General features: G+C 43.9%; 1 protein-coding gene across 5 annotated transcripts; it reads left to right on the top strand.

Annotated features, from left to right (window-relative positions):
* The first annotated feature begins 51,249 nt into the window (after window positions 1-51,249).
* Window positions 51,250-132,264, top strand: LOC146861334 (uncharacterized). Of its 5 annotated transcripts, XM_085646422.1 has the most exons (6): window positions 51,421-51,556; window positions 51,644-51,739; window positions 53,465-53,577; window positions 115,225-115,295; window positions 126,763-126,901; window positions 131,864-132,264. In XM_085646422.1, the coding sequence occupies exons 2-6, from the start codon at window positions 51,710-51,712 to the stop codon at window positions 131,889-131,891; spliced, it is 381 nt and encodes a 126-aa protein (XP_085502548.1). In that variant the 5' UTR covers window positions 51,421-51,556; window positions 51,644-51,709; the 3' UTR covers window positions 131,892-132,264. The 5 variants fall into 5 exon arrangements, with proteins under 5 accessions (XP_085502551.1, XP_085502548.1, XP_085502549.1 ...); XM_085646423.1 differs by lacking the exon at window positions 53,465-53,577; XM_085646425.1 differs by lacking the exons at window positions 51,421-51,556; window positions 51,644-51,739; window positions 53,465-53,577 and adding an exon at window positions 51,250-51,312.
* Window positions 132,265-144,179: the final 11,915 nt, after the last annotated feature.

Here is a 144,179-nt window from a genome sequence, read left to right as displayed (position 1 = left end):
TACCAGTGGGACAAACTATCTATGAACATCTTTAACTAACTCTTATTTGCAATGACACAGTACAATATGTGGTTTTAAGAACATACTATTAGTACAATCACGGTTAAAACATCAGTTTATTATGTGAAACAAATATATACAATATTACATATTCGATAAAATACTATATGTGGCCTTCCTCCCACTATAGGTTACAATCTAATAAAAAAACAAAAATTTAAAAGGATGCAATATTGTATATATTTGTTAGTTAAAGATGTTCATAGATAGTGGGTCCCACTGGTAAAAGAGATTTATCTAATACGATTTATTACTCTTAGGACCCAACAAGCCTTTTTTCTTAGCTTATATGCTTTAATTTGGGAACTTTTTTCTTGTGTTCAGAATGCAAACAAAACAGTAAAACCCTGGATTTATAAACGGGTGCTGTATCTTACCAACCAACGGTTCACTCCTGGTGGCAGAAACTACTGATTAACAAAGGCTCGTGAGAGCTGAGTAATGTCCCCCCAACCCTTCAAGGGTTTGGGGTGCCACATTGCACACATCCACCAGGAGACTCTTTCTCCACCAAATAAATACAGGTTTGCCTGCTCCACAATAGAACAGGATACCCGAGCAAGATGGATCAGATTTGGAAAACCCTCTTCTCTCAACACTTTACACCAAGCAATAAGGCAGGTAGATTAAGGTTCTGCAATCTGCTGTATAGATTACATTGACTACAGAAACACTGAAATCGGACTGCACAAAGATAACTCTTTCCTTTATTAAATATTTACAGTTTGAACAGTCAGAACTGCAGGTACTATAATGTTCATTGTTCAGGGGCAAGGAGACCATCCTTTACCTGGTAATGGGGTGTGGTACAGTCTGGCACTGCCTCATCCATGCAGCTCCTACCAGTGCTCCAGGAGTGCAGGCACCAGCATTTGTATGTAACAGAAAACATTTGTAATGATAACCTTAACTCAGGTCCAGTATCAAAAATATTTTAGCACACCAGCATCTCGTGAAATTTGAATGTGGGGTCATCCTCTGTCTGCCCCTCTCCCAGCTCTCCCATTTTTAACTATTCAAGTGTATCCATTGACAGGCAGAAACACACACACACACACATAGGATTTGCAGATACACACACTTTCACACAGGCACACCTTCTCTATCTCACACACACATGCAACATTACATACTTATCATAATGAGTATCGTCCGTTGACGGTAATGAAGTATGTAATTACTATTCTGTCTCCACACACATTTTGATAGTAGGGTGGGTCCATTCTGGTCCTCTCAGTGTGGGTTATACATGCCCCCTGTGTGCACAAACACCCACACACACCCACACACACATAGCCAAATACGCCCCTCTTCACTTAAATCCTGGAGGGTCTGCATCTACAGATCTGTTCCCTTCTGTCCCATGTAATCTTCTAGTGCTGGTAAAACAGCGGGAAGTCTAAGAAGAAAACTGCAGGCCTCAGTGACAGCAGCCATGCTATGCTTGACCTTTGCAGGGTTCAGTAGACAGAGCACTGCTGTTCACATCCCTTACCTCCTGAGCCCTGCTGGGACTAAGCATCAACATGTAGCAGGCTGGGAGGCTCAAAGGAGAGGCCAAGTGGGGCAATAGCACTTGATGCCACTGGCAAGATTTTTGCAGCTTGTGTCCTGGAACATTTAAGAGACTGGGCTTTTTCGAATAAAGTGATTCCTATGTCTCAGGCTGGGTTTCGTTCAAAGCATTCAACATTGGATAACATCGCTGTGCTTCAAACATTTCTTGACAAATATGTTAGGACTAATGCTCAAATTCTGTATTGTGTTTTTATAGACTTTTCAACTGTATTTGACAGTGTAGATAGATCAATTTTATGGAGAAAGCTAGAGAATCTGGGGATCCCTACAGATCTTTTACCAATAATAATCTCCCTGCATACGGCAACAAGGTGTAGAGTACAAATGGAGGGAGAAAAGGGTCTAACCAAACCATTCCCCACGGAGAATGGCATGAAACAAGGATCCCTGTTAGCTCCTTTATTATTCTACATTTATATTAGTGATTCACAGGGGCGTTTTTCCCAAATTAAAAACTATCCACCTAAATTAGCTCAAGTTGACATACACTGTTTAATGTATGCCAATGATAGTGTGATAGTTGATCGAACCCCAATAGGTTTACAAAGAAACTTGAATGAACTAAATCAATATGTAACTGAACATTTTCTGGTGCCAAATATTTCTAAAACTAAAGCTCTTCCTTTTAGATGCAGAAGGAAACCTCTATCTTATGTTTGGTCAACAGGAGGTCAACCAATCAAGACAGTAAAAGAGTATGTCTATCTGGGCCGCATCTTTACGTATAATCTACAAGATGCAGCCCACCTTCAACATTTAAGTTGGAAGGCAGATCCCATGTTGGGGCTTTAAAACATCTGTATCGTTCTTCGGGAAATAGACAATTTTATACCGATGCTGGAAGTCTATGGTATGAAAATCCCACCGATTCTATTATATTCCATGGAATATGCACAAATTAAAACATGACAAGCCATAAAAGTAAAGGATGGTACCGTACTCTGAAAACTGGTAAACGTGTCTCATTCGGTACCAGTCCAAGCTCTTTGCCTTGAGTTATCTCTAATGGGAATTTTCGCCCGTGTAATCTCTAACATCATAAGGTGGGCGTATAACCTACTTCATTGTAGCACTGTTACAGGAGTTGTCACTAGCGCACCTGAAGCTCTTTTTAAAACATCTGGCCCATAGAATCAGTTATGAAAATGATAAAGAATATTGCTGCCAGCTAAAGCATTACAAAGCGTTCGCAGAAAATATAGAATTTAAAACCCATGCTCCCTATCTACGATTTCAATTAGAACATGGGGTAAGGCGCTGTATCCTACTCTTACGTATGCGCATACTCCCATTCGCAACAGTTTTAGCCAGTTGGGATGGTACAAATAACTCTAAAGGCATATGTGAATTGTGTCACTGTGGACGACAAGATTTGCTTCACGTTTGATTAATTTGTCCTAATTCAAGTATGGTAGAGGCTCGACGACGATACATAATTCCAATTCAATTAAAGTACAATGCTATTTTATCAAATTATTTAATTTAATCTTGCTGTGTAATTCTCCAGTTAATGAATTTGTAAGCTGTAATCTGTTTAAGTTTTGTTTTTGAAAAGTGTTTTAAAGCTGTTTTAAAGGTAAAGTGCATAATTTTAATATACTCATACAATCAAATGCTGTATAAGCGGACCGCAATACATTGTTATTTCTCCATCTGGGAAAGAGTCTTAAAATTGTTATCTTAATTCCCTATTAATAATTTTATGTATGTATTTGTTGTACTCAGTTGAGGTCTGAATCAAATAAATATGATGATGAATGTTACGCCAAGTGGGGCAAGGGGAGAGGACAGAAAAGCATGACAGCAATGAGGGTAGTGGTGCCCACAGGACTTATTGGCAACCTCTCTTGCTCTTTTTCTCTGTTGTCCTTCCTCCTCTTGTTGACTGACCCTTTGTATAATCAGCCAATAAGAGGAGAAGGAGGTGGTATTTGGACAGCAGGCCCCAGTACATGTGACTCCTGAGGGCATCCTCTTTCTGACAGACCTGGTTGGGTCCCACGTTAATATCCTTATTGGTATGCTGCTAGTGCCAGAGCACCATTTCATTATTGAATCACACTTTGAATTCTCAGCACTAGATGCTGCTGCCTTTGTAGGGCATGATTGGGTGTATAACCAAATTGTAATTTTTTTTCCGGTATAGACTAGGACTTGGTGAAATTTTAATTATGCAGGAGTAAACGGAGTAATTTTAGTAACCATGCATTACTCTTGTGATGAAATTTCCAAAAGTATGTAATTACTCCAGTTTGAATAATTAAGAGAAATTTGGAGCACAAATCCTACTAAGAGAGAGTGGCTGCTGGCTACTGCTGTTCATGTCCTGTAGCATGTAGTGCTATATTCTTACCGCAAAATGCATCCTCTCGCCCATAAGAAAAGAGTGTTGAATGCTCGATTGCGCTTCTCACACAATTACGCTTTATTGTGAGTAATTTTGGGATAATTACGAGTAATTATGTTAGAGAGAATTATGCCAGTGACACCCACCTCTAATATAGGAACAGTAGGGGAGGCCCAAGTCTTGGGTCTTGTCACAGGCTTGATGTCTTGCAAGGCAGCGTATTGTGTGTCAGTACAAAGAGAGGACAGGAATGTGCCATATAATGTGAAATAGGGCGCATTCTTGCCCTTTCCTGCAGCGCAGCAATGCGTCTTGATGTGTTTCTCTGTGTGAAAGTATGATAACTCTTGCCCCTAATGTCTATCCAGGCATCCATAAAATAAACGTCTGTCACGTGAACGACCTTTTCCTAAAAAATGTGCAACAGAACTGCCCTTTTCTCCCATGTGGGCCGCACAGGAAACAATGTAGATTTGCTTGTAGATCTCCCTGGCCCCTCATTCTACATAGAGTGCAGTCACTAGCATGTGCAGGGCAGTCACAAACATGCAGGAACTCCCATCCACAGCAAAGGCACGCTTTACCTATGGACTGAGGTGGGGGAAGGGGCGGGTGTATGTCTGTTCCTGTGCAGGAACATCTTAAGGATTTTTGGGTCTTGGAGCCAAACTTATTTTAGGAGCCCCTGTTTGGAACACCTTGAATTTATGACTCAATTTCAGCTCTTTCATGCCCTCATTGGCCTGGTCACTGACAGTGGCCAGGCACAGTCTCCCAACTTCAAAATGTGTCTAAATCTAATATTCAGGGATAGTGACCTGTGTTTTCAATATTATAAAACAGCAACAACTCACTAATATTACTGCAAATCATCTCTGTAACACCCAATTCAAATGCGTTAAACTAGCCTTTTTATGGATGTTGCATGAAGCATAAATGAACATTTCTCCGCAAAATGCCAGTAAGAGACTCGCATATATTACCACCATTAAAAATATTTAAAGGTAAACAGTATTTTAAACAATCTGTTTAAGAATTATTCAAGCTTATTAGGGCTAGAATCTGTAGAACACAGCTTGCTCTATAAGGGGTTTGAGGCTTTGGGCTAGAGCCCACTTTGCCCATGCCTTAAAACGTCTCTGTTCCAGTGACACATTTCAGACTACCCTGAACCAGAGTCCTAGAAACGATTCCTTACCTTTGCCTGAATACTGGCAGTGCATTACTACGACACAACAAACTCATACTATTCAAGTATGTGCCACTCAAGGGCTTTGTTACCACTATAGTTTTCAAAATTACTGTCGGTGACATGGTCCTCCAACCTCATGTCAAATGATCATGTTGGCTTCTGAGAGTATAGAGGCTAGAGTGTAAGAGGTATCAATTGACCTCCAATTTCTGGCATTTTACTCGAGGCCTTCATAAGAGTCAGTGTCTGATGTGGCAAATTCAGATACAATGTATTGGAAAACAAGACGCAAGTTTGCAGAATTGCAGCCCCCGTTATTGAGTTACGGCTCAGGGCGTAGGGGGGGCCCGGGGGAAACTCTCCGTCTGATAAACTGTTCCCCCTACACAGGCCTTCTCCAGTGGAGTCTTAGTCATTTTAACGGGATCTGGGGCCGCCAGTTATTGAGATTGCCGTAGGCTCTAGCGGGAACACGCAGAAAGTAATGTATAAACATGTTTAGATTATTTTTATGTATCAGTCTGACCCTGTGCCTCATGGGAACAGTCCAGCCCGAACTGCCAAGCCATGCCTTCCCTGGACCAGAAACAAGCTTCCTAGGACCGGTTTCTGGCATTTCAGCCGTCTTCAGCCAGGCTTGCTTGAATCCAGTGGCAAAGTGAGCAAGGGACTCACGTGTGAGCATACCCTGCCAACTTATGGCGAACAAAGCGGTACAAAAGGGGGTGGTGATGGACGGAGCATCAGAACCAATCAAACACTCACACTCAGTCAACAGATCTGGATTCAAGCTAGCCTGGCTGATGAAGGGTAATACCCATAAACCGGTCCCAGGATGCTTGTTTCCGGTCCAGGAAGGACCTGGCTTGGCAGTTCGGTCTGGTTTGTTCCCATGAGGCAGAGGGTCAAGACTGATTCGCATATGGCTGGGCCTAAACTGGGGTGGCATGGTGAGCAAAAGAACAATGGATTTAACCCAGAACTCTTGACGGGGGGTGAATGTATGATTTATTCAGCATTCCATCCATCATTTTTTGCGTAGCACTAGCTATGTTAAGGAGTCATAAAGATAAGCTTTGGCTGTTTTTTTGAAATGACAATTACTCCCGGAGATACGAGTTAAGTGTGTTCTGCTCAGCATCACTGATCTTTTGCCAGCATTTTATGTCTGCCCCCCGTCCGGCCAGTCTGTTTCTGATGTCCAAATTCTAATTTTAGTTGTGCGGGGGAAATGTATTTTTGGAGACAGAAGATTATTCTGTATGCCCTGATGGTGTGATCCGTGGTGGTTGCATCTCTGTCTCACAATGGCTCACTGCCATGTGTTTTTGTCGGGAGTAGGTTCGCTTGAAGTTCTTGGAGTAAAGGAGTTGAAGAATGGCCAGCCACTTTCTTCTTCAAGGACCTCAACGCTAATGCCACGGTGGTGCCTTTTCGTCGCAGGGCTTCTTTCTGAGGGTTGAAAGATCCCTTGTTGTCTATGAGGACTCCTACATATTGGTATTCTGTCACAAGTTCCAAACGGTGTTTGTCCAAGTGCCAGTGTGGTTTTCTCCATTTTGTATAGTTTATTGCCATGGTTTTTGTTTTTTCCAAGTTGATTTGTAAGACATCTTCCTGCGAGTGCTCTTGGGTGGAATCCAGTAAGTGCTGCAAGGTTTGAAAGGACCATGTTTCTCAGTTTCAGGGCATGAGACTGACAATTGTCCAGTCTCGTGGATAAGTCAGCCATAAAGTGATTGAACAGGGTGGGGGCAAGGACGCGCCCCTGTTTTAGCCCTTTGGTGGTGGGAATTTGCCTGGAGAGGTACGTCCCAGCTTCACTTTTACCCAGGAATCTGTGTGCAGCAGGAATAGCTGCCTTAGAAGTGCTGGGGGTGAGTTTTCCAGTTGTTCAACTTATGCCAAAAATGTGCTTGGTCAACATGGTCAAAGGCTGAGCGGAAATCAATAAAACATTAGTATGGCTTCTTTTGCAGGTGATGAAGGAAAATAGTCAGGGTAGTGACATAGGGAAAACAAAAAACTTTTTTCGTTTAGGCAGTTGGACTGGTTGTAATTCACCGTCCTATCGGGTCTGGCCACATTGTAATAAACATTCAATTTTGTTACAGTTTTAGTTTACACCTTACACCAGAGCACCCTTCTTTTATGCACGTTCCCTCTGGAGCAACCTCCCCTATGAAATGATAAACGTACAGTCAAGACTGTTTCACCAATCAACATGAGAATAAAATGCATGGTGAATTGAACTATGATTTGTTGCACTTTTCTGTTTAATTTTAAATAACGTATTGAGTACCATGAGCTGTAACACTGTTTTTAAGCTGGCTCATGAAATAATTTGCTGACTATTCCAAACAGGGAAACTGATTTGTGTTGTGTAAAAATAAGGTCTAGGACCACTGTTTTTTGTATCATACTGTACCTAGGTCCGTGACTATGATTGGGTTACCCCATTTTTGTAATGGCAGCCTGTTAGCAGGCATCACTGCCATGCAAAAAGTCCCAAGATCGTTTCTCTGCTTGGGATCAGCACGTTTTGTCTTGGTGTAAGTGGCCCATTCATAGGTTTGTTCTGGCCCACGCCTACATCTGTTCTGGCCCACGTCTACATCTGACATCGCTGTGGTAGTCACTTCTGTCAGGGTTGCTGGGCTATCATGAGGGGGGCTGGTGATGCAGACTGAGGGCTCTACTTGAAGGCTATTATCCCAGAGTGGTAGTTTTTGTCTGGAAATAACAGAAAATGTAATTCTGTATCTGCCTTTCCTTCTTTGCTTTCAGCGAGCTTGATTGTTCATCAACTCAGATTTGCAGTCCCCCTGTGAGGCGGGGGAAGGGTGGAAGACGGATAATGCACTGGATTAAGGAGTGCAGGGGAGTCATTCAAGTGCTGGATTCTGCTTGCCCTGTCATCCTCATCCAGAATCACTACTTGGTTTTTGTGTGTAGGAAGCTATGAGCTCCTCCCACTCCTGGGTTGCAAGGTATGAGACACCACAGTCTGTGCCTGAAGGTTCTTTCTTGGTTTGACGTGTAGGAGTTTTGTGAATGGAACTTGCCTTCAGGGACTCTATGGATGCCGCGGCGTAACTGGGGACGCATGATGACTGTGGGTGGGTCTGGCTTCTATTCGGTCCGTGACAGACTCTAACTGGCCTGTCCCTGGGGATGATGTTGGGTTCCCATGTGCAACGGGTCGGTGTAAGTCTAGTTCAGGAGTTGGTATGCCTGACTCGCCTGAGTCTCTTGGGATGAGGCTAGGGGATTCAACCCGGGGACATTCGAGGCTCTCTCCCCGTAGCGATTCAGGACACAAAGAGGTGTCTCCTTTGATAGGATCTGCCCCACTTGCTCTTTTCACTCTTTCCAACCCACTTTTGCCATCTGGGGTTGTAGCATTCAATCCCATAGATTTAGTTTACTCTATTAGGGCTGTAACGGTACGCGGGAAGGCCTCTGGGCAGTGATCAAGGGCCTCTGTTTGTAGGAGTTTAGGAGACCCTTAATCTCCTCATTACTGAAAAAAATGGCAGTTCCAGGGTGGTCACCCCATCAATGCTCACGAGGACTTCCCTGCTTTGATCCTTTGGACCCATTGTCACATTATCTGGTGACTCAGCTTTTGTGGAACTGGTATTGTGATATTTCTTGCTCGTTTTGTATGAGAGGGTTGGCCCTCTCACTTTGCCAGATCTCATTGTGCAGAATCTAGCTATGACAGCACTGATGGTGCTGTTTTAGGTCTCGGTGCGGGTCCCGTAGCTGGTGGAGTTGTGATTCGTAAGGGGGTAGTGGTGGAGGGCAAGCAGATTCTACAGCATTCAAGTCGCACCTGTGTCTGGGAAGGTTGCCATGTCAGCTGTAGCCTGTGACCCTCTGGCGCTGCACCTAACGTGCTGCACCCTAACCCTCGTCTCATCTTTTAGCCCCTAAGGCAAGCACCTTTAGACTGGTAGCCACCTCACCTCCTTCTACTCCCAGGGGTTGTATGGGTTGATGCACAGGTTCTGGGCTAGCGCTGGATACAGGCACCAGACTTGAGTTGCCTGCTGATGCAGCCTTTCTGGGGGCTGTTTGTGGATTTTCCTCCTTTAAGTTAGGTGCCCCCTGGCAACTAGTGACTCTTGTGGCCTTGTGACGGTGCTCAGTGCTGTGTCTCGGTCAGGCAGTGCCAGTCGCCAGTGTGTTGCGGATGCAAAATGGGCAGGCTGGGACAGCAGAATCAGTCAAATGCAGCGACAGGCTTCCAACTGCAGGCGGCTGTGGGCAAGACCCTGCTACCTCCTGCCAGCCTTGCAGCACGCTTGCGCAATGCTTGTAGCCCTCAGTCCTCCGTGCCACAGCTCAGGCCAATGCTGAAAAAGCTTACGCTCCTGCTGAGGTATTAGATCCGGCAGCTCAGGTGTGCTTTATCGTCCCTCAATGGTGGGCGGTGCAGGAGGTCATGAGCACTCCGCAAAGACCAACCTGGATCCAAGTCACTGGAACTTTGGGCACCTGGGTCAATGGGCTCGATGGACCAGTGGGCTGGGTGGGCTCAAGCCTCGAGGCTCAGGTCCATGCAAACTGCGAAACCACCTAAGCTCAGGAGCAGCCGTTGCGGCTCCGCCGTATTACTGCACTCGGCGCTTCCAAGCTCCGCCCAAACGGAACAGGAAACCGTCTCCAGCAGAAACAGGAAAAACCATGGTGACACTACACCATCTTCTCATAATGGAATTTTACTTCACAAACCTTTTCAAGTGAATACGCCACTTAGGCAAATTCACCCTTATAAGACTTCCAAAAATCCTGAAATCAGAAAGTACAAAAGAAAGATGACATGAGCAAGCCTCACTTCCGCATTAACATACTATGCACTTCGTACTTGCCTTACATTTCTCGTTCCCTATTAACTGGAAGTATGGGCTATTTTACATATCATTTCAGAGAAGTGATGCAATGTTTATGGTCATGATCACAATGCACATATTTTGTATAGGGCCCTGCATTGCTATTAATACAGATTTCATGTTTCTATGTTCATTTTGATCAAACCTTGCCCGATGGCCACGGGACAGTAGTTTGTCATAGCTGTAAAGAAATGAGTTTTGCAATAGCGAATGTTCTTTGATTAATTTATAGTAACCATGGATCACTTCATGCCAATCTTTGTGGATTGCCAATTGACTGATGTCTCTCCGCAGTGCCAAGACCTACGTCTGTTTGTAAACAATCAATATTTTCGTTGAAAAAATCTGCTGAAGGTGCAGAATGATAAAACATATAATTCAACCACTTGCCAATATGATAACATAAATAAAAATAATGAAAGCACAAACTTCTCAAGGTGATCGTGTTTTTGTAAAACAAAAAAAGAAAAAATACTGAAAGATGTTTAAAAGAACATGATTGTTACTTGTTTAATTGGGTCAATTTCAAAGACACGAGGAAAAAACAGTAGGCATGCCAGGATTGTTTTCGCTGTATGCCTATAGGACATTAAGAAATAGACATTTTGAATTTTAAGATGGCACAATAATTTATAAAACGGTGCTACTGCATGAAAATGATGGGGATAACATTGCAATATGCGGTACATATCAGCTTTATTAGTGGACGTGCTACTGTTATTGGGAATGTTTGAATCGGGACTCCCAGTAGTAAAATTTCCATCACAATGTGCTGTCATATTTACAAGATTCGAAGTGGTAACGCTGGAAGGATGCCCGGGGTTTTGAGACTGATAACTCATTTTGATTTTCAATTTCACATCTAGGACAGGTTTACTAGTCCATAATAAATGCTGGTGTTTAAAATGCATTTGCTTTATTTAATGTCCAGCTTTAGCAACAGAGCATTTCAAAGGCAGGGAAGATATACAGTTTTTTTTAACTGGTTGCGAAGAGGGTGTGTGAGGGGCAGTCCACTGCACATTTTGCCATTTTACAGCTCTGTAGCTCACAGGGGCTCTATCTAACACATGCAACTCACCTTAACTAACCTCAGCTATGAGCTTTCAAAATTACCTTTTTATTTAACCATGACTCCTGTACAGAAAATGCACTCCTGGTGATTCATGCCTTTGGCAAATATTATGGTTTCAGGTGAAAGCTTCCTCTGATTTGACTAGATCCTTGAAAAGACAAATGTCATATATTTGCATAATGAGATTATCCAAACTATAGATAAACAGAACAAAATATCAACCCCACGCATGCGCACACCCACGCTCACGAACACTAACGCCAACTTCCTGGTGGCACACATGCTTTGTGATCGTCCCTGCAGAGGGAAAGCCAGGACTGGTACTGACGGCTGGAGACAGGTCTAACCACTCCCAATGAGTCAGATATTTCTAATCGTTTACTCTGCTAGTAGTGCAAGTTGAAAGCATCAGGAGGAGCGGTGCGGTGGAAACCTCTATGTTTCTGCGAGGAACCAATCACAATGTGCCAATTGTATGACGTTGTGGACACTCGCCCATTACGGGCCAGGCATGTTGGAAGCCCTACTACGAGCCCCACCCACACTTTTCTAAGAAAAAACTTTCAACGTTGTCTGGGCCACTGTAGCATTAACAAGGATTTGGTCTGGACACTGTACAGGGTTGCAGGGAAGCTGCATGTGATACATTGTAAAACTAAGCAGTACAAAGTGATGTCAATGACAGTCGATCAATTTCAGACCGCAGCCACCTTTTTGCATGGAAAGTTGACTTGGGGAGACATTTGGCAGACCCTGCTGGAGAGTTCAGAAATCCAAATAGGACTTTCAATGGAGCAAGTGATCCTTCATGACATGGGACATGAGAGACATCAACACACATAAAAAGATGGATCAACTACTCCTTGGCCATGGTCAAAATGTGTGTACTTAGACAACAGAAATCTGTCGCTGCCACAACACATAAAGACTGGATGAAGCCATGTCCACCCTGACTGCATCTGAGAAAATGATCTACACGTTGAATGATGAGTCACAGGTGTTTACTGACCACGGGGGCTCCTCACTCCTCCCGTCACCGAAATTGACCTGCCCAACCCAGGACTCACAGATAGATTATTCTTTTTTCTTAAAAGAACTTTTTTTTACAGTTTTTTACACATTCACAACTGCGCAGCAGCTGACACACAGATTGATAATTCTTAGCTGTTGCTGAAAAAATGATTAGCTCATGTCATTATGCTCACAAGTTATGTAAAGTTTTGCTAGTACAGGTGCTATTTACGTTCTGCAACACTCGTTTTGATTCCTCAGAGGGGTGAACTCCTTCCATTCCTCTCTCCCATCTCCACTTCGTTACCTAGCAGCAAGACACTAAAGAGCTACAGGACTGTGGTTTAATGATATACACCCATTTATGTTTCTCTCACTCCCCCACCCCACCTTTCTTTATATATTCCAATTTTCTGTGGGATAACATCTTATGCTATACTGTTGTTCAAGTTGCATCCATATTGTGAAATCACAATAAAAATAGCTAAAACTAAAAAAACAAAGAAAGTTGACTTGAGCACTGCTCCAAACTCCCTTTGCACCATGGACAAACCAGTCCAAAAGTGTCATTATGAAGTTGGAACAGCTAAAGCCCTCAGGTTTTCATGCAAAGCCAGATCAACTAAGATAGTGCAAAGTAGGGTCAAGCAAAATATCATGTGATGTTCCACCATGTAAGACGTGCAATTGTTTTCAAACGACACATTTTACCCTGCTTATCTTGGGGATATTTGCTTACATTGAAATTTGTTCTTGAGTATTTACTTCATGTGCATATTTCACACAAAGCATTGCTTGGTTGACTCTACGCCATGATCCAACCCCTTACCTAGTGGCAGAGCAAGGGGGTGATGGGACCTAATACAAGCATTAACACGGCCTCCATATACTTAACATGGACCCTGATGTTCCACTGTAGTTGGTAAAAACACAGCCTCATTTGGGATACGAAGACCACACACAGTTCTGGATCCCAGTACCACAGCACTCTTGATGGGTACACTCCTTAAGCCTCATTATGAATTTGCCAGAATGTGTTGCTGTATACCAAGGTTCTTTACCTTCTAATTTTCCCTGATTTCGGGAACAAATGACTTTTTCCACTTGCTCTGATAAGGTAGAAGATGTCAACAGAAGGGCCAGTTGGGGGCGGACAGCGGAGGGTGAGGGACGTTAGGCAGGAATTGACATGGTCATTGAAGAGGTTTGTCTGCTTCCACCGTGTTGTAGTTTGGGTGAAGAGGAAGATTCATGAAAAAAAGAGACATGCAGCATTCAGCACTGACATCATCTTGGGATGTTTGTGATCCATGGCGGAGAGATGGGTTTGACTGGGAAAAGGAATTGGAGCTTTTTCCACCCCAGGCTGCAGACTGTGGGACGTGACTCTGAATATGGCCAGATAAGACATTTCACCTGGCTTTAACTGGGAGCATTGCACATTCCCTTGTGGTACTGCAGTGTCGGGTGGGGATAGGCTGTGCTTCTCCTGTCCCGTCACTCCTCCTGCCCCGTCACCTCTCCTTTCCTGTCACCTCTCCTGTCCCGTCACTGCTCCTGACCCGTCACCTCTCCTGCCCTTTCACTTCTCCTGCCCTTTCACTTCTCCTGCCCTGTCACTTCTCCTGCCCCTTACTTCTCCTGCCCTGTCACCTCTCTTGCCCCATTACCTCTCTTTTCCTGTCGCCTCTCCTGTCCCGTCACTGCTCCTGCCCTGTTCACTCTGTGTACAACATTGACAAATTACACAAGGCCTCAAGTTCCCCACTGGACTCTGCTTGGGGAAAGCTCCTCTGTAATCACTAACTACGATCTCACTGGCACATGATATGCTAAAGGCAGACGACGGGCGCATTGTCATTCGAAAGAGGATAATCGGCCTCAGTCGGAATGACAATGGGCCTGACCACAGTGTGTGCGAGCTCAGGGAGGGGCTGCTGCAGTCTCTGGAGTTCAATACAGAGAAGTGCGAGCTAGCCCCTGAGAACTTTTAATCTCTTGGGGCTTCCCACAGGGAACGCTGTAATTAATGTCCAAAATTACAGACAAAAGGCGCCCGTAAAAGGAATGATTACGGACATCACACCAAAGTGACGGACAGTCCGTGAAATTTACGGACGGTTGGCCACCCTAACCACAAAATGGACAAAAACAGGAGAAGCAAACACCAGGCCCAGATTCTGTGCAGCCATTGCTTTTTACGTTTTTAGAATGAACCCCCGCTGTCAGGGTTTCTTTCTGTGAAATAAAAACGCATTCTGAGTGAGTAGACATGACAAGGCAGTTGGACCGGAATTCATTTCTCCCGAAAGTTCGCCAACCATGTTGCCAGAAGCACCTATAATCAGACATAAAATGCCAATGTGGCAGTTCTCTCTAAATAGCGTGGGCATTGGCGTAACAAAAAATAATACCCCCCCTCCTCCTGCAGAATGTGAAGAGGGGCCTCTGAGTCTCCCATATCTCACAGTTATTCATTGGCCATGGGCTGAATGGGGACCCTCTGGAGGCCCTCTGTATGGTCGAGGCGGCCCCCCTACCTCGCAAAGTCTGCAATGGCTTGTGTTATATATCTAACTGTTCTAATAGGAACAGTCTGTCTAGAGTGGCATGGTGGCAGGGCTGGCCTTGGGCATGGGCGAGCTCCAATATTTTGAGGGGCGCAGCAAGAAGTTGCCTGACATAGTGTCATGCAAACATCAGCTCTTCCATCCCAGTTGGTCTCAACTGGGCACCGTTAAAGACAATGCAATCAGTCCTTAATGTACCTCAGTGTAATTGTTAGCACCCCATCAACCCCCTGCCCATCTCCCATCTTCCTCACAGCTCCTGCCATCACACCACAAAGATCCCCCTCCTACCACCACAACAAACACAATTTTTTCTTTCTAGCCAGGGCACTGTCCTGGTCAATCTGATTTAGGACCGGCCCTGAATAGTGGGCTGGCCCTAAATCGGATCCCTCTACCCCTTGGTCCTGGTTGCCACTCTTACTTCAGGCCAAGTGGTTCAGAGGCGCAGGCCCGGTCCTCCAACGGCCTGGCACCAAATTCAAGTTCCCTTGCAATGCCACTGGAAGGGTGGTCTATAAACTGAACGAGTTTTATCTCTGCCCTAACGTTGACCTTTGAAAAGAGTCTTTACATACCTCTACAGTGTATGAGGTCGTAACACGTTGGCATTTTCCAATGGGGATTTATTGGAAGTAACACCTCGAACATACAACTACTGGCTATGATTCTGAGATGAATCTTTTCATGTAAAGGAACTATTAAATCTTTCCCTTTCTTGAACAACGACGAGTGTAGGAATATCAAACTGGCTCTATAACCCCATGTCTGTATATGAGGGGTAGGATAATTCATTGGAGTGAGTTACCTTGGATTTATTGGGCAACAACTCACTATTGTTCAGTGGAAAAAGTATTTTTTTGAATTTCTATTGTTTTATGTCATTTTGTGTTTTAACCTGTATTGAACATTTTTTCATGTTGTTTTTTTGTGTATAGTGATGATTTGATTGTACCAGATGGATATGATTGCAATTAAGAGAATGGCAAACATATATGAAATATATCTGAGATGAATTAAAGCACACCAGATTGATGTGAATATCGTGCTTTTTTCGAACAAATGTTGATTAATGGCCAAGTGAGTGTTCTATGTATTCTTGTTTTTTTGCATTGATCCCACCCCACATAATAGCCTTTGCTGGGTCAAACCCCTTTGTGTTTATATATATACAATTGTTTGTTTTGTCTGTACTAATTGTTTGCCCATTGTCATGCATTCCCTCATAACTTGTAATTCCTGATTGCTACTAAAGTGAGCTCTGCTCTACTGTTCTATTCTTTGTGTTTGCTTGCCAACTTGTTTCAGCCCCAGCTGATTCTCGCTGGTCCCACCTGCGCCGTGTTTCTGCCCCCTCCCCTACCTTCCCCACTCCCCGAGAGGCACTCCCAACTCCCAGAGCTACTAAATGAAGGCTCCTGCGTGACAGCACAGCAGCTGCGCGCAGCAGGTGTGCCGCCGGCACACCAAAGGCACGTCAAAGGCAAGCTCATCTGTGACCATCACGCCTGGACCGTGCCCAGCTCCAGGAACTCTGGCCCTCAGCAATTTCACAGGTACTCCGCCGCAGAGCTCAGTGCCCCGCACACAACAACTGCTGGCTCGCTTCACTATGCACCACAGCGGTACCATTCACCTGCATCCACTGCCGTTTCAACATGATCACCACCCGGCCAAACAACACCACGCCAACCACAGACACCAACACCCTTCTGGTTCAACTCAACTGCCTCATGATCAATGCCAGATCACTCTAAAATGATACCTCCGAGATCTGGTACACCATCTCCACCCTTGACTCGACGGAACCTTCATCACGCAGACCTTGCTCAGTCCCATATCGGCCTCTGAGAGCGCCACTGCAACCCCACTGGGTACAAGATGAAACACTAAGACCACGCCAACAGACAAAGGACTTTTCTTGAGCGCACGGTTACCCAAGGGTGTCCTGGCACTGGCTACTGTCTTTCTAATTACTGAGTGTGTATTGGCCTTTGTGGCACACAGCCAGGTTTTCAGCCTCTTCCTGAATGTCAGCAGCTCGATGGCGTTCCTGAAATGGAAAGGAAGTTCATTCCATGCCCGAGCGGTGCATTTGACAAAGCTTCTACCACCCCAGCTAGCTTTTTTTAGCTAGAGGTATAACCACCCCTTTTGCTTCGGCGGAGCTCTCAGCACACCAACCATCACCACCCTGATGAAATCCATCCACTCTGGAGCACCCACCGGCTCCTGCCCACATCGAATCTTCAACCTTGGAAGCAACACGATTAGGCACCAGCTCACCACCATCCTCAACCCCTCCCTTCACTACAACCATCTTCCCTGACACATGGAAGCCTACGGAGGTCATACGCCTTTTCAAGAAATCCTCAGCAGACCCCAGAGATCTCCAGAACTTCTGATCCATCTCCCTCCTGCCGTTCTCCGCCAAAATCCTGGAGAAAGCCATCAACCTCCAACTCACTGATCATCTGGAAAGAAATAAGCTACTGGATGCTTCCCAGTCAGGCTTTAGAGCCAACCACAGCACCGAGACACCTCTGATGACAGCGACAGACAACATCTGAGCCCTATTAGACAGAGGAGAAATGGCTGTCCTCATTCTCCTTGACCTCCACTGGCTCCCCGTCGAGAAGAGGTTCACCTTCAAACTCCTCACCCACGCCTACAAATCCCTCAACGACATCGGACCCAAATACCTCAATGACAGAGTATGTTTCCAAGTACCCAAGAGGAACCTCCGCTCTGCCGACCTCGCCCTGGCAGAGGTCCCCGCATCTGCAGAAACAGAGCCGGCGGGAGAGCCTTCTCCTATATCACAGCCAAGACCTGGAACGAGCTACCTGTCAACATCAGACGCTCCCCGACCCTGCACACATTCAGGAAGGACCTTAAGACCTGGCTCTACGACTGATCCAGATCTTCCCACCCCCCAGCGCCTTGAGACCTTCACGGGTGAGTAGTGCGCTTTACAATCCCCTGATTGATTGATTGATTGATTGATAAGAGACAACTAGCTCAAACTGAACATGGAAAATACGGAAGTCCTCATCTTTGACAGATAAACCGCCCTTTGAAATGACTCCTTGTGGCCCACGGTGCTCAGCCCCACCACCACACCGAAAGACCACGCCCGCAACCTCCACATCATACTAGACAATGAACTCTCCATGAAATGCCAGTTAAACACTGTTGCCTCAGCCTCCTACCACATGATTTGCATGCTCTGAAAGATCTTCATGGGGCTCCCCATCAGCACCAGAAAAATTGGGATGCAGGTCCTCATCACCAGCTGACTCGACTAGGGCAATGCTCTCTATGGTGGTACAACAGCCAAACTCATGCAAAGACTCCAAACAATCCAGAACGCAGCAGCCAGGTTGATCATCAACCTGCCCAAAAGGACACACAAAACCCAACACCTGAAGGACCTCCACTGGCTCCCTGTTCAGAAAAGATGCCAGTTTGAGCTCTTGACCCACGCCTACAAAGCTCTCCACAATCTAGGACCACACCACATGAACCTCCGCCTGACCTTCCACCAAATATCCAGAAACCCCTGATCAACATACCTAGCCCTCGCACAGACTCCACACATCCACCGCAGTCGCAACTGGGGATGCTCCTTCTCTTACCTCGCCGCAAAAGCCTGGAACACCCTGCCTCTCATCCTCCGCACCTCACCCTCCCTGAACTACTTCAGGAAGGAACTCAGGACCTGGCTCTGTGACTGAATCTTGCAGCACAACGCCTGGAGACCCCCTCGGGGTTTCAAGCCACGGTCTACAAATACCTTTTTAATTGATTGATGGTGGGTGAAAAACAATGGATTGGAATGTGGCCCGATCGATCACCAGTCACTGCGATAAAGGGTTACATGTTAATGTGTGTTATGGGTGAAAAATTATGGACTGGAATATGGCCGAGTGAATGTCAGTGGTTGAGATGAATGCAAGCATTTCATCTATCACCTTATTTACTGTACCTGACAAGTGGCCTCATTATACGAGTGTCAGCTTCGGCAAACATTATCTTTTTTTTAGTCAAAAGATTTTCGCAGGCTTGGATTTTTTAGACCATAATTAAAATATTAAAAGGCAAATGAAAATCCACGGAACGCTCAAGCCGTTGACTTAAATGTTAGGACGGGATGATTACTTGACATGGTACTTGGCATGTCTTTTCTGGCTCTTCCCTGCAGTTTTCCTTCTCAACTATATCAGTATATATATTCGTTTATTTTTTTGTGGCGTGCTTTGTGCTGTTGCTCAGATCATATCTGTCAGCTGCCTTGTGTAAAATGAGCCAGAATAAATGAATGCCTTGTGCAGAAAGCACAGCAGGGTTTTGTTAGGTTTCTGCTCTCTGCTTCAATGGAGAAACTTTTTTTAGCACCTGATAATGTGAGCACTGTTTTATTATCTCCTATGATTGGACAAAATATCCAATCCTGATAAATATTCAACAGATTCTGAAATGGAATGAAGTACATCCAAGAGCAGCTCCTAGCTGGATAAAACCAAATGATACAAGAGAATACTATTTCAATAGCTGCTGGATTAAGATGTCAGATACAGTTCTGGCCCATGCATGAGTCTTTGCAAGGGTTCCTTCTTTATGGCACCCATGACACTTTATCTAAAAAAAAACATTATGCTTTCTTGAGCGGATGAGGAGCACTGCAGCAGCAAGACACTGTTTTACCTCTGCCCTGTATTTCTTTGCACTCTTCCTGACAAAGTAGTCTGTTCTGCATAAATAATAAAATCTCTTATATTATTTGTAGACTAAGATAGTAGCGGCCACACAAAACACTGTTTGGAATCAGATGGTCAGATTCTTGTAGAAAGTAGCTGGCCAGTCAGATCCTTGCTAATGATATTTGTCAGTTTATTGAAAAATCCTGATTCCCCTAGTACTATTACAGACACAAAATTAGCTTCCTTCCCATCTCAGTTTGTCATACAGTAGTCTGTATATTGTTATTCCACATTGAAGCTTTTAGGTTTTGGCAGATAGGCAAGAGGCGTTGGAGCCTGTAGCTGTTTAGGTGCTCTGGTGGAGGTGGGATGTAAATGAAAGTGCTTCCATTATTTTATTTTTATGAGAGCCTTTTAAGGTAAATTAATATGTGAAGATATTTATTTAAACATCTTAAAGGTGTTTTTTCTTACTTCCCTTTTAGAGGCAGCATTCCAGTGTTTGTTCATAGCCCTCAGTATGTTCATCGCTGGCCTTCGTAGTGGTTGGAACTGGAAAGAATATAAGGACATTTCATTGGCTGCCTACTGCAACTAAATGCTCAGGAAAGGTAGATCGCACACAAACATGCAGCAAACATACTTGACAGAAAAATAAAGTGAAAGGATGGCAAGATGAAAAATCTTTATTTCAACCCACCGCTGGTTTGATTGGGAAAAATGTGTTGAAAGATGAAATAGTACAGCTCATCACTGGTCGTAATACATCAAACCACAGCAATGAAGACACTTTGGAATCTGTGCAGCACAACCGGGGCATTGCTGAGAATGAGCAGGCTGCAGATAAATTGAAAATCTAGACCAAATCATGTGAGAATCACAACAACAACAAAACATTGGATCGAGATAATTCATATGTTTCCCTCAGACCATGAAACAAAAACCTTTCAAATAGAGGAAGTTTATACTGAATGTCTAAACCCTTCTGTCTAAAGCTCTATGACAAATATTTTTGTAAGAACCTGTTTGTTAAAACTAATTATTTATCTGAAAGATTCCGAGTCATTGATTAGAACCCACCTGAGAAATCTGTCTTATTCAAAGACAATCAGACCTTTTTCTGGAGGGGGCTACTGTATGTGATATATTCTGCCATATGTTCGTAAAGTGCGTTAGCAGAACTTGAGTACCCATTTTAAGTTATAGCTGTATCCAATTAGCCTATTGTTGTTACAAATGCACAACTTTGCCTTCAAACCTCTGCAAATTAGCAATTAACCCTAGATGCTGAGGCTTTTTTACCCCAATGCTGAGTCCTTTAGAGCTTCACCCTTAAGGTTTGATAACTGTTTTCCCACAAAAGACATCCAGGCCAAATGTAAGTCTGTTTTTTTACCACGTGTTTGGGATTTAAAGATGCCACGGGTTTGTGGATTCTCCTCGAGGGGACTGAGAAAATAGTCAGGATACAGCAACTTTTGTTTTGTTTCTTTTTTTGAAAAACTGGGAAAAAGTATTGTGCAAAAAAGCATGTTTTGTTTTCTAAAAATTACATCAAGATAAGGTTTGCTGTTCTCAGTTGACCATCTTTTCAGCTTCCATGAACAGTTTTTCATTTATCTAAGTGGAAATCTATTTTTCCTATTTTGTATGGTTTGCAGACTGTGAAAGAACAGATTTGAAACCCACTCAGCAGCAGTCATTTGTGTAGATCACTCATGGTTTCGATGTTGAAATACAAAATATTGTGAAAAAGAGAAAGTATAAAAATAAGTTTCAAAAGTTTCATCTGTAATTTTTTGCCCTGACTTCCAATTTACAAACGTAAAGTGCAGGTATGCCCATAGTGTTTGTTTGATGCATTAAACACCTGGGGGCAGATTTACAATAACTGACGCATCCCTGCATATCAGCAGGGATGCGCCAGTTATTGTTCATCACGGCTCCGCCACCATGGATGCGCAGCATTTACAATGCGGCGCACCATGGGGCAAAAAACGGACAGATGCGTGACGCATCTGTGCCGTAAAGGCAGCGCATTGCTGGAGTTGCATCCCAAGCGCGACGCAGCTCCAGCAAAGCTCTTGGGTGCCCTATCTTCACAATGCTGCGTCAATCCTTACGCCTGCTTCAAGCAGGCACAGGGTTTTGACGCAGCATGGGCTCAAAAATGACTGAGTGAAATCTTGTAGATTTCACTCAGCCACTTTTAAGAGGCGTTCCTGCGACGGAACGCCCCACCCCTGTGCAGGAACGCCTACTTCTGGCACAGGGTGACGCATCTCCCAGATGCGTCACGTTGTAAATACCCCGCAGCATGGCGCTGGTTTTGCGTCGCTGCTGTGTCACAAAAGTGACGCAACGGCGGCGTAAAAGAGGCACAAGGGGCTTGTAAATCTGCCCCCTGATACCCAGAGCCACCAACTGAGCTGCAACTCACCCACACCATCAGCCATCTGCTAGACCCTATTTTAACCAACTTCATGGGAAATAAACCCACCCTCCTCACCTAGACCAACCATTCCCTCATCAAGACCAACTACCAACAAAGGATCACCCCATCCAAAACCACGCTCCACAACGGTAACATAGTCTCTGAACAAACCTGGCACACACAACCGAATAATACAGCCCGCGGCATCAAGATGACCTCTTTCGCTCCATCAACAATTTCAATGACTGGATCACATCCTGCGCAGGCAATCTAGCCCCACTCAAAACCACGACCACCCTCAAGGACCAGACCTCAACCAAGCGGGTACACCAATGACCTACGACTCACCAAGCAGCTCAAGTGCCACTGGAGACTCACACAAAATAACAGGGACAAGCAAACCTTCAAAAAGTCCCTCCGACAATACTACCGACAATTAAAAGCCACCAAACACTTAGCATTGACTGAGAGGATAGAAAAAGGCACCAACAACTCCAAGGAAATACTCTGCATAGTGAAAGAATTCACCTCCCCGCTGAAGAGCCCTGCTCCCTGCTTGCTCTCTACAACAAGATAACAACAATCTATGACATCTTTACACTGCTCCTCTCTGGGAGTCGTCCTTCCAGATGATGACAGCAACACAGGAGCCCCCCTGACCTGATGGTGGCTATCACCTACATGGAAACGACCCCTGCCATGTGCTCCATCCACTCAAGTGTCCATAAGATCTGTGCCTTCACTTTGCCTTTGTTGGAGAACTTGAGCCTATCTACCCTGCCCACTGCTCTATTGAAAATGACTCCCTAACCACCGCTACCTTCCCAGACTCCTAGAAACAGTCCTCCACCGTGACGCGACTGAAAAAACATACAACAGACCCAAGTGCATGAGGTAACCAAAGATCTATCTCCTTGCTACCATTCCTAGTGAAAGTGCTGGAGAACCTCAGCAACAGGAGACTATAAAACAACCTCAATGACAACCACCTCCTGCAACCATCCAAATCAGGCTTCAGACTGAAATACAGCACTGAAACTGCCCTCATCGCCATCACCTACGATAATTGCACCATCAAGAACGAAGGCGACACCGCAACGCTCATCATCCTCAAGCTCTCCATGTCGTTCAACACCATATTTCTCCACAAGACAGGAATTTGAGGAACAGCATTTCAATGAATCAGCTCTTTTCTCACTCCAAGCAGACTTAAAGTCAGCCAAGTCCTCTACTCCTCAGAACCCACCAAGCTGATCTGATGTGCTACCCAGGGTTTAGCACTCATCCCCATGTTTTTTAATGTCTATAATGTCTACATGGCTCTTCTCACCAACATCATCTGAAGGCATGGGCTCAAAATCATCTCATTCGATGGCACACAACTCCTCCTCTCCATTGAAACCGCCAGTATGCAAGTGAAGTTTATCAAGTGTATGTCAGAAGTCACCCTCTGGATAAAATTCAACCGCCTAAAGCTCAATGTGGATAAGACGGGGTGCTACCCTTCAGGAAGGACGCAATACTCTGGTCCTCAGCATGGTGGCCATCCAAATTGGGACCCACTCCCGCCTTGTGCAGCCAAATAAGGCACCTGAGGATTGTGGTTGATAACAAACTTTTGATGTCCAGCTAAATCAACTTGATTACCTCTTTCCAAATCCTCCAAATCCCCAGAAAGATATTCAGATGTTTTTTCTCAACAACCATCAAACAATCACCCAGGTACTTATCACCTGCAAGCTAGTCAAAGGAAAACACTCAACATCAGAATATTTTCCCACTCATCGAGTGGCTCCAGATCATTCAGAACATATCACCCACACTCAATTTCAACCTCCCAGCTCGCTCCCACATATCCACTTACCTCAAGACCTCCATTGGCTTCCCATTCATAAGTGAACCCTGCTCAAACTTCTCACACACAAATACAAAACAATGCACAAACTAGGTCCCAATAGCCGGAATAGCTGCATCAGCTTCCGCACCCCCATTAGACAGCTAGCCTGCCAGCCTTCTGTTTTCAGCTGTCCACCGCGGGAAACATCCTATACAACGAAGTTAAAACAACGACTTACTTTAACAACGCAGTCTTAACAACGAACCACGACACTTCAACGAAGACCGGAACCACGAAGTCTGGAACCAGGACTCCTCACTGAGGACCGGAACCACAAAGTCTGGAACCACGACTCTTCAACGAAGTCCGGATCCACGAAGTCTTGAAGGATGAACTCTTGTTTGTAACGGGAAAGAATGTTAGGCACATCACTTCTCTCAGCACCCCTACATCTTATCTGCATTTTGATTTGCCAGTGTTGGAGTTTAACGTCACTTTTCTCCGCCCCCTCACTCTTTTGAACTGAACAGTATTGAAACTGGAAATGCCTCACATTATTTGGACATGGCACTATTTTTATCATAGAAATTATTTTTTACAATCCATGCCTTTTGAAAGGCATTTCTGCAAACATTTTGGGGTATATGGAAAAGCTCTACAATTGTTGTGCCTGGAAACTGAAGGGATTTCTAGCACAAAAATGACTACCAGGAGTGGAGACAAACACACACAGTCACACAAACAGATGGGCGAACGGCTTTGGGTCGCTTGTTCTTTATTTGCATTTGGACATCTACCTCCTTACTTGTGTTAGATGACCCTTAATGTATATATAATTAAATATTTGTTTTTGGGAATGTTTTACTTTTAGAGACAGAATGTAGGGATTGAAGGGGTAATGGGCTGGGAAGTTTTTTAATAATTCAGTATCTTTTTATTACTCAAGTATTGATTATTATTATTGGTAAAACTGTCTCTTGATTGTTGTTCCTTCAGTGCGTGTCAAATTGCTTCGTATTTAATTGTGTCTCCCACAAATTCCTACACCCGCTGCTTCTTTTCGGCTGCCTTCCAGAACGAGAGCTCAGGAATATTTTACAAGCCTCGTGGGATTACAGCTGCAAACTTAAATAGCCCGGTGACCTGACCTACTGCTTTCAAACTAAAAGCAAACCTCTTACCTCCAGCCCGTTACCGAAGAATGGAGTTAAACATCACCTCACAGTGCCGTCACTACATCTTTACCACCCCGGGGTCACAGGGAAGGTAGAACAACTGGTGCTGCAGGTCAGCACTGAGAGGCAGCAACAGAGCTGTCGGATGTGTGCTCGGTGCTGAAATTTCCCACAGTTAACATCAGCGGTGAATTAAATCTTTTTTTATTGTGATTTAGGATGTAGTTGTTAAAAAAGTAGTGGTTAAGTACTTTTCGTTGTTTAGCTTTCGTTGTTAAGGAAGTCATGGTTTAGGCAGTAGTTGTTAAGTCATAAAACCGTCCACCGCACCTGCACTTTCTCACAACTACCTAAGATAAACTCCCCATTCCCATTAGGGCTGTTGGCTCAGTCCTAGAAGTCTATAAGGAACTAAAAACATGGCTCTTCAAATAGGCCTTGTCCAGGAAAGCACCCCTTCCTCCATTGTCATCAGTGCCAGATATCCTCCTGGCTAAGATGCACACTTTACAAGTAAACATTAACATAACGTAAAATATACAAATCCCACAACTTACACACAGACTTCTCCCTTTTTTACCAGCTCCACTCATAACGCAATGCAGTGGCAGCTTTTCTAGATGCCACTGAAACCTTTCACTGATTACAGTGGCGCATTCTGTTTGTGACTCTTGAAACAACAGCTTTGGTAGGACATTTTAAAACTGGGTCAAACTCCTCTACTGTAGTCCCACTGCTCAGATCAGAACCAACAGGATTCAATCTGCATGCACTGAAATGACTAAAGAAATTGGACAAGTCTGCCTCCTGCCCCCTATCCTCTTTGCCATTGAAATAGAACCTCTGGCCTGCACACTACCACAGCACCACTCAAACAACGGGTGCTGCTTCACAACACGAAGGCTGCTTATCTCACTCTGTGCTGAGGACTTCTTATTATTTGTTAAGGAAACTAGAACCAATATCCCCCCATACCCAAATTCCTAAAATTCAGTGACTTATCTGGCCTAACCATCATTTGAGGAAAATCACAGATCCTTCCTCTCACACCTAACTCCCTAGATCCTGATTTAGATGTTGAATTGTCATAGTGCAACCCATCTGCCAGATAGCTGGGATTTTGGATCAGCCCTGATAAAGATCTAATACTGTGAGAGAAGTTTGTAATTGCCATCACAGAAATATAGGAACATGTGAGTGGATGGCTCTGCCTCCCCTAAAATATGGCGGGCCGCATTACTCTTACAAAGATGGTTTTCCACCCCTAGCTCCCATTTATGTTTTCAAACATTCCCATACAACGAACAAAACACTGGTTCATCCTTCTGTGATCCCTAATGGTGAGTCTGGCTTGGGCATGTAACCTGGACTGAAGTGTAAAGTTATTTCAATGCCCTCTGACCAGGGCAGTTTTTCAGCCCCAGACTTTGACCTTTATATTGTGAACACTCTCTGTATGCACATTTTTAGGTCGAGCCCTGAGCCAGCCCGCAAGTGCTGCTCTGGGGTTGATCTGGAGTAGTTGATTACGGGAGAGAAGCCGCGCCCACTCCCCCGCCGATCTATTTCATTGGCTTCTGCCTTTGTCCTTTAATAAATGCTGCCTCCCATTGGTTTATAGGCCTGTTGGTCCCTCCCTATGACGGCCATGTCGTCATTTGTATCATTACATGGCTACTGGCCACTTTACTTCTATTACTCTTTTCTTACTGTGCCTTCTCCTCTCTCCCCCCCAGACCGTGCCTTCTCGCCCCCCAGCACTCTTGTTGTTCGTGCCTTTGCGCCCCGCCCATTTGCAATGCAATAGGTCTCGCATAAATGCGAGTCCTATTGCATTGCAAATGCTTGTTTATATTACACCACCTTAATACCAAGGATAATATTGCCGCTGCGCTGCTAGAGTGTACGGTGCTTCACCCACTGACAACAGAAGTAAACACTGTACTCTGTACGACATGACCCTGGGATGACCTCTATGCTAGGATCAGCCTGAAGAACCTAGACTCACTAGAACTCCTGCTTCTAAGCAGCCCTTAATTTACACCAATGCTCAAACAGAAAGCAATAGCACAATACTGTCCCTGAAACTTACCAAACCTGGCAACATTTCTCCTCAGTGCCAGTTCCTCACTATACTGACACCATGGGGAATTCCCTCTTGACAAAGTTCTGTATTACAGACTCAGGGCAGCATCTCAATCCACTTTTGCTTCATCCCACCAGGAACCCCTCATTTTAAAACCATGACACTGTTTGTGAAGTTCCCTACTCCCAGAGGCATGGGTTCTGGACATTATAACTCCATACAATAAGAGATAACGGGGATTCCACCAACTGGTCGGGGTAAATGGTGCACACACGTAATCTGCCAAATAACAGTTTCAAACTCTGTCTGCTGTTCTCCCTCTTGACTGGTCCTCTTTCAAATACTTATTGCTGTCTTTGGTTAGTAAATCGGTACTTATATGGTGGCATAATTTCCAAGACAGTATTACTATGTGTAAAAATGACAATAATGAAACAATGCTATCAGAAAATGTGCCACTTTATGCCACATAATTTCCATTTTGTTGACGCATAATTTAGTCAACTCTGATACATAGCATAATCCCCCTCTACCCCAGAATTCCATTGGTTTTGGTAATAATCCAACTAGATGGGTGATACATGAAATACCTGTATGGCAGATGGGGAGATATGGGGCATGTGAACTGTACTTCTGCTTGTCTATCTTTTCATGTGGTATATTTTGCATTTGTCACCCTAAGTGTGAAAGGTATGCCCAATCGTGGATCCCTTGCTCACTGTGCCACTGGATTCAAGTTAGTCTGGCTGATGATAGGAAATACCTCCAAACCGGTCCAAGGATGCTTGTTCCCGGTCTAGGAAGGAACTGGCCAGGCAGTTCGGGCTGGACTGTTCCATTGATGAGCAGGATCACGGATGATTTGCATATGGCTGGGTCTAAACTGGGGTCGCATAATGAGCAAAGGAACATGGATTGAACTCAGATTTCTTGACTGATGGTGAGTGGTTGAAAAGTTTCAGCACTCCGTCTATCATCTTGTGTTTGTATAGTTTAGCTTTGCCAAATATCATACCTACAATCTCCAAATATCATAAATGTTTTTATAAGGTACTCACATTTGTTGAGTTGTAATGTTTTTATTTTGTATATCATATGTTTTCACCATCTTACAGTGATCACTAGGGGCAGTGGTTTGAGGAAATTGTTTGTGGAGGCCACGTCAAACAAACAGTCCTGTAGCTGGGTGTCTCTCCTAAAAACAAACCTTTGTCGTCAGAACTGGACACCTTCTACATTAAGGATACTCCAGTGTCTTAAAAATCCCTTTTCTGTGAGTAGCCGTTATCTAGGCTTTCCCAGGATCAATGGCTGAGTCTAGGATTTCTTTTATGAAGGCTGTTTATGAAATAAATTAGTGAATAAGAAGGATGGTGCATATATAATTGGGTACAATGTAAGCTGTGGCCCATGTAGATGTTCATTCTACCGCCATGGATGTTAGAAATCGAGTTGTTAAGATGGAGGTCTTACATAAAATTTTAGACAATCTTTTTTTACTTTTTTTATAGATTTTTTACATTATGATATTATTTTTGAGTGTATTGCATCAGAATTGACTAATTTTGTAACGCCTTAGAGAAGAATTGTTTTTGGTATTGTTGGCTTGTCAGAAAATTAAATACATACAAATAAATGCAAATAAAGACAACTTTAATTTAACACTGGAATGATAGGCCATAACCTCACTGTCAAATGACTGTTCTATGTTGTAAAATACATTTTTCTATCCTTGTACTGTTTTAAGGACTCTTTCATTGTTATGAATAAGGGTGTTTTAAGAGGATAACATAACATCAGGATCATTTGTTTTAAAAACAGCAGATTTTTCAGCTATTTCAACGCTCATCAATATCTCAAGATGACACTTAGGATTCGTTTTTGGCTTGGCCATGTGTCATAATCTGTCAGTCATATTTCTCAAGTTGTTTCTTATCATATCTTTGTGTATGGTCATTTGTTAATTGATTCACCGGCAACATATTTTTAATTGCCCCATGTTTTGATTTGAATTCTGCAATTGCTACTTTTAAATCTTTCAGTTTGCAGTGTGTATCCTGTACCTAACTGGGCTTCATCATAGTTAAGACGTAGAGTAGCCCACACATGCTTGCCTTATTGGGATAATGGATGGGTGCAAAGATTATAGTGTACTAAATATTTGTTTTAGTTTACATTCTTGACCAGAGGTTTTCCAACATAGTGTCAGGTTGGCTAGAATCTTTCCAAAGTTCCGTTATATTCAGATAAAAAACACATACATGTAACAAGTTGAAATGGGACCAATTTACTTACTCCACTATTTACTCTAAATATCCGTAAGGGATCCAGCACATTCACATTGAGAAACCCCTGTTCTAGTTTTTTTTGTTCACTGCCTGTGTCTGACCCTGAGCTCAATGATCTATTCTAAAGATCTTTTCCAATTGTATTTTGTCTTTAATTTTCCTTAAAATATATTTAGGCTGAGTTCCAGAAAGGAAAGTACTAGCTAGTGTTTTCTTTCCAGAATAAGTTGTTAAAGGTTTGCAGTTTTCAGAGTTTTGATTAGCTCTCAGATAGCTATAAGAATTAATAATTATATACTGCTCTCAGAGCTGAGGTTTGTTCTTGAAAAACAGAAATGTAATTGCCCTGAGATTCGGGGAGTTAGCTTCCTATCTGTAGTGCTCATTGATCAACTTCCCTGCCAGGGGACAGGTTCTAGATTGCTGGGTAGGGAAATCTGGTGACAGTTGCCTCGCACTAAATATATGAAGCCATCATCACTAAATGACTAAACAACTCTGTGGTGGACGGGCCCTTTGGTGATATGTTTGTGTCAGTGGAGCCAGCGAAAGCTCTGCCAGTGAAAATCCCGGGACTCCACCACCTCTAAATAGAGCAGGGGAGAGATACGAGTATGGTGGGGTTCTGCCAAACTCTGAATGACTCCCCCACACCCTTAATCTTTGTTTATAATGCTTACTGTTCTCAAGTATATGTTTAGTGTCTTTAACCTCAGTAGCCATAATTCAGGTCTTCTTCCCATTTGAAAAATCTGACACTCATTCTTTTCGGAGATGAGTACTGGAGGAAAAAAGCAACTTAATGCAGCTTGAAATAAAGTAATGTGGAACCAGAGTTACCACAGTAAAATTATGAGAATGTATGCACTGCACTTCTTCAAAAGAAAAAAACGACACTAGCCAGTTTTACAGTAAACTAATCATCTTTAAAATTAACAATGGAGAGTGAGGACATTTGGGAACCACTGGACTGAGGCCAGACAAAAGCTTAGGCAGGTACTGTTGAAGTGTAGGTAGTGAAGATTTTACTCAACTATGTTCTGATTTAGGCTCTCAATTAAATGTTGACTGGAGGTCCACCAAACTACACATGTAGTCAATGAACCACATCAGCAGGCTGATTGTGGAGGCACCATACTTAGTAGACCAACCACAGAATGGAGTTAGAGAAAGAGATAGCAGTCCATGGGACTGCTGCATGCTTCTCTAAAGTCTCTTGGCATTGTGCCAGAATGTATTTCCTCTTCCAGTTCTTACCTCTCTAGGTACAGGGACTGCAGTGAAGGCACTTGGAAAATTTGAATTTATTGAGTTAGGGTCTTTGTTCCTTTCACAGCTTCTCTATGCATTTGCAGTTGTTTGTAAGACTTCACAGGAGGAATCGTGTCTCATAAATATTACAGAGGTAGTGTATCTGTAAAACCTATAAATGGCCTGTTTTCACTATGCCGGAGTACTATATCTGCAACAACAAATGCTTTATTGTTCTATTTTTACAACAATTCATGAGGCGCAATACATCACCAACCAAAGTGTTGCCTTGAAGGCAGATTATGACAAATATAAGTTACACGATTTTGCATGCTGTTACCCTCCGTAACTGTGGACCCACTTTGTTCTGGAAAGTGGCTGTTTTAGGTAACAAGAGCTTCAATTAAAAACTCCCTACACTACTACAGCGAAATGTGCATAGAACTTGTGTCCATTAAATCCAATTGGCGACGGGTGCAACATGTAGAAAGGGCGGAAACTTGCAAACGCGAAAATTCTTTTACCGTGCACACCAGTATTTTTGAGCTTCTCTTTTCATGTTCAAGCATCGTTCATTGCTTTTGACTTATTTGGCATGCGACCAGGATGACTGGATCCACCCTGGCATCCCACATTGGTATAAACATCACAACGAGGAGCAAAGATTCACTCCAGTCCGGTGCACAGCCTGTAGAGTTATTTACCATGTATGTTTGCCAAAAAATCCAATTTAGCCAAAATGATAATTCCAGAAATTTCCAAATGTCTCTTGGCATTGTGCCAGAATGTATTTCCTCTTCCAGTTCTTACCTCTCTAGGTACAGGGACTGCAGTGAAGGCACTTGGAAAATTTGAATTTATTGAGTTAGGGTCTTTGTTCCTTTCACAGCTTCTCTATGCATTTGCAGTTGTTTGTAAGACTTCACAGGAGGAATCGTGTCTCATAAATATTACAGAGGTAGTGTATCTGTAAAACCTATAAATGGCCTGTTTTCACTATGCCTGAGTACTATATCTGCAACAACAAATGCTTTATTGTTCTATTTTTACAACAATTCATGAGGCGCAATACATCACCAACCAAAGTGTTGCCTTGAAGGCAGATTATGACAAATATAAGTTACACGTTACCATGTATGTTTGCCAAAAAATCCAATTTAGCCAAAATGATAATTCCAGAAAGTTCCAAATGAATTTCATCCGTAGATTTTATCGCTCATTAACAATCACATGTACGATGCGGTGGCATTTAAACAGCTTCTAATGCTCCAGCTATGCCCATCCGGGCCTTTTTCTGAGCATGCAATAAATACAACGTACATCCTATAGTACCCAATGCATTTCGGGCCAAAATTGACCCTTTTTCAGGGGTTCACTGTAAATAAAAAGACTGTGGTGTTAAAATGCCATATTGAAAAAGAACCATTCCAACAATTTATACAAATGCCATGTCATGTCATATTTTTTAATAACCCCATTTAGCGTTCTCCCTCTAACATGATTCTGTTCCAACAACAAAACTGTCTGCGCCAACCTCTCTGATAATGCGTAACCTGGCCACATCCCGCTATCACATCAACAGGTATCCACCCACGCATATACACCCTCGGTTCTTTTTCAAGATGGCACTTTAACACCACGTTCTTTTTATTCACAGTGAACCCCTGAAGAAGGGCCAATTTCAGCCCAAAATGCATTGGGTACTATAGGATGTACGTTGTATTTATTGCGAGCTCAGAAAAAGGCCTGGATGGGTATATCTGGAGCATTAGAAGCTGTTTAAATGCCACCGCATCGTACGTGTGATTGTTAATGAGCAATAAAATCTATGCATGAAATAATTTTGACTAAATTGGATTTTTTGGCAAACATACATGGTAAATAACTCTACGGACTGTGCACCGGACTGGAGTGAATCTTCGCTCCTCGTTGTGATGTTTATACCAATGTGGGATGCCAGGGTGGATCCTGTCGTTCTGGTTGCACGCCAAATAAGTTAAAAGCAATGAACGATGCTTGAACATGAAAAGAGAAGCTCAAAAATACTGGTGTGCACTGTAACATTTTTTTTGACTTTAGGAAAGTTGCCATTTTCCTGCTCTTAGCCATGTGTGCCTGCAGCCTGTCACTGATGCACGTCTGGGGGAGTGACAGCAGCACTTTGTGCATTATCTCTAGACAGCCACACACAATGGGATCTTAGGTGTGACTTGCTGGTCCAGTCTGGCACAATGGGAGGAAATAGCAGGGCACTGCCTCACTTACACCTGAATAGGCAGTGCATACTCCCTTGTGGAGAGTCCGGAGCCAGGGCAGGAATGGAGGACCTCTGTGCACTTTAAAGAACTTTCTTTGAAGTCTCCCCCACTTCAAAGGCACCACAGAGTATTAGATCTGGCCATTAGAGCCTACCACTTCAGGACACTTCTGGACCTGTGGATGCTCAGACAGGAAGAAGGATTCCTGTGCTGCTGAAAGATTGCTATTTGCTGGACTGCTGCTCTGGAGGAACTGCTTTCTTGCTGTTCTGACCTGCTGCCTGCTGCCCTCCTTGCCTGGGAGAGAGGGTCTTGACCTGCATCACTTGTCCCCAGGACCCAGAGTGACTCCAAGTGTTAGGTTGCTGGCCCCAGATCCGAAGTCTCAGGGACATAAAAGACTTTCATCCATACTGCTTCTTCACCTGGTCTCTGCTTTCTGTGAGTCTGCCCTACAAAGTGGTGCCACCCAAGTCCTGGACCCGTAGAAATGGGCCTAAAGTGCTTGCTTCAGCACAACCAATGCATCACCGCTGCTGCAGAGAAAAGAACCAGCTCATTGTCATCACTATATGGGTCAGTACTGATGCATTACTGTCGCTGCGTGGTACGGAACTGGCACATCAGACTTTTTGGGTGGAGCAGAATTGCTGCATCATTGTTGTTGTGTTGCTTGGAGACACCGCTTCACCTTCAGAACCACCACTGCGTGACACTCTACTAAAGGCAAGGTCCTACTACAGCCTCAATGATGACAATGAAACTCTGCATCGCAGCAACCCGCTCATTGGAGCCGACACATCACCGCTGCTGTGCAACTAGGACCAGTGCAACGCCACTCCAGGTGGATCGACACCAGCCCATCACCATGTCTGCACTATACAGCCTCATTGTCAACAGGATCCTCAACGTCAACTCAGTCCGCACTGGGGTATTTGTGCTCAGCGTGCCAAGATTGGTCCCTGTAGCTGGCTGGAAAACAGCCACTACAACGCGGGCATCACATCACGATGCCCTTACAACGTGGTCATTACAACAACCGCATTGTTAACACGCAATGCCATTACTACGCAAGTCATTACATCGACTTGCAGTAGATGGCTTGCTAACATTAGAAATAGTATAGTTTACTATTCCAACATCTTCCCTACTGTTACGTAGGCTGGAGTTGTAATAGTAAATTATACATTTCTAGTGTCAGCACGCCATCTACTGCAAGTCGATGTAGTGACTTGCGTAGTAATGGCATTGCGTGGTAACAATGCAGTCGTTGTAACAACCACATTGTTATGGCACGCGTTGTGATGACTCGTGGTGTAACGAGTCATATTCAGCTGGCCAGTGCTTCACCATGGTCATCCTTGACTTTTTACTTTGTCCCAGTCCAGTGTGACCAGATATCCCTTGATGGTGCTTAGTGCTTTATGGTGCTATTTTCACTAAATTCTTTAAAAATCAATATCTCCGGAATTTTATTTCTGTATTTTTGGTGTCAAATTATTTATTAAAATGTAGTCTATTTTTTCAAATTGGTTTGTGATTTTTTTCTTGTGTTGTGTTTTGAATTTATCTCTGTTTGTGTGCTGCATAAATACTTTACACATTGCCTCTAAGTTAGGCCTGACTTCTTGTGTGACAATCTGCCCTAGGTTAAGCACAGGTTAATTTAGTGACTTTCTGTGGTTCACCCTTCAAGGGATTGTGTCTGTTGCTTGACCTGGGCTCACACCCCAGTCAACCAACAGCCCACCAACCTTAAGCAACAAATACAGTCCTTTAACCACCAAAGTCACTAAATTAACTGAGGCTCAAACCCATGGTAGCTATGACACACAGCCGACATGCTAACTTAGAGGCAATTTGTAAAGAATTTTTAAAGTAACAAAACAGTAATAAAGTCAGAAAAGAACACAAGAAAAATCCCTAAACTAATTTAGGATAATATAATTTTAATAAACACAATGACACCAAAATTATAAAATTACGATAAGGGGAGCCACAGATATGAATTTTTATAGATTTAAAGAAAAAGGGATCCAAAGTATACTAAACGCCAACTGTGGACAACTGTAGACCAGGACCCAGGTGTGATTTGAACCCACCGGGATGGAATGCGGTTGAATGCAAAAACCAAGTTTGACCAGTTTGGAGGATTTACCTTGGGATTTAGTCTCAAAAATGGATGTAAAGAGTCTCAGGCCAGCCAAAGCAGCAGGCTGTTGCCGAGGAGGGCTGTACAAGTGTAGGATGGCCATCGGACAAAATCTGGATGAAGCATTTGGTTTTTTGGTCGGAGAGTTCAGACAAGGAGAAATTCTAATTTCACACATAAGAAAGGTCTCCTGCCAGTCCGACACTCTTGGCACCTTCGCCTGGTCAAGATTTCTTTGTTGTCACTTTTTTGGAGCTAAGATTCCTCCAGAGGGGCAAGGCTGCAGGCTTTAGATTAAGACTAAGTCGGCCACTGTTGCTACCAGGGTCTATGATCAAGAGAACGTTTGGGTGACTAACTTTAGTGGGATTTATAAAAATGGCAAGAAGTCCAATAGAAGGGAATGGGCAAGACCTGAAGAGGATCTCCTATTATATCTGACAGTAACCTTGCAAAACAAAATAATGTTTGCTTGAATCTAACCAGGGCAGCAGGACCAGAAAATTTTCCAGCTGCCATTAAATAAAAAACTCAACATATTGGGCAAGCATTTTTCCCTAGAGTTTCTGACCATCACTGAAACTGGCCACTTTCCAGATAGCTGGAAAGGGCGATTATATAAAGCCGATCCATAAGACAAGTGATGTCACAAACCCTAAAAATGATTGTTTACATAGCTAGACAGACGTGGGAGCCAAACTGTACTCCAAAGCTATTTCACAATATTTGAAGGACTGTGGAGAAGGCAGTGCCCTAGTTTTAAGGAGGGGCACTCCACAATTGATCACTGGCACAGAAAGCAAAAGAAGACACAGGAAATTTATTCTGCTGCTTTATTGATTTTAGAGCAGCAATTGACTTTGTGAATCGTACCATTTTGTGGAAAAATTAAGGAAATTAATATACCCAGCGGTCTCCTGGCAATATTGGAAGAGCTAAGCAGAGACAATTGGGCAATGGCGAAATTAGATAGGAAAGGTTCCTTATTAAATAAGATACTATTAGGGAGTGGTCTCTGGCAGGAATGCGAATTAGCCCCAACTCTATCTGTGCTTTATCTTGCAGACGCATGGCAATTTTACAAGAGGTTGCATGGCTTTTTCCTTTAGGATGGGGGGAAAGCACTTACCATGTGTTTTATACACAACTTATTTGGCTGATTTAGACCTGGCCCAAGGGGGGCTTCAGAGAAAGCTGGAAGGTTTCAATAATTATTTTACAGGAAACTCACTCATTTCAAATATAGAGAAAATCAAAATAGTGTTTAGATGGTCAGTTGGGGAAATTATGGTGGAAAAAACCTGTTCCTAAAAGTTCTTAGGGATGCAATCTAAATTGGAAGCCACATTTGGAGGCCAATAAAACATGAGCCATGACAACATTTGAAGGACTAAGGATATTTATAAGAGATTTTGGGGGCCCCTCTCTGGAACCAGTGTGCATGCCAATGGTTCCCTTACAATTCTGATATGTGGTGGAAAGATAATGCTTGGGTTCCAGACAAGATTGGGAAAACGTTATGTAGTATGAACGTCAGAGTAATATTCAGTACTTAGGGCAGGTTTTTAGGATGTCTCTGTGGTAGTGGAAATAAAAATATTGCCTTTGGCTATATGGATGCTATTATTTGAACCATGGAAAATTCAAAGTATATTACTATTTTATTTGAAGAATAATTGTTGCTTTTTAAAATTATGTTTAATAGTTTAGTGTAGGTTATGTTCTGTTTCTTTAGCAGTAGTGTGTATATAATACAGTTGTATGCAATTAGCATAATTTGTTTTGGTGTAATTAAGCAAAGATACAGCAAACTGACATGAAATAGCATCTGTGATTTTGCCCTTTATTTTATTCTGAAATGCATCCTTGCATCAGTTTTTGGTGTGAGAATGCTTTTCAACAAAACCACTGCAAACAAAGCTGGTCACGTTCTGCTGTTCCTGGGCTTTTGTGGTAAAGTTCTACCACACATTGGGCAAAGTGACATAATGTCACAATTGTGGGAATTGTGCTTAACACAAAATCCCTGAAATTAAGCGAATTACACTGGTGTAATTTAAATTTCCCCAGGACTAGCATATATGAGGTATGTAGTTCCCTTGTAATTACCTTTCGATGGTGTATAGCTGGCAAAACAAAGTTGGTCATATTTTAAATCTTCCACCCATGTGGTGCATTGTGCTAGTGTTTATATGTTTTTGTGGTGGCAAATATGATTAATCTTTTTTATTATTGAGGCTATATGGAGTACTTTTTAGAGTGGATTTGTTCTGGGTTGTCTATTTCGAAAAATTGTTTGTAAGAAACCGGGTTATTGTTTGAGGAAAGTGGTAACCACATTCCTTGTCAGGGTGAACCACAAAAGTCACTAAATTAACCCGTGCTTAACCCTCTGGTAGCTTGCCACAAAAAGCTGTCAGGATTTACTTAGAGTATTTTTGAAGCACAAAACAATAATAAACTGAAAATACAACAAAAGACAAATCCTAAACCAACATATAAAAATAGAGTTCTTTAGAGAACAAAATAGCACCTGAAAGTTCAAAGCGCCACGAATAGTTAGCTTATCACGCGAGACCTAAGCAAAGCCAAAAGTTAAAGCTGACCATGATGGAGCGCGGGCCGCATGCTTGAGGTAGATTATGCCAGGCCGTGGCTTATCTCTGGACTGAAAAGAAATTTTGAACAAAAGTTCCTAAGAAGGTAGAGAGGCAAGGCTGTAGATGGTGTCAGAGAAGGCGTTGTCATAAGGAAGCCACTGGACAAAGTCACAGAGAAGATTTTTACCTTCAGACTTTGTCACTTTTTAAAAGTCAAAATCTCCAGAGGGGGGAAACTGCAGGCTGTAGCCGAGGAGTGCTCCACACGGCTGTAAACCTCTGCTAAGGGGTCCTGCTAAACAGGATTTGCTGCTCCAGAGATGAATGTTGCCGGAGCTACTGTTATGTCAGGCCGATCGGCGATGCACCTTGCATGGATCGGCTGGCAGGTAGGTCCCAGTCTTCTGTCGTTCCTCAGGGCACTTTCTGGTGAAACATTTTACTAAGTCCAAGTTTTAAGATTAGTCAGGAGCAGCACCTCTAGCTAATATCTTACCAAATATGGTACTACCTATTTTAGCTACAAAATTCTTAATAGCAATCATCGTATTAGCCATTTTAGTCCAGATACTTTCAGCTTCCAGTGGTACTAATTCTTCATGCAAATCAGTAATATTTTTGATGTAAATCTTTAGATCTTTACTTTCGTCACGAATGTAAGTGCAACAATGTTGAACTTTCAGCATTCCACAGACTCCACCCTCTTTTGCCAAAAGAATGTCAAGGGCAAGTCGATTTTGCATTGCCATAGCACGCAAAGCAACCATTTCTGTATTAACCAAAAGAAAGCCTCCAGCTGTGCTTGTTGACAAGCGATCTACCACTGTTGACAGTTTCCGAATGCCATAGGCATTTAAAGAAATTCCCACTGCTGGAATTAAAGCTCCAAAAATATCTCCTACAATTTCTGTCCATGTTTCTCTTTTATAGCGTGTTAATGTGTTAGAATGTTCAGCATCATCTACTCTATCCATGTGAAAAATCTTTGGAAAGACCTGGCCAACATAACATGTACCAAACCAATGGTCAGGCAAACGGTAATAAGCCTTGTTCCCACAAATATAATACACTCCCGGAAAAACTGGAGCTTCTCCTCCTCTAAATCCCCATCCGGTTGCAATAAAGTATTTATTATGGCACTCACTAGTCCCTATGAAATAATAATCATATTGGGATCTTTTCCTGGTAATGCACAGTTTCCCTTTCTGTGGGGCATCTATAGCCATGGTTGGACTGGCTCCTTTTTTCAACTCCTTTTCTTTCTCAATATCCCACATTGTGTCACTTATTTTATGCCCTTCTGCTTTCTTGTGCATGTTCAACCTTCTTCTCTCAACCATGTCTAAAAAATTCTTCTCTTCTCCTTTCAATTTGCAAGTTAAATTGTTTCTAAAAACATAGTCTAAAGTTAATTCTCTGGTTTCTAGAAAAATCTCACCTAAAGTGTTAGCATCCTTTGCAGGATTCAATTCTTTATTCATAGGCAACTGCCCAAGAATATTATCTATATTAGACATATTGTAATCTAATTTCCCTAATTGATAAAAAATACTAATCAACACACTACAGGAAATTCCATACGTAGCAGGAAGATGATGATAAGTCACTCCTTCCGAAACAGAGGCAGGTAATTGCATGCAGACGTAGCAATCCCTTACTTCCATTGTCTTTACGTACTCATACAACAATTTAGAAAAAACATTGCTAGAAAAATCGTTAATTGACCTATCCTTATGAATATGTACATTACTAGTTCTAGTCGGAACTACTTTTAATGGACTCTTCTCTATATTAGTCTTGTTCTCAGTATGACCTTCTAAAGTGTCTATAGTGACTCTAAATGAAATCAGTAGAGCAAGCACGCTCCAAAGCAGCATTAATAAACCTGTACAGCAGCAGCACATTTTGCACCATCTTTTCAGAAAGGTACATCTACTTTTATTCTCAGTGTTAGCCATTTGGTTAATTTGACCGTGTCTTTTGACTTAGCCTCTTCTACTCCTTTACTGAACTTTTTAAAGGGCAGCAAGTACCCACCAGATTATTAAACTCTACTAATTTTAGTACTACTTCTTCTTCTCTTCTCCAAGTGATTTTTCCTTGGATTTACTCAATTTGGGTTTCATCACTTTTCACTGTCTCTTCATCATCATCAAACTGTATCAGGTCCTGAACATCCGTCTCTTCTCCAATGTCGGACAAGATAACTCTCAGGATTCCCACAGCTTCTTCTTCAGCAACCTCCTTCAGTAAAGCCTCCTCTGGACTTCCTTGGCTGTCCACCTCTCCTCCTTCTTCAGGCAGTGCCACATACGTCCATTCCGGTGACTTGTACCTCTGGTTTGGTTTTCTTATTCTTTTTGCCCTTTCAGGTATCTTTGTTTCTTCTTCTTTGGTTGGGTTTTGACTTGACACTTCGTTCACTTGCTCAGCTCGCGAAGAGTTAACTCGTGTCAGTCTGTACCTCAGTCTCTTTATCTTATTTGGCCAAAGATCTCCTTTAGCATTTCTCTTTTGCTTTCCTTCTTTATTGTTTCTTTCTCCAAGCCAAGTTCTCTTTCTCAGAACTCGTCCTCCATGTATCTCATTGTCACTTTCATCAGACTCTGTTTCAGTTGCTACTGGTTAATTAACAGCTTCTTTTTCTTCAACAATTTTCTTTTCTCCAACAGTCTCTTTTTCCACCACTTGAGATTTCCCTACTCCTGTCCCTCCTCGGGTCTCCGACACGCAATCTTCTTGCTGTCTGCTTGTCCCTTCACCTATCTTGTTGTTGATGTTCCCTACACCTCCTCGGGGTTTTTGCGCAATCTGTCCCTCTCTGTCTTTGCCTGTCCCTTTTTCTTCAATATTTATCTCAGGTGGAACTTGTCCAATTCCTTCATGTTACTCAGGTGTCTCTTCTGTTGGAATGTTCTTTTCTTTTCTTTCTTTCTTTTTATGTTGGTCACTGTCAATTGGAACCTCAGGCAATTCTTCTGAGTCTGAGTTTGCTTCTGCAGTTTGCACTGTTCTCTTCAGAACCTCTTCTGGTGGGATGAAAGCTTCCCTTGACTCGCTTTCCCCACTTTCAGGATTCTTTTTCCTTCTTACTGCCTCACTGTCTGCATCATCACTGGAATCTGATTCTTCAAAGTATTCTTTTCCCGTACCATCTCTTGGATTTGGAACTCTCAGTGTGTGACTTGCATGTATCCAATTCTTCACACCAGCGCACTTCACTGCCGTCGTTGTGGTCAAGATGACTTGTCTTGGCCTTCCCCACCTTGGAACCAGGCAATTCCTTCTTCTGTGGACGTTTATCCTTACCCAGTCCCCTGGGCTCAGATCATGGGCTGGTTTCTTTTCAAGTGTGGTGGCGTCTTCTCCAACCTGGTGAAACACAGAATGAACTGCGTCAGCCAGGCCTTTGCAGTAATCCAAAATCATGTCATCAGTTATAGTCATCAGCTTGTTCACTGGTACATATGCATGCCTCATAGCACGTCCCATGATAATTTCATGTGGACTCAAACCTGTTGTTCTGTCTGGAGTAGACCTAATGGTCATCAAGACTTGAGGCAAGACATCGGGCCATTTCATTCCTGTGGCTAAGCACATTTTGCCATATGTGTTTTTTATAGTGCCATTCATCTGCTCAACAACCCCAGAAGCCTCTGGTCTGTAAGCACAATGCAACTTCTGCTGTACACTCAATGCTTCACAAATCAGACTCATGATTTCATTATAAAAATGTCCTCCTCTGTCTGATTCAATGGTTACTGGGAACCCATACCTTGGGATGAATTCTCTTAACAGTAATTTGGCCACTGTTATCCCATCATTTCTTCTTGTTGGGTACGCCTCCACCCACCTTGAGAACAAACATACCACCACCAGGACATACCTCAACCTGTTGACTGGGGGCATTTCAATGAAATCTATCTGCATTCTTGTGAAGGGTCCTCCCTCCCTGCCTATTGTTCCTAGGCTCACCACTGTTTTCTTTCCAGGATTGAATTGCTGACATATCAGACATCTCTGGCAGAGACTTTCTGCTATCAGTCTGAACTTTGGACTGTACCAGGATTGCTTAAAGGCTCTTATCATAGCATCCCTCCCCAGGTGTCCTTGGCCATTATACATCCTTGCCATTGTTGACAGCATGCTGTTTGGCATGACTGGTCTTCCATCCCTGTAGACCCACACATGATCTTTTTCTCTGGGTGCACAACCTGCCTTCACCCAATCCCTCATTTCATCATCTTCTGCCTCATCCTGCAGCTGTTTTACTTCCTCCCATGTCCCCACTTCATTAGTAAACATTAATGAACAAGAAGACATTTCCCGTTCTTTGCTCCTGTTAATTGAGTGATTGTTCCTTGCACAATATTGTGCTATGTCATTGGCAAACTTATTACCAACTGTTACAAAATCATCACCATGACCATGAGCAGCACATTTTACAACTGCTAGTTCTTTAGGCAGCTGTATCGCCTCTAGCAGTTTTCCAACCACTTCAGCATTCTTTATGGGAGTTCCACTTGAGGTCAGGAAACCTCTTTGTAGCCATAGCTGGCCAAAATCATGGACAACTCCGAAACCATACTGACTGTCAGTCATTACTGTCACTCTCACACTTCCGCCAATTTTGCATGCCTTTGTCAGTGCCACCAGTTCTGCCACCTGAGCGGATTTAACTCCTTTCAAGGGTGATGCTTCCACAACTTCCGAGACTTTGCACACAGCATATGCAGCACTCAACACTCCTTCATCTGTTCTCAGACAAGATCCATCCACAAACAACACATGATCACTTTCAGGCAGTGGCAGATCTCTTATGTCTGGCCTTGGTTTTGTGCAGTAATCAAGTACATCCAGGCAATCATGATCCACATCATTTCTCACTCCCACACATTCAGCATCAGGTAACAGTGTCGCTGGATTCACATTCACACATCTCTCCAGACTTACATTTGTTGCACCAAGAATGACTTTCTCATATTTAGTCAGCCGACTATGAGACACAAACTGTGTCCGGCTCCTTGTTAAAAGGATTGCCACATCATGAGGTACAAATACCCGTACTGGGTATCCCATTATGATTCCTTCACTTTGTTCCAAACTCTTGCAGGTAGCAGCTACTGCTTTCAGGCAACCTGGCAAACCCACAGCTACTGGGTCAAGTGTTGCTGAGAAATAGGCAATTGGCCTTCTCAGACGTCCGTGTTTCTGGATTAACACTGAAAGTGCACACCCATTTCTCTCACTACAGTATAGTTCAAATTCCTTTTCATAATCAGGCATCCCTAGGGCGGGAGCTTCACAAAGTCTGTCTTTCAGCTCTCTAAATGCAGCCATTTCTTCTGGGTTTAGTTCTAATGGGTCTTTCACCTCACTTTTGGTCAATTTAATCAATGGTTTGGCAATCAGGGAAAAATTACTTATCCACTGACGACATTAACCTACCATTCCCAGGAACATTCTCACTTCTCTTTGTGTCATTGGGGCTCTCATTCCCCTGATGATTTTGATTCTGTCAATAGTCACTTTTCTCAGGCCTTTTTCAATGTTGTGTCCCAGATACTGGACTTCTTTCTTACAGAACTGCAATTTGGCCGGAGATACCTTTAATCCTCCATCTGCCAAGTGATTCAGCAATGCAATAGTATCTACTTCACAAGCTTCACGTGTTTTTGATGCCACAAGTAGGTCATCAATATATTGGACCAAGACTGAATTTTCGGGCATTGTCAGACTTTCCAGACGTTTCTTTAACAATTGATTAAATATTGAGGGGCTCTCTGTATACCCCTGTGGGATTCGGCACCATGCCAAAATCCGCTCTCCAAATCTAAATGAGAATATTGGCTGGCTGTCATGATGCAATGGGATTGAAAAGAAAGCATGACACAAATCAATTACCGTATACCATTCTGCATCATGAGGAATCTGATTCAAAATCACTGATGGATTTGGCACAATTGGACAACATGGCACAACAATCTTGTTAATCTTTCTCAAATCTTGTACTAATCTGAACTTTCCATTAGGTTTCTTCAGTCCCATTATCGGTGAATTACATGGGCTGCTCAATATTTCTCTCAACACCCCTTGCTGAATCATCTTTTCAATTAAGGGTGTTATCCCTTCAATTATTTCAGGTGTCAATCTGTATTGCGGTATATTTGGGTAAACCACTCCCTCTTTTATAGTAATCTTTACTGGATCTACATTTCTCATCAGGCCCACATCTTCTCCAGTAAAATCCCAAACTGCTGCTTTCACTGTCTGTTTCAACTCTGTGGGTAATGCATCAGGATTAAATATTGCATATGTCCCCAAAGCCTCACATTCTCTGTTATCCATGGTCATTCTATATAGCACATCTTCATCAGGTGTCTCAAAGGTTATTCCATCTGGAGTACAGAAAATAGTGCAATTCATTTTGCACAGCAGATCCCTGCCTGACAGGTTCACTGGACTGGTGTCACACACCACGAATCGGTGCATGTCTGAAAATTTCCCTATTCTAACCTTTACTGGTTCAGTAAGTAATGTTTTGATCTGTGTGTTGGACACACCAACTACTTGGATCGCTTCGTCCGAGAGAGGAAGATTCTTTATATCAGCTGACCTGACAGTTGATCTCGTGGCCCCAGTATCAACTAGGAAAGGGATGCTTTCACCATTAATTTTCCCGTCTACAAAAGGTCCTGCCTGGTCTATTTCCAGAGTTGCGCCAAGTACGCACTCCTCCTCCTCTCTTCGGCATCGTCAGAAGTCTCCCTCAGAGTCCCTTCCCTCATTTTTCATCCAATACTGAGATACAGCGCTTGCGCGTTTTGGTTTGTTTACCTGCTCTTCATCGTAGAACCCCGATTCTTGGCTGTACTTCTGGGATCCTTTTCTTTGTGGCAAGGGTGGTTTTGGCACCTGATTCTGCTGCTTATCAGCCTTCTGCTGTTGCCGATGCTGACCACACCCCTCACTCTGCACCTGCGAATTTAATGATGAATTATCATCGTTAGTGGATGGTGGATTCTTACACTCGGATTTCCAGTGCCCCAATTTTCCACAGTTGTGGCAGGGGAACTTTTTCTTTGCTTCCTCTATATTCCCTTTTCCTAGACCAAACCTGGGCTTATTTCCTGGGTTATTTGCCTGTTCAACCAGCTGAGCTTCCTGTCTTTCTGCAACTTTCACCTGTGCCCACATTGCCTTTTCTTTTAGTTTTCTCTGCTTTGCCTCAATCTCATCACTGAAGTATTTTGCATGTCTCAAAATCTCATCAATCTTCTTACTCTGCCAATCCACGGTATGCTGCCGTATCATTTCACTGATTTCAGGCCGCAAACCATACACAAATCTGTACACAAAATGACTCAGATCCTTGTCACCCAGGTGTTCATCTCCACTGAACTGCTTAAAAGCTAGTATCAGTCTTTCATAGTAAGCATGGACTGATTCTTTCAATTCCTGATGTGTTCGGTCTATTTTAACCCAGTCTGTCTCCTTGGGGGGTACTTTATTTTTCAAGAAGGCCATAACCTGCTCGTACTTCTTCATGACCTCCGGGTCTGGAGCTCCTGTTTTTGGATCTCTCGGGTATTCCTTAGTAGGCCAGTCTATGACTATTTTACATTCGGCCCACAGGTCTGCTGGTACAATTATATCAAACAGACTATTCAGGTCAATCCACAGTACTTTTGACAGCTTTACAAATCAGTCAACTTTTCTGTACCACTCCGCAGGCTTTTCTCTTAATCGAGGGAAATCATTCGTAAATGATAAAATATCCTGTCTGGTCCATGGGACATGTACATGCCCTCCTCCTGGAATCTCTCTCATGGGGTAAGCTGTCACTGCCTTCTCTTTTTCTGTTAGGGGAAATGCTGAGTAAGTTCTATCCACTCCATCCTCTCGCTTTCGATACTATCTGTCTTTCCATCTTTCTACATCTCCCCATTTCCTTAACAAGGCAATCATTTCTTTAATCTGTCCTGTTCGGCCTGCATTGTTCAGATTCTCAATATCTTTATCTGAAAAATCCACTCTGTATGTTTTCTGTAAAGCTTTCACCTTATCCATGTCAATTCCCACTTCACTGGCTAGTCCTTTCAACCTGTCGTGTATGTTCTTTGCTCTCCATGTGATACTTTTACATAAAAAGAGAATCTCCCCTTCCTGGTAATTCTTCAGTGTATCTGTAGGTATGGTTCCCACTATCAATTCTTCCATTTCCATACATAGCCTAGCTACATCCATTCCCTGTGACTCTTTCTCCTTTTTCTGTAATGTTTTCAGCCAGTCATTCAAATCTTCAGCAGTTATCACAGATTTTTCCGCACCCCCTGGTTCTGCCACCCTCTGCGGTTCCAAAATTGATCCACTGGTCCCTTCCATACATCCAGAATTCAAACTTGAGTTAGTCTGCACACTCATTTCCCCTCCACATACAGTATGTCTCCACTGATTTTCTCCTGTTCTCCATTGTGTTTCTCCCGCTCTCATTTCTGCCTGTTCCGGAGGTACAATCAACCTATTGCCCACATATGGCACCGTAAAACCCTTTTCACCCGTCCTCTGCTTGTCAAAAATCGGCATAACCGGGCCTATTGTCACAGGCACTGTAACAGCCTCAAGATTCTTAGTCAGCTCCCTGATTTTCTCTGTTAGTTCAGATGTAGTTCTTGCTAGTTCTCTGGTCTTTTCATTTTCAATTTCATTCTCTCTCTCTATCTCTCTTTCTCTCTCTCTCTCTCTTTCTAACTCTCTTTCTCTCTCTCTCTCTCTCTCTCTCTCTCTCTCTCTCTCTCTCTCTCTCTCTCTCTCTTTCTCTCTCTCTTCTTCTATCCCTCTCTCTCTCTCTTTCTCTTTCTCTCTCTATCTCTCTTTCTCTCTCTTTTTCTCTTTCCGCCAGAGAACAACCGCTTTTCAGCTCAGGGGCTGTAGCCTCTGTCTTTATAATCCGCAGGGTGTTTCTTATTGGGGTAACTGCTGTTCCGACCTCTGGTTCTCTTCTTTACGGGGGTGGTCTTTTGTAGAGCATATCCTCTAAGATATCATCATCAGACTCATTTGCCCCATATCTTCTGGTCTCTACATTATGTTCTTTTTCTGTACACTTCTTCCCTCCTGATTCCTCTGCTGTTCTTACAGGATATAACCCCTTGGTCATACTGGCATCTCGCCACCTTCTCATTCTGTCATGATGGGTTTCGCGATCATACTTTCGCCCAAACATATACCTAGAATTACCTCCACTCCTCTGCTTTTCTCGCTCATGTACTTCATCTTCCCATTCCACCAAAGCCTCGAATTGCGTCGGCCTAGGCCGAGGCTCTAGGTTCATCATCTGCTCTCGTAAGTTCCTCAGTATGGCCAGATTAAATGAACCATGTTCTGGGAACGCTAACACTCCGTCATCTTTAGTGTACTTCACCCAGTTATCTAACCAAATACAGGTATGATACCCATATTTCGCAACCATGAAGGATGCCGGGGTTCTTATCGGGGGCAATAACTGTCCTTCCCTTGTCACTATGTCTTTATCCTTGTCAAACCAGGTTTTAACCTTACTAAACAAGGATTTTTTTCTTCTTTTTCTCAGCATGGTAATACATCTTTCTTAATTTCCGCTAGCTGTTTACTCTTACTACAGCTGTACGATCTTTTGTCCAATTGCAGCGCGACTCACACCAACGCACCAATCCTGGAGCGTCTACGTCACTGACCCAGTCCGCGAATCCCAGCGCGACTCACACTAACGCACCAATCCTGGAGCGTGTACGTCACCCTGTATGTTTCCAATCCTAGTGCGGCGTACACTAGCACACCAATCTCTACGCTTCCTCCGTTCTAACCCACTGTCCAATCACAGCGCGGTCTTCCTGACGTCAGCAGCCGCTGCAGTCGCTCCTGCTCCTGTCTATTCCTCTTCCGTCTACCCCTCCTTTACAAGGCTACTTGGTGGACTTTGTTTCAACTTCTACGAGTCTGTTAGTTACAACATACAAACATCTCCATTGTCTGCTTCGCTAACCACAGAACAGCAAAAGACCTTTCCCACGAGAATTCTGCCTTTCCAGAGAACAGCGCTTACCTCTGCCTTACTACAGAATCGTTACTTCCGTTGAGAAAGTAGCACATCCCTCTACTTTACCCTTCTAATAAGCATCAATTAACTGTCTCCCTCCGGAATGCTCCTAAGAGTTTCACAATTAACCAAAATGCTTTCTCATTCACGCACTTACACACCAGAAAATGTAGTACATTCACACAGAATTCTGTTTTTCCCGAGAACAGCGAACAGTCTGTCCTACTACAGAATTATATCATACGTTAATAAAGCAGCGCTTACCTCTGCCCTGTCCTTCTAACAAGCTCCGAGAATACCTATTACTTCTCCAGCGGTAAGCTTTAACGGCAAACCTTACGGATCCCTGGGACTTAAGACCAGAGTTTCACAGATAACCTTTGCTATCATATACACTTCTCTCTCACAGGAAACGTTTCTAATGGCAACACACGGCGATGCTACCTTGTCGAACCCAGACAATGCGACGCGCAACTTCGATTGTTACACGTTTTTCCCTGTCTGCATACAGGGCTAACAATCCCGCCTTTTTCCGAGAGCAACACTCCCTCTGCTCTACTACGGAACTGTCACCGACTTCCTACATCCCAGAAGCCGTTCACAATACATAGAACTCAACACGACTTCAACATATAGTGTTAGTACAAATATCAATCAATAATCAACAAGCCTATAAACACGCAATTCCGCTAGATCAAGACAATAGCTAACAGTCAATCTGCTACCAAGAAACTGGTGCAGATCAGAGCTTCCGAATCCCCTCTACTTCCACGGACGGAATGATTTCACAGTCACACATGCATACACACATCACACGCTGGTGGGGCCCATTACACCAACATTTACCCTAAATCACACTGTCCGTGCCCTGTAGAGGAGAAACCACCTTTCACATATGCTCTATCTAATCTGCCTGTACTTTGAGGTCAATGCGACCAGCTAGTTGCTGAAGATCTAGTGAAATACATTTCAAAGAATACACAATAAATCAATAAACATGACCAGAAATAATCACCCGAGACAGTAATTCAAACAAATTGTTCATTTATCTAAATTTTCAAGAAAAGCCAATTAAATGCAAATTCATTTCTCTCATATTTACCTATTCTGTCTAAAAGTCAGATCCTAAGTCAGAACCGGTCCTCTGTAGAAGCATTAGAGTCTTCTGTCGTCATGTAGAGTCATCGTCCTCTCCGTCAGCATAGGGACCTCGCATCATCAGCTCGGGAAGAAGTGGCGCTAGACCTCTCTTGTCTACTTACATTTATACTGAAATTTACATTCTAAAAAGTATCATTTCTTTATTCAGAACGGATGAATGGCGGAAATAATGTCATCTCGGTACTTTTTCGATATATTACGAAAGGTTCTCACATAGATTGTCCCAACTAATGAATAGCAAAATTGAATGTTCATGACTGTTTCGCAACATCTACAGATGTCTCTATTAGGTGAATTTGTTGCAAAAATGGGTTCACTCTCAGTTCATATCAACTTTTCCGTCTCTCAGGGGCTTTTGGCTGATGTCCCAGACTTGTCATCATGCTTATGGCTTTTCGGTTCATCGAAGGTGCAAGGTCACAGGCACAGTGATGCCTTTCTGTAAATTTCCAGCAACTCCAATGCAGGCTGCGGGTGGCGGGCATTTTGTGGCAGGCCACAATGGACAACTTAAAGCAAAGTAGACATAAAACAGAATTACTGCATAGAAATGATTTGTACAGTGTTATTCCCCTGCTAATACCCTTATGTGTGTGTATTTATCTAGCCATTTGCGACATCAGAAGCCATTAATGCATATTAATTATAAGCGCAAACACCATAACATCACATAAGCAACATCGTTTTCTGTCAGTTTGCTTCACCAACTTAGTTCACTTGTTATTTAGCCATGCAATAGCATTCCCACGTATATTTCTTTTGTTAATAGGTTGATTATTCAACATTCGACAAACTTTTAATACTTTAATAATTAATCAGTAGTACTTTTAGTTATAACATGCGGAAATGAAACAGGTATTCCGTTTTGGAGTAAAAACCCTGCTCCATCACTATCTCCAAGTCAACGGTACATCCATGGGCTTTTCTGGGGCACCTAGCTATGCCAACATCTTCATGCTTAAATTTGAATCCGAAAATATTCTATCTGACTCACTATGGTCATCCAAGCTCATTTTATATCGTCAATACATTGACGATATTTTGATCATATGGCAAGGATCTCAAAATGAACTGGTATCGTGTATCCACCAATTGAATGAGATTCACCCATTTAATTGATTCTCAAAGTATTTCATATCTGGATGTTGTACTTAAGAAAGTGGGAGACATCATTGAGACATCAGTTTTTAAAAAACCAACTGATCGCAATAATGCATTGCAATATCAAAGCTTCCACCCATGGTCTTTGAAAAGACACTTACCTTTTTCTCAATTTCTGAGGATTAGGCGTATTTCTTCTGATTCTGAGTCATGCGTGCAGACCATGCAAGATTCCCAAAAAAAGTTTTTAGCTAGGGGTTATCCCTCTAAAGCGGTTAATGAAGCTGAAAAAAGAGCATTGATGAAAAGTCGTGAAACTTAATTACTTAAGCAAAATAAGCCTTCAGGCCCAAATCGTGAAGTATTTGTATCGACTTTCTCCAGTAATTCTGATTTGATTAAAAAAAGTATTTTACATCGATGGAATTTACTGCAAAGCGAATCTGACTTCAAAGATATTTTTTCTGAGCCACCCCTATTTGCTTATAAGAGATCAAACAACTTAAAATAAATTTTGAACCGGACTACTGTTAGGCCCCATACTGCCTTTAGAGGCATGATGACTTGCATGAATTGTTCACATTGTCATAATGTTATCACTGGTAGATACGTCACACATCCTTGGACCGGTAAAAAGATTGCTTTAAATTTTGATGCGAATTGCAATAGTCATCATGTCATCTACTTTATTAGATGTCCGTGTGATTTGTATTATGTGGGGAAAACTGAGAGGGCAATACGCATTCGGATCACCGAACATAAAAGCAGAATACGCACAAAGACCACCAGTTCACCTCTTGCAGCACACTGGTCAGATAAAAAGCATTCCATAGCCCAACTGAGATTCTGTATTTTGGAGAAAGTTGTATTACGTTCTGACAGGGATATGACAAAATTCTTGTTGCAACGTGAATCCTATTGGATTTGGTTCATGCAAAGCCTCCTTCCCAAGGGGCTTAATGATAAGTTTGAATTGGCTTGTTTTCTGTAAACACTTCTTACATGGTTTTCTAAGCGCCTTATTCCTGGAAATAAGTATGCTGTCAAATTGCTGATTTTTCAATGTATACCAATATTGACATTGTGATAATCACCGAGTTTGTGCACTAATTGTATCTCATAATTTTTTATTCATTGTGTTCACTTTGATTTTTGTATCTGCTTTCCCCTTTACGCATTCTTTTTTCTTTTCTATTTTTTTTGAAGGTATTATGAGTGTTTCTGCACGATGGTGTTTTTTTATTTGTCTTTTTATTTGTCTTTATTTATTTTAGCACTTTTGTGTGTTTCTCGCGCAAACATGGCGGCTATTATTCTGGTTGTTTTGCCACTAGGATAGTGTAGCAATGGGTTTAGTCCCATTTCTATGTTTAGTTTGGCTTTATATCATGTGACTACGTGACGTTTTCTAAGCGTAGAACTTGGCATGTTTTTCTCGTGGAATGCAGCTTGGTCCGGTAAGCGCTATGCTCTCACTTTGAGATTTTAGTTAGTAATACTTCGGTTAAGTAGGTTTGAGATAAGTAACCTTAGTTTTTGTTCACTTCTCGTTACAGACTGTTGCATTGTGCAACGTTTGGGAATGGTGTTGTAATCTTACATTTGACGACATCAGTGGTTGTAAATTGACGCGAATTATTTTCTAACGCATAACGCAGGTGTTGAATTCATTCTCTTGATGCCATAAGCGGTCTAATGCTGGTAAGCGTACTTTAGAGTTTGTGGTTACGTGCAATCTTATGGGACTGATATCTAGAATTTTGATACGCAACTTTTAATCCTTTGCAGTGAAATTCTAGGATACTGGCTGGTATTTCCTGGTTTATCTTGCACAGAACAATTAAACTGAGCTGTATGATTGCCCACGTATTGTATTATCTCAAGGTATGCTTTTTTTTAATCTAGACACGAGAATGGAACTGTTTTTAGTGCACGGGTGTGTTCGGGACTATTTTTGCCTTTTCTTTTGACCTTCTCTCTGGTTTTCGGACTCCGTTTGTGATTTACACGTTTTTTTCGATTCACCCCTTCTGTGTACAAATCTTATAAGACAATTGTTTGTTTTTGTAGATCCCCCTGATGAAGGGCTCATCTAACAGCCCGAAATGCATTGGGATTTGTTGTTATGAAATTGAAAGGACAGACTACTGCTGAATACAAGCAACGTTTTGTTTGATTCTGTTATCTACATTCACAAAGAATTAAAAGACAGAAGAATTCATTCTGCATTTGGAAATTCATCTGTTGTTCTAATTGTCACCACAGTATTTTATTGAACATTCTTTTCATTCACTGAGTATAAGACTTAGGTGGAATTGATTATTTATCATTTATATATGTGTCATATTTTTGCTGTCTATTTTGAAAGTGTGAATACGCCCCTCTTGGGCATTTAGTAGTGCACTTGTTATTTCTAGACACTCGTCTAGAATTTCTTGCTCTTAACTTTCTAAAAGTGGCATTTTTGGAATTGTGATTTAAAATCCAACTTTACCATTAAAGAGGATATTAAATTACAGTTCATGTGTGTCCAAACATGATATTTCTATCTTCTATCAATCAAACGTTAGCTCTTATTGAATGTAATCAGATAACCCATTGTTATCCAAGGGGAGAGGTAGGCCTTATAGTAGTGAAAAAAGACTACAAGGACATGTACAATTTAAACTCACATATCCCAATTTTTAAATACTATACGCCATGCCATATCAGCCTTTAGGGCCTCCCAAGTGGGTGACTTATGTATTACAAAGGAAGGTTTAGGCCTGGCAAAAGGTTTATTTTCTTGGCTGAATTGGCAGAATTATAGTGAACTACAGGCTGCAATGTCAGGCACGAGAAATATTTTTAAAGAGCTACATTGGTGGGTGGAACAAAGAATGCTGTAGACCAACTAGTAGCTTTTAATTTTCAGGCCTTGGGTATATGCAGTACCACTTTACTAGAGACTTACTAGTAAATTCAATGTGCCAATCAGGTGTATGCCATTTTTACCAGTTTTAAGCTCTCTAGCACTTATTGCCAGTGGTAAAGTGCACAGAGTTCGAATGTCAGCAAAAGCAAATTCAGAAAACAGGAGGAGTGAAGGCAAAAGTTTTGGAAAAAGACCACACCAAGAATGTGAGGTCTAGCGTTGTTCTTTTAAAATTTGGTACAGTTGGTAATTGAGCTAAATAGTCATATTTGGGCATAGTTTTCAAGTATTGATCCACTTTGAACTTTGGAGCCTGTTGGATTACGTTGTTAATCTCTGCATCTGTCATATTTGTTGATTTTGCTCATGTAATTTCCGGTTGGGGATTTGCAATGATGACTCTTCCATAGCAACAATTAGAGTAATATTTAGTACATTTCCACTGGCAACGTTCTTTGGTGCTACATCCTTTGCTGTAGGTGTTGTCTAGATATGTGAGTAGGGGCTTCCTTTTGTGCGCTTCTGTTAAAGTGGCTTCATTGGATATGCTCATTTCTGCATTCAATTTAAAATCTAAATTAAATAGTAAATATGTTTATCTAGGTGAGTATTTAATTCCTATTACATGTCTTTTTGTTTGGGCTTTCTGTTTCTTCACTTAAGTTGTTTGGGTATAATTATATATTTTTTTGCAGCCCTGCAGGTATAAGAAGAAAAATTCAAAGCTATATTTAGCAGGTTTCTGGATTCATATGGACAGCATGGCAACATGCAGTCTTCTTTGTAGGAGCAGGTACCAAAGTAAGAGGTGTGTTGTGTCTGTTTTTTAACACATATTTGTATTGAATTTAAAACTATACTCAAAACACAGTGAGCCTCAACCCATATTTACCATATGTAAGAAAATTAGAAGGACAAAATATAAGGCCATCCCCTTAAGCCCAACAACTAGAGGAAGACATTTACATTCGCAAGGAACGTGTGCTGTCCACATTCATACAGCTTCTTATTGGATTATTAAATCCCCAAATCGCCACCAATTGAATTTGTTAGAAGGGAGGGGAAAAAGTGGTGAGTGGCAGGGAAAAAAGGGGAGTAACAGTTGAAGGAGCCGCAAACCGCACAGATATAACGGCGCAGATACGAAGCGGAGTCCTATAATTGAAGAACAGGCTGTGTTATGGCAATAAATTGGAAGTCCTTATTTCTTGATCCTGCTATCTTCTTTTCACCACTCTGCCAGTTACTTAATAGTGAGTAATCTGCATTTAGCAAGTATTAATGGCACATCAGTGTATCTGGTTGAGACTTGCTTGGCTTTTGGGCAGGCAAAGAGGCCTATAAGTTACCCTTCTGAGGACAGTGTTATATCAATCTCTGTCACAGTCCAAAGGGAGGAGGCTACCCTACCCAAATAATCCCTAACTTCTGGGCAACTCATACCATGTGGAAGAACGTCACATCTCGGCTTGTGCAACTAGGACAGACTGCCTGCAAACCAGAGAATATCCTGTCAATTATCTTGGGTGTCAAATATGCCCTATGTATTTGGTCCAACAAAATCATGTGGACAAATTTCATTCTGGAGAAAGTAGGGGCAGATTGTAATATTCTGCTCCGTTCCTCCTCCATTATATTCCTACAGATGTTATCAGCACATTGCAATCCCGAGTTATCAATGAAACTTTTGGCCTGATGAACGCCACGTGCATCAGTGTTATAGCCTTGAATTTCCTTTTGGAAGTGCCTATGGTTATCCTAATCAGTCCTTAGCTGGGTGAAGTCTTTGAATGTCCCACCAACCGCATATAGATTACCCAGCAGTTCTATTCCTAGTTCCTTCCAGCTGCTCAGTTTGCTCCAACATGTTTCTGTGCTGATGGGTGTATAAACTCCCACTCTGGAGTCCTGATGCATGTGGTTGTTTGGTACATGTCCTAATGAGCTCTCTTTACCAGATAAATCAGACAACTCGCATTTGGTTATCCTTCCCTCCGTCAGTTTGGTTGGGCCTCATTAGCACTCTCAGCACATCCATGATTCTTGGCAGTTGCTCTTCCTTCCTTGCCAAAAATTAAAAAAAAGCACCCATTTTATGACCCATTTCAACTGTGTTGCCAGGTAGTATAACCCAAAGTCTAGGGTAGGCCCTAGCCTATACTGGCAGGCACAGTTTAGATAAGGAGAGTTGCCGTCTGTTAGATTCCAGGGGTCAATCTTAGTCCTAAATGCTTTAGCCGACCTAACAACGGTGGAGGCCAATAACAGTGGGTGGGAATTATTTAGATATGTATCAGTGATACAATTAAAGTCTCCCCAATGGCTTGTAGGTAGTGTGGTGTATTGGCTATGTGTGTTGACAACTCATTGAAATGTTGTGTTTGCTCTGAGTTAGGGGCATAAGCAATATTGAGCACTTTGTACCTGCCTTCAAGCCTGCCACCCAAGGTTAAATATATCCTTGATGGGTTTACAGTTATAGGATTCACCTGAAAGGGGACCTCCCCAGTGTGACCTAGGTCACCACCACCCCTGGCATAGGCCAAATATTATGTGAATTGCACCTGTCCCTTCCATCTCCTCTGCAAGACAAGGCCCTCCTTTTTAGTCAAGGGTGTTACCTGCAGCATTACAATATGATCCCACTTCGCATTATGTACGCCTGTGTGTCATTGTATTTCTTCATGCATATATTCCATCTCAGAACTTTTATAACCTCCATGATGACAGGTTGTTGGAATGTATATAACTACTACATGTTAACATCAAGCAACATCTAGATCCCCCCCATCACACCCCTCTATAAAGGCTCAAACAATGCCTCCAATCTGCCCAGGTCATGACTCTCTGCATGCCTGTCTCCCTCAGTAACTAAAACATTCACAAACCACCAGCAATGTCTAACAAATGCCTGTGGATAGTCATGAAAATGAATAACTCATATGCCGATGTCCACTGTGATTTTACAGGGAACACCTTTGTCTTCCCACAGTTATAGAAGTTTATTAGCAGTGCCAGGGATCATTATTGCTTGAAGGATGTCCTCTTCGAAGTTCAGTGATAAGTTGTGAACTTGCATTTGATACATTTCTGAAGCGCATTCAGCCCTTCCCCTCTTGTGAACCATTTAGCAACATCGCGGCCGGCAGGACTGCCTGATCCCTTTCCCATTTGGTTTGTGTTCTCGACATTCTTCATGAATGGATTAATTCTTCCAGCATACTTTCCAGGACCTTTTACTGGAGAGATTGTCCACTGATCTTCAATCAATCAATCAGGGGTTTACAGAGAGTGCTACTCACCTGTGAGGGTCTCAAGGCGCTGGGGGGAGGCAGCGGCTCTGGGTCAATCGAAGAGCCAGGTCTTGACGTCTCTCCTGAATGTGTGCAGGGTCGGGGAGCGTCTGATGTTCACGGGAGCCTGTTCCAGGTTCTCACTGCGATGTAGGAGAAAGCTCTCCCACCCGTTCTGTTGCTGCAGATGCGGGGGACCTCAGCCAGGGCGAGGTCGGTGGAGTGGAGGTTTCTCTTGGATACGTCGAAGGATAAACTCTTGTTTAGATATTTGGGTCCAACGTTGTTGAGGGATTTGTAGGTGTGGGTGAGGAGTTTAAAGGTGATCCTCTTTTCAACACGGAGCCATTGGAGGCCTCGTAGGTGTAGAGTCATGTGCTCGTGGCACGGTGTGCCGAGGACAAGTCTGGCTGCGGCGTTCTGGATGGCTTGGAGTTTGTGTAGAAGAGTTTTGTTGTTTCTGGCGTAGAGGGCGTTTCCGTAGTTCAGTCTGCTGGTTATGAGTGCGTGGGTGACAGTACTTCTGCAGTTGGGGGGGTCCATTTGAAGGTCTTACGGAGGACGCGAAGGCAGTTGAAGCTAGTGGATGCGATGGCGTTGATCTAGCGGTTCATGGAGAGGGAGGAGTCCAGGATGATGCCGAGGTTATGAGCATGGTCTATAGGGGTGGGTGGGCTTCCGAGGGCAGAGGGCCACCAGGTGTTGTCCCAGGCAGAGGTGCAGGGTCCCAGGATGAGGACCTCAGTTGTCTCTGAGTTTAGCTTCAGGCATATGTTCTTCATCCAGGCTGCCACATTCTTAATTCCTTCCTGAAAGCAGAGTCTGGTGTCTTCGGGATTCTTCGTGAGCGAAGGGATGAGCTGAGTGTCATCTGCGTAGGATACGATGCTGAGCCCATGCTGTCTCTGACGATGGAGGCGAGGGGGGCCATGTAGATGTTGAAGAGCGCTGAGTGATGATCCCTGGGGCACTCTGCAGCTAATTTCCATGGGTTTGGAGAGGAAGGGAGGGAGTCGAATCCTCTGGGTTCTGCCGGAGAGGAAGGATTGCATCCAGTCGAGGGCAGCTCCTTGGATTCCCGTGTCGTGAAATCTGTCTGCGAGCGTGCGGTGTGAGACGGTGTCGAAGGCTGCGGAGAGGTCTAGGAGGATGAGGGCCGCGGTGTGTCCCATATCCAGTAGCATGTGGATGTCATCGGTGGCGACGAGGAGGGCTGTCTCGGTGCTGTGGTTGCTGCGGAATCCAGACTGGGAGGTGTCTAGGATGTAGTTCTCTTCTATAAAGGTGGTCAACTGGGTGTTTACGAGTTTCTCGGTGACTTTGGCCACAAAGGGGAGGAGAGAGATGGGCCTGTAGTTTTTCAGGTCCGTAGGGTCAGCCATTGGTTTCTTGAGGAGGGGTTTAACCTCCACCCGTTTCCAGTCATCTGGGCAGATGCCTGATATTAGGGATGCATTGATGGTGCGTCCTAGTTCGGGTGCGATGACCACGGTGGCCCTGTGGAATATATGGGGTGGGCAGGGGTCCGTTGGGGCTCCTGAGTGGGTTTTCTTCATGGTTGCGGTGATGAGTTTGATGGTAGAGGGATCCCAAGACGTGATGGTAGGTTTATCGGCGGCGGTGGGTGAGTGGGTGGTGTTTGTCATTGGTTCGCTGAAGTTGTCGTAGAGGGCCTTGATCTTCAGATGGAAGTAGGAGCTGAGCTTGTCGCAGAGTTCCTGGGAAGGTGTGACGTCTGTGGCTTCGCAGGTGGGTTTAGTGAGCTGCTGTATGACGTTGAACAGTTCCTTGGCATTGGTCATGTTGATCTGGACTTTGTCTCTTATGAAGGTCCATTTGGCGCTGGTGGTATTCCTTCAGGGCGTTCTTGTGGTTGTTCAGTGATTCCGAGGTTTTCAGGTTGGGCCAGGTTTTCTCTAGACGTCTGCAGGAGCGTCTGGCTTCTTGAAGTTCTGTGGTGAACCAGGTGGCTTGCAGAGGGTGTTTGGCGGAGGAGCGGAGGGGTGCAAGCTTGTCAGCGCAGCAGGAGACCCATCGGTGGAATTCCCTGGCTGCGGATTTGATGTCATTCGTGGTGATGAGGGGGTTTTGATGGAGGGTGGTGCTGAGGTGCTCCTCTGTGACATTGCTCCAGTTCCGTCTTGGCGGGTGCGGGGTGGTGGAGTTGAAGGTGAAGTGGACGCAGTGGTGGTCAGTCCAGAGGGGCGGGTGGTGTGGCTGAAGCGGATGTTGCTTCCTCCCGCGAAGATGGGGTCGAGGGTGTGGCCCGCTCTGTGGGTGGGCGTGTTGATAAGCTGCTTCAGTCCTAGGTTGGCGAGGTTGTTGAGGAGATTGGTGGAGTCGGGGTCTTTGCCGTTGTCTAGGTGGAAATTTAGGTCCCCGAGTAGCATGTAGTCCATGGAGGTGATGGTGTGGGTTGCGGCGAGCTCGGCTATATTGGTTGCGTAGTGAGTGCACAGACCTGGCAGTCTGAAGATGAGGGTACCGCATAGCGTGGTCCTGAGGCTAGTCTGGATCTGGAAGTGGAGGTGTTCTGTGTTGGAGTGGGGTCACTCGTGCTGGATGTGGAGAGTCGGAGGGGGGTCTTGTGTGCGATGGTGAGTCCTCCTCCTGGGCGGTGTGGCCGGTCTTTTCTCTGGATCTTGTAGACATTGGGGATGGCAGTGGCGATGTCAGGGCCAGAGGTGGCGTTGGTCCAGGTTTCCGTGAAGAATGCGACGTAGGGCGAGAGGGTGTCGATCAGGTCCCAGACCTCTATGGCGGTGCAGGGAGCGCACATTGAGAAGGATGCAAGTCAGGGTATCGGTGGTGTGTGCATTGGGTGTGCCTTCGGCGGTCGTGGGAGCTTTGTCGATGTTGAAGGATCTGCGGCAGGGTCTACACGAGAACTGCCCGTGGGTGGTGTTCGGCGAGGATCTTGCGCACTCGGCATGTCTTCCGGGGTTGAGTGCGTGAAGAGTGGTTGATTTGTAGATGGGCTAGCCTTAGGCGTGCCTTCGGCGCGCCAGCGGCACGCCTGCTGTGCGCAACTGCGCAGCGGCTGCCATTATGAAGGGGAGGGGGAGGGACTTGCAGCTGGGAGGAGGGAGCGGGGCGGTAGGGGGAGGAGTCATGGGTCAGCGGTGGCGTGAGCGGCGGGAAATAAGCAGAAGGGGCACAATGAGGACTACTACAAAACACACAGCAGCACAATCAAATAATTTAAGCAAAATAAAATTAAGCACAACAATTTAGGCACACAATCCGCTACCAGCGGGAACCGGAATCAGGGTAGACTCGAACCCTGCAACAGAGTGGCAGGCTTCAGAGGCGACGCAAGGCACAGCGGAGCTGCCGGGGAGAGAGAGCTCCTAGAACAGAGGTCGGTGGACTCACACGCCCCCCCCCCCCCCCGCAGCGGCCGCCATTGTGAAGGGTATTATGGAGTTCTATCCAGTGCCACTCCTCCTGAGGATCTGTTAAAAACTGCATCTCTGAGTCCATCGTAATCTTCAGGTTATTCGTGAATAGCATAGCCTATTTAAATCCCATCTTCTTATTCGTGGCTTAACCTCCACAAATGAGGCCCACTGCAGTTGCACAGCTGCAGGAAAATCTGGTTAGATCATGGCCCCTTTGTTCTCAACTTACAGTTCACCCAGCAATCGTGCTTGCCTCAAAATGTGATTGTGATCATAAACATGAAGCAACCACAACACCACATGCCGTTATGGGGTCCCAGGCAGCAGGCGCTTAGCAGGCACGAGGCACACTGTCTCCAGCGCACCTGTTTCTGCAGGCCAGCCCTTAACCAGTTGCATATTGGCAATTGTGCCCTAATCTTTCAAGACCTATGTTACCAACATCCTGCAACAAGTTTAAGTCCAACGCCACAGTGTTTATCTTGGATTCTAACGAGTCATTGGTGGATGCTATGACAGCTAAAATGCCATATAGTTTATCAGAGCTCCGGGAAGTCCACTCCCCTCTGCATCTCTGAGGTCCACCAGGCACCTAGTCAGGGAGCTCCTCTTGTGGCTGATCTGCCTTCCCCAAGAGTCCTTAGGCTTATTTAATTTGCCATATATTACTTGAACAGAAACTTGTAGGGATCACTCCAGGTAATATCTTGGCTCTTGGCAATATGCCCTAGTTATGGCTGGTCCATGGTGTACAAGTTATAATGTGTCTGTTAAACAGCACCCTATGGCGAAGGGCCCACCTATCTCATTACTCCGCAGGAGAGTATCAGATCACTGCATTATAATCCTAGGGCCCACAGCGTCCAGATTGGTAGTTGAATCCAACAGGCAAGAGCACGCAGCCATTTTGTAGATCCCTAGCTAGGTCAGGCCAGGTGGCAAAGTGCACACTCATTCCCCACTCCTAGGCCCTAGTGCTGCCTTCAGTCTTTTCTCGGTGGTGCAGATTGACTATTTGCAGAGGAAAGAAATGTTGCAGCAGTGGGGGACGGGGAGGTAAGCTTTCCCTAAGGTCCCACCTTTGTCTCTTATGGCATCGCGCAGTGTTCTTCAGCCTACCAATGTTCAGTCTCTAATGGCTGGAATGCACCCGCGTCACAGGTCGGGGATTGCTCTACCACGCAATGGCAGCCCCAAGCTTCACCAGACTTCAGTGGTGCTTCCCTTTGGTCTTTCATCAGAGCCTTTCCTCAGCTCCCTCCTCCTTCCAGAGTTGGCCGCCAGCTAATGGGAGCTTCCGTGCCTGGGTGGAAGAGACACAGGGGCCCAGTGGCACTTCCCTCTCCTCGGCATTCCCTGCTGGAGTTCATCTACATGCTCAAAGTCCTGCTGGTCTGAGGTTGGGAGGCAGAGTCGCCCAGTCACATGGGCCGCTTCAGCTCCCTCCTCCAAAGGATACAGATTTCTCAGCTTCTTGACCTGTGTTCCTTCCAGGATTTCAGCTCCCCGGTGCCACCAACCTGTCGCAGTTCTTTTCCCCACCCTACAGTCACTTAGGAGCAGCTCAGGCACCAGCTCGGACACAAGCTGCCACCAACTTGTACAGGTCGCTCAGCCCAGTCTGCTCTCTCGACTTGGTAGCAGCCGTTCTCCTCACTGCTGCAATTATGTCAGGGGACATAACTGGGGGTCCCCACAGATCATGTTGGTCCATTGGTGGACTTAAAACCCCTGTCCCACTAGGATAAATGGGTCTGCAAGATCCAGGAGTCGGGGATCCTGGTTTCAGGCAGCTGTCACCATGCTCGTCCATGTCACGTCCCCACCCCCTGTTTTGTTGTCCTTTTTACAGTACATTGTTAATTAATGCTTTGTTCTGAATTGTTATCAGTTTTCACTAGAATGTAAAGGCCATTGTATAATTTTGGAGAGTTTTCCTTTCAATGGAAAATTTAGATAGAGGCCTCACTGGTATTTGCTTCTATATTTTGTCTATCAATTGTTTACTAATGTAGATATTTATATATTTCATTTTATTGTATGCAATATTTTTGTCGTTTCCATAGGCTCAAATTAATGTCAATATTGTGGTTCTCAATATCTTGAATCAATATTTTTAAAGCACATTATTTTTGTAGTTGGTTATTAGTAATACAAAACACCTTTTTCTCTCCTTTGGCTTTCCCCTTTTGCAGTCTCCAAGAAACTTTGCAAGATTGTCCTAGATAGTCAATCGGCCAAATTGGATAAATAAGCAAACCAAAACACTTTCTATGAAGACTAATGGATTCGACCAAAGCTACTGAGCTGCTATCATGAATGTAGTCAGTGCAAGAGATATTTTATTTAAGTGAAATGCCATGGATGTCAAGAGATGGCAGCCAGGGGTAGCAGCAGCTACTCCTGGCTTGTGCTTTTGCATTCTTGGCGCTGCCCTGGCTGACCCTGGATTCAGGGTTCATTGAGACTGAGTTCGGATGGGAAAGTAAAGATCTCTATAATACTTAGGCACTCCCTTTACATTCCCGAGCCCCCCCCAGTAGAAAACCTGAACAGGCATTAAAGGGTGGTGGGGGAGTGGGGCAAGAGTCATCCCGGCAATTTACTCAGTGGTCAAAGGGTGTGTAATACCACTTCCGGTACCCGTCCCATGTTAGTGAGTGGTCTCAAATGTAGAATCTATTCTATATAATGATATGGATGCTTCTCATGTCCAGTCATGTTTTCTCTGCTGCAAAAGGTCTTTCTTCATTCGTAGGGTTCCCAGTTTCAGGAAAGAAATCAGTTCCAATCTTCTGTTCTATTTATTGACTTCAGAAAGCTATAATTTACAAAGTAAACTACGTGGCACCACTCGATGAATACGGTCTACTCGTTCCATTACTGCTCGGTAGGGAAAAGGTATTTGGCATGCCAAATGCATGTAGAAAAAGCAATCAATACAAAAGAACAAATTAATCGACCATTGGATAGCACTAGCTCCAGAAAACAACCTGATTACATTTTTAAAAACCCCAGCGTTCTCTGGTATGCTATCATTCAGTGTTTTCTTAGCTTTGAGTGAATCAGGTGTAACATCAGTGTCTTATTAAATTAATGTTTCTTGTGGACGACAACAACATAATACAAAAAAACTAAAAGACTGCCTCTGAAACGTAGTTGGCATTTGAAGACTGATTTTTTTGTATAGCTGGCTGCTCTTTCTTCAGGGTTTAATTGATTTTCTTGATATCTGTAGCCTGGCAAATTGCCTGCCTAAGTACTTTGTACGACCCTTTGGCTGGTTGCCAGGTATTGATTTCCTGCCTACAGTAGCTATGTTGTATTTGTTCTTCCAACTTCGATAGAGGCTAATGTGTCAGCAGCACAGAGACAGGAAGTCAATGGTCCTGAGATTTTTATTAACCTCCCTGCATTGTCTTATGTACAAGCTGTAGCATACTTTGCCATAAAATCTTAAGTATGTGTTCTTGCTGTGCAGGTATTTCAAGCATTTAGTAAGGGTTTTAAATACATGTTTAGCAATAATAGGGCTGTATTTATTCATTTAAGTAATGCATTTGAAGCAACCAAATAAAACATTTGGTTGAATTCTTTTTATTTCGAATAATGGGAAACTGTCAAATAATATGCGTTTTTCCGGGCTTGGAAGTAAAAAAACAAAAATGTATATAATTGGGGTGCTGTGCAGTGGGCCCCTGACACTTTCAAGCCCCGGTGTCACTGCACCTGCTGTTCTATTAAAAGCTGGGCTCATATATAGTTCCACAATATTTCCACTAGAATACAAGTGTGAGTGCAATAGCACCTTTCTGCTTCAGCCGACTGCAATGACATTTTCGCCCAGCCCTTGGCGCAACATGGTATTTGTTCAAAGCAAAGTATTACAACACACACACCAGCAGCAGGGGAGTAGCTATCAATAGTACAACAAGTGCTGTGGCACCAGGGCCCAGGGTGTGTGGGGGTCCTCTTCACCCCAAGTGTTTTGTACTAATAAACAAAGGGATGAGCCTTAGTTTGCTTCCCTTTTTTATTGTCCATGGCACCCTTTTTACTCCACTGACCAGCAATCATGTTGAGGAGTGTTGAAGTACTTTGTGTCAGAATGTGATTTACTATGCACATTTGCACTTTCTGGCAGAAGCATCACAGGATATCGGAAGTTGGCCACACTCACACACTGCCGAACTACACCTGTGGAGCAAATACTAAAGCTACTATACTTGCAAGTGCAGTGATGGCACTATGTGGTAGAAAAGCTCAGAAACTGCCAATTCAATAAGCAAGGGTTGGATAGTCCAGGATTAGAAGTGTTCAAGGAATATTACTACAATACATAGGATTCTGTAATCCCTGTATAAACGACACTCACTAATTTCTTAATAATCGGTGACTTGTGACGCACCAAGTCGTTCATTTTTAAGAAAAAGGTCAGAACTTGACTATTATAGGGTTAACTCAGTCGCATTCTGATGTCCCAATGACTGCTTCTAGAACCAGCAGCTGAGTTGAAAGGCAGGCCAGGCCACAGAGCATAATTAAAGCAGCTGTTTAAAGCAACAAATCGAAGTTGATTTTCTTTATTCTTCTCTATTTTAATAGCTTACAATGACCAGCAGAGGGAATATGTTTATTTTTTGTACTCCTTAGAAAAAAGCTAGAATCTTTTTGTATGTTTCTACACATTCCAAGCCACAGCAGCATTTCTTTTACTGACTTGAATTGATCTGTTTCTAATTGTTGTTTGCAACAAATTCCGAACAGGTTTTTGATGTGTTTAGTTTTGCACTAGAGGTTTTATTTTTATTCTTCATATTTGCAAACATGCTTGCTCTTTCATATGAAAGAGCAAAGCACCAAGGTTTTGAGTGGTTTGTGGAAAGATGATTGTGTGACCATGTATTATATGGGATAAAGTACCCCCTGGTGAATATGATAATGTTATTTCCTTGGAGTTCCATAACCTAATAAAGAGACTCGGCCTTTGGCCTCATTTCTCTATATGTTTATGAAACTCCTAGGTGACTTGGAATATCCTTTTAATGTATGGCAAGGGGTACTTTATTCCTAATGTCTTTTTGGATGGTTTGCACCCAGCACACCATTTACGACTAGGCCAGGAATCTGGCAAGATATGTTGATCAAAGTAAATGCTGTGGTCTCTATGAAAGTGATGTAGACAGGTTTAAGGAGTGGAATGATCCGAAATCACTCCCTTGTTTGATTTGCAAGGGCTAATGACCAAGTGCTTCAGTCCTCCATCCTTGACCCTTTAAGACAACAGTACATCTGTTATATTCTGGAGTGCAGGGAGTGGCCTGACGGATACTGGTGCAGATAAATGGACAGCTCACTAAACAGACAATGGTACTTTGCAGATATGAACATCATCACTAATGCAGTGTGAATTCCTCATTCAAATCGCCCCACAGGTGACCCAAATAAAGCCTTTAATGGCACCTCACAACCCTTATGACCTAGAATAAGGACATGTTCCACGGGCAAAAGTAGTGTCCATAAACGTGCATATGAAATTATTGGTACTTATATAGAGCAAACCTAGCTGGAAATCAACAGAGAGCCACTCAATGCTCCTCCAAGGGATGCAGATAGTGTTCCAGCTCAGCTGGTGGCAGGACTCTTTCACAGTTACCATGGACAAACACACATCCAAAAAGGCCACACAAACTCCCAGACAGCCAAGAGCTTGCAAAGGACTTGGGCATAAATTCACAGACTGAGAGGTTAAGGCCATCAAATGTAGACTAGAATATTATACTTTATTTATTGATTGATGTCTTTATTTACTTATTTATTTATGTATTTTTTGTTTATTCATTTATATGTAGCATATGACATTTCAAAGAGAAATGTAGTATTATAAGTTACATTTTCATTTGGCATATAAGACAATACACCATAGGTCAAATGACAAACGCCAGCAAGATTGTAAGAGACATGTTAAAAAACTAAGGGGCATATTTATGAGTCCCTTGCACCGCCAGTGTGTCACTTTTTGTGCCTCTCCAGTGGAGCAAATAACAAAATCATATCTATAAGGCCACAGAAAGCCACTATGCTTGGTTTTGAATGGCCTCATAAATATGGAGCAAGGCAAGGCAGATTAAATCGCTGTGTTGCCTTACTCTGGAGGCATTCCATGGGCATTGCTGTGGGTTTTCCTACGTAACACCTATGGACTTTGACTCTTCCCCAGATTTATGAGAGCATGAAAACCTGGGGAAGCACCAAAACCTCATGCCTCCTGAGGCATGGCGTAACAAGGAGAAATAACTTTATTTTGCTCCATTTTTTCTATTCTGCAGCATACATAGAAAGAGGAAAATGCCTCTTAGGATTGTTTCTGTGCAAGAAGGTGCCCCTCCTTGCATAAAAATAATCCTGCTGACACCACAGGCACCCTTGCACAATGGTGCAAAGATGCCTGCATTGGTGCTAGGCAGCCAAACGGCTCCAGGGCATGGCAAAAGAACAGGAACGCACAATATTGCATAAATACGGTGCATCCCTGACCTTTCACTTGGGTGAAAGGGCAGCGCAGCAAGCTGACTTGCTGCACTGACCTATTCCAAATTCCCATGAATGAGGGCCTAATCGCATAAAAGATACAACTGGCAAGCGACCGACATAACCTGCTCCTTCTAAAGTGAATATACAGTTTAAGATATTTATACTGCTTGGAGTCTCTGTTAAGCATCAAATATTTAAAGCATTTGGCGGTGATATGTAAGTTCTTTTTCTAGTGATGGGCTGGCTTAAATGTCTGCTGTAAGTGGGTGTCCTTAGAAGTTTGAAGGAGCAGACTCAGATAGATTTGACTAGATTTAGGTAGTACTATCAAGGTAGATTAGCTGTTCTTATTGTATTGTACTGTATTGTAATTGCATTTATATAGCACTTACTACCCCTGACAAGGCGCCAAAGCGCTTTTTCGGCGAGTAGCACGCTACTCCGGAACCTATAAAGGATTAGTGTTGAATTAGTATAGTGAAAAATTAAAGTAATTTGAGTGGTGGATAGGTTAGTCAGTTATTTGGATTGAGAAGGATAGCGGAGTGATAGAAGAGGGAAAAAGGTTTGCATTTATATAGCGCTTGTTACCCCGGATGGGGTGTTGAAGCACTTCTTTGGCGAGTAGCACGCTACTCCGGAACCCATAAAGGATTAGTGATTAGTGTTGAATTAGTTCAGTGAATTATGCAAGTAATTTGAGTGGTGGATAGGTTAGTCAGTTATTTGTATTCAGAGGATAATGTTATGTTCCAGGAGAGAAAATATCAGATAGGTACATTGTGGCTATCCAATGTATGACTATGAAAAACTATAATTAGAGGACCCTATTATGGCAGACAGACAAGTGGCCTTGTGATGATATATGATGCAGGAGGTGCCTCATGGAAGATAAATTGAATAGGGCCCTAATGACAATGTCAAGAGATCTCAAAGTGTGTTGAAAAAGTCCCATTGGAAGACTGTTACAACAATTCAGGTTGACAATAGGTTTCATATGGAAGAGGCAAAGGTGAGTCTGTCAGCAGTGGAACAGGTAGAGCCAGGAGTGGAAAAGTAATAGAAAGATAGTAAGTGTAGGAACTCCTTTGTAGAATAGTTAAACATAAGGTAATGTAGATTTCTCCAATGATGAATGACAGTACGCTAGATAAGCAATTGTAGTAGGGTTGAGAAGGTTGTTAATGAAGTGCAGAGTAGAGTGTCCTCTACACATAGGTGATAGGAGAACAAATCCAACTGAGGAGATCCTGTCACTAAGGAGGGTGAAACAAATGCAAAAAGGAGAGGCATAAAAGAACAAGGAGGGCAGTATGACTCCTTCATCCTGTTGACATACACCAGTTTTTGAATGTCCTGGACACAAACATTCCCTCAGAAAATATTCCACCTACCCCATCCACTGCACTACAGCTAGCAGATGGCATTAGTGGAGCAGGGACTTTAAATAAATATTTGGTTTGCAGTATCAAATGTATTACTCACCCGGAGGAAAGTCTTAACTCGTTACTGGGCCAAGGGCCGAAAGACTTTGGACGTAAGAAGAGAATTAATCAGGAGCTGCAAATCAAATCAATCTATCATCATAGTTCAATTATCCTTTCTTGGGAGTAAATAAGATTTGGTGTTAGTTTTTAAAGTTTTCTTAAACCTTTTAGTAAGTATATATTTATTAATACATTCTCAAAATTGGTAATTAATTCATTAGTAATACAATACATAGTAACACAATACAGAGCAATTGCATAAAGGGCTTTCCTAATAAGTAAATCTCTCTCTAAGTCTATAAAATGAGAGAAAAGTATCATTTAGAACCCACACAGAGTTCCAAATTGAGAGGTTAAAGCATAAAGCTTTAAGCAATTCTAAATCAAGCAGCACTTCCCATGAAGAGAAGTTCAAGCATCTCAATAGAGTCTCAGAGCAACATTGATTCAGGCAAGAGAAAAGAATGGGCCACTCAGAATAAATCTTAGCAAAGGGCTCTCCGAAAGTCTAGAAAGGGTCTGAAGAATCTCTCTCACTACTTTAGGAACACGTGCTAATATAACATTTTGATATATATCACTAAGGTGTAGTTTTGCATTTTTCTGTCTTCTCAGCATATCATCACGAGGTGTCGTCATGGGAACAAGACAGCTTCCGTCGTCTTAGTGGTTCAGGACAAAATGCTTACAGGCATTAAGTGCCTCATTACGATGGTAGTCGGACCGACCGTCCGACATACGTGGTCGGCGATCTGAATCCGACCGCTGAAGCTGGGAAAGTTCCCCTCACCGTATTATGATACAACCACTGCTACCCCAGCAGTATCATCTACGGTGGTGCACATATCCCCGAATATGTCACTGCAAGCCCGTACAAACTCACAGGAAAAATGTGATATGCACACACATGCATGACATATGTGAATATGCCTTGTGCTGCATGTAACCCATTGCTGGAGTGTAGAAATCTGTGCACAGTCCAGTCAATAGGGATATATACCACACGGGAACTTACCTGCATTCCGGCGCCCAGAGTGTCGTAGTCTTCGGGGTTCAGTGGCTGCGGTGTAGGGGAGACCTGTAAATAGGGATCAACACCAGAAACAGTCAGGGAGAAGCTAATTTGGGTGAGTATGCACCCAAATCCTTTGTTTACGATGAGTCTAGGAAGCCGGTCGGACCCCCATGGTCAGTTCGTCGGAAATGCACATCGTAATCGGGAGGGCGTTGAACTCCCTGTACAGCTCTATGGCTGCTGCTTTTCTCCTACTGCCATCTCAGCAGCTGGAGGAAGGCTGTCAGAGTTGGTCTTTCCAGCGGTTGGTTGGACTGCATTCAGAAATCATCGTAATTTGGCAATTGGTCCAACCACTTTCACCAAGACCGCGGTGGTCTGACCGACGCCAACGAGGCCGCAGAATTCGGTCCAACCAACATCATAATTAGGCCCTAAGTGTAGAAAAAAACATTTTATAAACATTGTGCATGTCGAGGTTAGGGTTCCACTGTTCATTATATTACAAGACAAAACAGTTCATGGTTAGATCTCTACGTTACACCGACAAAATCATGCAATTCTCACACATTCTAATGTGCAAATTTTACTCATGAAGAAACATTTTAAGGAAATTAAACTACACAATTTAATACATTATAGTATTCTATGAAAATATCTCTATGGGAACGTCAAAATCTAAGGTTTTCTATTAGTTCAGTTCAGCATTCTTTTTGTATCATTGAAAGTCATATATATTTCATTACTGACATTCCTGACCTAAGGAAAAAGGAAAAGGTAAAATGAAAAATGTATTCATAAGTCTTTCTAACTTAATTTATGTAGCAGCTATGAAGGCCTGATGCTTTCATTTGCCTTTTAAATGTGACTTTTGTTTTGAGGCCTACATCCTATTTCTACATGTTAATTTAATTAATTGTTATTTATTAAAAATGTTGTAGCACCCTAAGACCAACACCACCTTCCTCCTTGTGCAGACAAATGCCTTACTGTGTCAGAGCTTAATGTATGTTCAAACAAAAATCCCATTGTTTTCAAACCTTGCTTGGAAAGGAATGTCAAAAGTAATGAAACAGTGGAATATTTTGCCTGGAAAATCCTGTGGATCCATTAACTGGTTTGTTGAGATTCCCTCAACTAAGAGAGATGGGTGGATTCAGTGAATCAGTTTCAGAAGATTTTAAGTATGGCCCAAACATTCTCTTGGCTCTTTGCCTGGGCATACCACACTTATTCAAGTACAATTGAGAATCACCATTGATAGGGAACTTACACTTTTAACTAGCAGGCATCTTCTCCATAAGCGTGGTCAAAAAGCTTGCCCCTTTGCACAGAATGCTTGCCACCAATACTCAGTATGTCAGCCTCCTCATCTCCTTCTCTGTTGCACAGCCTTTAGGAGAATCCATAAATCCATAAATTGCAAGCACACTGTTGTGAATAGAAGCCAATGAAAATGACCCCCACACCGTGGGTCCACATTTGACATACCTCTATGCCTTTGACCTTTTTTGATCTCTTTTCACCTCCCCTCTTCACCTTCCTTTCACATGTTACCACCTAGGGCATTTCCTTTGTACTGTATCACTTTCTTTGTAAACCCTCTCAGAGACTTTAGACACTCTTCCTCTCTGCCACCTAGTTGGCTCTCCTTGTGACCTAGTGGCGTTTGTTTCAAATCTGTCCCCAGTTGCACCATGAGGGCCGTTGCTCATTCCTCAAGGTACATATCACTCCATAAACCCCGGTCAGCACAACCAGATCCCCCCTCCTAAAATAGTCAGATTTAAGACAGCCCTGCCAGCAATCCTTGGCTTTTCATGCCTGTACCATATACAACATCTAGGGATTGCAAAACATTTTGTCAAAACTCAAGATGCTGCTGCTGCATGCACAAAAGGTTATTTGCATGCCATGCTCTATTTCTGTGCTGATCTAACAAGTAGCTCAAAGCCCACTCTCCTTGCCTCATTCATCTAATCTCTGTACGTGCAGTAGCTGACATCACTCACATGCTGTCCATCCTCTATGCCCTCTCTCTGTCAGTTTACACTCGGTACCTGGATGGCCTCACATGCATGTGTCACCACAGTAGTACCTTTTACCTCTGCTTCACAAGAACCCGATCAATACCACCACCCATATTATCTTTTTGACCCCCTTAAGGGGGTTAATAAAAAGAAGGCTACCCCCAGTCAACCTCCCACACGCCCCTATGCATTCTTCCCAGGATGCCGCCCACCAAATGTCTGGACCTCATGTGACCACTTTTAATGCAATCATCTCAACAGCCCTTTATACATGCCCCTCCCTGGAAAAAAATGGGAAATCCTTTTCAGCAAAGAGTTCTCCACTTGCCTCTTTGTTTCTTCTTTCAATACCACCACCTCAGCTGCTTTTTGTGGAGCCTTTTTTGGCAGGTGTTAAAAACTGTGAGGAGTCATATCTCCTAATTCGTATCTCTAGCCCCTTCCTTCCATTCCTCAAACCACCCCATTCAAAGACCCCACAATAACTGAACTTTTGGGGTGACTGCCTAGTAAAGGTTAATGCAGTCTATGAGTAGACTCCCAAAATAACACCCAACTCAATATATTTGTCTCATATCACCTAGCTTATGTGTCCCCTTGCAAAACCACCACCACCACTATGGACATTTTGGGTGGCTCCCTTGCAAAGGAGAACATAGAATAACACAGGTAGTCCCCAGAAAAGAACAACCATACAAACCCTGTTTTTGTGTCTCATACCAACCCCCTTACATAGACACTTTTAATGCCAACTGCAGATCAACTGGCCTTTGGGGTGTTCACTAGTGATGGGCAACTATAGGTAGTCTCCTAAAACAATGCCCTAGATGCTCCATACCACTGTTCCTCAAAAAAAAAACTTTCCCCTAACACCATTTCAATCCTGCCCCTCTAAAATGAGTGTTATCAGCCAGGTGGGTAGAAAATATTGGAGCCCTGCATTTGAGCCTCAAAAGAACCCAACAATGCCCTTTGGGTGTCTCGCTTCTGTTGGGCTCCATCCCATGTACTCATTCCATTTGTGTCCTTGAGGGCACTGATTCATTACCATCAGTTACATTCTGCTAGTGGCCCCAGGCATACCTGCTTCCCATGCTTGAACTAGCTTCCCCTAAGCTCTCTGTACAGTTGTGCCCATCCTCTAGCCCTTTGGTCCTGCCATGACTCCATTAGACTAGCTGCACAGATGTGCCCGATTATTCAGGCTCTCTGATGTCTCCCGCTTGACCAGCATTCCATCTGCTTCCATGATGCTCCTCCTCTCTAACTTCCTCCTTCTGCTTTCTCTCTCTAATTCCTCCTACCCACACTGGACAGTATTCTGTACTCTTTCTATGATGTTGTATTATTCCTCCCCTCTAAATCCCTTGTCCTGCCTTCCCTCTGTGATTGCACCTGCCCTGTTGCCTCTGAACTTCATCAGTCACCAGCAAGGCTCGACTCTGACTTATCTGGACACATCCACATGCACCTCTTTTCTCAGCCATCATCACAACTATTGTGCTCCTCATACCAGACCCAGGATGTGTACGCAGGTTGGCTAGTTGGAAGTAAGTAACTTAAGCACTGCACAGTGATGTTCCCTTCTGTGACTTGTCAAATTTTCCCAATATTATGTCCATTCTCCTTTATATGCCATAGAAGTCATAGGCTGTTAGATGGAGGCCTCTGCACTGCTTAATAGTATGTCTCCTGTGAAAACTAGAGACAAGGAGCTTAGCTCAGTGGCATGGCCTCTTGACTCTGGTTTTCCAAGCACCTACAGTACATGGGTTTGAATCCACCCAATGGTTTGATGTGCACCTTGCATCCCTTACATATAACTGAACAGCAAATACCATCTTTTATCAAGGTTGTTTTTACTCAGGGAAAAAACAGGAGCAATTCCATCCATTGCTTTTTGCCTCATTCCTTTGTACAGCAATGGCCCAAAAGCACAAAATGTGCCCCTCTTGAATCTCCTTCCTCTTTTACTCATGTGGATGAATCAGAGACAAGGCATTATCTTAAGTTTTTACTGCCAATAGTTTAATTCTTGGAAAAGTGATGTTACAGCAGGCATTTATGTATCTTTAATTTATCTTATTTTTATTTTACTTGGGAACTTTCAGCCTATTCTTCCGACACTAGTGCCCAGAGTCCAAAAAGCACAAATTGCGCCTCTCCTGAATCCCCTCCTCCTTTCACTCATGTAGGTGAAGTAGACAAAGCACTGCCTTCATTGTCTATATTCATTCATTCTTTGGACTGGCTATTTTATAGAGAGTACATTTTATGATGAGGTGGGAGACAACAAGACAGGAAATGTTGAATGTTGGTGCTTTCTCTTTTTGGTGTGACCAAGGGCCTCCAATGAGGGCCTGTCCGTATCAGTAAGAATGAAGGTTGAGTCTAAGTTTGCTGGAGAAATGCTGGAAATACTTAGGAACAGGTTAAAATGGCTTTATAAGGCACAATAAGATGCTAGACAAGCATCCCAAGTTGTACAGTGTATTTAAATGTGGCAGACTGGGGCTAGATAGATTTATGCTCAATTTTGATACTTGTGACCACAACATAAAGAGCAGCTGTACTACGCTGAGCTAGATAGAACCTGTGGCAAGTTATGGGGAACTGCACAGGCGTGGTCTGGGCTGGCATGGACGTCGATTCTCTAAAATGCCAGAGATAGCAGAAGTGACATCATACACCCTTTGACCTTATTGACATCAAAGGATGCCCACAGGAATTGATCTTAACTTGGATGACATCATAATAATTAACTTCACTGAATTTACATTATGAATGTGTCATTAATATAAAAATACACTACAAGTGTCTATTGTTATTCCCCGTATGTTAGGTTGTCGACATAACCTTTTGAAATGGTGGGGTGTATTTAATACAATACTTACCCTATATTGTACTTAGCAAAGCGAATGAAGTAGAGTTCTTTTGAATGAGTTCGGGGTGAGGGGTTCTCCACAAGATTGGTCAAATAGAGCATATTAAAACACATTTTTCACATCAATCTACTAAAAGCTGTGAGCTATGAAAGGGCACTTGTTAAATACATAAGTTCTTTTGTGATGTGCCTAGCCAATGAAACCTGATGTACCATGGGAGTTGACCTTCTTTTTTTCAAAATTTGCTATGGGTTTCCTGATATGCCAAAAATAACCTCTGTTGTGCCAAGGCCAGCATGCTTTCATGAGTGATCCCTATGAGCCATGGGCTCCCCTTATGCAAACAGTTACATATAATGCCAGTCCCAGGATTCCCAAACCTTTTAATAGTGAGGGCTCATTGTGATCTATGAAAAACGTTCTGAGCTGATTCCTAACATATGGATTAGATTATACCACAAAAAAGATTAAGTCAATTAAATACTGCCCCTAGTGCATCCAGTCCTGAAGCAGTAAGCACACCATTAATGGAAGAAGAGCTGAAATTGTGGAGGTGTGTGGTCCACAAGAGCCAGTGTTGTCCCTTTACTCTTCTTTGTGAATCATCTATGAGGTGTTTAGTGGGTTTGTGGTCTCTCAGTCATGCAATACACAGGACAGCACTATTTCATTATGGGAGCTAGAACATTAAAGACTTTCATTTTCTTGCCTGATTGACCTAAAATCTATTGTTGATGTCCAGAAAATGGTCCTTTGCAGTAAGATATACAAAACTCGGAAAGTAGACAGAAAAATGCCTTTAAATACTAAGCAACAAGAGGAACACGCCAAGTGACACCTTATGTAAACAACAGCCTACTCTGAATTCACCATTATGACCTATGGAAAACCTATATTCAAACCAACAATGGGGGGAGTGGAGAGACGCAAGGTATATGGGCTTGGTCCACTTACAATTGCTTCCATGGACTACACCAAAAAGAGAGATAACTGATACTGCTAATTAATCTAGCCTCCATCCAAAGAAGATGGTGGGAGTAATGACCCCTTTGTTAAAAAGGACCCTCCCTCACCAGATACACTAGTAGCATGCTTTAAAATGGAGAGCTTAGAGAACACACTTAGATTTTTAGCGGCTGTGCACTCCTGATGAAAGTGTGACAATAGGGTCCGCTCATCTCTACGACTCTGAAGGTTTAAAGTTACCACAAGAAAATACCACAAAGAGCAACTTCCCTACTAATGGTTTGTAAGGCAGCATAGCCTATAGCTTGAAAAATGTTCACTGATGAATGAATTGACTGCACAATTTGTGCTTGGACAGTAAGGCATAGCAATTAGGGATCTATACTTCTGGTCCAGAAGGAAGCTACTCAACCTTTTTGGGTAATTTATCATAACTGAAACATGTACCACCTTTGATATAAGAATTACATCCAAACTCCATTGACATCATCTTGTGTTTATAAACTTGCCAAGGGTTCCCTAAATGAAATGTTGCTCAAAATATAGGATACCTGCAGGCAATTATAACATAGAACCCACACAATTTCCAACCCTGGGCTACGCTACAAACACAGCATACAGCAGACCCAGGTTCACTAGGTATCATGGGCGAGGACAAAATATACCACTGGTGTGACTAGTGAGGGAGGGTCCTTCTAACAAAGAGGAAACCCCTCTCAGTAAATCTTTGCAGGTAGGTCAGATTAATTAGCAATCTGAGTTCTCTCTCTTTTGGTGTTATCTTTGAAAAGCCCAGAAAGCTCATGTGGCAAGCCTCCAAAATAAAATAAGAAAACACATTAAGAATCTAAAAATAGGGATTTGATTACATGTAAAATGTGTTCCACATTGGAAATTGAACATTCAAACCTTACAATATTTTTGCGGTACAATATATAGTAATGGGATAAATACCAAAGATGAAAAAATAAGAAGAAATAAGTAAAAAGAAATGTCTCCACAACCACAGTTCGGTGAGCCAGAGGAAAAGAGGAACTGCCCAAAGAATAAGCAGAAAAGTACTAGGTAGGTACTCGCTTTAAATGAGCAATCATTACTCGTCTCTAGGCACCATTATTCATCAACGTGTAGATTGTGTTGAAGAGAGAGCAGGACATCTTGTTGCTCCTTTACTATCCTCTATAGAAAGTGCATCAGAACTTTGTCACATTTGTTCTTGAAGCAGGAGGTCCATCCACATTCCCCTGTTGCTGCACTGCCTTATGGTTCTCATGCACACTGATGTAGAGACCAGAGAAAGAACACTGACACCTCCCCATTAAGGAGCTCAGCAGTCCATGGGGAGAGTGGGATCTAGGGAGGGTGGGAGATGACAATGGGAGAGACCTCCAGACTGGGCTTAGCTTCCATCTCAGCCCATTCCAGAATAGTCAATTTAGCCCCAAGTCTACATTGGCTATTGCCAAGTCTTTAGTTCCTCAGACTCCCTCACCAGGGCTAAAACAAGCAGAGGAACAAAAAATGGACTTTGTAGCAAACTGTACCATAAGTACCATGCATTATGTTAAAATCTGTTAACATCATGTAGCTTCCCAAATGAGAAGTGCTTCGATCGTTTCCAAGACAACGAGTTATCCATAGTAGAATTTTATGATTTTACAAATATTAAAAGGTTGTAAGTGAAGCGCACTTTTAGTGGTCTTGTTAGCATCTTGTTGCCATTTTGTCATGCATTTCGAGTATTTAAAAGTTATGTCAGTGCTCTGCAGCAAACGAGAATTCAACTAAATATATTTTGTATATCAATTGAACTGGCCCTCAAAGCACACAAGAATTCAAGCGTCTAGAAGTAAAAGCAGATGCTAAGGATAAGAATAGGCCTCTGGATCAACTGAGAGAGCAGGATGTGACGATATTATAAACATTGATTCATTGAGGTGATGTAATTTCAAAGCAGATACAAAACTTTAGAAGAGGCAAAAAGTAAGAGTCAAGAGGGAAGTGGGCTAAAGAGAAATAATTAAGAGACGCTTTAAGAAACCCTTTTCTCTTAAAGTTTGAGTCCCACAAGAAGACATTGTGGAAGCAGGAACTCAGCTTCTACATCACGGGAGCACATATCTTTGGGCCTCCTACTAATACAGCCGGTGGCATATTGACAATAAGAGATTGAAAGAGTAATCACGTGAGCATCCCATCAAGCACCAGCTTCTGGGAAATCTGGGAGGCTCAGTCCCAGCAGTTCTAATATTGATCTATTGATGATTGTCTTTTCGAATACTTTCCCGCAGGTTCAATTATATTTGAACAGATTACAGAAATTGTATCTACTGACAGAAATCCTTTAACTGTGAGCATTTCATACTATGGATCCCTCTCTGGTGCAAATGAATTGCACACTGGAGGTAGAGGGGTGCAAAACAAGTAAAAACAATGTGATAGGTCCTCTTCATCTATACATGCATGTTCTGTAGCAACTACTTCCCTCTACCCATCAGGTCTACCCCAAACGTGCTTCAATTTAGGAAAGAGTTGCAGATGCACCTCTTTAAGGAACACTGCATTACAATGTAATAACCGTCCACATTCCACTTCCAGAACCTAGCCGTGTCCCCAATGTGTTGACTGTGTTTTTGCCTTTGACACTTTACAGGACTCTGCTGCTCTTTCACTTGTTTTGCGTTCTACAAATACCACATACACAGATACACGGTCTCCTACAGTTTTTGGGTTAAACGGCAGTGTTAGGGGTTACATGTAGGTGAATAAATATACATAGTGTCATTTACAAAAATGCTGACCTGATAAGTGCAATTGGATATGATGTTAGGGTCATGAAAGTAACCCAACGCGAATGACACTAGAAGAGACATTGCTCTTAACGATGTTGGTATGATAGCATGGGATGGAACGCAAAAAAAGACATTGGACTAGATTTACTAAGGGCTTGTGTTCCCTTGCATCACCCTAGGTGATGCAAGGCAACCCAATACCTTAACTAGGACTTACTAAGCTACACAAAGCCACCTTGCATGACTCTGCATGGTTTAGTTAATCCAAGGTAACTCAAGGCTTACCTTGCGGCAGGGTGGCGTTCCATAGATAGAATACAGCCATCCACACGCATCCACCCATGGATTTAGGTGCAATCCCAGATTTACAGAGAGTTGTAAACCTGGGAATGGGTAGAAAGTTAAAGCGCACACAGGATGGAGGGTTTTTGTTTGGTTTTATTGAGATTCGTACAGACCCATGACCGGGAGCGTCTGACGCCCACAAGTCTCTCCTGCAACTGACTAGTGTTGCTGAGAGACTTGCAGGTGCTGTTCCACCTCCAGAGCATGAAACACAAGTTAAATGTAAATTGCATTGAAACCAAACAGAGTTGGCCCCGAGAGCCCAACGCCAACAGGCCTCACGGTCCTTAGAGGCTACATACCTCATACTACAACATTTCCTCTCTCAACAAATGTAAGGAAAATGAAAAACTAATAATATAAAGAGTAATCTTGCTGTTATACTACATTCTCTCTAAACCTGCAAAGCAATCTCCTAAAAGTAATATGGTTATTCTAATACATAGTCTTTAAACCAGTAAGGCAATCTCCTAGGGCAATCATTACCCCTGTTTTCCGATACCTCACTAGCGAGTGCCCCAGGAACCGAAGAGTACTCTGTCAAAATTGTTTCGCCTATAGGAATGGTCGTTCCCTTGACTGAAAGGGAGATCTTAAAATCTTGCAGCCAATTATACCATTCACACTTGTGGACCTGTAAGGTGCACTAAACTCCTTGTGTTCCCCCAGCCCTTTTTTCCCAAAAATGCTGAACCTTTACTCACCAGTATGGCAAACACAGGTGACGAGAACTTAGATGTCGCTTTCATCACTCTTTTTGGGTTTTTGATTAAAGCCCAATCTCCTACTTTCAAAGGTTCCTTATCAAAATGCTTTCTGGTATCAAAGTGATCTTTCATGGCCTTTTGTTTTAGATCAATTCGCCACCTGAAAATATCCAAATATTCGAGTTCTTGACCATACCAAACAGCCAATTATGACACAAATTAGTGTGCACCTTCTTACCTCTAAGTAATGTGAAAGGTGCCCCCCGGTGGTGCTGTGAGGAGTAACATTATAGGACCACATTTAGTTTTGTACAAATTCTTGAACATCGAAACCTGAGGACACTGCGGCCTCCTTGACTATCCTGTTCCCCCTCTCAACTAGGCTGATGGAGGAAGGAGAATAGAGGGCCACTTTAAGATGTTGAATATCATTATGCTCAAGAAATATACACATTTGTTGTGACAAAAAATGAGTACCATTGTCAGTGACAATTATTTTGGGTGGCCCCTCTATCTTAAATATGTGCTCTAGAAATTTAGGGCATTGTCAGTTGTGGGACCATCACAAAACCAATAAAACATCAATTTTGATTAGTAATCTACCATTAAAATCTGTACTCAATGAGCAAGATCTCATAGGAACCAGAGAAGTCAAGACCAACCTTGTTGCAGGAACCTTGGGCAAGTGGCACCGGATGAATTGGTGTTTTTAGGGCTTTCCAATGATTGTCAGATAGCAAGCATTCTGCACAACCCTCAATGATGGTTCTAACTTGAGATTCAAGAGAGGGCCACCAGTAGTATTGTTCAAGGCATTGACAGCTCTGGGTAAACCCCTAAGTGATGTTGATTAGCTGTCTGGATAGTTTCCTTGCGCAAACTCTCTGGAGGGACATAATGGTCATGATGCATCACCATTTCATCAACTACTGAGAGTTCAGTAGCCACAAATGCAAAACCTTTTATTTCCCCAGAGAGAGTTCAACTCTCTGGTCAGCCCTTAGTTATGAACTCTTTGACTTGAATGAGATTGCTGTCTTTGGAATATGCCTCCTGGTCAATTCCATTCAGAAATAGGAGCACACTTCAAAACTGCATCCAAAGCTGCCACAACACATTCCGTATCCTCCACTGCGTTCTGCTTACCATCAAGAGACATTCGCAACAAGCAATCAGCTCTAAAGTTCTGCCTTCCTGGTAAATGTTTGATGACAATTTGATACTCCTGTACTGTGGACAACAAATGCACTAACCTAGCGGATGCCTTGTTTGTTCCACCACCCCTAAGGACATGCATAAGTGGCTAGTGGTTGGTATACACTTCAAACTCACATCCCCAAATATGAGATCTGAATTTGTGTATTGCCCAGACAAATGCGAGCGTTTCACGCTCGATGGTGCTGTGTAGCCTCCCAGCAGATTGCAGTGCCTTAGAAGCAAAGGCGATGGTATTCTCCTTACCACTAACTGTAGGAAACCGGCTCTGTACATAATATACCAAAGTAAGGTATAGTGTGCACAGAGTCCAGTGGAACCCCAAAGGTAGGCAGAGGTAAAAGTAGATAATACCTTACTCTCTATTTGTGGCACTGTGGGCGAGCATTAAGGCTTTATCAGAGGGTAGTGTTGAGCATTTATTGTACAAACTCAGGCAAGAAATGATGTCACATACTCAAAGACTGAACTCAGACCAATTTGTTTGTATAAAAATATTATCTAGTTATTTTATTTCTAGAACCAAGCCAGCCCTGGGCTGGTATGTGAAAGAATACTTTGCAATACTTATGAAATAAATTACAGTTGAATGCAGGTTCAAATGCAGTTGGTTGATTTAAAGGTAAGTCAATAATCAAAATTACATTTCAGTTACTTTGTAGGTTACAGTATATGTTACTTCATGGATTACTTGGATTACTTTTTGAGTAACTTTTGCTAACCAGTGTGATATCTCTAGATATCACACTGTGACATTTCCTAGACAAAAGATAAGTAATTAACTTGTTGTATATTTGCAGTTTTTCAAGGTTTCATACAAACCAACTCCACACAGAAGAAAAGCAGTCAATGCAATCCTATGGGAAGAAATGAAGGTATTGGTTTAATGGTAAGTACTTTGTTTTGGAGGTTAGTTTTCTGGGGTTAGAACAAGGGTTCCCCCAGGGTCAAGGATGCACTCTGAAAGCACCCTCAGCTGCACTAGGGCGGCCCGGTATAGAGTGCTGAGGCCCAATGTTAACCAATGGGGGATATGGTGCCTCCGGTTGGTGGTTGCTCATGAGCAGGCCACAAGGTTGTGAGAGCAAAGCTCCTGGTGTTAAACTCAGGGTAAAAGGGGATCCGAGAAAGCACACAAGGTGCACTCACAGCGGCACAGCGATGGCCAGGTGTAGGGTGCCTTTTTGCTGTCTGGTACCCCATTGTTTTCAATGGGAGTAGCCATTTTTGGATTTTGGCTGCAGGGTCGGTCCAGGAAGACATCTGTGAGGAACCAACAGCTGGGCAGGTAAGTTGGAGGGTACCTTAGGTTCTCTTCTCCAGGGTGTAAGGCGGTGGGATGCAGGGATGCCTTTTGAGGTTGGATTTCACCTTACCTGGCCACTTGCGTTTGGTAAGGGTCTCTGTGCGGAGGCTGCAGGCGACATCGGGGAGTGCGGGAGGGGTCAACCCATGGTGTACTCGAACTCTGGAGAACTAGGGGACCTTGCTGGGGCTGGTGGGCCACCCAGGTTCATGCCATAGGCGTGGGGTGCAGTGGTGGTTCTAGGCGTCTGTTTTCTTTGTCCTCCGCAGGCGCAGAGTCTGTCGTGGGAGTTTCTTTTGAACAGAGCTGCTGTTCAAAGGAGATCCAGTCTGTGTTGAAGGCAGTCAGTCTTTCCAGGGGTTCTGGAGGTCGCTGGCTGTAGGACAAGGAGACTTTTGGTGCAGGATCTTTGGAAACTGCAGACGGACTGGTAGGGCTGGGGCAAAGTCAGTTCTTCTCTGCAGTCTCCTGTGCTGGGCGTCTTCTTTCGCCCTTCTTCTTCTAAGGTTGCAGGGAGCTGTCTTCTTGTTTCGGGGCTGCCCACTAAATACTGTACTTAGGGGGCGTTTTATGGGTCTCGGGGTCAGTAGCCAATGGGCTACTGACCTCGGGGTAACTACACCCATGGAGCGCTCATCCCACCTGGGGTAGTGAACACAATCCCTAAGCCTGATTGGAGAGTGCCTGTCATCTGCATTATGACAGGCACTGAAGAATGGTCTTCTCTTTGCCTGCCCCACCTGAGGGGTGGAGTTGGCATAAGTGGGCACACCTTCTGGGTTGTGCTAATTCTTCCCTCCTATATTCCTACCAAAAAGGAGGTGAGACAGAAAGGAGGCCTGCTCCTGATAGCAGGAGAGGCTGGGGGTCGCATTACAAAGGCAGAAAGGCGATTGAAGCTCCCCTGTCACAGATGGCACTTCTTCACCTGGGGGAGCTGTGACCACCCCTACCCAGGAAACGCTTTGTTTCTGGGATCAGGGAGTGAAGGCTCCCACCCGAGGGGTCCAGAAAGAAACATGTCTTGTGGTGGCAGGCTAGTGTTTACCAGTCAGGGAACCCACCAGAGGCTGGTCATTTTTCAGGGGGCATCTCTAAGACGCCCTCTGAGTGTATGGTATAATAAATCCCACACTGGCATCAGTGTGGGTTTATTATGCTGAGATGTTTGCTACCAAACTTCCCAGAATTCAGTAAAGGCATTTTGGTACTGTGGAGTTCGTAATGACAAACTCCCAGACCATATATTATTTATGGCTCTAGTGCACTTACAATGTCTAAGAATGGACTTAGACACTGTAGGGGTACAGTGCTCATCACCTGTAACCTCACCAGAACATGCAGTCTGCAATGGCAGTGTGTGTGTGTTAAGGTGCGGGACCTCTGAGGGTGGCACAATATGTTCTGCAGCCCTTAGAGTCCTTCCCTGGTCACAGTGCCCTTGGTACCCATGGTACCTTTTACAAGGGACTTACATGTGGCCAAAGAGGTGCCAATTGGGGTACAAAGGTGCAGTTTTGAGAAAGAACACAGGCTCTGGGAACCTGATTGGCAGGGACCCATGGCACATCAAGTCAAAGTGAAACAGAAATCTGGCAAAATGTGTGGGGGGGTTACTGCAACAGAAATCCAGCTTCCTACAAAAGCCCCCCCAGCCCAAAGGCCATGAGTTTTAGCCAAACCTGGAAGAGTTTTCCTAGTCTTTCAGGTGAGGAAGAGTAGAGGAAATGGTTTGAAAGTTGCAGGGCCTACTCTGCCATACATCTTTCTGCCCAGGTTAGTCCCTTTGGGGAGCTGGCCTACCTCAACAGTTTCAGGACCTAATTACCAATGCTCCTTTCCTAGCTCTTTAGTGTCTTTATCCCATCTTTTTACTTTGGGTTCAGAGGTGCCTACCTCTCCAAATTCTAATTTAGCTAAGGCAAATCCCAGCTTACACACAGAGATTACCCACAGCTTGAGTAACCCAACCATGACCCATAGGGTCAGGGGGTCTAACTTGCTATGTGGCAGGGGCTAAGTCGCCATGCTAAGGACCATGCTGCAATGAAGGTTAACACCCAGCAGAGTCTACTGATAGCTGTCAGTGCCCAGAACCACACCTTTAGCTCTTTACTCGTAGGTGAAGTGGCTAGCTTACAGGATTCTTTGGGTTCTGGTGGCCTATCTGCAGTTTTATAGTAGGGGGCTACTACACTTTGCAGTGAACACCCTTTCTCCACCCTGTGTTTTGTCAGCTGAGGAGCCACCAACTCAGGCTGGACAGTTGCCTGATTAGTCAGATCTTTTTGTGGGCTAGGGAGGACTTCACCAGTGGCAATTTTGTAGTTCTCCCTTATTGGGATAGAATCTCCCTGGCCCACTGGAACAGTGGCTAACATCTGTCCACTTTTTCTACATTGTCTTCTTTTTCTATTGGGTCTTATCTGCACTAACTGCAGGTCTGGCACTGGACCAGTACCTCTCTTTGGCTCAGACAAACCTCTGGGTGGTCATTCCCAAGGAGACAATCAAGGGGTAGTTCTTTATTGACTACCACCTTTCTCCAACTAAGGTACCCAGCATTTCTAGGGGCACTACAGCCACAGGCCTAACGGTGACCTCCCCTGGGATAGCCCTTACTCTTTTTGTTTCCCCTGGGACATACTGGTTTGAGAGTACCAACCTGTCATGCACCATAGTGTGACTGGCACAGGTATCTCTCAGGGCAGTGGCTGGGATTCCATTCAGCAGTAGGTGGTGGAAGTGTCTACTCCCCTCTGTAATCTCTAACTCACTTTTTGTGCTCATTTTCTAGTTGAAGGCTAGGAGGACTTCCTCATCTGAAGAGCCACCATCCAAAGCTACACTGGCAACCCCTGAATCTAATTCTATACTCCTCGGTAGTGAGTCCAAATCCCTCAATCAGGTTGCCCTTCATGAGTTCATAGGACTCTGCTTCTGCCCCACTAAGGGTCAGAAGTCTGTCTCTGCCCTTACCAGAGAACAGTTCCCAAAGGAGTACACCCCCCTCAGTGAGTTTCCTTCACTTTTCTGGCTTCATAAGCCGTTTCAAAGGCTGAGAACCACTTGGTGATATCATCTTTGGGATTTTGGGATCATAAGATTGTTCTCTGACGCTATTTATTGAGTCGCTGCCACCATTGATGGGTGCTAGGCTCATCTCTGCTCTCTCGCTTTTTCTAGAACCCGGAGTCTAGTCTCAAAGTCTAATCTTTTGGCTAATCTCACTAAAAGGTTGGTCTATTTATTGGGGCCGTCCTCAATGGTCTCAGAAGCCCCTGACCCACCGGTGTGGGATCTAGGTACTGAGAGTTGTATTCTTGGAGTGAGGGACACTGAGGCCCTTCTATCCCTAAGAAGCGGGGGGGTTTGGAAGGTATCCTCATCCCCTCAATCTTTCCCTTCTGAGAGGTCTTCATAATTCTCAGAAGGATGGTCCTTTGCATACCCTGCCAACAGCTCCTGGAGCTTTTGTTTGGAGGGATGGGACCCCATGTTGATATGCTTAAGTTTACATAGAGAGCTTAACTCCCTGAATTTTAAGTGGAGATAAGGAGTGAGGTTTAGCTCCCCAACTCTATCCTCTGTGTCATTAGTTATAATTTCACTAACAGCTGGGGTCTTGTTAAGAGACACTCTACAACAAAGTTTCTAACCCTCTTACCCCTAACTACAGTGAGCTTTTCTTTTCTAAAATTCTAAAGGGACTTAACTAAGGCCATAGCAAGACTTTTAACAATTTGGAAAAATCTATCAATTCAAAATATTCAGAATTCTAAAGACAATGTAAGAGTTCTGTTGTGTGATCAGGTGTTGACCAAGACAGTCCAACAAATGCAAACTTGTAGATCCCACCGCTGATCCATCAATGTAGGAAGCTGACTCTGTATAGACTATACCAAAGTAAGGTATAGTGTGCACAGATTTCAGTGGAACCCCAAAGGTAGGTAGATGTAAAAGTAGATAATACCTTACTCTCTATTTGTGGTAGTGAGGGCGAGCAGTAAGACTTTATCACATGGTAGTGTTAAGCATTTACGGGACAAACTCAGACAAGAAATGATGTCACACACTGAAAGACTGAACTCAGACCAATTTATTTGTATAAAGATATTATTTAGTTATTTTATTTCTGGAACCAAGCCAAGCCTGGTGCAGGTAAGTGAAAGAATACTTTGCAATACTTATGCTATAAATTACAGTTGAATGCAGGTTCAAATGCAGTTGGTTGATTTACAGGTAAGCTTTGTCAAAAGAGGACACGCCCTGGGCGTGTCCTCTTTTGACAAAGCTTATCTAATTCCAGGGGATACGGACACAACCCCCCCTTGTTGTCCCTAGCTCTCCCTTTGTTCTTGATGATTTACAGGTAAGTCAATAATCACAATTACTTTTCAGTTACTTTGTAGACTACAGTACGCTACTTATTGGATTACTTTTTAAGATACTTTTGCTAATCAGTGTGATATCTCTAGATATCACACTGTGACATTTCCTAGACAAAAGGTAAGTAATTAACTTGTTGTATATTTGCAGTTTTCAACGTTTCATACAAACCAACTCCACACTTAGAAGAATTTCCAAAGAAAAGCAGTCAATGCAATCCCATGGGAAGAAATGAAGTTATCGGTTTAATGGTAAGTACTTTGTTTTGGGAGTTGGTTTTACCCGGGTTAGAGCAAGGGTTCTTCCAGGATCAAGGATGCACTCTAAAACCACCATCAGCGGCACTAGGGTGGCTTAGTGCAGAGTGCTGAAGCCCAATGTTATCCAATGGGAGAGAGGGGGCCTTTGGTTGGTGGCTGCTTACAAGCCGACCATAAGGTTGTGGGAGCAAAGTTTCTGGTGTTAATCTCAGGGCAAAGAGTGATCCGAGTTTGCACACAAGGTGCACCCACAGCAGCACAGCTGTGACTAGGTGCAGGGAGCTGTTTTTGCATCAGGTGCTCTGTTGTTTTCAATAGGAGTTGCTGGGTTTGGATTGTGGCTGCAGGCTCAGTCCAGGAAGACTTTCCGGAGGAACCAACAGCTCGGCAGGTAAGTTGGAGGGCTCGAGGATGCAGGTGCACCTCGGGTTCTCTTCTCCAGAGCGCAGTGTGGCGGGATGCAGGGGTGTCTTATGAGGTTGGATTTCACCTTACGGGGCCACTCCCGGTTGAGGGGAGGACTCAGTGAAGTGGCTGCAGGGGACATCGGGGAGTCCTTAAGGGGTCAACCCACAGTGGACTCACCCTCGGTAGTGCTGGTGGACCTCGCTGGAACCAGTGTGCCACCCGGATTCCGGCCATAGGCGTTGGGTGCAGTGGTGGTTCCAGGCATCAGGTTTCTTTGTCCCCAGCAGCCTCAGAGTCTGTCTTGAGAGTTTCTTTTGAACAGAGCTGCTGTTTACAGGAGATACAGTCTTTGTTGAAGGTAGTCAGTCCTCCCAGGGGTTCTGGAGGTTGCTGGCTGCAGGACAAGGCGATTTTCGGTGCAGGATCTCTGGAAACAGCGGACAGGCTGGTAGGGCTAGGGCCAAGTCAGTTCTTCTCTGCAGTCTCCTATGCTGGGCGTCTTCTTTCCTCCTTCTTAGCTTGTGGGACTCTATCTTCTTGGTTCAGGGTTGACCCTAAATATGGTTTTTAGGGGGCATTTTAGGTATCTCGAGGTCAGTAGCTAATGGGCTCCTGACCTTAGGGTGACTACACCCGTGAAGTGCTCACCCCATGTGGGGGAGTGGGCACTATCCCTAATCCTGATTGGAGAGTGCCTGCCAGCTAGGCACAGAAGAGTGGGCTTCACTTCACTTCCCCCACCTGAGTGGTGGGGTTGGCAGATTTGGGCACACCTTCTGGGCTGTGCTAATTTTTCCTGTCGAAAAGGAGGAGCGACTGGAAGGGGGCCTGCTCCTGTTAGCAGGAGAGGCTGGGGTCGCATTACAAAGGCAACAAGGCCTTTGAAGCTCTCCTACCAAGGATAGCTCTTCCTGACCAGGGGGAGGTGTGACCACCTCAGTCCAGTAAAGGCCTAGTTTCTGGGCTCAGGGAGGGAAGGCTCCCACCCCAGGGGTCCAGAAACATGTCTTGTGGTGGCAGGCTGGTGTTTACCAGTCAGGGAATCCACCAGAGTCTGGTCATTTTTCAGGAGCCATCTCTAACATGCCCTCTGAGTGCATGGTATAATAAATCCCACACTGGCATAGGTGTGGGTTAATTATGCTGAGAAGTCTGCTACCAAACTTCCCAGAATTCAGTAAAGCCATTATTGTGCTGTTGAGTTCTAATTACAAACTCCCAGACCATATCCTCATTATTGCTTTACTGCACTTACAATGACTAAGAATGGATTAGACACTGTTGGGGTACAGGCCTCATGCACCTGTACCCTAAATAGTGGCATAGTGCACCCAGCTAGAGGGGTGGCTGACCTATGCCATAGGCATTGGGTTGTTGGCATGGCACACAGGGATGTGTGCCATGTCTTCTCTTCACTTTTCTCTGCACCAAAGCACGCAGCCTGCAATGGGAGTGTGTGTGTGTTAAGGTACAGGACCTCTAACGGTAGCACAATATGTGCTGCAGCCCTTAGAGTCCTTCCCTAGTCACAGTGCCCTGGTACCCATGGTACCTTTTACAAGGGACTTACAAGTGGCCAGAGAGGTGCCAAATGGGGGGACAACGGTACAGTTTTGGGAAAGAACACTGGCCCTGGGAACTTGATTGGCAGGGGCCCAGGGCATATCAAGTCAAAGTGCATCAGAAATCTGGCAAAAAGTGGACATAGGGTTACTGCAACAGAAACCCAGCTTCCTACACCAACCCATTGTCCAAGTACAGCATCTGTGACCATCCTGAAAAGGTTGCAAAGCTGGTGCCTCTCAATTAGATGTTTAACCTTGTCAAAAGTGCTGTGTAACTCATCGGTCCAGATGAACTTGGAACCCTTTTTAACAAAGCTCTCAATGGCTCTACTGTCTGAGCATAACCATGTATGAATCGAGCAGAATATCCTGCCAAGAAAGAACGTAAGGCATCCTTTTCTTTGGGCAGGTCAGCGTCACAAATTTCTCTGATTTAAATCAAATTTAACCTTGATAACTTCCAGGGATAAAGAGTGTCCTAAAGAATTAAGGTCCCGAACACCAAACTTACATTTCCCACTCCTAATTGTCATACCAGCACTGCACAGCTTGAAGAGAATCTTACATAAGATATCATGATGAGCCTTCCGACTGCTAGCACACACCATAATGTCATCCTGGTAAGCTTGGACTCCAGGTATATCTTCCAAGAGGGTGTCCATGAGCTTCTGGAAAGTGCTAGCAGCAGAGGCCAAACCAAAATGCAGCCTGGCGTACCTAAATTCACCAAATGGGGATACAAATGTTGTTAATTCCTGCAACTCAGTAGTCAGGGGTATTTGGTGGTAGGCTGACCACTGATCTGTTACGGAAAAGGACTTGGAACCCCCAAGACTAGCCATCATGTATTTTGGGAAGGTGATTACTGTCTCTGAGGATAATGTTCTTAAGTGAGCACAAGTTAGCACAAAGTCTAACCTCCTCAGATTTCTCCCGAACAACTACAATGGGAGACACCCATGAAGAGTAATCACATGGCACAATTGTTCCCTTGGAGCTCAAATTCTTCAATACACATTTCTAGTCACCCCTGACACTCAAGGGCAAAGGGCAAACCTTGTGTACCACTGGTTGAGCTTCAGGCTTCAACTGAATATGATGTTCAAAACCTAGTACGGTCCCCACCTTACCTGTAAATACCATGGGAAACTGGTGAAGGATTGTATCAATGTCTGATTTAGTATCTACAAAGGAAGAATTGTTATTCGTATCTACAAAACACATGTAATTCGGTGAATACCCTTCAGGCAGTTCACCAACCATTGCCGGATTATCCAATCCACGTCCCATTCTGGCCAAATCCTGCTACCCTAAAATGTTTCTCCCTTTAACTGCAACATAAACCTTGGTCAGTGTGGGTCGACCAAAGCACTCCACCTTTGAATTAAAATATCCAAGCATTTCGATCTCAGTCTCCCCAAATGCTTTGGGATTAGCATCTGTCTGCGAGAGGACCACAGAAGATTTCCACTTTTCCTGAAATGTAACATCAGATAAGATTGCGATCGGTGACCCAAAGTCAGCCATAACCTGAAGTGGGGCATGGCCAATCATTGCATCACACCCATGGACCCTTTACATTGCGTACTCCAAACACAGTGTTGCATTCAATAGTCAGTACCACGTTACCAAGTTTCACAGTACAGCTGTAGATATCCTCAGACACTTCAATGCTGCTGACCCTGACCGATTTCGTGGAACCTTTGCAGACCACTTGAAAATGGCCCAACTTCTTGCAATAACAAATACAAGATAGTGAGATGCACACCCTCACTTTTGTAAACTCCCATTGTCATTGTGTACCTTAATGAACGTACTCTCTCAACTTGTAGGCGTGCTAGCTTGCTCCGTGGTCCATCCAATCGCGCTGCAATCTAGTGAGAACACGCGGGCACCACATTACGATCCCCATCAAGCTGCACAGCCAATCTCAAAATGAATCCTATGAACTAAATTCACAAAACTCTTTACTTAATCCGCAATTTTCTCCATTATGAATCATCCTTTATAATCCTTTGTTTTCTTCAATTCATATTACTCATTTTCATTACCATTCAGTATTATTCAAAATAGGCACAGGAGTGATGAATGTTTCTACATGTCACGTTTTATTGGCAATAACCCAATGCATTTCAGAAAAATCCCTTCTCCAGGGGTATATCTATAATACAAAAAAATCAATCACCTACTGTTACAATTATCTTGTTTATAATACAGTAAACATGCTACGCGCACTCATATGATACAACGTTGTTTGCTTGATAAACGCTCATATGTTCAAATCCTGCTGTATGTCTATTTATACTTTCATAGGTTAAATGTCCACCTCTACTCAAATACCCCTGTTACTCAACCAACTCACATTTTTTGAAAAAATCTAAACATCAAATGCTGTTCTAACTAGTTCGCAGCACATTATTAACTCCTCCTGCCTGCCATTCATTTTTGCTTGTTGACAATTTCTTTAGCAGGCTTACCGTAACATGTGCTAATCTGTCTCTAAATGAACCCCTCATTAATATCTCCTTTTACGTTTCACCATGTTCCTTTCTATTTCGCGGTACACACCGTGAAATGCTCCTGCTTATTCCATCAGCAAATAGAAAGGATGTGGAGGCATCAGCCAAACAATTTAACAAATGGCTGGAAACTGCATCAAATCAAGTAGGAGGCATCAAAATGGTCAAATTAATGCGACAAAATCCCTCAGCTCCTTGGTTCTCACCGGAGCTTAGGAAATGTAAGCAAAATTGTAGGAAACAGGAACGAAAGTGGCGCACGGCATATAAAGAGGAAGAAAAGAAAAAATATAAACAGTCAATAGTCATATAAAAAGGTAACATCCTGAAAGCCAAGGCAAAATATTTCACAAAGAAGATTGTAGAAGCAAAAGACTCAACCAAAGAGCTTTTTTGGACAGTGACAGAAATAACAAGTAGTCACAACAAAAAATCTCTGACTGCCAATCAGTCTTTTTGTAATTCACTGGCAGATTTCTTTTTAGAAAAAGTAGAATCAATTGTTAAAAAATTCTCAGATTGTAAACTATGCACTATGTTGATACCCACTAATGGGAGCAATGACTCCTTCAATGCAACCAAAGCCTTGACTGAATTTGTTCCTCCACCAGCAGAGTATATCATAAACCTATTAAAAACCGCCACCTCGGGCTTACCGGATAATCCATGCCCGCCAAATAGAACTAGACTAGCAGCAGAAACCATTGCGCCTAAATTAACACCTATTCACCAAACTATGTGCGAAACAGGAACTTTCCCAAATATTTGGTAAAAGGCAATCTTGATCCCTCTTCTAAAAAAAGCCTCTCCTAAACATAATGACCCGTGCAACTATTGTTCTATTTCCCGTTTTCCATTACCGGCCAAAACAGCGGAAAAATATTCTCAATGATCAACTGGTATCTTTCATCGAGACCAACAAACTTTTGGATAGGACACAATTTAGCTTCTGGACGGACCACAGTACGGAGACTGCATTGCTCAAGTCAGCTGCAGAGATCAGGCAAACTCTAGATCAAGGAAAAGGGGCAGCCTATATCCTGCTAGATCTCTCGGCGGCTTTTGACACCGTCAATCATAAACTACTATTAAGTCACTTAACTACCTGCGAAGTCACAGGTCAGGCTTGGAACTTATTAAACCTACTTAGCGGATCAGGAGCAAGTAGTGAAGTTAGAGAGCTTTACTTCCCACTCGTTCTCCTGGCCATGTGGAGTCCCACAGTGATCCTCACTGAGCCCTACTCATTTTAACCTTTATGCTTTCTCATTAGCAGATCTGATAAAAAATTTATGTTTTTCACTCACATCCTATGCTGACGATACTCAAATTGTTGTCTCCATAGGGAAAAATGATGATAACACAGGAAATAGATTTCAGAACTGCATGATAGCTGCCCACGATTGGATGGATAGAAACTTCCTCAAACTGAATGCAGAAAAAAACAGAGGTCCTACTATTTGGACCAAAATCATCTTTTGGGGCCATCAGCCTGGCCAACCACTATGGGCCCAACTCTCCTCCCAGTGGAAACGGCGCGAAACGTGGGTGTGATTATTGATACTAAACTTCACTTTATAACATAAGCAAACTTCAGTTGCTACAAAACGCTGCTGCTAGGCTTTTACTGAAAATCCCCAAAATGTTTTCAGTCTCCCAAAACATGAAAAATCTACACTGGCTTACTGTTAAGCAAAGAATCACCTTTAAGGTGTTATGTTTAACCTATAAGGCAGTTCATAATCTTGGTCCTGCTAGAAAGCTTTGTTCAGCCACTTGAAATCTATTGGTACAACCTAGATTCAAACAAGTACGATGGGGTGGAAAGAGCATTGTGCGGGAAACGTCCAAAGTTTGGACTACACTTCCTCGCTACATAAGGAACACATCCAGTCTCGATTCTTCTAGGAAGGCTGTAAAGACCTGGTTAATCAAATCCTAGTAACTCTATGACAGTCCCTGTCTGACACTCGTCTCCGATACATTACAGCGCTTAGACGCCTCAGGGCAATAATGCACTATACAAATACAGCTAACATAACACAACAATGAGTGTCCTAATTCCAATAGTGTGGTCCGTAGAGATAAAGGTAAACAAATTCGAAAAATTAATCCAAGATGAATTGTGAATTGTGTGAAGGTTATCCGATCGTCGCCAATATGTAGAAAGTTGAAGCATTCAGGAGGTAGGGTTTCCATGTGGTATTATGGAGATTCGTTCACACACACGACCCGGAGGATCCGACTTCCACAAGTCTCTCCTGCAACAGACTAGTGTTGCAGAAAGACTTGCAGATGCCGTTCCACCTCCTGAGCATGGAACACAAGTTAAATGTAAATTACATTAAAGCAATACAGAGTTGGCCTTGAGAGACCAACACTAACAGGCCTAGTGCTCCTGCAAGGCTACATACCTCATACTACAGGATGTATCAAATTGGTTTGTCTCCCAGATCCAATTGTAACAAGCAGAAATATCTTTATTTCTCCTTTTTGCTCCCTTTTTCTATGTGTGATGCATTCCGCATCACACATTGAAAAAGGAAAATGCCTTTAAGGATTGCTTTTGTGCAGGAAGGTGTGTCTTCCTGCACAAAAACAATCCTGCTCGTAACACAGTGGTGTCTAACTTGGCAATAGGCAGCCCACAGCATGCCAGTGCAAGGAGGCAGAAGAAATGCTCTGTATCTTTGTAAATATGATGCATTTCTGATGTATCCCTTTCACGCAACGCACCACAGCAAGTTGCCTTGCTGCGTTGCATGAAATGTTAGTAAGTCTGCCACACATTTTTTGACAAAATCATAGCATTTCAGAACTTATTGGATTTGGGGTTGCTGTACCCAGAAGCCTCTGTTTAACAATTGTTGTGATAAATTGTCATTGGAGAGGTAGAATGGGTTGTACGACGGTACAACGCATGCAATTACTTTGCATGCCTTTGACACGCATTTATTTGCATGCATGTTTTTACCACAAATGTGTATTTAAAATGCATGCGAATACAATGCATTGTTTTTAGATTTAAAAACAATGTATTTGTGAGGGGAGACCCCCACGCCCCAACTTACCTTAAATGCGTGGTATTGGCATGCGTTTTAAATTTGCAGTAAAAACATGTGCACAAAAAAATGTGTGCTAAAGGCACAACAAGGTAAAAACCTTGTTGTAAAGGCTGTTTCCCGGTAGAATGGGGCCGTATTTGCCGACCCTCCTGGATCATTACCAGCAAAGTACGCAAAGTTGCTCATTAATTTGTATGAGACATGGTAGACATAGATTTTCTCAGCGGTCTATAAGGTCCTTGAGAGCCGTTTATCAAATACTCATGAAAATGTTACGAAAAGGGCCAGCAATGTCTGTAAAAGTATAAATCACATCTTTGATAATGTTTAAAGTAGGGAAATCGAATGGGAAGGGAGTTCCTTAATCAAGTATTTGAACACATTACATTATTGAGGTCTGAGCATCAAGAATGGTGTATATTATTGCTGGTGATTTTATTTATAAATCTGTTTATTGAAGTTTAAAGAAGCGTACAGTACATTATGAAGGCAGAATAACATACATTGACATTTGTACCGTTGTTATGTACCCGGGCGAGTGTACATTGGTTGGTGAAGAGTGGATACACCTCCTAATCTCATGTCGGCATTGGAGACCTCTCAACTATGGCGACAGCTATAAAGCTGCTTTTGGTATCCTACCACAGAAGGAAGCGACCCCAAATGAAGAGTACTAGCACTCCACCTGTTCTCCCCCAGTATTTCTCCATAAACAGTTAGCATACCATGGAATAACAGGGGCCGGACTTCAAATGCCCAACCAATACAGCAACAGCAGCAAAGTCCGACCTTTGTTCAAGTATTGCCTGTCCATGTCCCTTAGGTCGTCCCCCCATCCCGATGCCCCATATACAAGCTGTTTCACAGACATTGTTGCATTTGCTTTTGCGCCCCACCTAGCCGGCTATGCTGTTCATCTGGACTGACTAGCGCTAGGCCCCCCTAGGATGGCGCCCCCGTCACGCACCTGACAGGTCTCTGCGGGATCCCCATCTGATCGCATCATGGTCTGCAAAAGCGCCTCCCACTAAGCTGCTATGGGCGTCTTCCTGAGGCCTAGCGTTTCCTCCCTCGGGAGGGCCGTGCCCTCCGCCTTAGCCCACACCAGGAATGAACCTTGCCATGCCCGCGCGTGTGGTGAATCAGCCGCTTTCCAGTTTTTAGTGAGCAGCCGCTTTGTCACCACGAACTACAGGTCGATGAACGGAGAGGTAACTTTTGTGGAAGGAGTTCTGTGAAAGAGATGTAACAGGTAGGTTGGCCATTCGAACGGGATATTGCGACCTGTGCACTCGCAGAGCACCTCTTGCACTGCCAGCCAGTATGAACGCAGTACGGGACAGCTCCACAACACATGGATTAGGCCGACGTCTAGCTCCGCACAGTGGGGGCAACCCACGACCGTGCTGTGGAAGTATCTATTGATGGATGCGGACATGAGATACGCTCTGTGCAAGATGAAGAATTGTATTTGGCGGAAGCGCATGTTCCTAGGGATCTTCGTTGGGCCCTGCAGCGCCCTGTCCCATTCCCTGTCGGCCATGGGCCGGGCCAGGTCCGCCTCCAACTTACGACGCAGCGAGCCAGACTGATCGCCGCATGTGTGCGCAAAGATGCTGCAAACCACCAAACCAGATGTCTCCCCCGCTCCATTACATGGAGATATTGCATCGTGAGATGTTGTTCCGGTTCCTCCCTGAGATTTCCCCAACAGCTCGTGAGCGTTGCCATCAAAGATCGATGACGAAGAAAGTGGCCGGGAGCCAACCCCGTCTCCTCCGCTAAGGCGGCAAACGATAGGAGGGCACCCTCCCGGTAAAGGTCTCCCAGCGTTTGTATGTCTACCGCGCTCCAGTCCGCGAGTTCCGAAGCACTAAGCACCCCCTGCCCGCTAGGAGAACCTTCGAGCGGTATTGCCGGGGCATAAGGAGTCCGGGCCCGAGTGAGGTAGAGGCTACGGCGGTAGCATTTGTAGGCCACCACCACAAGGAGAGGTACAGGCTTCGATACTTTCGCGGCCGGGTGGAAAAGCTTAATGATGTCAACTAAAGGGAGGGGGGGTGCAGCAGTTGCAGTATCATCACGTCCTCTATCTGCCAACCACCGGGCTATCCACTGCAGCTACGCAGCCAGGTAATAATGCTCAAAGCACGGCATTGCAAGTACCCCCTGGTCAGTGGGGAGGTACAGCTTGGGTAACGCAACTCTATGGCGCGCATTACCCCATAGAAAGTCCCGGAGTGACCGCGCAAAGGCCGCGAAAAAGGATGCCGGGATCTAAATGGGCAGGTTGGCGAAGTAGTACAGGAGTCGGGGTAAAATCACCATTTTGACTAAGGCGACTCGGCCCGTGACCGTGAGGGGAAGTGTACCTCAGAACCGCATCTGAGTCTTGACTGCTGCCACAGCCCTGCCCAGATTGCCCTCTACAAGATCCACTGGCTGACGATATATCTGGATACCCAGATTGCGAAAGGTGTCCGGCCGCCATTGGACCTGTACACCCCCAAGATGGTAGCTCGGGTCTTGAGTGTTGGCTTGAAACGCATACAGACAGGACTTAGCGGCGTTTACCCGGAGGCCTGAGAGAGCAGCGAAGTCGAGTAGAATGCGCTCCAGTTCAGCCGGGATGTGAACCACATCTCTGACAAAGACCAACAAGTCATCCGCATAAAGCGATACCTGATGCGTCGCATCGCCTAGGGGGATGCCATCAGTCACCTCCCTACGGAGCGTGGCAGCGAGGGGCTCTATTGCGAGCGCAAACAGGAGGGGTGAGAGTGGACACCCCTGTCTGGTGCCACGGCAGACTGGGATGGCATCGGAGATGTACGGCCCGCTTCTCACTATCACCGTGGGGTCCTTGTACAGAAGGGCTGCCAGCTGGAGGAACCCGAGGCCTAACCCGTAGTGCGATAATGCCGCCACCAGGTATCCCCATTCCAGACAGTCAAAGGCCTTTTCAAGGTCTAGAACCAGGCAGCCCGCCCTAGGCCATCGTTGGACACTGTCGAAAGCCACCCGGAAGAACCGCCGCAAATTAGGGGAGGTGCTGCGCTTAGGCACGAAACCATTTTGGTCGACATGCACCAGCACCGGCACCGTTGGCACCAGGCGCTCCGCCAGCACCTTAGCCAAGATTTTCATTTCCATTCATTCCATTTCATTTTCATTAAGCAGAGCAAGGGGGCGGTATTACCCCAGTTGGGTGGGATCCCGCCCGGGCCCGAGCAGAGATACCAGATAGGCCTCTCGCATGGAATCGGGCAAGTCACGTTCTTCAAGGGCGGCCAGATAGAGAGCGTGCAGCTTGGGTACCAGTGACTCCCGATAGGTCTTGTAATATTCCGCTGGGAGCCCATCAGGGCCCGGCGCCTTCCCAGAGGCCAAAGAGGCGACTGCCTCTCTGATCTCATCCACGGTGAGGGGACACTCGAGCGACTCCTGATACTCATCTGGGTGCGGTGGGCAGGCAGGCAGCCTCCAGAAACCGGTCCAGGTCCTGCTCCTGCCGGCGCCCCGTCGAACGGTACAGGGATGCGTAGTGTTCCGTCATTACCAGATGAATCTCCCACTGTGTGTATACAAGTGACCCGTCGGGTCCGCATATAGCATCTATCGGAGCGTGAACAGTCTCCTGTCTTAGCAGCCAGGCCAGCAACCTCCCCGCCCTGTCCAACGTGGCATGAACTCGAGCCGAGTGAGCCGCATAGTTGCGCTCCAGCAGCTCAGCATGGCGCATTCGAAGCCACGCCAGCCGGGCCGAGTCACGACCTCCGCCCTCCCCGTGTTGTTCTCACAAGAGTAGGCGAGATTCCACGCTAGCGAGAGACAGTGCAAGCCGCTTACGAATATTCCATGTCGCGCCTAAACAATGCCCCCTGATAGTGGACTTATGGGCATCCCACTCTATCAGCTCACTACTCGTTGTGCCCTCATTCAGGTCAAAGAACTGCTCGATCGCCGTGCCTAAGGATGCATGAAATTCTACGTCCTCCAGGGCCGCTGGTTGGAGGTGCCACGTGGGGACTGGGGGAATGCCGGGGTTCCATCTGAGACGCAGTCTGAGAAGATTATGGTCAGAGTATGTCCGGCCTAGATATTCTGCCTGGTCTATCAGGGGATTCAAAGAATGGGATCCCACCACCCTGTTGAGACGCACATGGAGGTCATGCACCGTCGAATAGTATGAGTAGATGCGGTCATCGGGATGCAAACTGCGCCACATATCGAACAATGCCCAGTGCGACATCCAGTCGGTGAGGGTCCACGCGTTCAAAGCCACCTGCGTGTTGCAGAGGGGCGGAAAAGACTGATCAAGGTGTATGTCAAGGACTGAGTTAAAGTCCCCGCCCAGTAGCCAGGGGAGGCCCGCATATGGTGCCAACACCGTGGACAGATGGGCAAGAAAGGACGATTGTTCAACGTTCGGGGTGTATACGGAGCCTAGTAATATGTGTTGTCCATTAAGCCTCCGCGCACTAATGTGTATCATCCCGCCGGGTCGACTACTACTTCCGTGCATGTATGCGGTGTGCCCGCCCTCACCCAGATCAATGTGCCTCGGGCGTGTGCAGAATATGTAGTTCCAAATAGCTGACCCCTCCAGCGGGCACGCAACCGGGCTATTTCTGGCTGTGTCATGTGAGTCTCTTGGAGGAGGGCTATGGCCGCCTTATGTCTTTGCAGATAAGCAAAAATTGAATATCGACGCATTGGCGTGTGCATACCCCGTATGTTCCATGTGATTACGTTGGTGGTGGCCATCTAAAACAATTAAAGGCTGCATAGGTGACAGGGCCGGGGTCCGACCGGCCGGTGGAAGGGACATGGGCTCTAGGTGTCATGTCGGTGTGCTGCAACAAAGAACAGAACAAAAGGAGGTAAGTGTGCTGTCGAGCACGCAAACTGGGAATCGAAAACTGTGTAACTACCAGGGCAAACCCCGTACGGGCATTCGTCCAAACTGCAAGCTAAATGCTTATGGAGTGAAACTAAGCCAGGTAGTGGCTAACAGGTGCGCAGCGTGGCTATAGCTACAGTAAGCTGCCCCACCAAACCGCAGTGCCCCTGCATTCGCTGTAGGTGCCTTCTGTGGCGTGGGCTTAACTGAGCGTGGGCAAATAACCTAACTGCATCTATCTACGCCACCTGCTGCAAATCCCGCTTGGTGCATGACCCCCCCCCCCCCCTGAGCAGGACTTCCCGTCACCCCGCGCACACGGGCCGACCTAGTAAACTTAACTGCGCCAGCACACAGCACTGTACCATAGCATACATGGGAGCCTGTGAGCGATCAGCTACCATGACACATTGTCCATCACATATTGACACGTGTGCCAGCAGGCGCTGCCGTCTCGCTGCCCCTGGCTCACACGATCTGGTCGGCAATCTGGGGTGTCACCAGCGGCATTAGTTGATCCTCGGAGAGCATGGTGGACGGGGAAGATGATCTGCTGGTCTCGGGTTCACTATGTCCGTGAGCTTCCGTTTCGCCCTGGCTACTCGTAGATTCAAAGGTTGCCACCGCCTCCGGGGCTCCCTGATGCTCCAGCCGCATCCTCTCCAGGCTGGGCGCCACACCCGGGCCCAACCCCGCATCTCTGCGGGACCCCTTCCGTCGCTGCCGCCGTGGTCTCCTCTCCTGTTGGCCGCCAATTCCTGGGTCAGTGGGCCTCTGTCCCCCACACTGCCCCGTCTCCTCCAGCCAGTCCCAAACATCCGACGGGGCATCGAAGAAGTGAGTCCCCTCCTTCGTGACCACCCTGAGACGCGACGGGTACAGCAGGGAGTATGGGATCTCCAGGTCGCGCAGCTGGCGTTTCACTACCAGGTAGCTGCTACTCCGCTTCTGCACCGCCACGTGTATTCCGGGAAGAGCATCACCTGCCCACTTTCCACTGTGATGGTGCCCAACTTCCGGGTCTCACGAAGCACCACGTCCCTGTCTCGGTAATTGAGGAGTCTGAAAAGGAAGGGACGGGGCCGGGCCCCTGGTCTGGGCTTCTGTGCCGGGACCCGGTGTGCCCGCTCCACCACAAACTGCGTAGAGAGCACCTCCGGGGGGAGCATGTCCTGGAGCCACCCCTCAACATACTGTTCCGGGTGCCGTCCCTCCTCACCCTCCGGTAATCCCACCACTCGGACATTGCTGCGTCGGGAGCGACCTTCTGCATCCTCAACGCGATCTTCCAGGGTATGGACGTGGTCTATCAGGTCTTGCAGGGCTATAGTGTGATTGCTCACCACCGGTTGGTCATCCTGGAGCGTTTGGCGTTGTTGGGCCACTGTATCCGCCAGTTTGCGGTGGTCCGCGTGGAGAAGGGTGAAGTCCACCGTAACTTTATCAATTCGGGACTCTAAGGAAGCCTTTGTCTGCTCCAAGGTAGAGCCAATTCGCTCCACTGCTGCTAGGACTGGGTCCAGTTTTGCCGCAAGCGCTGCCGCCTGGGACTCCACGCCGCTGTCATGGCGTCCCGGCATGGCACCAGACGGGCGACCCGGGCCCAGACCCCTAATCCACTGTAAAAAGGAGAGAGTAGACACCACGTTCCCTCCGCTAGTGTGGTGAGGAGGGAGGAGGGAGAGGGGGAGCAAGGACCCTCCCGATAATGGCAACGGCCACCGTCCAGTATACACAGGCTTTCTGTTACTCCCAGGCTCTGTAGGCCTCCAGGACAGTCTTGCGTCGCCCCCCCGATGTACCAGGATCCCCCGTCGGGCACCTCTCCCCCGCCTTGATGCCAACGTCCCTCGTTGAGTAGTGCTGGTGAGTATCCGCCGCCACTACCTACGGCTGCTGCCCCCGGCCATCGTCGACTGCTGGGCACCACCTCGGCACTACAGGCGCGGCTCGGACAGCAACACGTCCCAGGCGGCACTCCGGTTCCAGCTATGTCAGGGCACTCCACGCAGATTGCGCCATTAGGGAAGTTCACTGCGCGAAGAGCCCCCTCTGGCCCACCACCGCCAGCACCTGCCGCCCAGTCCGCATCTCTCCGGTCCTCTCAACTCTGCGCTGGAAACGAATGGCCCCAGGCACCACCGCTACGCGCCAGCACCTCCGGTATATGGAGGGAGCCCAGGTGCTCTCCTCATCCCAGCGCCAGGACGGCCTCCCCTTCCGCCGCCGCCGCTCACCTCACTGTCCGAAACCAGGCCGTCCCCTGTCCGCTGTCCAGACCTCAGTCGACGGGCCCCCCAAGTCCCAGGCTCCCTCGTCGCCGCTGCGGACCTCAGGGCAGTCTGCTAAATCAAAGGCTGCCTCGCTGACCGCCACCGGGCCCGCCACTCCGCTGCAGCATACAGAGAGGCCCGCCTCACTTCCCAGGCCACCTCACTGCACCCATCGGGCCCGTGGAGCCCTTCCAGGTGGCCCCGTCAGGCATTCAGGCAGGTCCCGCGTCGAGGCGCCCCAAGCGTCCTTACAGATATCTCAGGCAGCACCCCAGGGAGTCCACAGGAGGCCTGCTGCACTGTAGCGCCACCAAACTTCGTGCTACGCAGCGCCACCGGCAGGTCGCAGCCACGTCCGCGCCTTCCTCGCACTCACCGCTCCATCAAGCACGTCTCGCAGGTCGTGGCATCCCCAGCAGGGCACAGACGGGCAGGTCCGTCCCACACCACTACCGCTGACACAAGTTACCACATTGGGGAGGCCTGGCGGCGCCTCGCTGCTTCCACCGCCGAGGTCCCGACCAGCGCGGCCTGGTCACCTCGTGGCAAGCCGTGGGCTGGAGTACTCGCTGTAGCCGATCGTGGCTCACCGCCCGCTCCACCTCCCTCGCCGGCACCAGCTTCCGTGCCGCAGAGCCGGAGCAGCAGGCGGCCGTGGCAGCCGATTTTCGTTTTGGGGTGGTAGAGAGCCTGGACTTCGCGATTGGCGGTGTCTGGCATTATAAAGAAGCCCAGCGGACAGGATAATTACCAGGATAATGGCACCGGGCAGCGAGAGCTTCACCCGCGCACGTCCATCTTGCAAGCGCGCCACCTAGCGCCCCCCATTGCTGGTGATTTTATTGCCAAAATTACTACTCAAGCTTACATGGAATTGCAGTTGGCAGAAAATTATGCAATATATCATCGGGCTATGCCTTAAATATAAATAGAATAGCTGACTGTAATGGAAAGTGATGGTTAGAATAGCTAGCCTGGTCAAATCTGTCTGTAACAAATGGTAGATGCCATGAGGAAGGGAGCAATGACCCACCAAACGGGAGAGGACAAGGTTGTTTCACCATCGACTACAATGTTTGACCACTCAATTCTAAACATTTAATAGAAGTTGATATGTCATCTAATACTTTTGAAAGTGGTCAGGAACCCCTAAGTGTGCAATGTGATTTTGCGATGGGTAACTTGCACTCCCCCTCAGTTGATGGCCAGGTAACAGCTCGCAGTCAATGAATGTCCACCAGATGGGTTTGGGCCTTTCAAGGTCCTAGTAAATTGTGGCACCACTTTGAAATTAAATGATTATAATAAATGATAAAAATATACCAAAGCTAATAGCTTCATCGGAAATAGGAGAAATATATTGTTTAAAGACAACAGGATACTTGGGAAAAAGTAATTAATTGCTTAAAATGAAAAATGATATTGGAAACAAATCAGTTAGATTGTGGTATCCTTTCTGGATGTTATGCAAAATAACAAGAAATATTAATGATAAGGAAACATATTCTCTACTCTAAGAAAAGAAAATCTAACTTCTGAAGGTCATGCATCATCAGCATCTACTTCACTTTGTTTCACACTTGTATTTCCATATTTTGGTCCCGATTCACGAAGGTAAACTTACACTTTTGTGTAACTTTACTCTTTTTCGGTAGTCACAAACTATGTTTTAATGTAACTTTACGACTGCGGAGACTCCGCAGTCGGGGTCGGAGAACTCCGCATGTAAAAAGATAGACCAGTCCTATCTGTCTGATAATGGGAAGAAGTGAATCAACCTATTTGCTATCACATTCTGGGAACCCACCATATGAGTTTTTTGTTAACTACAGTTAGCGTTCTTCTGCCTATCTTCAAACATAGTGGGATAAGTTTGCTCTCTGTGGGCCTTGTCCCCTTTGGCTGACAATATACATCTTTCTACCTGATTGTCTGTTTGAATTAGCTCTACCTTTTTCTTAACAAGAGGCAGAAAGTATTTCAGAGCTAGAAATATTTCCAACAGCTCCCTCCATTTGGCGGACTGGTTCACCTCCTCCTAAAATCCTTTCCTTTGTACACTTTGGACTCACAACATTGCACCCCAGCATATAAAACTGTTATTGATTGTAATGCCAATTGGAACTGGAGGCAAAAGAGATATCTCTAATACTGTATTCTTCTCCAACAACCACTGCTCCATTTCCTTCCTGAGGGGCTAAGATACAGGTATTTGTACTTCAATATTTTGATATTCTCAACGGCTAAGAAGATATTGGAAAAAGGCCTAAGATGTAGCCCCACCCAAGTAACAACTGCTGTTGTGCCAGACAAATGGCCTTCAATAGTCTGAAAATCCTTCACTGATGCAAAGGATTTTTTCAGAGGAGATGGTAGATGCTATTGCCGTAACTGTGCTCTCTCCTTCAGTAGGAAGACTATCCATATCTGTTTGGAATACTGTTCCTATGAATAGTCATTCCTGAGCTGGAAACAAGCTTGTTTTTGCCACATTCAGCTAGAGAACTCTGAACACCAACTCTGTGTCCTTTTTTGCCTTATAAAAAAATGAGCAGAGATCAGCCCATCATCTAGATCTGGAAACAATTAAGCGGAGATGTGTCACTAGTAGTACCAGAATATTTGTAGACACTCTTGTTTGTACAAGACACTCCGAACAGGAGTGGGCTTCGAATTGATAATGATATTTTGCTAGTGCAAACCTTAGCAATCTCATCGATAAGGGATGGATGGGGACATGAAAATAATCATCCTGAAGAACTACAAAATCTTTGTGGGCTATAAGAGGATTCTCTGTCTTTAAGGAAATCATTTTGAACCTGTCTTTACTATAAATGTGTTCAATTTTCTCAAGTCCTACATTGGACTCATCCCTCTGGAAAGACAGCTAAAACCAATCACAAATAAAATCGCAATCGCCTTTCCTTTTGAGAGACATCCATAATTCTTTTGTTGCAATTTCCGAACTGCCTTTAAAAATATCTCGCTGTTGCTGAGATCTGAAGTAAGAAGTGTGCTTTGGAACTAGTGGTTCTAGAGGGACAATTCTGAGGTCAGACAAAATTATATTCGTTTGATGACACCTTTATTGCCCATTGATCTCAAATAATCAATTCCAAGCTGTAAACAAAGTGTAATACCCATGCCCCCACAACAAAACCTTTAATTAGATACTGATTAGTATTTGAAAGGGTGCAGCCAGGTTTGTGGGTCAGACCTTTTCCACACCTATGCCTCTCCTTCCCAAACAGGAATAAAAAGAGGAAGTCGTACTGTGTAAATGAATTTTTATGGGTAGAGGTCCGGCATTATTACAGATAACACATAAATTAAGGTTAAAAGAATCGTGTTTCTTCTGCATGAAAGAAAAACAAGAAAATAAATGAATTTTGGAGGAGATCTACTGCCTTGAAAGCCCTATGCTTACAGTGTTAGGACTATGACAAGGAAGACAAGGCATGTCGGTACTATAAATTACATGAATTCAACATGTAAAGCCCTATTTCCTGCATCCAATCTATGTTGTGCTTGCAGACCAGAGTGATGTTTGTAGTCTGCTTACTGAATACTTCTTAATTGATATATCTAAACCCACTTTTTAAACATAAGTGTGCTGGCAAGAAAAACGTAGGTTAGACATCCTCACTTCATCCAGTCTACTATGTACCATTTTAGTTCTCTAATACAAAAGTATAGTGGCTTTCATTCCAAAATTGGTATTTTGATCTATTGTGGATATAGAGTTTGTGTATTGAATCAAATTAAAACTTTCGATATCAAAGAGACAATTTGTTTCTGATCAAGGTTCAAAGAGAGCAAGATGTTGGGACTTGTCATTAGGCGCCCTTTCTTTCCTGAAATTGGTTTCTCTCTGAGGGTTTAGATGTGGGGTTGTGTAGAGAAAAAGAGGTGCAGAGAGGCTAGAGAGGGAAGGTGAGCAGAAGTAACAACATAAAAGAATATAACCTAATCAGGAGTTGTGAAAGTATAAGGGGGAACTGAAGCAAAGAAAATTAGCCCTATTTTTAAATTATTCATTTTTCGTTGCAGTAAGTAACCATATAAAGTTATTTCTCATTTAATTTGCCGACCATCCATTTAATATATCTAAATGAAATATCAAAGTGCATAAACAGGTATACTAATCAATACATCTAATTATCCAAATAATTCATAAAAATAGATGGCATGTTCCCAGCATCACAATCGATCAATTTTGGAAATTAAAATGTAAGTAATTCATCAAACGTAAATTAAAAGCTTTGCAAGATAGTAAATGATATTGTAATAGCTAGATAAACATTCAACAGAGCCGACTATGCATTATAAGGAGGAATACTATTCACGAACCAAGCGTTTGTCACAACTACTTACAGTGGCATTCCATTATAATATAGGCTGCACTGACTATACATCCTCTTAGTTTCAAATACTTGTTGGTCAGCATTGACCGATAATCCATAATCAAACATTCAAGCTGAAGTTGTAGGATTATCGAAACATTATCAGAGCCCCCAAACAGCAGCTAAGATCATACTCAACCTAAAAAAAATAATCAATTTGCTTGCAGAGGCTTCTTGGAGTTCAATCAATATCCAACCCAGTAAAATACAAGATTATGCCGAGATGACACTAAAGGGCCAAAACACAAAAAAAGATGATGGCAGCTCACTGTACAATATGTCATTGCATTGAGTACAGAGCATTGATGAGTCACTATATTTACTTAAGCGCTAACCTTAATTAATTACTATTAAAATTAAAAAAAAAAATATTTAACCTGAACTAACTCAAGTATAAAGCCTACCCCAAAACTTTGCTAATTGACATTACAGCACTTTTTAAAATTCAATTATGATTTTTTAGCCGTAATTACATACGATTCGTTGAATTATTTGATGTAATGACATTATTACTAGTTGTCATCGCTACAGCTTCTACATCAAAGTGGAGGTATTGTTGTCATGCTCGACTGATGAAGAGACATTAATGTATGTTATGTTATGTTAAACTTTTATTTCTATAGCGCACGGCTACTCCGTGGAGTGTCCCGGCGCTTTATCGAGGCAGCTCAGTAAAACCGAAAACATAAAAACAGACTAAAGAAAAAAAGACAAAAAAAGACAAAGACACCCTACAGGTTAAAAAGCCACGTCTTGAGGCTCTTCCTAAACAGAAGGAGAGAAGAAGAGGACCGTAGGTCCAAAGGCAGAGAGTTCCACAACTGAGGGGCCCTCAAACTAAAAGAGCGACCCCCAGTGCGGGCCTTCCTCACCCGAGGAACCACCGCGAGAAACAAAGATTCCGACCGCAGAGATCTAACTGGGCGATAGAAAGACAATCTCTGCTGTAGATACCTCGCTCCGGTGCCAAATAGCGCTTTATGCGCCAGGGTCAGTGCTTTAAACATAATCCGCTTCCGGATAGGTAACCAATGAAGCGATCGCACCAGACCCGAAGCTCTCGCTCGCCTATAAAGGCCAAAGATGGCCCGGGCCGTGGAGTTCTGCACAACCTGCAGCCGCTGAACCAGATATTACGGAAGACCTACATAAAGGACGTTCGCATAGTCCAATCTCGAGCCTATCAAGGCTTGCACAGTGATCTTTCTGTGCTCTTCTGAGAGTAAAGGCAGGAACTTCCGGAGCATCTTAAGCATACCAAAGCAGGTACCCACCAGGCCAGAAGTATGTGAGCTCAGTGACAAATTATTGTCAACCTTCACTCCCAGATTCTTAGCCACAAGCGATGCCTGGACAGGGCAATCCATACCTAATGGCCACCAGGCCTGCCAATCAGGGTCCAGAGAGCAGCCGAAGAACAGCACCTCCGATTTACTGGAGTTTGCCTTAAGGCCATTTCGCTGGAACCAGCCAAAGACCAACTCCAAGCAACCCCGGATATTCTCTCCATCAAAAGCCTGGCCTTTCCCACACGTGAAAAGCAGTTGAGTGTCATCAGCGTAGGATACGATCCGGGCCCCAGAGGACTCCACCAGTGCCGCCAAAGGTGTCATAAAGATGTTAAAGAGAGTCGGGCTCAACACAGAACCCTGTGGAACACCGACTACCAATGGCGACATCTCGGCGGAGCTCGGAGAGGCCCAGACCGTTTGTCGGCGGCCTTCGAGAAAAGATGTAAACCAATTGAACACCGTCCCCCTCAGACCGATGTCATAAAGTCTGGAGAGGAGCACCTCATGGGGGACGGTGTCAAAGGCCGCCGACAAATCCAGCATGACGAGCATGACCCTTCCTCCAGAATCCAGTGTCTCCCTGATGATTTCCGACACTTCCAGCAGTGCCGTCTCCGTGCTTAAATTAGGACGGAAACCGGACTGCGATGGATGGAACAAATCATTGGATTCGAGAAAGCTGGAGAGAACACCATGTACATGCTTCTCTGCGATCTTAGCCAAGGCCGGCAAAAGGGAAATCGGCCTATAATTGGCCAAGACCTCCGAGTCCAACCCAGGCTTTTTGAGGAGGGGGATCACCATAGCTCTTTTCCATGGCACTGGAACCCTCCCCTCCCTCAGGGAAAGATTCACCAAAGGGTTGACTAGTGGGTTAACCACGGCCGCCATCTTGGCCAAAAATTTGGCAGGACAAGAATCCAATGGTGAGCCCGATTTAAGGTTGGCCAGTAGAGCAAGAGAAGCATCGGCCGAGACAGGAGGAAACTCAGCAAAAACCGCACCCTGCTAGGGCGGGAAGGACAATCCGGCCATCGGACTGGAACACACCTCCACAGACCTCACTGGGAAAGAGTCCTGGATAGATTTTATTTTATCCGTGAAAAATTTGGCCAGATCGCAGACCCAGCGCTCCAATGGAACACTGTGGGCCACGTAGGATCTAGGCGCCGTAAACTCCCTTACCACAGTAAAGATCTCTTTACAAGAGTTGGAGGCAGTCTCAATCCTCCAGGCCAGATATTCCTTTTTCTCCCGGAGAATATCCTGATGATAGGATTTAATCATTATCCTATAAGCCGATCTAGCTTCCGGGTCATAGCGAAGGCGCCATGCCCTCTCGGCGACCTTACACTGCCCACGAGTAACACACAATGACTTCGTGAACCATGGGGCCGAGACCCTCTTAGCCCTATCCCGAGGGGCCATTGCGGGGGCCAGATTGTTCAGCCTCTCCAACAGCCATCCCTGCAAGGACTCCACATCCTGCTCTAAATCCCCTGTAAGAGGGCAGGGATGGTCTATAGCAGCCTGAGCCAGCAGCTCGGGTGTGACTCTATGCAGAGCCCTTTGAACAGTGCCATGCTGTCTGGGGGCGCTGCTGAATAATTTTTCGCCACCCAATACACCAAATCTGGCCAATCTATGGTCGGTCCAGAGCACCGGAAGAAGCTCCACATCAACAAGAGGAACCGAGGAGAAAACCTGATCTAAAGTATGACCCTTGTCGTGTGTGGAACCAACCAAAAAAGTGACAAGACCGAGAGGAGCCGTAATATCGAGCAGTTTTTTAGCATCTGGATCATTGTCATCGTCCATATGAAAATTAAAATCTCCTGCCAGAAGACAATGCTCCGTACTTAATGCCATACCAGATACGGCCCCCTGAAGATCATCAAAAAAAGAGCCCACTGGTCCAGGAGATCTATATACCAGTAGCCCTTTCAGAGCTTGATGAGGGGTTAATCTGATAGTGAAGGCAAGGGATTCCGCTCCTGCAATGGTGTTCAAAGAAGCGATAGAGCAGGAAGCTGACTTTTTCACTACTACCGCCACCCCTCCTCCCCTGCCTTTCACTCTGTCCTGACGAAAGATTGTATAATCAGGAGGAAAAGCCGCCCTAATACCCGGATTGGACGTCTCCCCCAACCAAGTTTCTGTCAGCAGGAGACAGAGTGGATTCTCTCTAACAAGGAGATCAAAGATCTCCAAGGCGTGCTTCCCTACCGATCTTGTATTCAGCATTAAGCAGAGATGTTTAATGCAGACCTCATCTCTCCGTAAAGGAGCGGCCGGGGCAAAACCTGGCGACCAGCCACAGGCAGGGCACAACCGTTTACCTCTGTAACGGCCCGGGAACACGGAGCGGCAAGCACAAGAAAAGCTTTGCAACGCACGTAGTTCCCTAGCAGTATAACAAATCATATTACCCGAGCAAGGACTTACAGCCAGGCACTCTCGCCGCTCCGCCGCCTCCGGAACGCTGACGGACGCAGACGGGCAGGACTCTGGCAAGACTCAGGCAAAAGCGAGGGCAACCCCGCTGCGCGATCCCGCTGCGCTAGAAGGAACGGTTTAAATAGGTCCTCCAGATAAGGTCCTCCCAGTCCCAGAAGGACGCTGCAAGATGGCGCTACCAGAGCGCCACTGCCCAACCCAAAATGGCGCCCAAAATCGGAGCGCTGCAGATTCAAACTACCAGGGAGCCCGGACCCACTAAAAGAGCGGTGAATCTCCAATATTATGTGCAGGTAAGGGGGGAGTCCTATCACCCAGCAAGGAGAGAGAGCGCAGTAAATAAGAACACTAGAAAAGGCTAAAAAGCGCTAGCAATCCGCGCGAGCGTGCTTTAGAGAGCCACCCCTCCGGGCAAAAGCATCCAACGAGGACAAGCACACCCAAGAACCGCCTTAAATAGGTCCTCCAGATAAGGTCCTCCCAGTCCCAGAAGGATGCTACAAGATGGCGCTACCAGAGCGCCACTGCCCAACCCAAAATGGCGCCCAAAATCGGAGCGCTGCAGATTCAAACTACCAGGGAGCCCGGACCCGCTAAAAGAGCGGTGAATCTCCAATATTATGTGCAGGTAAGGGGGGAGTCCTATCACCCAGCAAGGAGAGAGAGCGCAGTAAATAAGAACACTAGAAAAGGCTAAAAAGCGCTAGCAATCCGCGCGAGCGTGCTTTAGAGAGCCACCCCTCCGGGCAAAAGCATCCAAAGAGGACAAGCACACCCAAGAACCGCCTTAAATAGGTCCTTCAGATAAGGTCCTCCCAGTCCCAGAAGGACGCTACAAGATGGCGCTACCAGAGCGCCACTGCCCAACCCAAAATGGCGCCCAAAATCGGAGCGCTGCAGATTCAAACTACCAGGGAGCCCGGACCCGCTAAAAGAGCGGTGAATCTCCAATATTATGTGCAGGTAAGGGGGGAGTCCTATCACCCAGCAAGGAGAGAGAGCGCAGTAAATAAGAACACTAGAAAAGGCTAAAAAGCGATAGCAATCCGCGCGAGCGTGCTTTAGAGAGCCACCCCTCCGGGCAAAAGCATCCAACGAGGGGATATGTGTAACGGGAAACAGCATTTACAACGCAGCATGAACCATGCACTGCCATTACAATGCAGGCATAACAATGAATGTGTCTTTCCCCCACATTCCATTAAAAGGCATAACATTACAATTACATTCCTTAGGGAAAGCGGCGTTGAACTTTAAAGTCCAATGCTTTCCCTACTGTTGTGCAGAATGGAGTTAGAATAGTAAATTTTCTCACTCCAAAGTCCAGCGCTTTCCCTAAGTCATGTCATTGTAACAGTATGTATGGTAAAGGAATGTGTGGCAAAGACGCATTCATTGTAAAGACTGCGGAGTAAGGGCATGCGTGGTAAAGGCATGCGTTGTTTTGACATACAACCATGTGTAACAGTTAACCAACTTGACTTCAGTTCCAATTCAAGTCTTAATAAATCTCTTGTAATTACATTTCATTCAGCCAGCAGCTTCTGCCTGACAGAGTTTTAATTTTATCAAGACATGCTATTGCAATAGGTAACCACAACTGTGAGGAAGTGGTTTACTATATGGGGTGATTGTACACCTTACTGTGTAATAAAGCCACAATTCTGAATCAGGTCCAGTCAGGTTCAATTGTAAAACCTTAACTCAGTCTTTAGTAGCTTTGACTCAAATCAGTCAAGTTTTATCAAAGGAAAGAGAGTAAAGTGTTTAGAAGTTCCAAAACAGTTGAATAAGAAGAAAATGTAACACAACAACTATCTTTCGCCCCTTTATAAACACAGACTGCACTTTTATCTTTAAATAGACACTTCAAGAACAAAAATCGACTGGAGTGTTCCAGAGATAGATATGAATTTCTTTTAAACACTTTAACAATTAATTTAATTGAAAACTCCTTTTTCTGAAACCCTCCAGTGAGGTGTTTCTGTTTAAAGATAAAAACACAACGTATTTTTATAAAATTGTGATTTTGATTGTGTTACATTTTCCATGTATTCAACTGTTTTAGTACTTCTAAATGGTTTACACGTTTTCCTTTGATAAAGCCTGACTGCTGTGAGCAATAGCTATTCAAGGCTGAGCTACGTTTTTGCAAATGAGCTTGAATTAATTTTTAAGAAACAATAAATCACAGTTTTTCACTTACTGCATTACATCATTGTAATCTACTGCAACTCGGAGTTTAGGGTTACCCACAACAAGTACCTTGAACACTGCTTTACAGGAACTCTTGTGACAGCTAACTTTGACAGAAAGCCAGTAAGAAGGACCAATAAGATCCAGTTGAACAGTTGCACCCCAGTTAAAGCCATCTCCAGCCCAGTTGCAGGCTCTATGGGTGAACCACCATAGACATCATTGCAGTGTTTCTGATGTAAGGGATGCAGGATGTAGAAGATACTCCGGGGAGCTGAGCATGCTGAGCCTGTGTTTGGGGTCTTCCTAGGGCCAACCCTTGGTCCATGAACACAGTGGGGTGACTTTGGCCACAGGGGTAGATGTCCCTCAAACTCTGGGGGAAGTCTAGCCAAAAAACAGTTGCCACTGGTATACTTGTCTCCAGTTACAGGGAAACCAGTGTTTTCTTTTAATTGACAGTAACTTCTCTGGTGGGCATCCAAACTCCACTCTGATAACTCTCATGAGTCCAGCAGAAGTGGGTGCTACTTTTGAGGGTTGGGACTCAGTCACCCAGGCTGCACTTCAGCAGTCAGTGGCGATTTGACGTTTTCTGATACCAACTCACCAAGGTAGGCTTTTTCAGCTGTTATGGCCATGTGGCTATAACAGGGAATCAGCCAATTGATTCTTGGAAACACCTTCTCTGTCTCGGGCTTGGGGATGCCTTTTCATTGAGCGGGATTCCACAGGCACAGTCCTCTCTTTGCTGATCCAAGGTGCTGCTTCTGCAGTATAGTCTTTGGTGCAGGCCCTCTTTGCTGGGTCCAAGGAACAGAAGGGCAGTCCATCTTCGTTCTGGGTTCCAGGGGTGCCACTTTTATGACCATTGTGAGCTCAAGGGATGTGGCAGTTAACTAGCCAAACGGGCTACCAGAACTTTGCCACCGGATGAGGAATTCTTGTGAAGTGTGGCATCTAGCTATCCCAGGGTATATTGGGGGGTTCCATTTGTTCATCCTCTATGTAAGATATGCCTATTCTGGACAATACATCTGCCTTAGCAATTCTAATCCCTGGTTGAAGTGGAATCACTAAATCCAATTTGCTAAAAAAGAACATTCATCTCCTCTGATGAAGGGTGAGGGCTTAGGCTGACTTTAAGAACTGAAGGTTCTCATGCTCTGAATCGATAGTCATGGTATGCAGTTCTCCCAACAAGTAATGGCACTATTCCTGGAAAGCATTTTTGATGGCTAACAGTTCTTGTTATGCTATTCTATAAAGTTGTTCTATTGGTATCTGTTTCCTTAAGAAGAATGCTATTGGGTGGACCTATCCTGATTCTGGATATGGTTGGGTTAATACATCTCCCATGGCATATTGAGATGTCTCTGCTTCGTGAGGAAGGGCAAAACTGGGTGTCGTAAACTGTGTGCGTGATGTGAAACTCTGTTTAAGAGATAGAGGTTTTTCTCAACTTCAGGCAACCAGTGGAAAGAACCCCCCTTTCGCAGAAGTTGGGTGATGGCAATGACAGTTTCTGAAAAGTGAATTATGAACTGTTGATAAAAATTGGTATAATCCAAAACACTCCAGACTTCCTTCACATTGGTGGGATTTGGCCAATTTAGGATCACATCCACTTTCAACTATCCATTTTCATGCCTTCAGGAGTTATTTAAAAAAAAGAAATCTACCGAGGGGTATGAAAGATGCACTTTTCCAATTTTGTGAAAAGATGGTTGTCGTGCAAACTCTGCTTGGGCTTGTTTTATATGTTCTTATTCTGACTGGGAATATATTACGATATTGCTGATGTATACTACAATACAGATGTCCAAAATTTCCATGAGGATCTCATTTATTTAAATAAACTGGAACGACGCAGAGTCTGAAAGGCATAACACAGTACTTGTAGAGAATGTACATCATGCAAAATACGATCTTCCACTTATCTCCCTCTCTGACTCTTATAAGGTGATATGCCCAACGAAGGTCCAAATTTACATAAATGGTGAAGTGACGTGCTAGATTTAAGAGTACAGGGTTTAAAAACAGGGGGTACCAATTTTTAACAGTTACCTTGTTTAGAGCACAATAGTTGATGCATGTTTGCAGTTCCCTGTCCTTTTCAGGAACAAAAGATAGGGGAGAATACACTGAGGATGTAGAGTGATAAATTAGACCATTGGGGGCAACTCCTCTGACTATTCTTTTAAGTGTAAGTCTCTTGTTCTGAAAGAACATATATCCTACTACAAAGCAAACTAAGACCAAGTAATATGTAGATTCTACAATCATAACTCATCTGAGGGGAGAGTACCAAAGCCTGGACTTTATTGAACATATCCTGGAAATTTGCATAATGTTCAGGAAGCTGGCTCTCGTGGAATTGCTCCATTGATGTATACGTTAGTGTTTCATAAATCTACAGGTTAGGGGTAACAGAAATGAACACATTATTGAGAGTGTAGCATAACTTTACGTTTCTGCCAGTCGATTCCTGAATTGTGGAGTTGGAGCCAGGGCACCCCTAAAGTTGTATCAAAGAATGGAGTGTCAGTATGGTCAAAAAGTATGGTTTTGGTGTGACCATTATCACATAAATTGTTAAGTCCTGCGTTCACTACATAATAAGGCCTGAGGTCAATTCGGAGCAGTCTGCGGCCCAAACGGGGTTTAGTATCTTCTCACTAGTACTCAGCACCAAACGCTTTAGCCCAAGAGATATCCTGAGGATTCCTAGTGGCGCCTGAGTCTCGAATAATATTTTAAGTGTTTCTCTATTGAGGGGAGAAAATAAGTGTCAACGGAATGGTCAAATGTTTTGTGACATTTGCCAAAGTATTTGCCGAACTATGTGCGACCAGACAAGAGCCTTGTTGAAATGGTCCTGACTTTCAATGAGGGCTCTAGTTTTCCTGATAATTACTAATACAAGAAGGTTGCAACTGTTTTGGTGCCTTTGGGTTTCGCAGTACATTCTCTGGTGAAATGGTCTGATTTGCTACAATACAAACATAATTTTATTCACCTCCTCCTTTTTTGTCAGGGGACCTCAAATACTTGCTAATTGCATGGGCTGAGGTTCCTTTACAACTTTAGGCATTACTGTTTTGGTGTCTGTTTTGAAGATAACCACCTTCGGAGTGCCTCCTAATTTGTTTCCTTTTTTTCTCCTAGCCTATGATCAATTTTAACCACCAGGTTTATGAACTCTTCCCAGCCATCTGACGATTCAACTAATTGAGACAGGGAATCCTTTAGCTCATCGTTTAACCCATAATAAAACAAAGAATCTCTTTTTGTTCTGGCTACTTTGTTTCAGCTATCAGACATCTAAAATTAGACAAAAGGGGTATTAAATCCTTTTCTCCCTGTTTTAGTCCTAGAAGTTTATTATCTACCGCTTGCAAGTGTGTTTGGTGAAGATATTACTCATGGCCTCTTTAAAGGCAGGAAAAGTATACAAAATTTGATCGAGGGGTATGGACCATAGGGCAGCATTCCCAACGAGATAGGAAAGAACAAAAACCACCTTGGCAGAATCATTGGGAAAAGCGACCAGCCGCCAAATAATTTGTAGCTGGCATTAGTTCATAAAAATAGAGAATTTGGCACTATTCCCATTAAATCGTTCAGGTGCAGCTACAGGTATCGGGTCCAAGGTGGGCACTGAAATGTGTACTGGTGGACTAGTGCCTGAATTTGGGAGGGTGCTGCCACTTGACCTACTTGTGAAAGATGTCCATCAGGAACTATGAATGTGGCTGGACATTAAGGAGTTTTGTTTATGAACCTTCAAGGCTCTGGGAAAGGGAAAGCCATTAACACTGTCTCTTGGTTCAAACCTTTCTAATTCTGTCTTCAACTCGAGGACAAGGCTCAAGCTATCTCAGCCATTGAGGAAGCTGACACCTGGAGATTTCCTAACGCATGGCCAACTCCGAAAGGGTCTAGACCCAGATCCATGTCGCTCAGGCAACATAATAGTTTATGGGCTTGGCTCTCTGTCCAGGCCACTAACCAGCAAGTCTTGCTTAGATTGTGGAAGTGACTCTGGTCCAACCACTCATCAGATAAGTTATACCCAACTACTGACTGATTATTAACCTGTGTTGGAATGCAAGTCCTCAGGGAAATTGAGCTTGGGGTTGTGGAGGTGATCTCTTGATTCTAGCTTGTAGATCGGGGAATCTTTCTCAACCAGCTCAGGAATCTATCAATGTAATTCACCCTCCTTGAGCATCACTTAATTCCTCTTTGCTTTTCAGCAGGATGAATCTTGAAGGCAATAAACAACAATTAGGAATTTAACATCTGATCTGTTGCTACCATTTACCAGAAAATGTTCATTTGCATTACTTCGTAAAAGTTTAGGACTTAGTCTGTTATGGTCGGCAGAGTTCCGTCTGATGGGGTTCACCAAGCATCCAATAAGTCTTTGTTTGCTTTATTCCCTTTTGAATCTTTGTCAAGCGAAATATACTGTTTCCTTGAACTGTACTCTGAATAAATAGTGCTTTGCAGACAATATGCTGGAGCTCAACAACCATTTGTAAATCCTGAAATGAGCACAGGAGTTGGTTTTCTCAGTGCATTAGACTTTGTCGAAGTCAAGACATCCATAGTGATTGCTAAAATCCTAAGTTATAGTATTGCTTTTCTCTTTTTTGTCCTATGGTTATCTGGAGTTCTGAGTGCTCACATTCTGTCTTGTTTTAGCAAGTTCAAAATGCTAGCCTTTATTTGTTTATTTTCCAGATTCACCACAATGGAAACTACAGTCTGCTGCAGGACAAACAACAGACCACTCAGCGGTTGTCAGGAGCCAGGTAAATGAAGCAGGATGAGTAAACACCTCCGTCTGACGAAGATGCGAAAGCCAAGCAGTTGGCACACGTGAGGGTGGGGCTTTAATCTAGTTTCCAGACAAGATGTCTGCTGTGCCACGTGATCCACGAAACTCCCTCAAGACGTGCTGTGATCAAGTGCCAGTGCAAAGGCTACATGACCATCAGGGTACCTCAAAGGCTTACCACAGGGTCTTACAGTATTAAAAAGATCAACAGTTTCTGGGTGAGGCATGAGGGAGTAAAAAGCAAACATTTGGTCAAGGATATTGGGTTCAAGATATGAAGGGGTGTGTGGGGCTTCATGGCGATCTGACACTATGGGCCTGATTCCGATGTCGGACGGACCGGAGTCCGTCTGCATCGGTTTGGACCTGGAACTGAACGACCTCCTGTTGTCGGTTCCAGCCCAGGAAGCCTATTCTTTACAATGGGAGCATGCATTCTAAACAGAATCTATGCTTTCATTGCAAAGAGCAGATGTGCAGTTCATCCCCTCAAGGTGCCTGCCACCAGGTGCAGGGATCAATGGTGGCACCACAGGTGCCCGCTAGGATGCCATTTGGCAGCCTTGCACCCATGGGGGCCCTGCTGGGAGCCCCCAGAGACAGATTCCCACTGCCTTTCTGTATCAGAAAGGCCAGCACAGAAAGGTAGTGGGAAGCTGCCATTGTAATCCCTCGGCCGGAAAGAGCTGGTCGAGGGATTACTGCAGGCTTTCCGAATGGCAGACAGGTTCTCTGAGCCTGTCGGAGGCCATTTGGAAAACCGATTTGGATTCCCTTCAGACCGAGTCCATCGAAATGGGTAGATCAGAAAGGAATCCGAACAGGAAATTCCGACGGGTTCGGAACGGTTCCAACCCCAACCGCATCAAAATGGGGCCCTATGTTGTGAAAGCTGGCTAGAATAGAGGACACCCAAACCTGGAAAGGGGGCGCAGAGACATTGGCTATGTGTGAAGTGGGGGTTATTATGGAGGACATGACACACTGTACGGGGTCATAGACAAGCATAAAGTAAATTAGTGCTGGAAGTAGTAGTTGGATTTTGGATGGTTAATGCATTGCAATATAGTGTTCTTTAATGTGTTGAGTTCCTAACTCTTACCTAAATTGGATCCGCAGTGGGGCAGTCCTGATAGATACAGGGATGCTTTTCCATATTCTAGATGAATTGATGGAAAAAGTCTGCTACCTTGGTTTTTCACTTTACACTTCTTAGTCTGATGATGTCCTTGCTGCAGGTGTGCTGAGAACCACAAGATATTGTGAGCTTATCTACAAGATAGCAGGGTGCTGGTTGTGCTGTCTATGTAAATGATAATATTTAATCAATCCCTGAATGAGATGTGCTGAGGCATGTAGGATGCCCTTAATGGGTGCCAGAATAGAGTCTGGAAGTTCGTTGAGGGTGAGGTTAGTGTCCAGGGTGAATTCAAATGACTTGGCATTTGGTGAAACTTGGGGTTCAAAACCATCATGGCTCATGTCATGGGGTGAAGTTTGTACTATTTCTTGGTTGTTGTTCACAACAAATATTAGGAATGCTGTCTTGGATGTGTTGGTGCTCAATAACCAGTTCTGGATGATGTACAGACAGTCTTTGAGGTCTTGAATGTTTGAAGCAGAGGATACTTACAAGTAGAGTTGCATATTTTTGGTATATTGGTAAATATTGATGCAGTTATATGTAAGTAGACCACCAAACAGGTCCATATTGAGGCTAAAGATGCCTAAAGACATAATCAAAACCTGGGCGACTCTGCAGGGATCTTTTGGGACCTTGAGGTGTGAACAAACTGGTGTAGTGTTAGCAATGGGGTTCCCGGTTGGCTACTGTATGCACCCAAGCTAGGCAGAACCCACCACTCTAGTTAAGGTAAGTTAGATACACACAAAGATAACCTGTGCTCATCCTCTGGTAACTTGGTGCAGAACAGGCAGTCTTATCTACAGAGGCAATGTATAAATAATTTGTGAAACACACTCATACAGTAACACAATGAATACACCACAAAAAGAGACTCCACACAGGGTTCAGAAAAATAGATCACTATATTGTAAAGATATTAAGGCAAAACAATTAAGATGCAGTATATACTTTTCTTGATGGTACTCTTATTCTGATCCAAACAAGATCAAAACAATATGGGTTAAATAAGTAGTGCAAGTAATGCAGGCTTGTCAGAGAAAAATACATAAATTGCAATATGTGATAAGAGGGCACAGAAGCTCCTGTGCTCCTATTAACTCTTTCCAGGTAGTGTCTGAGGAATCACAATAGTAGCTGTCACATAGAACAGCTTAGCTTTTTGGAGGCGATCCCAAGCCTCCCTCTGGGTCCTCCATGGAGGTTCCGTCCCACAAGGTAGCAAAGGAACAATGCCCCCAGTTTCTTCAACAAAAGCAATTTCTCTGCTCAGGTAGAACTTCCTCTGGTGGACCCTTGAGACTCCTGAGCCGTACATGTTGCCCTCTGGTCCCTATGCAGATGCTCCCACCCAGACCACAGAAAAAGGGATGCCTCAATCCACAGTATGTACCGGTCTTCCCGGGGTCTCACTCATCCACAGGCCCGTTGTGGGAATCAGGTCAATCTTGGGAGGTCAGCTACATTGGAGTATGTTGGCATATGCACTGATCCTATGGGCAAGGCCAGGCAGATGAGCTTCGGAAGTCTGATCCATCCCTGGTTACTAGGACCACATGTCCCTTTAGAAAGCCACATGATCAGCTGATCAGTGGCAGGCTGTGCCAGCAGCTGATCAGACCAGGCTGAGAGGTCCATCATCTGCAAAGGGTAGACTGCTGTGGCAAGCTCCCTGCATTCTGGTCCCAGACCTCAGAGCTGCAGGGGTCAGCACAAGGCGATCTGTCTTCCAAAGTGGTCGGACTGTAGCCATTTTGCCCCCACTGAGCATCTGTTGCCATGCTGGCAGGTGGCGCCGTGCTGGCAGGGCTTTCCTCGGTGCTGCGGCATCCATGTGGAACACAGGGTACTCGGTCCAGATGACAACACTAGCCCTCTGACCAGAGCTTCAGTAATCCATCACAACATGCTGGGGAACTGGCAAGATCATTTGTGTGATGGAGCGTAGAGGATCATAATCGGGCTGGCAGACTCACCGGTGGTAGGGTCCCACGGCTGGATTGGGTTGCAAAAGGAAATCTTTTTGGTCCCTGAGATTCCACCAGAAGATGTAAAAATACTTGCTGAGGGGGCACACAGGAAGGTAGAAGGCAGCAGGCCAGCACAGAAGGCAGGTTGCTAAGTGGCAGTAACTCCTGCGTGCCAGCAGTCAGCAGGGAGCAGGCCAACACAGCAAAGGAGTTCACAAAATGTCAGTTTCTCTTGGCAACAAAGCAGTCCTTCTGGCAATGTGCAGATGTAAAGACAGCAGTGTCTAGTTACAAGTCCCACGCAGTGTCTGAAAATATGGGGTCAGAGCCCCAGTACTTATACTCCAAAAAGGTCTTTGATTTAGGTGGTGACTTCAAAATAACCTTTAGAAGTGCACAACAATCCCTTTCAGCCCAACCCTAGCTCCAGACAATCAGTAGGGGGTAAATCAGCCCTTTGTGTGGGGCAGGAAATAGCCTCTTGAAATGTAATTTTGAACCACCTCTCTCTCTCCTTGCCCAGAAAGACTATCAGTATGCAGATTTATCCCTTGCAACACCCAGTCCTCCCTGTGTTGTGGCTGTCTGGAGAGAATACACATAAATTAGCTGTGTATCAGAGATAGGCTGCAAAGCGCAAAGAGTTATAGGCACAAATGTGCACTTTTTAAAAGTGGCATTTCTAAAATAGGACAGTAAAATCCACCTTCCCCTGTAAGTAGGATTTATTACTACTATTACAAACACACCAAACATGGCAATGCCACTCCTTTCTGATCAGGAATTACCACTTAAACATATATATGGGAATTTGCAATGCTAGTCTATGAGAGGAGTAGGCCTCTCAGTAGTGAAAAACAAAATGGGCTGTTTGTCACTACCAGAACATGCAAAACATAAAGGTACATGTCCTATCTTTTACTTTCACAGCACCCTGGCCATAGGGCTACCTAGTGCCTACATTAGGGGAAAGTTTAAGGCTAGGCAAGTGGTTTTAAATGCCAAGTTGAAGTGACAGTAAATTGTGCACACAGGCCCTGTAGTGGCAGGCCTGAGACAGGTTGGAAAGACTACTTCTGTGGTGGCACAAGCAGTGCTGCCGGTCCACTAGTAGAATTTAGATTACAGGCCCTGGATATATGGTATACCACTGTACAAGGGACGTACAAGTAATTCAAATATGCCAAAGAGGTGTAAACCAATCATACAACGTTTAGGGGAGAGAGCATATGCACGTTAGCACGGGTTAGCAGGTGTAAAGTGTGAGAGTCCTACATCCAACAAAAAGATCAGGAAAAAGGAGGAGGAAGGAAGAATGTTTGGGGATAACCCTGCTAAAAGGGCCAGGTCCAACATGTTGGTTGGAAAGGTAGGAGGAAAACCAGTGAAAGACATTACCAGTGAATCAAATGAGAGACTTTAGGGTGTACATGAGGGTGTGATCAACGGTGTCGAAGGCAGCTTAGGAGACCAACAATATCTCGAGCGAGGGGAAATTTTAATCTGTAGGCAAGCAGGTAACCAACGTGTAAAGTAGTGATCTTCATCTATAGCATGATCTGTAGCCAAATTGACAGTCATGTAGGTGATGGTAAGCACTGATGTGATCTTGGAGTTAAACATAGACTGCTATAATAATAGCAATAATCTATTCATCAGCTGATGAATAGTAGGCAAGGGATGGGCTGGTAGTTGACAAGGTCATCAGGGTCTAGTGTAAGTTTCCTTAGGAGTGGTACGGTCTAGCCTGTCTTGAGAGCTTCTGAGTGCCCATAAAGGTTCTGGAATTATTAAACTCAGAATTAATGGTTATTGATTTTTTGAGCATTGAGGGTTACACTTGAGTTGACCTTGATGGGTGCATTTTAGTCTAACATGTAAAGCATTTTTACCCTGAGGGTTACAACCTTGATTTGAGGGTACAGCCTCAAATGGATTTTTTTTTTCTGGATAAGTAATTCTGAGAGGTGTAAATAGCAGTTGTTGATATGTTTTGTCGGAATTCGTTGTATCTACATGAAATTAAGGTATTGTTAATAAGGTATGCTCACATCTATGTCTTTTTGCATTGACCACATGGTTTTAATTGGAATCATGCTCATGCACAATGTTGAGATCCATTTAGTACATAATGTATTGTGATGATTGCCAATATTGTCTCTTTCATTGATCACACTGTGTGAGATAGAATACTTTAATACTAGAAGTTACTGCATGCAAGAGCCAATATAAATGCACAGCGATATCGAAGAAACTGTAGTAGCCACCAATCCCCTCCCTTGAAAATATATTTTTGGTTAATAATTATTTTAGTTAACGTAATGGGTTGGAATCATGCTCATGAGCAAAATTGAGGTCTATTTGGTAAAAAGTTGTTGTGATGGTCCCCTATATTGGAGAATTGAGTATTTGGAATAACTCTGATGGGAGATACTAAGGTGTTTTAAGCTGGGATGGACCCTTTCCAATATGTCTGCTGCAATACACGAAGCTTTTTGACCTCGAGAGAGGGAGGTTATAATTCCTTTGCAGTGTCTTTGTGGAGGCGTCACAGCACATGTGATTCACTTTTTGAGTTTGTTTTGTGGAAATAAAAGCACTTCGGATTTGGGGCAGAATGTCTTTGCCATATGCCAGGTGTGGGACGAGATGCCGCGTTGATGATAGACACTGATTCAGATGAAATTGGGTCGTTTTTTGGACCTGGAGAGTGTGGGAGGGTACTAATGATAGTATTTCCCCTGAAGAATAAACATATATGGTTATTGTGTGCATGTAGTTTTGCTGGTCTCTTTTGATTGTGGTGAAACTTGATGTGTAGCTGCCTTTGAGGGGGAATCTTTTCGATGTAAGTGAGTAGCTGTCTCTAAGGATTCAAGTTTGGGGTCATGCCTAAGTGTTGGACATTAGTAGGTACCCCAGACCGATTGTTTGGGACTGTCCTATAAGTGGCTATCAATCAAGCAATCAGAATTTGTAGAGTGTGGCTGCATCACCCGTGAGGTTCTCGAGGCACTGGGAGATCCTGTTGCCTGCTCTGCTATTGGTTGAATATCCAGGTCTCGAGGTCATTTCTGAACTGCTAGAACAATAGTAAGTCTCTAAGGTGCAGGGGGAGGTTGTTCCAGGCCTTTGCCATCAGTTGGGAGAAGGAGCGGCCTACGCTGTTTGTCTGGCGGATTCATTGGTTTGCTGCGAGGGAGAGGGATTTGGAGTTGAGATTCCCAGTAGGGTGGTGGAAATTAATTTGAAGTACACTGGTCCTTCGTTGTGTAGTGCCTTGTATGCATGAGTGAGCAGCTTGAACTGGCATCTCTTCACTACTGGTAGCCAGTGGAGATTCCTGAGGTGAGGAGGGATGTGCGTCAATCTAGGGAGGTCAAGGATGAGTCTGGCTGCTGATTTCTGGAAAGTCTGGAGTTTCCTCATGAGTATGGGGCATTGACAGAAGATGCTCTTGCTCAGAGATATATTGGAACTGAATAGTAGCACGGGCGATACCGGGCCTGCATTTATTTTTGGAAAGCAGTGGGGTGGTGGGGCAGTGGGGCCGGGTGGGAGGGATTTGGACAGGTGACGATGTTGTCGTCTATCGAAGTGCCACCCTACAGTGTCTGTGCCATTCACAGACATTGTAAGTGCAGTGAAGCCATTTTGAGTACAATGGCTGGGATTTTGTCAATACGAACACCACAGCTCCATGATGACTTTTCTGAAGTCTGGGAATTTTGGTATCAAACTTCCTAGCACATTAAACCCACACTGATTCCAGTGTTTGATTTAATGAAAAATGCATCTTAGAGAAGCCACCTCAAAAACAACCAACTCCTGTACGGTTCTTGACTGACTCACTGCCATCTACCACCACCAGACATGTTTCTAGACCCATGGGAAGAGAACCCCCCACTCCCTGGGTCTGGCAACAAAGCACATCCTGGGCAGAGGTGTCATGCCTCTTCTCCACATGATGGGCAGGGTCTTCAAAGGACTGTCAATTTTGTTAGCTACCCTCAGCCTTTTGCTGCTATCGCCATTTTTGATATGATAACTGGTGGGAAAACCTAGCCAGGCAGGAAGGTGTGCCCACCTGTGCCAACCCTAACCCTCAAGTGGGGGAGGTGAAGCACACATCTCAGTCCCCGTCACCTTGTAGATGGGGGCCTTCCAATCAGGAAGAGGCTTATGCCCCCCTCTCACTGGAGGGTGGCATACTAGGGGGTGTAGAAACCCCAGGGAAGGGACTCATATGTCCCAACCTGCACATCACTGTAAAGTGCCTAAATCTAGTATTTAGAGGCCTCCCTGAACCTTGCCTCTTCAGATTTGAGGTGACAAGAAGAAGGAGGACCGAAGAGCTGTGCTACAGAAGAGGAGGACGACAACAACTGCTTTGGCCCCAGCCCTACCGGCCTGTCTCCAGCTCTGAACCCCTGCAAGCTGAACCCAGTGTGTCCTGCAGCCAGCAGCCTCCAAGAACCCCTGGGATCTGCCCTGCCTTCACAAAGAACTCCTATTTCACGTAGACTCTGGATTTGTCTAACACCAACCTAAGCCAGGACTCCAGATCCGGCCGGATCCACGAGTTCTGTCCACTCTGCACTCGATGATGCCCATGGCCTGTGTTTGAGTGGCCCAGCACCCCAGTGAGTTCCCCCGGCAATCCTGACCTGAGTGCCAGCATTGGATGACCTCCACCAACTTTCTCCTTGACACCTGCAACCTCATCCTGAACGGTCCTCCCAACCACAACCGAACTGTTGAGAAGAATCTGACACGAAAGGGCACTCTGGCACCCGTAGCTCCTGAGTCTTGAGGTGCCTGACTGACGGTGTACTAGTGTCCAGCAACTCTTCATTTTCATCCTCCAGTCGTTGGTTCCCTTCATCCAGTCTTCCGGGTACAGCATGCAGTCCTTTTCCGTGACCAACATCTGGAAAGCATTGGGCTCCTGACACCTCCTGAGCACCTTGCATCTGGCCACACCTGCGCCACTGGTGGTGTGAACTTGGTGCCAACCTAAGACGCCATTTGCCCTAACCTGAACTCTAGGAGCTTGGCTCCTGAGACCGAGTGGCCTGCTCGTGAGCAGTCTCCAACCAAGGTGCCACCTTACCCCATTGGCTAACATTGTCACCCTGCACTCTGCACCCGGCTGTCCTGGTGCTGGTGGATGTGCCCCTTGAGTGCCAACCTGAACCTTGGGGAATCTTGGTTCTACCTGCCAAAACTTCAGTTCCAAAACCATTGTTCTGTGTTGTGTAAACTGTGTTAGGAGTGGTTTTCATACCAACCTAGAACTGCATTCGAATAAGTAATCAAAAAGTAATTACAAGCATTTTTTAACGGTTTACAAATCATTTCCTGCATTGAAAAAGTAATGTGAATGTACCTACCAATCCAGTATTCACTGTGCTACTGAAAGCTACATTGTATGAAGAGTTTCACTTACTAGCTACTAAGTAAATCTTGGTTCTAGAAACAAAATAGCAAAATAACTTTTTATACAAACATTTGGACTGGATTTAGTCTTTGAGTATGTGAGATCACCTCTTGCCTGAGTGTGTACAACAAATGCTTAACACTTCCCTCCTGATAAGTGTGACAGCTTAACCACGCAACCACAAAAGAGAGTAAGGTATCATCTACTCTAGCATCGACTATACCTCTGGGGATTCACTGGACTCTGTACACTATACCTTACTTTGGTATAGTATATACAGAGCAAGCTTCCTACACTGGACAACAGTAGTCATAGGACCAGCTGTGAAACAAGACTGCTGATTGGCTATATAAGCACCAACATTTCAAGGCTTGGGACCAAAATTAAATTATAACGGTGAAGAGGGTGGGCTTGTTAGGTCAGTCAAAGAAAAACATCAGAGAGGATTGTGCTGTTCTAAATTTCTGCAGACCCGCTTGTGTACGTGATGGTTTGAGCACAAAGGAACTTTCAGAGACCAACGTTGCCATCCTTCTCCTAGGGTTTTTCTTTAGGCCACCATCTTTTTCCTTAGACTCTCATCCCCTTCCTGTGAGCATTCCCTGTAGTGTTCCTTGCACCAACATGTTTGGCGCACTCAGTGATCTGGATACCGTGGAATGAATTTCTGAGAATCTGCTAACGGCCAAGCCTTCAAAGTCATGCTCATACAGCATCTCACCACTTATATCTTAGATATTGAAGGTGGGCACATGAGGCCAGACGTACTCCAACAAACTGTCAGTTTAGAGGAAACTTTAAGGCATTCAACCACTGCCAGTCCTGTGAAGGACAGGTGCAAGCATGGTACAAATTTTCTGTAGTCTTACTCTCCTTACTACTCTAACTGTACTGGGCCCTTTATGATTAGACAATCTGCACATTTTCATTTACCTCAGAGGCAGTAATCCACTCCACTCAAAAACACACAGCTATTTCAAAAACTGCAATCTTAAGCAAAGTAATAGCAACACACATCACTCTTAATACTCACACTTCTTCGCTGCTTCTTGTCGACTTTATCTAGAATGATACTCCATCAGCACTCCATCAATCCTTCTTTTTGCCGAAACTAAAAATTGTGGACTCTTTGAACTTGAGCAAGGGACTATTTTTGGCATCTAATAATCTCACTTCTCTAGGCAAAACCATAGCGCTGCTACCAATGTTTCGTTCCAGCGCAAGCATGGTAAAAATGTTCTGTACTCTTACTCTACTTGCTGCTCTAAATGAACTGGGCCCTTTATGATTAGACAATCTGCAATATTTTCATTTACCACAGAGGTAATGGTCCTCTGATGAATTTTTCTCTGCCGACAGGAGCGATATAAATTAGGATGACCAAAACACCACGTTAGCTGTTGAATGAGGACCATAAATTGACAGCTAACCCACAAATCTGAAACCAGGTTTAAGTACACAAGCCTCCAGACCATGCTGTAGAAACAAAGAATTGCAATAGGAAGACACAACCTCCTAAAGAACTTTAGTCAGACTACAATTATGCAGCGCAAAAGTTCTGCTACGGCAACACAGAATAAAAGATGCAGAACTTGATACTCCGTAAAAGCTTGCTGATTCTCTCTGCAATGAATTTAAATCATTGGAGAAATAGCAAAGTTTCAATCGAAAAATCAACAAGACTCAAGAATAGACTCAGACAGACATTACATAAATGTGGTCATTGTATTAAAGATTCAAAATTCTTTGCAATAAATAGTCTTCCAAGCAGTCTGGTTTCCAAATAGGAAAAATCAGAATGGAGTCTCGTTCCTCAAGAAGCAAAAAATCAAGTGGGGTTGCCCTTCCTTCTTATAATGTCTCTGTTACAGTCCTAGTGATGTGCTCTGATTTACACAATGTTACCTAGGACATTAGTAACTATAAGATGGGTTCCTATTGTAGTCATGAGAAACGAGAAATGTAAAGTCCTCATAGTCCAAACAACATTGAAAAAGAATACAATGCATCAGTCTATATAGGCAGCTGAACACCTGGTTCTCACAAGAACATTTCACTATGAACGTTAAAAAATATTTAAGGAATGTTGAATGTTTCACATGTATTTCAACAAATAAAGTAACATTTACTAAACTGCAATGGAACATTATATTAGACTTAGGAATAACGTAGCATTTAGAGAAAGATCACATTTGAAAAAGGCCTTACGTTTACAAGTGTCACTTCTAAATGAAACAAAATCTAAGGGGCAGATTTACAAGGCCTGGCGCATCTCTGCATATTAGCAGGGATGCGCCAGTAAAGAAGCGACACGTAAAAATACCCTTGCGCCACCACGGATGCGTCGCATTTACAATGCGCACACCATGGAGTTATCCATCGCAAAGCAGCGAGCTCCTCTACAGGGCGGAAACCGAGAGGATTCATCTTGTATTTCTTAGAATACACTGACTTACTTAAAGTCCTATCTGCAGCCAGTGCAATCAGTTGTATAACTGGTCAGGAAATCCTCTGTTTTTCTCTCAGGACTATTCCAAAACCCACCGCTAACAGACGCTGTGACTTTCTAGCCATGAGACCGCATTGTCACTCCATAGGTGCACAATATGGTCTTTTCCATCCTTGCCTATTCAAGGTGACCATCAATAATAAGACTACTACATACAAGGATGCCATAAAGCTAAAAAGCTTCCTGAACTCTTGTCACGCTGAGTTTATGGACACCTCCTCATCGCAGAAAAAATAACTGTTCTTGACTTAATCTGGCTTGAGTCTGTTACTCTTGTTTTTTCTTGTTAACATTTTTTCCTGATGCAGTTTTGATTGCAGATATTGTTTCTTCACTTAAATGCTCAGCATGCTTATTAATCCTCCTTTTCCCTTGCAGGTTTTGTTTGCTTGATGTACTTCCCTCATGTCTTCTGCTTGCTGGTTTGTCTCCCTTCCCGCCTCCCCGCTCAGAGTCTGGACTCATCATTGTCCCATGTGGCCTCATCTCCCCCCACTCCACATATCTCGGATTTTTTGTAAGTATGTCTTTTGTGTTCTCTATACTTTTTCTCACACCAATTGTTTCTCTTCTCTTATTCATATTATTCTCCCTTTCTCTCTTTCTCTATTTTCTTACTTGCTTTCCAAGGATCTATCCTTCCCTAACCCTTTTACTCTCTTTTCGTTCTTTATCTCTTCATCATATCTCTCTTTCCCAATCTTTTTCCTTCTACTTTTTCTTTTTGTATCAACTGATTTCCAACTTCGTTCTTATTATGTATTCTATATTTGAAATTACACATGTTATTATTGGTTTAACTGAAGTTTCATTTTATCTGCTTTATACATGTTCTTAAAAATTGTTACTTGGAACGTCAAGGGAATAAATTCTCCCATTAAAAGACAGCGAGTTTTCTCACACTTATCTAAGATGGATGCCCACATAGCTATGCTGAAAGAGTCACATCAGAAAGTGAATCTTTGAAGCTCAAGAGAAACTCGGTTGTTGAAATATTTTTCTCACCAGGGGATGGCAAGAGAAATGGTGTTATAACAATATGTCATAAAGCATTAAATGTTAAGCTAATCTTGTGACGGTAGATGGTTGTTTACTAGCTTATTGATTGGAAAAAAAAACATATCTTTATTTAACATATATGCTCCCACCAATGGTGATGTTTCTTTCTTGTCTCACATCTCCCAATTACTCTTAAAATATTCGTCAGAGAATCTTATTTTTGCAGGCGACTGCAACCAGGTGATGGACCCCTTTCTTGATAGACATGCTAAGGCTCCTTTCATCCCAAATAAATCACACAAAGCCTTCCGACGAACTATAAAACAGAGAAACTTAATTGACGCCTGGAGATTGTGCAACCCATCTTTAAGAGAATATTCCTTTTTTTCTCCACCACACCAGACACAATCCAGAATAGACCAAATTTTTATCACACATAAGGTTTCCCAATCTTTACTCTCAGCAGACATAGGACCCATACACATCTCTGACCATGCTCCTGTTGTGCTTCAATTGGATATTTTTATGCTAACCAAGAGGTGGCATTTTAATAACTCTTTACTTCTTGACCCTAACTTCAATACATCCTTTACTTCTTTTATCCGTGAATGTCAATCTGGGATGCTTTTAAGGCTACAGCTCGGGATTTTATTATCAGATATACATCAAATAAATGCAAGTCATTTCGAACAATACATAATGCACTTCTTACCAAAAGTAAATCACTAGAGCACGCCTTTTACACCTCCAAAATGAAAGACAGTCTGGAAGATCTTATAAATGCAAAGAAAGCTTTCAATAAAACTTCGACTAAAAATGCTTCCCTATACTTACCAAAAAAGAGTGCGAAATATTACAAAGTCCAAAATAAATCTGGTAAATTATTAGCCTACTATTTTAACATTAGGCAAAATAGACTCCACATTCTTTCCATTATTGATGACGAACAAACACCTAAACATAAAGATACCAAAATCCTCCAAGCATTTGTATCCTTTTATGGATCACTTTATACACCAGAAAGTACACCTTCAGATGCAGATATACTTCAATATTTCTCAACGATCCAGAAACGTATTACTCCCCAGTATAGTTTAGAAATTTTTTAATCTGACATTACTCAAATTGAAATGCTAAATGCACTGAGAACTCTTAAAAAAGATTAAGCCCCGGGTCTTGATGGATTTACAGTTTAATTTTTTTTACATTTTGCACAGCTACTCATTCCGTACTTACACACTCTCCTTTCCTCCTTCACCTCTTCTCGCAACTCGCCTGGTTCATTTCTAGAGGTCTTAATTTGCCTTATACCAAAAGATGATAAAGACTCCAGATATTGCAAAAATTATAGACCCATTTCATTAGTCAATGTCGATTATAAAAAAAAATCGAAAGCATTAGCTCTACGACTAGATTCTCATCTTCCTTTGTTGCTGGGCAAGGAACAATCAGGATTTGTCAAAGATCGTAATGTCACAGATAACACAAGATTGTTTTTCGACATTTTATCTAAAATTTCTCATCAGTATCATCCAATTGCCGCAATTGCCATAGATGTGGAGAAGGCCTTCGATAGAGTTTCATGGCCATACATTTTTCATGCCCTTAAATGGTTTGGTTTTGGCCCCAAAATTATCTCCCTAATCGCTTTACTTTATTCAGAGCCCAAGGCGGCCATCTCCACTAATGGTCTTGTTTCTTCTTACTTCACTCTTAAAAGAGGAGTTCGTCAGGGCTGCCCTTTGTCCCCTTTTCTTTTTAACTTAGTGTTAGAACCTTTTTTATCTAGACTTCGACAAAATCATCTTATTACGGGTTTCACTTCTGAATCCCAGCACATTAAATTATCAGCAAATGTGGATGACATTTTAGTCTTCCTTTCTCAACCACAATCTTCACTCACTCCTTTTTTACGGGAGATTGATGCTTATGGTTTAGTATCTGGATACAAACTAAATACTAAATACTGAAAAATGCCCTTAACCAAATACACATTTAAGGAAGATTTTCAGATCTCCAAGTTTGCATGGAACCCTAAGCATATAAAATACCTTGGATTATGTTTTTTTCCCTCCATAGAGACATCCATCTCTCTAAATTTGGATAAATGTATAGATAAATTAAAAGCGCTCACCGAACGATGACACCCATTCCATTTATCTTGGTGGGGCGTTTAGACACCATTAAAATGAAGCTTACCCCTATAATACTCTACATCATTTCTAAAATACCAATATCTAGCCCAGCAAAAGAAATTCATAAGATCAACTCTATATTAACATCTTTTTTATGGCATAACAAAAAAACAAGAATGATACTACAGAAACTAACACGTGCAAAGTCAGAAGGAGGTGTACATTTTCCCCATTTTTCCAATTATCATAAAGCATTTCAATTAAAACAATTATCAAAGTGGATTTCTGACCAATCTCCCACTAATCCATTATGGGTTGATCTCAAAGCTTCATTTATAACACCCTTCTCATTTCGAGAATATCTTTCTTTTACTCGCAAACCACAAAAAAACTATACACCAGTAATCAAACACTTGTGTAAAGTATTACAAGCCACTCTTCCTTTGGTTCCACACAATTTTGACACTTTTCTCAAGTCCACAATTTGTCACAACAAACTTATACTTGTTAAAAATAAATCTATATATTGGAAAGTATGGAGAAATAAAGGGTTAATCTGGGTACACCAGTTGTTTGAACAAGGCACGCTCCTTCCATTTTCAAGAGGATGTGACCTTTACAGCATACCCCGCTCCTTTCAGCATATATTTTCAATCGTGCAAACTGTGATACTTGAAACCTCTGCTCAGTTTTCACAAACATTCTCTACGACTCCACATGTGGACTGCACATGGGTAGTTTTCTACTTGTTCATCCTAAAGCCTCTACCATTTACTCCCTTATAGCACAATCATCCACAAACAGGGACAAATCTAAGACAGAACTCTCCTGGGAGATTGAGTTGGGTATTGATTGGCTGGTATCTCTATGGAATAGAATATGCCTCAAAATACGGAAATCATCTAGAGCAGCAAGTACCACACAAACAATTTTCTTCATTTATAACAGGCTTCTTCTTACACCCGCACAATTACATAAGATGCATGCTGCTACTACCAATACATGTTGGACTTGTTCACATGACACTGCTGACTTAAAACATATGTTATTCACCTGTCCGTATGTATTCAAGTTTTGGGAACACGTTTGGTCTCAAATTAACATTATCTTCAATACTACAGCTCCCCTTTCCTTCGTTAGTATTATCTTAGGCAGCTTATCCACCGATGGGAAGAAAGGATATTCACATATGCAAATCATAGATCTGCTATTAGCAGCCGCTTTTCAACAGATAACATAGAATTGGAAAGACACCTCTAACTTATCATTTCCTGCCTGGTGGTATGCTATCTGTCATAATCATAGATTGGACACAGCTTTAATGTGTCGACTATCGCTTGCCACGAAACGATTGCAGCTATGGTATCCTATCACACAATTTCTAGATGATAGTGCAAAAATATCCTTTACACCCCAACCTTTACTACAAGAAGTTGCTAAGCCTCATTGACTTCCTTAATATTGTGTTGTCACTGCTCAATATCCCATTCAGCAATATCTATATGCTAATACATTGTAATAATATCATATCCTCTCCTTGTATAGTGTTAAATTTATTATAAACCAAACTTTGCTTTACTTTTCATTTGCACATGTTTATGATTGCATTCTTTTTATTACTTCTATTGTAACTATGTATCATCAACATCCCTTATTTCCTTTCCCTCACCTATGAAGTCGTTATTGATTATTTGTACAAAGTTTTGTTGTTCGATTTCTTTCCTTAAATAAACTTACTCTTGAAACTTAAAAAAAAATAGCCTCCTACCAGAATTTTTCTCATCTTTCACATGAGTATATAATTTTCTAAGCTCATGTAACAAAAATCGTTTTTAACTTTTTATAAACTATAGAATGTCTAGTATTATCAGTTTACATTTCAAGTTCAGATTTAGTATTTTCAAAGTTTTGCACTGACCTTTCTACATGATGCAATCTACTGGAAATCAATAGAAACACTTGCCCATTTTATTAATAGCACCTTATTTTATCAGTAAGTTTCAATAAACAACATTTTCATATGCTACCTATTTATAAGTTTTAGCATTGTTTTGCAGATACGTTTCTTTATCTTTCATCTCCAAGCACGCTTTTACGGTGCTTCTATAACACGTCTCAGTTTCATGTGTCACTGCGTCGAACCTGTGCAAGGTGCACTTTCAACTTTTCCGGCAACATGTTTCAAACTGTTTTACCCATTCTGTTCCTATCAGAAAATGTGTTCGTACATCTGGCCCTTAGTGTCTTAAATCAGTAAGTGTGTGGTGTACTGTGATTTTTGAAATCTTCTGTCAATGGCTAATCGGTTCCTTGTGCCTTTTGTTGTGTTTTCCTGTATGTGTTAGCAAAGTCCCTTTGACCCTCCTGCTGTGAACATTGTCAAAACAATAGAGAAGCCCATTCACCCAGACCAGAGTGCAATCACGTCCTCGTGTGTGAGATCAGGATGACGCCACGCAGTCCACTTGGAAGCGCGCCAGGAAGACATCAATCTACAGACAGCTGAAATATCAAAACTAGTTCAAAGCATATGGGAGAATAATGAAATAGTTTTGACTGAAATTAGGCAGCACCCCCAGGACATACTTTACGTGTATTAACTCACACCGAAGCCATTAGTACTAGTTAACAAATCACTATAGAAGCAATTTAAAAATCCATTTTGACAGGTTTGCATGCGTGGAAGGCGGTGGGGGAGGGGTGTTCGCTGTTTCACACTGCTCTGGGGAATATTAAAGCATTTTGGCAAACCACATCAATGTTTTCATGCTTGCCTTTTGTACAGATAGCGGAGCTGGCCTTGTTCTGTTAGTCAGGCTATTTTACATAAGTTGACTCTGAATTATCCACCTAATGTGGCTTATTACATAAAGCCAGTCATCATTTCATTTGACCCTCTAGATACATTTGTCTTCAGTAATATTATGCAAAGGAGAAATGAAAACTCGGGGCAGATTTTATTAGAGCAGAGAGCATTCCAAGTGGATGGCATTTCACTTAGCCTGAATACAGATATCGTTGGGGGAAAAGTACATTGCAGCTGGAGGACGTCTGCCTTTCTCCAGGAAAATTCTCTAAATCAAACTTTACACAGAGTTCTCAAGTTTCCCAGCTCCAGGGGTGAAAGCTCATCCAGTCCAGGTTTTTGCTGCATTCGGAGCTTCTAGTGTTCCTGCTTATCAGATTATAATACATGGGACTCTGCAATCCCTATGTAAACACTAGTCTTTACTTTCGTTATAATCGACTACTTTTAACACACACAGTTGCCAAATGTAAAGAAAAGATGTCAGAACTCGACTATTATGAGTCATTATAGTCGTTATGACGTCACAATAACCTGCTGCCAGAGCTGGCAGCCAATGTGAAAGGCAGGTCAGGTCACAGAGCATAATCGAAGTAGCTGGTTAAAGCAAGTTAAAAGGTTGCTCTATTTTTCTAGTTTACAGTGACAACTAGAGAGAACATGTTTTTTTATTGTTTGCACTTGTAGATAGATAGGAAAAAGCTAGAAATGTGTCTGCATGTTTCTACACATTCCGAGCTACTGCAGTTTTAAAAAGAAACATGGCTTGTATTGAACTGTTCCTAATATCTGTTTGCAACAAATATCTAACAGGTTTTCAATGTGTTTAATTTTGCACTAGAGTTTTAATTTTTAATTTTTATTGTTTATGTTTGTAAACATGCTTTCATATGAAAGAGCTACGCATCTAGGTTTTTAATGGTTTGTAGGAAAGGTGATGGTGTGATCATGCATCACATTGAATAAATTAACCCCTAACTCAGGGACCCAGTGAGGCCCTCTGAAAAAAGTACCTTAATCCTGGCTGCATCGGCGTCAAAGATGGGGTGTGCAGCGAAGTGATGTGGCGGGGTCGATCCATGCAGTGGCGGCGATGCGCTAGTCCTGATCCGCGCAGCAGGGGCGAACCGTCAGCTCAGATGAGCGAAAAGCAGCGATGCAGAGGTTTGTCATTATCGCCAAGGATGCCATCAACAGGGAATTAAAGACCTTGCACCCAAGGAAGAGCATCACGCAGTGTTGGTTCAGAGGGATGTATCGAGGGCAATCCACGCAGCAGATTTGATGAACGGGCTTTAATCCACACAACAGGAGTGGTGCACTGGTTCTGATCCATGCAACAGGAGTGGTGCGCCAGTTCTGATCCACGCTATAGGTGCTATGCGCCGGTTCTGATCCACTACACCAGCAGTGGTGCGCCGGTTCGACAGAGGACATGTGGGTTTTCCTGGAGCAAGCACCTTAGGCCCACTTCCAAGGGTCCAGGACTGGGGTGGGACCACTTGGCAGGACAGACTCACAAATGGCAGGTAGGTTGGAAGTATATTATGTCCTTGAAACTTCAGATCAGGAGGTCTGCCAGCTTGCCCTTGTAGTCACCTGATGCAGGTCCAGTCCTTCTCACCCCAGCAGGGAAACAGCAGGCAGCAGGGCAACACAGCAAGGCAGGAGTCCGGCAAAGCAGCAAAACAGTAGAGTTGTAGTCCTTCAGCAGCACAGCAGTCCTTCTTCCTGGCAGACTCCTCACAGGTCCAGATGTGTACAGAAGTGGTGATGTCAGAGGTCCAGTACTTATCACCAGTTGTGCCTTTGAAGTGGATGAGATTTCAAAAGGAGGTTCTTTAAGTGCACAGAAGTCCTACCTTCCTGCCCTGACTCCAGACTCACTACAGAGAGGTATGCATCCCTTTGTGTCGAGACAGGACACTGACTATTCTGGTGTAACTGAGGCTGGGCCCACTTCCTCCCTCCCATTCTGCCAGAATGGTCCATCAAGTCACACCTAAGCTCCCATTGTGTGTGTCTGTCTAGTGAGAATACACATACACAAGCTGTCACCCTCCCCAGACATGTATCAGAGTCGGGCAGCAGGCACCACATGGCTAAAGTAAGAAAATGCCAACTTTCTAAAAGTGAAAATAACAAATCCCAGATATGTGACTGGGAATACCAGGTGCACTACTGTGATGTCACTGTAAAGTGTCCTCAATGTTTATCAAAAAATTCAACAATTGTATCCATTATTCATAGGTCAAAGACAGTCCTCCATCCTATTCAATGGATCACACACTGAAAATCAAATCTTCAAACCAAGAAGTAAATGATGATCTGCTTTATTCTTGATAGTCGCAGAAAGTTCCAAGTTCAAATAAATACCAAAATATGTAGCTTATGTTCAGCATATAATGATCAAAACCTTCAAAAATCCCAATGCATTTCGGGCTTTAAACATAAGCCCTTCGTCAGGGGTATCTGCAATATATCCATGAACTGAGTATGATAACCAGTATACAACAACATAAAGTTGAGCATCAAGCATGTAATCACATGGATTCACAAGAGTGCGGAAAGAACTGATCACCCTGTGCAATGTGTGTACCACACCGAAAGCTACGTGAATTCCAAAAGGAAAAAAGAAAGAAAAAAGTGCCTAAATAAACAACCCAATAGTGGCGTAAGTCAACAAAAATGATAAAACTCATGCCTCCAAGTGCCTAAATAAACAATCCGATAATGACGCGAGTGCACTAAAACAATGATATTGCTCGTACCTCCAAGCGCTAGAGTGAACACACTCAGAGCACACGTATAGGCCAGCGTAAGTCTGTAGTAAAGTTGTATCGCGCTAAAGCTTTAAACCAAAAATTAGGCGGCTCCTGTAAAAAAGGGCAGTATGTAAAAACAGCATAAAGGAGAATGTAAAGTAGATTACAGAAAAAGCAACATGTCAGGAAACTATAATGGCGCTTACCAGAGAATGACAACGGACCCAATAAAATCCGAAGCAGCACTATTTGCAAATGTAATGTCTGCAAAGTAAAGCTCAAATTAGCTAAATGTCCATAAATGATCAAAGGACTAACGGGCAAATCACCTCTGACAAAATAATGCTTACCGGAAACACGATCAGCAAAGACTCTAACTGCTGCTGCACAGACGCCAGTTACACCAAGTGAGCCCGCGCGTCTATTGCACGTAAATACGTACCGGTGAGCGAGCATGAAAATAAAAATAGGACTATGGAAACAAGGAAGCTACACAATGATACAGGCAGCTGCCAAAGACATGCCGGTTCCAGATAGTGAACCGCACGTTCGATACGTTAAATCAGGAAATGAGAAATGAACCAAAGGAGCCAATGCAAACAGAAAATTCCACAATAAAATAGTGACAAAAATACGAATACTAGAAATAAACAGAATGGAAATGATTAATCGTGACACGTACCAATAAAAGGTGAAGGTAAAGAATCCAAGAATGAAAATAAAAAGAACAAGAGAAGAAATGTACAATGATAAACAGTAGAGTGCAAAAGTGAAAAAAGGAAATAATGAAAAGGAATTCTGAATGTAACAAAATATGGTACACAACATTTTTCTCATAGAGTAGATAACATCATAAGAGGATATAACCTAGTCTAATACATATAATATGAACCTGTCTAAATTGAGCAACAGATGCACAGAGAAAAACAAACAAAAAAAATAATACAAAAAGGATCTCAACAGTTACACCATTATAGAAAGCAAGACAATTCAAATGTATCATTCAACCCTTTGGGGGGTCAGTGTTTGCATAAACCAAATCCAATGGGACTCTCGCTGGGAGAGGACTTTAGACATATCTCTGTCCGAGCGTGTTTTTTTTCTAGCCAATGTTGCGCTAACGGAGAGCTCACTGTTTTGGTTCGTATTCTACTCTTGTGCTCGGTGATTCCAGTTCGAAGAACCCTCTCCGTCTTCCCCACATAATACAGATCACAGGGACACTTAATCATGTAAATAACATGATGGCTGTTACAATTTGCATTGAAATTCAGAAAAATCTTTTTGCCAGACCAGGGATGCGATACATCCCTACCTGTAATCACATTATTTCAATGTGAACAATTCATGCATTTAGACATTCCTTTAAAGGGAACTTGTGCATTAACTGCAGATTTGTTAAGAATTTCCTTCAAGTTACTGGATCTTTTATATGCAAATAACGGTGGCTTGGAGAACATTCCTTTGAAATCAGGTTCGGATTGAAGCAAGTCCCATCTTTGTAATATGCTCTTCTTAATGAAATCAGAATTAGTAGAACATTTAGAAACAAATACTTCTCGCGCAGGGCCAGAAGACTTAACTTTCTGTTTCAGTAAGTCATCACGACTTACAGTTGACAATCTTATTTCAGCCTGATTAACAACCTGTTGAGGATAGCCTCTCGCTAAGAACTTTTCTTTAGACTCTTGAATGGTCTGCATGCTAGACTCAAAGTCTGATGAAATCCGTCTAATTGTCAAAAATTGAGAGAAAGGCAAATTACGTTTTAAGGACCATGGATGGATGCTATGGTATAGCAAAGCGTTGTTGCGGTCAGTAGGTTTCTTAAAAACAGTGGTCTCGATGATATTGCCTGACAGTTTAAGCAAAACATCTAGATAAGCTATGCATTGAGACTCAATCTGATGAGTAAATTGAATCTTTGGATTGATGCCATTCAATCTGAGAATCTGGAGTTCTAAATCGTTACGTGACCCATGCCAAATAATCAAAATATCGTCAATAAAACGTTGATACATGATTAACTTCGATGTCCATAAAGGGTCAGTTAAAATGTTTTCAGTTTCAAATTTGAGCATAAAGATATTGGCATAGCTGGGGGCTCCCGAAAAGCCCATCGATGTACCATTGGCCTGAAGAAAAAACTGATCTTTCCACTGAAAGTAACTGTGAAATAAACAAAAGTTGAGAAGTTCCATCAAAAACATCTTATTGGCCCTTATGTTGTTATGTCTCAATAATGCCCATTCAATGGCATCAATACCTTCATTGTGAGGAATGGAAGTATACAATGACACAACGTCAATTGTACATAACCAGATTTCTTCCATTTCAGGAATATTAGTGTCACGAAGGACGTTAAGCAAATGAGTAGTGTCTTGTAGATATGATGGACTGGATTGAACAATCGGCTGGAGGAAAACATCAAGATAATGGCCCAAAGGGTCATGTAAGGACCCACAACCGGAGACAATGGGTCTCAACGGGGGATCAAAAACATTCTTGTGTATCTTGGCGAGCATATAAAGCCCTGGTCTACGAGGAAAGCGAGTGAATAAAATATCTCTAGTTTTATTTCTGATCCATTTCATCTCGACTGCATGCGCGAGAATGGAATCAAGCAAGGTGGAGAAAGCAACTGTGGGATCCTCTGCTAGCAGTAAGTATGTGGTAGAATCCTGAAGCATCAAAGCAATCTTTTCTTCATAGTGTGTGCGGTCCATTACAATTAATGCACCTCCTTTGTCTGCTTTAGTGAAGTGTAAAGTGTTGTTGCGTTGTAAAGATTTCAATGCAAGTCTCTCACTTCTTGAAAGATTAGAGGATACAGTATTTTCAGATGGAAATCTAGCAAAATCTTGTTTCACTAAAGTCTCGAACAAATCAATGGTTTTATGTGAAATGGGGGAAATGGGGGATTTAACGTATCTGGAACCGGCGTGTCTTTGGCAGCTGCCTGTATCGTTGTGTAGCTTCCTTGTTTCCATAGTCCTATTTTTATTTTCATGCTCGCTCACCGGTACGTATCTACACGCAATAGACGCGCGGGCTCACTTGGTGTAACCGGCGTCTGTGCAGCAGCAGTTAGAGTCTTTGCTGATCGTGTTTCCGGTAAGCATTATTTTGTAAGAGGTGATTTGCCTGTTAGTCCTTTGATCATTTATGGACATTTAGCTAATTTGAGCTTTACTTTGCAGACATTACATTTGCAAATTGTGCTGCTTCGGATTTTATTCGGTCCGTTGTCATTCTCTGGTAAGCGCCATTATAGTTTCCTGACATGTTGCTTTTTCTGTAATCCACTTTACATTCTCCTTTATGCTGTTTTTACATACTGCCCTTTTATACAGGGGCCGCCTAATTTTTGGTTTAAAGCTTTAGCGCGATACTACTTTTACTACAGACTTACGCTGACCTATATGTGCGCTCAGAGTGTGTTCACTCTAGCGCTTGGAGGTACGACCAATATCACTGTTTTAGTCCACTCGCGTCATTATCGGATTGTTTATTTAGGAACTTGGAGGCATGAGTTTTATCATTTTTGTTGACTTGTTGAATTGGGTTGTTTATTTAGGCACTTTTTTCTTTCTTTTTTCCTTTTGGAATTCACATAGCTTTCGGTGTGGTACAGACATAGCAAAGGGTGATCAGTTCTTTCCGCACTCTTGTGAATCCATATGATTACATGCTTGATGCTCAACTTTATGTTGTTGTATACTGGTTATTATACTCAGTTCATTGATATATTGCAGATTCCCCTGACGAAGGGCTTATGTTTAAAGCCCGAAATGCATTGGGACTTTTGAAGGTTTTGATCGTTATATTCGGAACATAAGCTACATATTTTGGTATTTATTTGAACTTGGAACTTTCTGCGACTATCAAGAATAAAGAAGATCATCATTTACTTCATGGTTTGAAGATTTGATTTTCAGTGTGTGATCCATTGAATACAGGATGGAGGACTGTCATTGACCTATGAATAATGGAAACAATTGTTGAATTTTTTGATAAACATTGAGTACCATTTACAGTGACATCACAGTTGTGCACCTGGTATTCCCAGTCACATATCTGGGATTTGTTATTTTCATTTTGACTTAGGTGGCTTGCAGAGCCCCTGACCTGGTGCACAAATTACTTTTGTTGAGATTTTATTGAATTATTGATAATTGCTAATTTTGTTGGAATTAGTTAATTTGAGTGCATTCCGGCTGCCCATTTTTCACTGTTTGTACAACTTTCTAAAAGTGGCATTTTCAGAATTGCAATTTAAAATCTGACTGCACCATAAGTTTGGATTTTAAATCGTGATCCCAGAGACACCAAACTTGGGGTCTGATCTCTTTCCAATTGGAAATTACACTTATAAAATGTATTAAGGTAATCCCAGTGTTATCCTATGGGAGAGATACGTTGTGCAATAGTGAAAAATGACTTTGGGAGTTTTTCACTACCAGGATAGGTAACAATTAAAGGTACATGTCCGCCTTTTAAATACATTGCACCCTGACCTCTGGGTTGCTCAAGGCCCACCTTAGGGGTAACATATGTATATAAAGAAAACACTTGGGCCTGGCAAAAGGTTTATTTTGACAGGTCGACTTGGCAGTGTAAAACTGCACCCACAGGTTCTGCAGTAACAGGCCTGAGACACAGTTAAAGGGCTACATCAGTGGGTGGCACAATCAGTGCTGCAGGCTCAATAGTAGCATTTAATTTACAGGTCTAGGGTACAGGGGGTAACACTTTACTAGGGTGTTATAAACAAATAAAAATAGCAATTGTGGAAGAACCAATATTACCATGTTTAGGGGAGAGAGCTAAAGCACTTTAGGACTGGATAGCAGTGGTAAAGTGCACAGAGTCCTGAAGCCAGCAAAAACCATGGCAGAAAAGTGGAGGAAGCCAGTAAAAAGTTGGGGGAAAGACCACCCTAAGTCTGTGAGGTCTAACAGTCACCCTAAGCTGACGATTTACAAAACTGAACATACATATACATATTTACGAATATGTATATCTATTTCTACACCCAGGTGTAGATCTCAACCTTATTGGCATTCGTCATTTCCAAGTGGAGATTTGCATCTCAGAGCAGACGTACATGTCCTTCACACTCCAATTAGGGGATGGAGCCTCTTACGATGTATTTACACCCACATTTCTCATTTGCTCCCATTGGACCATAGGGCCATAGTTGTGGGTTGCTTTTAATAACATTTTAGTTTTCATATATTTTTTAAATAATTTCTTGACAAAGTTGTATGCTTTCAGCCGAAGCAATAATCTTGACTACAAGTAACTTTACAAGCACATCTTGCATTCTTCCTGGTTGGTGGACATGTCAGAAAACATAGCAGAGAACTCTGTCACAGAGATTGAGACATCTGCCATGGAGATGGAGAGCTCTACCGCCTATATGAAGACTTCCATGGAAGAAAATAGGCAAATACTCCAAGATGCAGAGTACAACACGCAAGAGGATGATGAATTTCACTGAGAAAGCTACAGCCATTATTTTTACATTTGTGGACAAACACTACAAATAACTACATGCTCTATTTTCATTCACTATTAGTGGAGCACAGAAGGCAGCCTTGGGGCATGAGGTTACAGACAGAGGTGGGCCGATCCCTTGGAATTTCACTCTGCAGAATTCTGTGGAGTTACAAAAAAATCCACGACAATCCGTAGAGTTCAGTGAACAGGCGGAAATTGGCACGTCGCGCTGCTCGCACTGACTTTTAACACTAGGGCTTGTTCCGAGGGCGCAGCTTTTTGAGTTGGTTTTACTGCCACTTGAGTAGATTTTCTAATCGAGCTGTAGATTTTTTAAGTGAGCTGCAGCTTTCTCACTGTGAATGATCGCGACCGCCCTCGACTGCTCGCATTGGAAAAATCTCACCAGATGCTCTGCTAGTGCGCGAAAATCAAGTTAGGAGACACTAATTCTCTCGCCAACTTACTATTGGTGAGCTGAGTGCGAAAAACACCTCTGCCACGTGGTGTTTGGTGGAATTTGGCAGAACTCTGCATTACATGCATAATGTGGAGTGGCCAAAACTCTGCCAACTCCGCCGACGGAGCGTAATTTATCACCCACCCCTACTGACAGACTCTGTCTGTCTGTGCATTGGAGTAGGAGGAACACGACTAGCAGAGGTGAAGCATTCTGCAGCACACAAACAGAAAGAGGAAAAAGCCTCTTGTGATTGTTTTTATTGCAGCAAGGTTTCCCTTCCTGCACTAAAAAATAATTCCTGCAACGTAGGCACCCTTGCACCATGGTGCAATGCTGCCTGCGTTAACGCACGACAGCCCATTGTGCACAGGTGCAGTGGAAGAGGACTGGGATGCTCTGTATCTGATAGATTTGGCCCACTCCTGCCCTTTTCTTTTGGCTTAGAGCAGTCAGGAAGAAGGTCTGCCCTATGGCAAATCCTCATAAATGAGGCCCACAGTCTTTTTTGGGATTTGAGTCAAGCATATCTTTTTCTTTTTAAGTAAAAGGGCAGATATATGTCTACTGTCCTACTTGCTTATATCTACAGATGTCCACATTGTATTTTATAATAATTGTTTGTGAGATCGTTTGTGATATTCTTTGTCAGATTTCTTTAATGATACAAATAGGTATTGTCACTGCAGCCCAAAAATATTTCCTTAAGCCTGTGTCTTAACATCAAATTAGGCCTTCTACCATCTGTCAATCAATTACACCTGTGAACATCTGTTCTATATTATGCATATATTGCATGTTATTTAAAATATCCGGTATATATAAATTCATATTTTGTTTAGTTCATTGATTTTCCTGCATATGTATCACTCTCTATCAGCATTTACATAATATGAGTCCTATACACTGTTCTCTTTTGGTTTATAATACTTTAACTCACTTTCCACACTTTCCAAACTAATCTTCTGCTCAACTGCCATATTTGGAAATACCTTACCAACACCTACTTCAAGAACCATGGGTGAGCAGCTGATATCAAGGGGTCCATCCACAAATAATGGCCGTAGCAGGTGAGTTGACATTGTAAATAGCTGGTAATTATATTCAAGGGTCTACTCCTACAATTCATATGTTCATTTAAACTCTAAAGTTAGTACCTCAAAGTATGACTTATTTCAGAAATCTATTGTGAAACAACTCTATTGTGGTATTGATCAAAAAAGCAAAGATGCACCTTTGTAGCTTGAGAGAAAAGAGTGCAAAGCAAAATGACTTAGCCATATAACATAAAAGTGCCAATGTCAATGTGCAGGGTAAAGGCATGCAGTGGATTTAGCTGAAGTACCACAACAAATGAGTCCCACCACACAACCCTCAAATCCTGATGTCAATCCCCTTGCAACAGGCATAAACCCACCACCTTAACCACCATCACCTCAACACCCTTTACCTCCACCATCATCACCTTAATCACCACCTCCTCAACCAAAATCACCACAAGCACTATAAGAACCAGCACCTCAAGCACTATCACAAGCTTACTCACAACCAGTATTGCATAGGTGGAGACATAGATAACCCCAGGGAAAATGTAAACAATTGCCAAATCACTACTCTCTTAACAACCTATGTACTTAAACAAACAGATAAAGTAACTTTTGTGTGTAACATTCTCAAATCTACATTTATTAAAAATTAATTTGTGGGATATGTAGCTGGAAGGCGAGTAACGATGGGTGCACATCACAGAAGATTTGGTGCACCATAACCAGCTCACCTGCAAAAAGCAGCTCCGCATGACGAACACACCCTCTACCTTCCGGGCCCTAAACAATGAGGTAGAGAGAAGTCAAGCCGGAGGTCGAACACTTTGTGTGCCACCTGTGACCCAGAGAATGGTCCTCTGTGGCTGGTACAGAGTGGTGTGGAAAGATGCCATCTTCAGCCATGGGAGGTGGAGCTGCCTTATCTGAGCACCCCAAGGTCCCTGACCAACCCTTACCGGTTTGTGCTCAAGCCTGAGAAAACTCACCTGATTTGGGCACCCACCAGCATGCTTGACACTGGAGGATCTGCCTAGTCAATTTGGTAAAATAGTCCAAATAGCCTAAGGCCAGTGGCTGCATGGCTGCAGGACTGTGATACTTCTGGAGACCATGGTAGGTGATAAAGTTTTAAAATTAGTATTTCCTATGCCTGGCACTGAAGAGGAGAGCTGACCGAATCACAAGCTCATACCTTCCCCATTCACGTGTCTCTGTGATGAGGATAATAGCAAAGAGACCACATGTATAAGGGTTATGAAGTGCAAAAGGCACTCAGGGCATGATGGACGTCGGCACTTTTTGCATTGCTTCAGGTCTTAACTGAACATTGGACTTTAAATGCCTAGAGAGACATTACAAATTTCAATCTCACTGCCTGGGGGTGACATATCCATGCCCCATCCCAGGACCCTCAGACTCATAGGGTGACCACAAAGTTCCAGGAGGCTACCAGATTAAGAGAGCCCCTATCTTCATCTTACTAGTATTCCTTGATTGTACACAAGAATAAAGATTTCTTCACTGCACTGAGCATCATGTTTTCCGATATTGATGGGTCTGGGGGGGACCTCATAGTCATTCACTCATGGGGTGGGGCAACCTGTGGACACTATGAACCTCCTCTATGGAATTTATGCCAGTGGAAAAAATGTTTTAGAGGACTGTAAATGGCCACTTCGAAGCTTGCAGAAAGGAGACTAGACCCCCTAAGTCATCAGGTGACCCGGCCATCAAATCTTCTGGAGTTCAATGTGGAGTTCATGACAGCGGATGTAGTGGCCACCGTGTAGACCTTCACATCTCAACTAAGAGAAATAATCAAATCAGAACTTTCAAAAGAACTAACTGAGTTGTGGTCCTACCTGAGTACAGGATCCCCACACCGTGATGCAAAATAGACTAATTTGGGGGATATTTCCAAGAAAATGCCAGGGTGCAGTGTTATGCCAAATTTGGCAAATCCACTCTCCGACATTTTCAAAACCCAGGGGTGCACCTTATTTACGAAAATGTGGCGCACCCCTGCGTTTCCCCTAGCGCTAAAAAAGCTGCATAGCGCCACTGCAGACACCCTTGCGCCAT

The sequence above is a fragment of the Triturus cristatus genome, chromosome 3_1 (genome assembly GCF_964204655.1).
Source record: "Triturus cristatus chromosome 3_1, aTriCri1.1, whole genome shotgun sequence".
NCBI classification, from domain to species: domain Eukaryota; kingdom Metazoa; phylum Chordata; class Amphibia; order Caudata; family Salamandridae; genus Triturus; species Triturus cristatus.
Note: the sequence above shows the minus strand (reverse complement) of the source record. Positions and strands in the feature narration are given on the sequence as shown.

Excerpts from the sequence above, each read along its gene's own strand:
- LOC146861334 (XM_085646422.1), top strand. The coding sequence starts at position 51,710 with ATGATTGCCCACGTATTGTATTATCTCAAG. Across the intron at positions 51,740-53,464 it reads ACGTATTGTATTATCTCAAG|CCCTGCAGGTATAAGAAGAA; the intron begins GTATGCTTTTTT and ends ATTTTTTTGCAG. Across the intron at positions 53,578-115,224 it reads AGCAGGTACCAAAGTAAGAG|ATTCACCACAATGGAAACTA; the intron begins GTGTGTTGTGTC and ends TTTATTTTCCAG.